Genomic DNA, 143,236 nt, shown 5'->3' on the forward strand with positions numbered 1-143,236 from the left:
GCTGGAAAGGGGAGGGGGAGCTGTGGGGAGCCCCCCTTCGCCACACCAAGTCCCGTCTTTAACCCCTGGTGCAGCGCCTAGCACAGTAGGGTCCTAATCCCTGACGGAGGCCCCTAGGTGCTGCATCAGTGCAACTAATCAATACAAACACTAAGAGGAAAGCTGGGGCAGGGTGGAGACCGGGGAAAGGGGAGAGTTTCACACACACATCGGGAGAGTTTGACAAATCTTAGTAAGGAACCAGAGACATACAGCCATGCGGTTGTCAATGGGACGCAATGGGACGAGCTGCTTTGCTCCGGCTGGATACTCCCCTCTGGCTGGCTGGCTGAATGTAGTCCAAAGCCCAGGGCAGGGAGAGCTCCAGTGAATGGTCCAGCGTGAAATCACTCCTTCCTGTCCACCCTTCGTGGGCATTTCTGTCTTATTTCAGTAAATCTCCTCCTCCCGCTGTCTTCGTCCTACGTGCCATTCCCGCTGCCAACCAAAACAACACCAGATAGAGAGAGTGCTTGCGTCTCCATTTTCACTCCTTATCTCCCCAAGCCCCAAAACACACGTTGGGATCAGGGTGAGCTTAAAAAACAAAACAAAAACAAAAAACAGGCCTTGGAGATACTTCTGCTGCTCTGCTATTTATTTAGATTTTAAAAGTCCCCGCAATGTACAGCCCGCCTCACAGCACGCTCGGCGCCCTCAACACAGACTTATCCAACTGAAGGACAGCACATCGGAAATGGCTAAGAGGAAATACTTTTTCACCAATGCACAGCTAGTTTGTGGAACTCCGTGCCACAAGACAGCACCCAGGCCAATTGTTTAGCAGGGGTAAAACAAAAGGAGTGGACATTTATATGGATAATGGGAACCTCCAGAGTTGTCATAGTAAGGATTAAAATGACTAGGTGTTTTGGAAGGGATCTAAACCTTCATGCTTCATGGCAGCAACCAAGTTCTAACTCAAGGGGGTCAGGAAGAAATTCCCCTATGGGCAGGTTATTCCATAACTGCTTACTGCTGGCCATTGCTGGAGACGGGATACCAGACTAGGTGGATCATGGGTCAGTTCTGCAGTTCCTGTGTTTCTAATCCATCAAAGAAGCAGCAGCCCTTCTGCTTCCCCCACTCCCCCAGCCACATCTCACACTAATCAGTAGTCAGCAGGCCCAATATGGATTAAAATCATGCCCTATACTACATTTTTCCCTAAGAGGGAATCCCACCCCCCGCCAACTCTGCTTTCCTCATTCCGAACAAATCTGTAGGCAGAGAATAAAAATGTTTCTCTGTTGCCCTTTCTTACCCTTTTAAAATAACCCATGTGAGTGCTTCTCTCCCAGCAGTCCATGAGGGAGCAGGATGGAAGTCCTGAGAGAGCATGGGGAAGAGGAGGAGGAAGAAAAGAAAGTCTTTGTGATTAGTAATGAACTCCAAGACCTGGAAGAGAAGCTGTCAAAGATCCAAGTCCATATCCCAAATGTTGTACCGTAAGTAGAAATCTGTGTCAAGTATCAGGGGGTAGCCGTGTTAGTCTGTATCTACAAAAACAACAAGGTTGTATACATCTGTATACATCTGAAGAAGTGAGGTTTTTACCCACGAAAGCTCATGCCCAAATAAATCGGTTAGTCTTTAAGGTGCCACCGGACTCCTTGTTGTTTTTGTAGAAATCTGTGTGTGTGTGAGAGAGAGAGAGAGAGAGACAGACAGACAGACAAGAATACATGACAGACTGCATTGCTGAAACAGCGAAGATGAAATCCACTTTCACCAATGCACAGCTAGTTTATGGAACTCCGTGCCACAAGACAGCACCCAGGCCAATTGCTTAGCATGATTTTTAAAAAATCCATTTATCTGGATAATGGGAATCTCCAGAGTTACCAGAGTAAGGACTAAAAAGACCAGGTGTTTTGGAAGGGAGCCAACCCCTCATGCTTCATGGCACAAGCCGCGCTCTACCTGGCTCTCTACATTGCATTTTCCGGGTGTTCCCCATTGGATCAGGTATACAGAGATCATAGGAAGATACTTACAGGCCCGCTGGGCTGTGCAGCTCTCTTGCCATCACGGGGAGCAGCTTAGTCGGGTTTCCTGCCCTCCTGTTCTGAATTGGGCACTTTTCAATATGACCCCAAAGTTATTTAATTTGCACCAACTGCTGGGAAATAATAGAAGAGAGACCCTAGTGTTTCCTCAGACAGGATTAACCCATCTGAATCTCACTATGTTCATTATCCGTCTCTGTTCGCCTCCTCCCACCGCATGAAGCGAATTTGACTGGAGTTCCATTGACACCTCCCAGTTACCAGCCTCCTACAAGACGAATTGTGCCAAGGAGCAGCTGCTGCTGCAACTAGCTGACAATTTCCATCGACAGTATGCGCATCTCTGCCCGGATCGCCAGCCACTCTTCCTCCACCCAGTCAATGAGTGTGGAGTGGAGGTAAAGGAACGTCTGGAGACAGGGGTGTTGGGGACAACCTGGGTTTGCTTTCCTTTGATAGCATATGATATGGACTATGTACAATTCTGCACAGTCACTTCTTTCTTTCTTTCTTTCTTTCTTTCTTTCTTTCTTTCTTTCTTTCTTTCTTTCTTTCTTTCTTTCTTTCTTTCTTTCTATGCTGATTATTTTTTTATTCATTTGCCTGTATTTTTTACTGCAAACATATTTTAGTAGTAGAATTGTCCAAGGGCCAGTCCCATGTGCTCCCTTGCAATAGACACAACCAGTGCTGAAAACCCACCAATTGTACAATCAGTGCCCAGGTATGCACTGAGCACCCCAGTTATACACCCATCCTACCAGTTGTAGTTCCACTATACCAACTTCACACTTGACACAGCAGTTATACACACCGACTGTATACCTATCGCACTGACTGTACACTCAGCATACAGTACATTTGGGGAACAGAAAAAAAAGAAGCAAATCAAACTAAAAGAAATACTTGAGTCTAAGAGATCAACTCTGAAGACCCACAGTATGCTCAGCCCTCGAGCTCGGTCTGAGGCACAAAGTTTAGATCCAGATTTGGATCTTAGTCTGAACCTCTCCAGATGTTGGGGGTTAAAATATGGAGTCCTGTTTGGGCCGATTATAGAGACAGGCCTGAGCGGCAGAGCTAGCATCCAGTTCTGGGCCTGTCTCCCCCAAGTTCAGGATGGGCGGATCCAGCATTCAACATTTTTACTGACAACATGCCAGGCACAACACGTGGAAGCTGGAAACATACAAGCTTTCTATGAACGGCGGCTGCCGGATGTATAACAATAGGTGTGAGGCTTCCCTAAGATTAGAAGATAGCGGGGAAGGGCCCAATCCTGCAATGGGCATCTTGAACTCAACTCCCATTGCCTGCCCTGGGAGCTGGCGGTCGGGCGCTGCAGCACTCGATCCTAGTTGCAGTTACCCAGGTGCTGAAGGCTTCATGTCCAGGTATATCCCATTGCTGTAGTCCAGCCAAGAAGTGGCAAAGGCAGAGGACAGACAGAGATGTATTTCAGAAGCTGTGGTGAGACGGCCTCTCTGCCCACTGTATTTCCCATCTCAGAAAGAGTCAATAGTAGAGCAAGAAGGTTGATCAAACGCTTGCTATATTGTAGAGAGGAGTTGGACATTAGCTCTGGCCAGCTGGCCCCGGAGTCCCTCCCTGTCACCTGCTCTGCACGCCGCTTTCTGATGGATTCCCCACCGCTTAGCCGCTAACCAACATCCTCTTGCTGCAGAAATTTGTGAGCACCACAGTGCGCCCGACCCTGCAGCCGTACCCGGAGCTGTATAATTGGGACGGCTGTGCCCAGTTCGTCTCTGACTATCTCACCATGGAGCCCCTCTCGTCCCCCATCACGCCGGTAAGAAATGGGCACTTCCTTTGAGTCTTCCAGTTGCCCCCCTTGGCGCATTGGGAGTCCCACATCATTAACAGTAACGGGTTTCTCATCAGGGTATCACACTGGCACAACCTGGGTTATGGGGCTATGACAAGTCTTGCCCTTTGACCCCTCCAGGAGCCCCCTCCCCAAGAGGGCCTGTTAAGAACCCTTTCTTCCTCCTTACTCAGGCAAAACTCCCATTGACTTCAGTGAGCCCTGTGCATGTGCATTATTAGGGCACACGACCATGTTACAGGCATGATCATTTCCCAGCTGCTGAGTGGAGACTCTGGGCCTCCCAAACCTGTCAGCCTTCCCAAGCCTCCAGCTAGCCTACTGGGCCTGATCCTGGTCTCACCCACAACCATGTAAAACCAGAGTAGCTCCATTGAAGTGGGCATGTACAACGGAGATCAGCTGGTGGCTCATTGCATGCTAAAGCATCAGGCTTCCCTTCCAAGGACCGGGAGGCTGCTTGCCTTGGAGAGGAGTAGCATGTACAGGGACAGAAGCTGGTAGGTCTCGGTGACCTCTTATGAGGCACCTCGGATGCCACCTGGGATGTTGTCTCAGCTCCACAGGAGACTTTGAGGCGCCCTGACAGAGGCTTCCAGACCAAAGAGAGGGACTGGGAACACGGTTAGAGATGAAGGATCAGATCCTTAGCTGGTGAGGATCAGCGCAGCCCCACTGATTGCAATGGAGCCATGCTGATTTATACTTGCTGAAGAGCGGCCCTAAGTTGTTCAAATTGGTGTGGGATTCAGCAATCAAATCCTGACACTTCTCTAGCTCGTTGCACTGACAGATCTCATAGAAAGTATCATTATCTCCATTTAATGTATGGGGAAACCGAGGCACAGAGGGGTGACGCGACTTGCCACGGTTGCACAGCAAGTTTCCAGGTCTCCTGGCTGCCAGCCTTCTGCTCCATCCATTAGCCCACATGGCTTCCTAGCAAAGGAATCTACAAAGGAGAGAACTCTGGGGAAACAGTGAACTCGGGCAGAGTTATTTCACATGCAGGGACCATAGATACAGGGAATAAACTCACAGGGAAAGTGTGGGAACCAGAGGGCTCCGTTCTTTCCTACATGCAAGTCCCATTGTAGTTCTGCAGCACCTGGCCCAGAGAATCTCACTGCATCTGAGAGCCTGTGCTTTGTTTCTGGAGAAGGAGGGGATTCGAGGGTGGAGGTAAAGAGACCAAGAAGACGGAAATAAGACTTTAAGCAAGGAAACGTGTTTGCTCTTTAAAGCCCAGTTACCTCCCCTCCCCGACCACAATCCTGAAGTACCAAAGGGGGAATTGCTTTGGCTTCAGCGTGCTCCTGTGCTCCCTGCTGATCGGTGCGGGCTACGATGCCTACTGTGTGAACGGTTACGCCACCCGGGAGATCTGCATGATGGACGAGACCAGGGAGGTGTGCCCACTGCTGGAGAAGTCAAAGGAGGTGAGGAGCCCAGCTCACTGGTTCTGGCGAGTCAGCCACAATGCGGTGAGAAGGGCCAGGCATGCTGAACGTGACTGGCATCCCATAGGTCTGTGACTGCCTTCTGTTTAACATGCTCTGGTTCCGACTGGGGCTCCAGTGTAAATGGTCTGAACCAAGGGCAGTGTCCATGTAACTGGTCTTCTCTACGCCTGGGTGATCTGCTGAGTTCTTTTCCATGTCACTCTTCCACTGAAGAGGCCTGTTTGGGCTGTCAGAGTTTACTGAACCCCAGATCCACGAAGTACTAACCCACAGAATGTTAAGGGAGCTGAGCACCACGGGCTGTCTGTGATCTGCCTGTCCTGTGGGCTCCTTTACATCCCTGTTGCGTTAAATAAGGCTCTGTAGCCCTCTGCTCTTGTGGTTGCAGGTCCTGAAAGAGCCCGTGAAGGAGAAGATCAAGAAGTACGCAGTCAAGCCCCCACGGGACCTGCGCAGCAAGTTTGAGCTCCAGCAGGTGGCCAAGAAGGAAGCCGATACTGAAGCCGCACAGAAGAAGAAGCAGAAAGAGGAAGAGGAGAGGGTCATGGTGAGTAAATGTTCATGTGTCTCCATCTTACTCCGAAGTCTCAGCGGCAAGATCCCTGACACAGCTAGTGACCGACTCATCAAGTTGCTAGCCACCTCCCATCATCGAATCAGAGAAGATCAGGGTTGGAAGGGACCTCAGGAGGTCATCTAGTCCAACCCCCTGCTCAAAGCAGGACCAACCCCAACTAAATCATCCATCATTGAGCTGTGAGAAACCCTCAGCCCCCATTGACTTCAGTGGGCCGGTAAGTCACTGTGTGTGTCAGCGAGTATTTAGCCTGGGAAAAGGCAGCATGAGGTAGCCCTGAAATATGTGTCAATATACAATCCTTTACACCTCCAAGATTTTCAGATGTTAAGTTAAGTTTCACAACCCCCTCCAAGACAGATGAGTAATATTAGCCCAGTTGTGTGAATGGGGAAACCGAGGCACAGTGCCATTGGCGCCTAGATTTTCAAAAAGTATCCACTGATTTTTTGAGATGATGAACACCTGCAGTTTCCATTGACATCTACTGGAAGTAATAGTGGAGGCTCAGAGCCACTGAAAATCAGGCCCTAAACATCTCAAGTTGGACAACCCAAAACGGAGGCAGGCAAAAATGGTGGCCGCTTTTGAGAATTTGACGCTAAGCAGCTTGCAAAGGGGCACACGCAGAGTGGCAGAACGGAGAACAAACGTCAAGGGCTAGATCCTCAGCTGGTGTAAAGTAGCATCGCTCCGTTGACTTCCGTGGAGCTTTGCTGATTTTCATCCCTTGAGGATCTGGGTTCAAGGAGTCCCTGATTCCCAGCCTCATGCTCTGTCCCTGGCTCAGTGCCACCACTGACACTAGCGCCATGACTGACCTAGTGCATTCTGACTGCTGTCGAGACGAGGGGGCCACAGCTCAGCAGAGAGCAGATTGTCCACACAGACGTACGCTGTATAAACAGACAAGCTGCTTAAACGAATGAACTAGTTACTGGCCAGCGTTGGTTTTCTTTTTTTTTTTTTTTTGGTACCCATAACAGTAAATAGCGACCTGGCATTTAGCAAGCTGATTAACTGGAAAGAATTCCAGCTGATAGAAAGAGGGGATGTGGCCAGAACTCCGGGTTCCATTGCTGGTTGTTCCCATGACCCACTGAGTGACCTTGGGGACACACCATTTCCCCACTCGGTGCCTCAATTTCCCTACTATAGAAGGGGGCTAATGATACTTACCTACTTCACAGCGGGGGCCGTGAGGTTCCATTAATCAGTGTGGCGACTGGAGAGCCTTGGCAGAACGGTACCAGAGAAGGACCAAGCACAATTGTTGTTGTGTTGGATCATGACTTCAGATTATTACTCTGTCCTGCAGGAAGCGGAAAAGCCAAAGCCGGACCCTTTGTACGGGTTACGTGTCCACGCCTGGGTTCTGGTGTTGTCGGGGAAGCGGGAGGTGCCGGAGAGCTTCTTCATTGATCCCTTCACAGCACACAGCTACAGCACCACCGACGACCATTTCCTCGGCATCGAAAGCATCTGGAACCACCAGAACTACTGGGTCAACATGCAGGATTGCTGGAATGGCTGCAAGGTAACGCTCCCCTTTGAAACGTTCCTGCCCTGCGGGAGAGCGAGCAGTTGGATTCGATGGCCTGGGGGAAATGGAGACCCACATGGCTGCTCACCTTTCACTTGCCATCCCTCCCCCTTAGCTCTGCTTACACTGGCTTTAGGTCCAGAAGTCAGAGCAGCTGCCCCCCACGCCAGCGTCTGAGCCAGGGTGTAGGCCTGGGCCCAGTTCACCGATGCTCTTTGACCGCTTTACGTTGCTGTAGCCGGTGGGATGTGCCTGCAAAGCTACCATTGCAGCCCATCCCCGGGGAATATCCCCAGCTGGCAAAGCTGGCTGCGTGCCCCCTCCCTCAACAAGGGCCCCGTACAGGGGGAGTTCCAGAGGCACGTCAGGGATAGGCCGGGAAGGGAGGAGACGTGGCGAAGGTGTTTCTACACCCTCGCTATTCCCCAGCTGCAGCAAAGCCGTGGGGCCACGCCAGCCAGTGCACAAGTTAGAGCAGCCCTCGGGAATACTCCAGTTGACACCAGGCACCCCAAGCTGCTTCCGCTCACTGGTGCAGCGTTGAACTGCGTCCAGGGCCGTTAGTGAAGAGGTGCAGCCCTTGGGCTTCTGACAAGCTGCCAAAGTGGCCATGGACAATACCAAGAGGAGGATGTTGGACGGGGAAGTGCTCTGCAACTGTGGGGCCTTTTTCCGTTCCTCCCTGGTCGCACGCATCCAGGCCGAGTTCCACTAGACAGCTCTGAGGAGCAGTGGGCACTGTCCGGGGTTCTCTGCTCGGTGTCCCCCTCTGGATCCTTAGTTCTGAACCTATGACCCCTACTCCCTACGAACCTGTTATTCCTTAGTTGTCCCCCGTTTTCACTTGAGTCCCGGGTCCAGTGGCTCCTCCCCAAAGGTTGGGGGAGGGGTCTTTACACACGGGCGGGCTTGTGCCCGCCCACCTCCCGGAATTCAATAAGTCCCTCACTAAGGATAGATGTAATGCCCCACTAAAATCCTTAGAACTCCACATGGTACCGTCAGGTTCCGAACGTCTGCTGCTGAGCGGGAGTCGCATGCAGTTGAGTGCTCCGTGGCAGGTCATATGTCTCTTGGTATTAGCATCGTAAGCTGAAGACACCTTTATGGCCAACCCTGGTTGTTCTGTCCTGCTTAGGATCTCACCTTTGACCTCGGGGACCCAGTGCGGTGGGAGTTCATGCTGCTGGGGACTGACAAGCCCCTTCTGTTGCTTCCGGAGGAGGAAGAAGAGGAGTTAGCTGATGAGGATTTGGATGATTTTGTAAGTTTCCTATGTTTCTACTCGGACTTCTTGATAGAGGGGAGTGATGTTGTAATGAACTGGGCCTATGTGTATGTGTGCCTTTGCCCCCTGCTGGATAGAATCAGAGGTGCGTCACTGCCTCAATCCTATAGGGCTAGTAGACATTCTCCTTTAGCTCAAGTGATGGGGAGGGGACCTGTGCTTTTTGGAGCAGGAGGATCTGAATTCAAGCACTGCTGTTACTGTGTAATTCCCTCTGACCATGATTTGCAGCATAGTGGCACCACTGACATCCTAAGTGGTCACCGATTTGTTACAGCGCCTGCCAAGCTTTGATTGCTGGGAGAACTGACGGACGGGACCCATGTTCAAGGCCCACGTGCACTGAAGGCCACTAGCCTGCCCAGGATGAAACTGCTTTTTAAAAATCAAATTCAAGTATACAACTTTTCAGGACACCTTCTACTCGTCTCTCTGGGGCTGAAGGAACGTGGCAATGGGATTTGGAAATAGTACATGTGTTCTTATAATATTCACAAAGAAAATACTGTGTGTTGAGAGGAACAACATCTTAGTATGAAGGACACAGTGTGATAGTGTAGGGATGACATCAATACATTCTCTCCCTTTATCTAATCTGTTCATACCATGCCCATCACCATGGTATGTGAGTGCCCTTCTCAGATTATAGGAAATAAACAAGCAAGTCATTGGTTCTAATGAGCACTGCCAGAGTCAATCAGTCCTGAGCTTCTCCACAGTCAGCATGATCTTAAACCAAAAGAAAGTGGAGTCCTTTAGGCCATGGCTGGGTTCTGTTAGTGGCAATGTGTGAGGGACCTCTGGACGGAGTGAACATAGCAGTGTTCCTTTAAATGGAACAGCCATGCAGTTACAGTGGAAAAATCCAAGAGCAATTAGTTGTGAAGCATAAAATAGCACCCACTCTGCAAAATTATATGGTCAGAAATGTCCCACCGGCTCTGAGACTTTATTGACTAAACAACCTGTATGATTTTTAGTGTGAGCTTTTGGATGCAAATACTTACATGCATAAAGCGACAAAGAGTCCTGTGGCACCTTACAGACTAACAGACGTATTGGAGCATAAGCTTTCGTGGGTGAATACCCACTTCGTCAGATGCATGCGTCTGATGAAGTGGGTATTCACCCACGAAAGCTTATGCTCCAATATGTCTGTTAGTCTATAAGGTGCCACAGGACTCTCTGTCGCTTTTTAGAGATCCAGACTAACATGACTACCCCTCTGATACTGGTCACATGCATAAATATCTCATGTGTCTCGTGGAACTATGACTGTATAAACCATACTTTGCTGCATGACTGTATCCTCAGCAGTGTGTATAACTCAAAGAAACCATCCCTTACTGTACCACTGTGTCGCCTGGGAATGTGTATAACCTGCATGAACCACAGTCTAATATAACAAGTATTTCCAGAGACAAACATGCTTCCTGTCATGGCAGGAGAGTACTGCCAGCTTTGCTCAGGGCATTGCTCACCTAATGGAAACCCCTGCTCTGTCTTGATAGGATAAGGAGGAGGAGGAAAAGGGTTTTGACATGCCAGCATCCTGGGTGGACCCGATTCAAATATCTCGGAAAGGTATTTGTTCTTCCTTTACCATGTTGCATATTCTTCTGATGGCAACAGATACAATTTTGTGTATTGCAATGAACCTTTATTGTAACATACTGGACAAAGTCAAGCAATGAAATAGCAATAAATCAGGATACACAATAATTAGGATATCCATTATTATTTAATTACACAGCTGTGTTTTGTGCCCATGGATTCTCCCAGAACCTATTATCTCATCCTAAATTGGGAACCTCTGCCCCCACTGTGGACATAAGACCTGGTTTCTTCCTTTGCCTGCTACCTGGGTGAATTCTGCCTGCCAGGATATCTTTCCTGGCATTACCCATGTTACATGGGAGTTGATGCATTATCATGTATGTGCTGTAGCAGTACAAAGTGTCATTAATCATTATATGTTTCTAGTGGTTAAAGCCCAGGTTTGGGAGCAAGGGGATCTAGATTCTAGTCCTAGTTTTACCATTGACTCACTGTGTGACTTCAGGCAAGTCCCTTAACTTTTCCGTGCCTCAGTTTCCTTATCTGTAAAACAGAATTAATAGCCTACTTCACAGGCGTGTTGTGAAGCTTAATTCTTTAATGTACTTTGCAATCCTTGGACAGAAGATGCTGTAAGAGGAAAACCTTTTATATTTGGTAAGAACTTTAGTCAAGAGCAGCCTCTAGATAAATTATTTGTAAATGGGAAATTCAGGCGGTAATTCAGAAGGTACTGCCCATAGTCTAACCAGTCAGAGAGAAGTGAAAGGTTCCTCATCCCATTGCTAACCCCCTCTGGAATCCACACCCCCCAGGACTGTGTCTTTCTTTTCTACTTTAATTTAATCATCACTAGCAGAAGATACACAGATGTTAAAGGACAATACCAATCCATACAATCCATTGCAGTATGTCGTGATTATGAAAATTAAAGACCCGATCCAGCTCCCAGAGACAGTTGGATCAGGCCCAGTCCTGTGAGCTCCTATGTGCTCTCAACATTCACTGAAGTCAGCAGAGGGGCCTAAGCACCCCCACTAGATTGACCCCCCCGCCCCGAAAGTGCATCACCTTCCTGCAGCCACGGAGAGTATCAGGAACAATGTTCCCTCTGCACAGTAAGGATGTTAATACATTCTCAGGCAGCTGAATGTGACAAAGGAACAAATAGTTCCTCTTGAGTCCTTTATTTCTCCCATGTGAATTCCTTTTAGTGTTGGCAGCAGCTGCTAAACACAAGCAACTCTGTTCCTGTGGTCTCAGCTCTTGCGGCTAAATCCTTCTCCTTGCCCTCTGCAGAATTTGAGACCCGCTGTCCCCAAGGGAAGAAGGTGATCCAGTACAAGAACGCAAAGCTGGAGAAATGGGCACCGTACCTGAATAGCAATGGGCTGGTCAAACGCCTCACCATCTATGAGGACCCAGAATGTAAGGGGAGATGAATGATCAGCACGAGTCCATTGAGACAATACACAAATGGGTGGGGTGCATAAGAACGTAAGAACGGTCGTACCGGGTCAGACCAAAGGGCCATCTAGCCCAGTATCCTGTCTACCGACAGTGGCCAATGCCAGGTGCCCCAGAGGGAGTGAACCTAACAGGTAATGATCAAGTGATCTCTCTTCTGCCATCCATCTCCACCCTCTGACAGACAGAGGCTAGGGAGTGGGGGGAAGAATAGGATAGAGAGGTGCCAATGTATCTCCTATCCCTTCTCCCCGTCCTTTCACACTTCTTGCTTTTCCTCTTCTGCTCCCTCAACCCCTTCTTCACGCTGCCCTGTTCGCTCCCCTACGAACCCTTAGGCTTCCAGCCCTGCTGGGGACTCTTACTGGAGTCTATAAATCTGTCCTAAGATGTAACTGCGATGCTGGTTGGTATCACTGATCACTTTCATACCTCTGGGTCTGATTCAGGGCTACTCTTAAGGGCTTTGTCGGGTTTGAGAAACATCATGGATCACAAGCCGGATGGCAGGCCTCTGAGCTGAAGGTTCCCAGAAAGCAGTGCAGTCACTGTGCTGTTTGATGGCTTGATCCATTCGGGCACAGAGCAGTTTGGCCTGATCCAACAAAGCACTTAAGCGTGTGCTTTGTTTAAAGCAGGTTAGTGATCCTTTCCACTCCCCTGCTTGACATTAAGCACTTGCTTAAATGCTTTGCAGGATCGGGCTAGAGTGCTCAGCACCTCTCAGGATCAAGTCCTGAATTGTGAGCAGGAGTTGCCTATAGTTTTCTCCAGTAGAGAAACGGCGGGATAGTGCTAACTGATCACCCTGTCTTCCACTGATGTGAAGGGGAGTCACGCAGCTAAATCTCTATAAAAATGAAGGGGACAGTGTGTGTTATGCTTAACTAAAGACCTTTCTTTATTTCTAAGTCATGTCCATACGCAGTTGGTCCAGGAAGCAGGGTGTAAGCCCCTAACTGGACAAACAACCTCCTTTCCCCAGCATTCTCCTTCAGCACAAGTCGCCTGATTTTCTCTCCCCTACCTCCTGTGTTACCATCACCACGGAATGGCTGATGTCTAAGATTTTCAAGGGGCCACATGGTTGTGCCATGGGGTTTTTCTCCTGCTAGGTGTCAGAGTGCTGGAGGTGAAGGAGTGGTTCGAAAACAGAGAGGACATGATGAACATGAGACAACTGAATAAAAAAACAGAGGTGACGACAGAGTACTTCAGCCCGGGACACATTCAAGGTCTCAAAGGTACAATGTGGGCTGCAACCCAATGGCCGTTCCTCCTAGGTTTGGCAAAAAGGCCAATCATGGGACTGTAAACTACTGGACACAGTCACCTGGTTCAGCAACAACAAAAAATCCTCCACCACGCAAAGTTCAAGGTTTCATTCTAGAGCCTTTGTAAGCACTGGTTACAACACAAGAAACTGAAGAGGTGAAATTCACAACTTGCAACCCAGGGGCATCCTGGGGTATCCTGGGTCTGGAGAGGTCCCCAATGCAACTTAGAGAGACCTGGGGCCTATCTAAGATATAACAGCTTCCTCCGGCTCTCCTATGGGCCACAGTGCTGCCTGAAATCTCTACAGCACTGCATGCTGCAATCTCACCTCCGACACGCCCCTCCCACCCCCAGCACATCCTTACATCGAGGAGTGTCAAGGGGTGCTCTGAAGGCAGCCTGGGTTGTCTTCTGCAGCTCCAACCTGGGGAGAATCCTTCCCCAGGCAGAACCAAGCTCCTTTATGCTGCTCCGGCCCTTTAACCTGGCATAAAGGGATCAGAGCAGGGACAAAGATCTCACCCAAGAAGGTTTTAACAGAAATAACTCTCCCCTTGCAGTTGGTGCTGACTCCAGAGCCCCCCCAGCACAGCGTTACATAGGGATGTAAAATATGAACTGGTGAACCGATAAGCATTAGTCTTACCGGTTAACAGTCTTCACCATTAACCCCCAGGCCTGCTAGCTGGCCCCAGCAGCCCCGCGCCGGCCAGCCTGCCGACCCCAGTGGCCCTGCGCCAGCTGGAGCGGCCCGAGCTGCACCGCTCGACCGGAGCCGTGCCGCCCGGCCAGAGCGACCCCAGCCGCGCCACCCCACCGCAGCAGCCCCAGCCACGCCGGCTGGATCGGCTCCAGACGGTTAACCGTTGAAACGAAATATTTTTAATCGTTTAAACTAGGGCTGTCAAGCGATTAAAAAAATTAATCGCAATTAATCACACTGTTAATCACAGAATACCATTTACTTAAATATTTTGGCTGTTTTCTACATTTTTCAAATATATTGATTTCAGTTACAACACAGAATACAAAATGCACAGTGCTCACTTTATATTAATTTTTGATTACAAGTATTTGCACTGTAAAAAAAATAATATTTTTCAATTCACCTAATACAAGTCTGTAATGCAATCTCTTTATCAGGAAAGTTGAAATTACAAATGTAGAATTATGTACAAAAAAAAAACTGCATTCAAAAATAAAACAATGTAAAATTTTAGAGCCTGCAAGTCCACTCAGGCCTACGTCTTGATCAAGCCAATCGCTCAAACAAGTTAATTTACATTTGCAGGAGATAATGCTGCCTGCTTCTGTTTACAATGTCACCTGAAAGTGAGAACAGGCATTCTCATGGCACTGTTGTAGCTGGCGTTGCAAAATATTTACATGCCTGATGCGCTAAAGATTCATTTGTCCCTTAATGCTTCAACCACCATTCCAGGGGACATGCGTCCATGCTGACAATGGGTTCTGCTTGATAACAGTCCAAAGCAGTGCAGACCGATGCATGCTCATTTTCATTATCTGAGTCAGATGCTACCAGCAGAAGACTGATTTTCTTTTTTGATGGTTCGGGTTCTGTAGTTTCCACATCAGAGTATTGCTCTTTTAAGACTTCTGAAAGCATGCTCCACACCTCGTCCCTCTCAGATTTTGGAAGGCACTTTAGATTCTTAAACCTTGGGTCGAGTGCTGTAGCTTTTGAAATCTCACATTGGTACCTTCTTTGTGTTTAGTCAAATCTGTAGGGAAAGTGTTCTAAAATGAACAACATGTGCTGGGTCATCATCCAAGACTGCTATAACATGAAATATATGGCAAAATGCGGGTAAAACACAGATAGGGTGACCAGACGTCCCGATAAAATCGGGACCGTCCCAATTTTCAGGTGTTTGTCCCGCGTCCCGACCGATCTCTGGTCGGGACGCAATTTATCCCGATATTTCCCCCCGCCGGCAGCACTTGGCTTTTTTTTTGCTCCGCCAGCGGACCTCCCTTCCCCCCCGCCCCGGTGTCCTGATATTTTCTTCCTCTCATCTGGTCACCCTAAACACAGAGCAGGAGATATATAATTCTCCTCTAAGGAGTTCAGTCACAAATTTAATTAACGCATTATATTTTTAACGAGCGTCATCAGCATGGAGTCATGTCCTCTGGAATGGTGGCCACAGCATGAAGGGGCATACGAATGTTTAGCATACGGGACACGTAAATACCTTGCAATGCTGGCTACAAATGTTCCATGCGAACCCCTGTTCTCACTTTCTGGTGACATTGTAAATAAGAAGTGGGCAGCATTATCTCCTGCAAATGTAAACAAACTCGTTTGTCTTAGCGATTGCCTGAACAAGAAGTAGGACTGAGTGGTCTTGTAGGCTCTAAAGTTTTACGTTGGGGTGTTTTGGGGTTTTTTTGAGTGCATGTATTTAACCCCAAAAAATCTACATTTGTAAGTTGCACTTTCATGACAAGGAGATTGCACTACAGTACTTGTATGAGGTGAATGGAAAAATACTATTTCTTTTATCATTTTTACAGTGCAAATATTTGTAATAAAAAATAATATACACTTTGATTTCAATTACAACACAGAATACAATATATGAAAATGTAGAAAAACATCCACAATATTTAATAAATTTCAATTGGTATTTTATTGTTTAACAGTGCAATTAAAACTGCGATTAATTGCGATTAATTTTTTTGAGTTAATCGCATGAGTTAACTGTGATTAGTCAACAGCCCTAGGTTAAACAGTTAACTTTTTTAATGGTATTTACATCTCTAGTGTTATGTGGAGTCAGCATGGCTACACCCCAGCCCTCTCAGAACTAGGGTTCATAATGGAGTTTCCTATGTTTCCGCTGAATGCTTGGCTGGATGTTTATTTAATGTTTGCAAAGAGCTCTTAAATCTTTTGGGATAAAAGGTCCTGTAAACATGCCAAATGTTATTACAGCTTTACAAAACCGATGAAAATGTATCAGCTCATGCTGTCACGGAGTCCCCAGGCAATGCTTTGGAACTGCTCCCCACAAAGCCAGTCAGGAGTTTGGGGCGCTTCCTCTCCCATGGAGCAGACTGTCTTTAGGGCAAGAAGCTTACACGGCTTCACCTTCCTGGGTCTGTCCTTGGAGCATTCCGCATATGCCCCTCCGTGCGCTTCCTACAGCGAGTTCGCCCAGGTGGGGTCCTGGGGAAGCCAGAGGGTCCTGCACGCACCTTTGCAGTTAGACGTGACTCTCAGCCAGTCAGTAAAACAGAGGTTTATTAGATGACAAGAACACGGTCTAAAACAGAGCTTGTAGGTCCAGAGAACCGGATCCCTCAGCTGGGTCCATTCTGGGGTCCTGCGAGCCAGACACCCCCGTCTGCCCTCACCTCCCGTCCCCAACCAGCTCCAAACTGAACCCCCCTCCAACCCCTTCTTCTCTGCTGAGTTCCTTTCCCGGGCCAGGAGGTCACCTGACCTCTTTGTTCTCCCACACCTTTAGCATCCCCTTGCAGGGGGGAAGGGCCTGGCCATTAGTTGCTAGGCGACAGAGTGTTGGTCAGAAACTGAGGCACCCACACAGTATTTAGAGGAAACATTAAAAACAGTTCCACTTCGTCACACATGTGCAGGCTTTACTCCTCCACCTCTCACTATGGGATCAATTGTTGCTTTGCTACAAGCCCCATGTGGGACACTTTTGCATTGTTGCACTGCCCCGGGAGCAGATTGGGAACCAGATTGTTACTCAGGACTTGTTTAAATGTGGAAGTTATATCAATATAAACCAAGGGGTGAATTTAAAACAAGATAGTTATTCCAATGGAACTCCCTATGTGGACACACATTCCAGTATAAGAATAGTTGTTTTTTTCCCCCAGTTTACTTTATATTGCTTTGGAAGGGGTTTTAGCTAACCTGAAAACAGCCACATGGGAGTTATACCCATCTAGGTCTACACTACAGCGGGGGTCCGACCTAAGATACGCAACTTCAGCTACGTGAATACCATAGCTGAAGTTGCGTATTTTAGGTCGGCTTACCTAGCGGTGAGGACGCGGGAAAGTCGACCGCTGCCGCGCTGCCGCCGACTCCGCTGCCGCCTCCTGCCGAGGTGGATTTCCGGAGTCGACGGCAGAGCGATCAGGGATCGATTTTACCGCGTCTTCACTAGACGCGGTAAGTCGATCCCCGAAAAACCGATTGCTACCCGCCGGATCGGCGGGTAGTGAAGACAAAGCCTAACTATTGGTTTAACTATAGCAGTATAATTATACTGATTTAACTGGTAGAACTATCCTGTTTAGGCCAGTCTCAAAGTCACAATTTGACTCCTAGGTTTCCCCTGCTCTGGGGCAGACATGCCCTGTAACAGCCATAAACCTAGTGCAGCACGTACCTCCAAGGCAGCTGCACACATGGAGGCCTCCAGGGGTGGAATCAAGGCTCCACCTACTCCCAACCCAGATGTGTGGGAGGCTGCAGTGGCCCTGTGGATGCTGCTGTCCTTCAGTGCTGGTGCAGAAGAGTATAGGGCGTTTCACATTCTCTTACTCTCCTGCACAGGTGCGTGGGACATTCAGGCTCTATGATGGCTGCTGGGGCAATCACAAAGCAAATCTTGTCACGAGAGATGCTACTTGCTCACGCCTAGTAATATTTTGCAAGTCTGTATTCATCGTCGCTGTCACTCTTACATTTTAAGATTTACACAGCATCTCTGGCTTTCCTAGCACACACCTACAAGACGATGGAGCCGGAGACTGAGCGCACCATGGAGTTTTACAGCGAGACGCGAGTAGATGGCCTTCAGAAACGGGTTGAAAATGCCAAAGAGATGACGGAATACTTTGAAGGGCGGTCAGATTTCCTGCACTACCGGCACACAATGTTTGGCAAAAGAACAAAAAGAGCACAGAAGCTCCTCGTTAATACTGAATCGAACGCCCGGCCCATAGTGGTACAAGAAGAGGGAAATATTGGACATTACCGATATTAGAGCTGTGCAGAACATACCAATTTCAGTTTTGTGTGAAGATTCAGATTCATTTTCACTTGGCATAGCCAAGGCAAAACTCCAAACGAGAGAAGGGAGCCTTGCATATGGGCTAGTCTGACCCAGAACCCCCACCATGTGACCAATTGTAATGAGCAACTCCAATTGACCAATTCCATTGAGTAACCAAAATGAAACTAAGTCTTCTAAAATCTGTGCCAGACAAAAGATTTAGCTATGAGTTTGGACAAAAAATGTTCACAAGGACCCCCAAAATACTCCATTGGTCTTGTTTCCATGTTCAAGCCCCACACTAGCCAGGTTTGGGGTTTCATTGTGAAATGTGCCCATAGCTCTGCATAATGACACAAGCACCCTGATTTGCACCATGTCATTAGCAGGGAGTCATATAAGCCCTAATTCAGGAAAGCATCCCAATCCATCGAAGGATATTAAGCAGGTACTTAAAGTTAAGCATGTGCTTCAGTGCTTTCTTGAATTAGAGCCATAATAATGACCCTCTCCAAAATAGTTGGTACTGCTTATCACAGTAAGACCTCGAAACCAACCCTTGCTGTTAGGTCCATGGTCCTACCTTGTTTCCCTTGTGCAGAGAGCTTGTAAGATGGAGATGCATGAGATCTGTACCTGGGGTGTCCCCTCCAGTGCACCCTCTCCCCCACTTGGCATTCCATGACCTAGTCCTTCCATCCTCTGCTGAAGTCAGCTCTTTCAGTTGGGGTGAACCCTGTGTTCCCCATACTGAGCCTCCATCTCCCTGCCGGTCCTCAAAACCAAATCTGATAATGGGGGAGGGGGCACACCCACATCTGACCCCCTGAAGCCTGGGTCACACATCCCACCTGTTAATATAGGGCCAGAGCATGTTTGGTTCTTGGACAGATGCTCAAAGGGGGAGGTTGCATCCTTTTCCCCCCTGCATGTGGGGAGCTCTGGGAGGCACTGGGTCTCTCCAAGGCATAATGCCTCATGGAGCGGATGGTGCAACTCTGGTCTTGTGCTTGAGGGGTGTAATCTACTCCCATAAGCAGCAACTCTGCTTGTTGCACTGAGCAGCTCTGACTTTGCTCCTTCTCCGTGACACTGCAGTCACAGGCAAGAACAGTAGGACCCTGGTCCTAGCATTGAGTGATGGCATCACAGTCCTAGTCTGGACATAGTCACTTCTTCCAAAATCTTTATCATGTTATAGACCTTGGATTTGGAATGGGGCCCAATTTTCACCTGGGATCTCTGTTTCCCACCTGTTTCATCCAAATCCCCCCAAACCTTGTCATTTTTCTAGGCCTTATGTTTGATTCTGACCAGTTTATATCTCTTTTCCCGATCCTCCCTAGCAAATCAAGGAGCAGTTCCATAGGAACCCAGAAAAGCCAGCTGATGAAGATGTAGCAGAGTGCATCTTTATGATCTTGGAGGAGCGGATTATGCTGACGTATCATTGCAAGGATGATTACATCACTGCCTCAAAGAAGGAGTTCATCAAACGGAAGGATGTGGATAATAAGGGAAACAAGATCATCATGACCTCAGACATGTGCATCAGCTATCGGGTACGGAGCGAATATGACAATGATTTGGAGTTTTTCAGCTCAAAAGGACACAAAGAGAAGCTGGAGGACTAATTGAGATTTGGGGAGACCCAATTTCTGTAGTTCTGAGGCTCAAAGCTGGCAGTTCATGAAGGGAAAGCTGAAATCTCTCTGCATTTCTCTCTCAGGGGAGCGATTAAAGCAGGGGACAAGAAGTCAGGAATACCCACCTGGGTTCTAGCTCCATTTCTGCCATGGACTTGCTGTGCGATGTTGCCATCTGTCCTAAACTCTCCATCCATTAGTTTGCCCAAGTTTAGGGTTTTTTCTGCAATCTGAATGCTTTTTAAAATGGTTGTAATTTTTTGTCGCGTTGAAAAGAGCATGCAGACTGTAACTGAGAGGCTGCTGCCCTGTGACCTCAAGTGTGCCGAAAACTGGTTCTAGCCACACAGCAGCAGCAAAGAGGTGAACAATACACTTTCTGTCTCAGTGAAGTGTTAGATTCAAAACCTAGATGGAGCTAAATTAACTGTTAACCATGGGCCAGATTCTCAGATGGCGTAAATCAATATAGCTCTATTGAAGTGAGTGGAACTATGCCAATTTATACCAGCTGAGGATTTGGTCCCACATGTCTGGAAGACCCTGCCATCCGACACCGGTGTTTTTGTCTTTAGGTGGGGTCTTTTGTGAAAAACAAGAAGCTGCTGCATCTGTACGAAATGATGCTGAAGCTAATGGAAGCAGAAAAGCAGTCGAGGCATCAAGTCTGGGAATCTGAAACAGAGGTGATGGGGGAAATCTCCTTGCTAATGTCAAAGTATGATAGGAGTCTGGAGCCAGGTTCAACTAACCATCTCTTCATGTCATGCCATATGTTCAAATATTATCCAGTAACTAAACAGTGATCAAAGTTCTAATGCTGGTCCCCACCCCAGAATATACAAATCATGACTTGCCTTCGTTCTGTGGAGATCATTCTTTGGAATGTTTATGAAAAGTCATTCTCAGTTCTTGTTCCACAGTCTAGGGGAATGGGATAATCTAAGAGCAAAGATCTGCAACAGGAAGGGTACGTCCTGGGATATCTAGCAGAAAGGGTACGTATTGGGATATCTGCTGACCAGAGCAGGGAAGAAGAGGAAGCCCAAGAAGTTGTATTGATTAAAATCTAGTTGCTAGCTAAGCACTTCTAAGGTACCAATGGCCATAGTATCTAGGTGACTACCACTGTGTTATCTGTAGGGAAGAATTACTTTAAAATAGATGGATTGCAACGAGTAACACATTGCAACCGCATATAGCAAAACCCATTCCCATGGCACTGATTGGAGAGGATTGACTGAGCACAGCCATTCCAGCATGTGAAGAGAAGGCCACTGGATCTGAAGGTGAGAAAGCTGCTTTGATGAAAGCCCTATAGGAGTTGGTTAGGGAATGAAGAGGATTGTGGAGCCAGTCTGGTGGCAAAGTAGAGGGCCACCAAAATACTAGGGTAAGGTCCTTGGAGTCTATAATTCCATCAATGGGTTTTGGACACCCATCTTTCACTCCCACGGTTCATAATGTCACCAGAATACCTCAATGAAACTATAACCCCATTGTTCACATTTTACACGTTGTTTATTCTATATATAACACAAACCGATTTTTTCTTAGGATTGCAGTGGTATTACCATATTTTGTAGAACAAGAGGAAATAGGAGAGGAGGAAACAGTGAGGGAGAACAGGAGAGGCAGTAAGTCTAGTGGTTAGACTGGGAATCAAGATATCTGGGTTCTAATACCAGCTCTTCCAGTGACGTGCTGTGTATCCTTGAACAAGTCATTTAAGCCCCTAGTGCCTCAGTTTCCCTATCTTTAAAATATGAGGCTTCTTTAATTAAATATTTGTAAAGGGGCTTAAGACCCTTGGATAATAGGTGCTGTGAAAATGCAAGGTATTAACAGTACTTATTAAGATGAAATGGATTGTAGAAGTACATATTGCAGAACAGTGAAGAGCATAAAGTGGTTTCCAGCAAATGACTTTTTAGACTCTTTCGGTCTTGACACATCAGCAGGTTAGCGTATGGTTATACTGGTGAGTCCTGTTATACAGTGGGATATAATATGCCAAAGCTAGCATTGCAATTTTTAGAGCCAGTGGGGAGATTAGACTCCAAAAGAATGAATAGATTTGGTAATTCTATCAAAGAGTCTGTAGAAAATCTTAGACAACATAAAGTTCTTGTTATTAGATATGCTTTTGGTCATATGGATATATCCTCAGCATATGAATACATACATGCTGCTCCCTAGCTAATATGTATACCAGCTCATACTACAGTCCTTGCACACAGAGCCTTGCATATGTTCTTTTAAGCAGACCAACCAAGTGGGGGGCTTCATACTTTGAGGAAATGTCAGGGGGTCTTTCATTTTCTGATTTCACTGAAGGTGCTAGAAATTCTCAAGATCCGGGAGGAAGAAGCAGCAGCAAGCAAACTGACAGTTTCCATGTACGATACAGAGAGGAATGAAAAGAGCAAACAACAGCGAGAGACAATGGTAGGCAGCGGTGTCTAATAACAAACTAACACAGTTTTTCATCCCACCTTCTATCTCTTGTACTAAAGGCAGGTTTTAGTAAAAACCATGGGATATGCCTACTCCGTTTGAGTGGATCAGCAAGATCCAGTTCAAGTTTTTTTAGCAGGGTTGGATTCAGAGTTCGTTACCAGTGGACAAAGAAATCCAGCTCAAGTTCTTCCCTTCTCAGGGACTATCTCCAGAGCCCATTCTAGTGCCATTAAAACTCCCTGGGTGAGATCCTTGGCTGGTGTAAATCGTCATACCTCCATTGATTTCCATGGAGCTACAACAATTTATATTAGTTGAAGGTCTGGCTCCTTGTGCCTATGACTTTCTGGAAGAACCATGTCCAAAAAAATTACAACTTTATTTTGTTTAATAAATAAAATAATTAATAATGATTAAACTAATTGTAGTTGGAGCTGGGTGAGGAGGTTGATAATTGTATCTAAATCTGCTCCATATCCAGGGTTCATTTTGTTGGGAAAATATCAACTTCTTCCCTGAGTACCAGGTTTGGAATAGATGGTTCCACCGTTCTTAGTCTTTTTGATAACAACAATATTGATTTTGGCCCAGAATATCTCTTGAGGAATTAATACCCATATGAGTTTTCTGGACAAATGTAAGGATATTCCAGTCTAGCTATCTGAGGTTGTTATGTGGCTTGTTTACAAATTCCAGTTCTCTACAAGATGTTTCTTTGGTATAGATTTTGTATTGGGCATGACTGTAACAATAAATTCCAGGAACAATACTGTAGGTGCTCTCCTGATGAGAAAGGTAATAAAAAGAGGTACTAGATTTTAAGTGTCAAGCACCTATGGACTGAACAGAAAATTGAGACAAGCAGTCCAGAAGCAAACATTTGTCAGCCAGTTCAACCAGGTGAATATCGCCCAGAAAGGTTTCAAATGCAACACATCCCTCCACTCTGAACCACTTCAAACCCAGAATGACAGTGTACCTTGTGCGGCCCTTCCCATGCCAGAGGAGATGACATTTCATGTATGGGACAAGCTCTGTATTCTAGGGGAATGGGGAGAGTTGTTGAAAAGCACAGCCAAAAACTAGGTAACATAATAATAATCAGATTGGGGCTTTATGTGGGAAATGGTTGGTACAAGAAACAGCCGGTGAAAAGCAAGCGGCTCTGGTCAGATCTTGATGAGTTGTTATGTCCCTGGCAGGGGGGGACAGTTAGTCTGCCCTTGGCTATGGTAGTGCCCTATACAGGGATGTTTAGGGCACTAGTTCTTCTCACCCTTACCCTCCAGGAGCGTCTGATGCAAGAAGAGAGACAGCGACAAGTGGAGCAGGACCTAGATTACCTGGCACCCTTCCTGATTCAAATGGGCAGCACAGAGAAGATGTCCAAGTGGCAAGCCCTACGCCTCAAGGAAGATTGCCTGAATGATTTCAAGCACCGTCTCATTGACAAGGCCAACCTCATCCAAGCTTGCTTTGAGAAGGTACCCACCCACCTTCTCTTTGTTCACTCCTTTGGTTTGGTCTCCTTTGCTTTGGGAGTGAGCAACATGTGGGGTTCTCTCTTCATTTTACAGCAAGTGAAAAAGCAACACTCCTCCAACATCTCTGTCTAGGAGGAGGCAGTATATATGCCCTCATGTTTCTCTGTCTTTACCCAAGGAGAACAAAGGGCAGAATAGCCCTAGGACCAAATTCAGTAGATTTGTTCCAGCTTATATCAGAGCAGAATTTGACTCCCAATGTTTCTTATCTCCAAGGAGGCAGCACTTCTATGTTTCTCTCTCCTTCCCTTGCTTTCCATATTTTGCTTACTTGTTCCATGTGTCCTCATCTCATTCATTGCTTCTCACTTATTACATTCCTTCTTCTACGTTCTTTTTTCCTTCCTTTGGTTCCTTTAATCCTTTAATCTACTTCTGTATCCCTCTCTCTCACTCTCCCTAATACCCTGATTTGTTCCTTCTTCCCATCAGGAAACACAGGAGTTGCAGAAGAAACAACAGTGGTACCAGCAAAACCAGCTCTCTATGACCTTGGAGGATGAGGATGCCTACCTAACCTACTGCTCAGATGCCATGTTCTGTATCCGCATTCTGGAGATACGGCTTAACAGGTAATAACAACAAGTATTTAATGAATGTGTGGCAGTCTGACAGGAGTGATTTAAGGGAGATCTACAGATGGAGATTCACTGGGGCTTTGCATTTCAATTGTTTGATCATTTCATCATCTGAAAATATTCCACTTAATCTCATCATCATCATCTAATACAATCCAGCTTCTTCCTCTGATTTCCTCCTTATTTTAGACACAAAGAGATGGCGCCACAGAAATACATAGAACTGGAAGAGAAATTGTGCAAGGATCCTCGCCTGGCTGAGTATCTCAAATTTAATGTCTGATATAGTCCCTGTTCCCTCACAACAGTCACTGGGAATCAGTGCAGGAACCTGCACAGAGTTGGCTGAGCTAACCGTATGAGCTGCTGGAGAGAAATGTGGCATCTTTTTCCTACTTGTGTTCAATGAACCGTTTGTGGTCTGACTGATCAAATTTCCCTCAGTGCCTCTCTCCAGCTTTCCCAGGAGCTGCTGGGATCTCCACTGTAGAGGATATAATAGCAGAAGTACCTTCTTTTTAATATTTCATTTCCACACATTTCATTTATCCCTTTTTTTTCATTAAATGTTTTCCTAGTGAGGCTTTTGTCCTGTGTTAATTATTTCATACTTTTATATCTGCCTTCTTCTTGTTATCTTGCTGTTTTAAGGCCCACCTACACTACAATTACAACTGAGTCAAAGAGCTGGGGTAGAATACAGTTGTCTTCTAGCCACAAACAAGGTCAGCTCCCAGACTGCTGCACTGGGCAGCACAATATGGGGAGAAGGTGACCAGCCCTATGTGGAGAAAGAAGTGGTTCGGGACTATTTAGAAAAACTGGATGTGCACAAGTCCATGGGGCCGGATGCGCTGCATCCGAGGGTGCTAAAGGAGTTGGCGGATGAGATTGCAGAGCCATTAGCCATTATTTTTGAAAACTCATGGCGATCGGGGGAGGTCCCGGATGACTGGAAAAAGGCTAATGTAGTGCCCATCTTTAAAAAAGGGAAGAAGGAGGATCCGGGGAACTACAGGCCAGTCAGCCTCACCTCAGTCCCTGGAAAAATCATGGAACAGGTCCTCAAGGAATCAATTATGAAACACTTAGAGGAGAGGAAAGTGATCAGGAACAGTCAGCATGGATTCACCAAAGGGAAGTCGTGCCTGACTAACCTAATTGCCTTCTATGATGAGATAACTGGCTCTGTGGATGAGGGGAAAGCAGTGGATGTGTTATTCCTTGACTTTAGCAAAGCTTTTGATACAGTCTCCCACAGTATTCTTGCCGCCAAGTTAAAGAAATATGGGCTGGATGAATGGACTGTAAGGTGGATAGAAAGCTGGCTAGATCGTCGGGCTCAACGGGTAGTGATCAATGGCTCCATGTCTAGTTGGCAGCCGGTTTCAAGCGGAGTGCCCCAAGGGTCGGTCCTGGGGCCGGTTTTGTTTAATATCTTTATTAATGATCTGGAGGATGGTGTGGACTGCACTCTCAGCAAGTTTGCAGATGACACTAAACTAGGAGGCGTGGTAGATACACTAGAGGGTAGGGATCGGATACAGAGGGACCTAGACAAATTAGAGGATTGGGCCAAAAAAAACCTGATGAGGTTCAACAAGGATAAGTGCAGAGTCCTGCACTTAGGACGGAAGAATCCCATGCACTGCTACAGACTAGGGACCGAATGGCTAGGTAGCAGTTCTGCAGAAAAGGACCTAGGGGTCACAGTGGACGAGAAGCTGGATATGAGTCAACAGTGTGCTCTTGTTGCCAAGAAGGCTAACGGCATTTTGGGCTGTATAAGTAGGGGCATTGCCAGCAGATCGAGGAACGTGATCGTTCCCCTTTATTCGACATTGGTGAGGCCTCATCTGGAATACTGTGTCCAATTTTGGGCCCCACACTACAAGAAGGATGTGGAAAAATTGGAAAGAGTCCAGCGGAGGGCAACAAAAATGATTAGGGGTCTGGAGCACATGACTTATGAGGAGAGGCTGAGGGAACTGGGATTGTTTAGTCTCCAGAAGAGAAGAATGAGGGGGGATTTGATAGCAGCCTTCAACTACCTGAAGGGAGGTTCCAAAGAGGATGGAGCTCGGCTGTTCTCAGTGGTGGCAGATGACAGAACAAGGAGCAATGGTCTCAAGTTGCAGTGGGGGAGGTCCAGGTTGGATATTAGGAAACACTATTTCACTAGGAGGGTGGTGAAGCACTGGAATGCGTTACCTAGGGAGGTGGTGGAGTCTCCTTCCTTGGAGGTTTTTAAGGCCCGGCTTGACAAAGCCCTGGCTGGGATGATTTAGTTGGGAATTGGTCCTGCTTTGAGCAGGGGGTTGGACTAGATGACCTCTTGAGGTCCCTTCCAACCCTGATATTCTATGATTCTATGATTCTATGATTCAGTTACATCATGGTTCAGTTCTGGAGTCTAAATGAGCCCTTAGCTTTAGCCTCTTACTTTATAAGTTGCTATGGTCAAAGTTACATGTTGGACACTAGAGTTTTCTCCTATATCATGTCACTTGCTTCACACAATTGCTGATATCTAGAGATACATTAAGCTTGTCTCTCTCACCAACAGAAGTTGGTTCTCTAAAAGATATTACCTCAGCCACCTGGTCTCTTTGATTTTGAGAGACTGCATTATTTAAAGAGTTGATTCTTCTGAAATCCAGTAATTTCTGGATGTGCAGGAACTACTGTTCTGGCTATATAACTGAGACCACCAGTGAAATCTTTTAACTATATACTTGCTGGTTTTCCATAAATATAAGAATTCAGTGATTATCATTAGAATTACTCATTAATTCCAAAAGGCAGTAAGGAGTAGAACAGCTGTTATTTGATAGAATTTGCCAGAAATCCAGTAGTCCCAAATTTTTGTAAAGAAAAATATCAACCATTTTCCTTACTGTCACTACAAAACATCTTTTTTAGAAAAATATAATTAGAGAGTTAAAGGCATCTTTATTTTTCTCTCCCACTCTCCGCAGTTACAGCTCACAAATGTTGGTAGATACGAGGCAATGTCAGGAGTAAACCAAAGAGTGCATTTCTAATCAAGGGAACTTTAGGTAATAAAGTGCTTTGGGAAACACAGCGCTTTGAAATCCATAGATGGAAGACACTATATAAATGCCAAGTATTATTCTTGTATGCAGTGTTGTTGTAGCCATGTTGGTCCCAGGATACTAGAGAGGCAAGGTGGATGAGGTAGTATCTTTTATTGGATCAACTTCTTGTGGTGAGGGAGACAAGCTTTTGAACTTACACAGAGCTCTTCTTCAGCTCTCTTTCACCAACAGAAGTTGGTCCAATAAAAGATATTACCTCATCCACCTTGTCTCCCAAGTATTATTATTTTGCAAGGTACTGAAGAGAAGAGAAAGTCACTTCATATTTATATTAGAGAGGCAAGGTGGGTGAGCTAACATCTTTTATTGGACCATCTTCTGGTGGTGGGAAAGACAAGCTTTTGAGAGCTCTTTTCATCCAAAGTGTGTTGGGCATTTTACAGACAAGTATGAAGACAATCCTAACTCACAATCCTCAAAAGATTACTTGTAATTATCACCTCTAACTAGGCTATCACAAGTCCAATCAAGCACTCCCTCTTGGCCACTCTTCAGACTGCTGTGAGGGGATCCAGCTGCTGGATCCCATGTGTTTTAAGCCTCCATAGTCTGAACAGTGTTCAGACACTGGCCGTATTGTATAGCCTCTGAGCACTGCTGAGGTGCACATCTTCTGTCTGGTACCCTGTCCAGAGATCTGAGACCATGTGGCTCACTGTCCTGTCTCTGGAACCAGTGCTGACACCTCAGACTTTCCCTTGTAGCTTAAACACACCCTCTCCAAGAACTCCATGTAAGATGTGAGCCTTTTGGGTTACCTCTTCAAGGGACATAGTAGATGTAATGCATGAAATGCACAGACACTTTGCACAGGATCTAACACTCTATTGCTTTTTCTTTAATAAAATGAGAAATACATAGGTCCATACAAAAATAATGACCCCTACACACATTTTCCTGTCTCAGTTTCATCACCATACTTGAGCATTCTTTTGGCTGAGGTGAGAGTTGTCTGGGGCCATCCAAGGTCTTTCTGTTTCAACATATGACTTGGGTTTTAAATAAGGAGCCTCCTCCTGCCCCAGCTCATTTACTCTGGTCTTGGCTGGTCCATCCATTTCCTTCCTCCTGCCCAGAACTTCCTGTTTGCCTCTCTGAGCCTCACCGTGAGTCCTTTTATAACCTCCTGCTTTGTCACCTCTGTCTTTTTGTTCTGTTTGGTGAATTTCCAGTCTCTTCACTCCCCACTGCATTCAGACAAGAAGAGTACATATCTTCTCCCAGTGCCAGCAAACCCACTGTCCCAAGGAACTAAATCAACCTTAATAGGTGGTCACAGAAATCTAATGACCCACTATTGAACCTGGTTTGGGAGATACATGCTGAAAGGCTTGTAAGCAATAGTGGATACACACAGACAAAGTGGCATTCATGCTACAGCAATTTTGAAAGTAACAACTTTATAATAACTTCATGGGAATTCGTGTTGCACATAGTTCACCAAATCACACAGGTATACACTGATTACAATCAGGGAAGTCAGAAACACATTTTGCTGTGAAATATTAGAATACCCCAACGCGGGGCATTGGAAGGGGAGAGGGGATTTACTCCTTGCTCTGAAGCACACAGCTTTGGCCAGAGAACAGATGGCCCATCTGTTACAGTGCTGCTACCCATCACAAATATTGTAGCATTATTAGGGGGTTGTTAGCAGATCCACTGGGACAGGACATATCATTGAAATGTCGCCATTTTCTCTTGCTACGGAATATTTCCTCAAGATGTAACCATAATTTTATTCTTGATATCATGGATTCATAGATTTTAAGGCCAGAAGATCATCCAGTCTGACCGCCTGTATATAACAGGCCATTAAATTTCACCCAGTTGCCCCTGTACTGAGCCCAATAACTTGTGTCTGGCTAACACATATCTTCCAGAAAGGCAGCCAGTCTGGCTGTGAAGACACATGGAGATAGAGAATCCACGACTTCTATTGGTGGTTTGTTCCAGAGGTTATATCACCCTCACTGTAACACTTTGTGCCGAATTTCTTATTTCCATGGGTCTGGCTTCAGCTTCCAGCCCCTGGTTCTCGCCATGTTCTCCCGTGTGACACCGCTCCGTGACCTTGCTGTGTCTCCTCTCGATGTCCTCGTGTCCCCCTCCGAGGATGCTGTCCCGTGGGCTCTGAGGGCTCCCATGACCCCACCTCATGCCCAGGGGCAGACTCCAAATCACTGCAGGGGGCCGTTACCCCAGCCTCACCCGGGGGGAGGGGGAATGACCGGGCACGAGGGTCACTGGGGCTCAGGGCCCTCCCCTCAGAACAGTCAGGATAAGCCAAGTCCAACCGGCCTGCCCTCAGCCAATATGGCGGCGACACGGCTACACCACCCCGCTGGGTCTCTCTCCCCCTCTCTATTGGTTACCTAGTAGGGGCTCAGCCAGCAAGACGCGCTGTGAGTGGCCAGAAATTCCGCGGTTGCTAAGGCGACCAACCGACCTGTCATTGATAGAGCTCATCCTTATGGGCGGGCTTTGACCCACTTCGTGTTTGGTGATTGGTCAGTGTGACCGGAGAGGCGGGACGAGACACCTCCGCGGCGGCGGCTAGACGGCCGAAGAACGGCGGGGATAAAGGGCTGCTCTGATTGGCGGGACTGCCGCGGAGCGGGTGGGCCCGGATGTAGGCGGCGCGTGTGATTCGGCGAAGGCAGCGTGGGGGCGGGGCCAGGCCCGAGGTTTGTTGTGAGGGTGAGGGCCCGGTTGTCAGGCAGGGGCCAATCAGGGTGGGGGATGGGAGCAGGTGGGGGGTCGGGGCTGGAAGGCGGAGCGGGTCTAGGAGCCGCTGCAGGTAGGAGGGGGCGGGCGGGCATGGAGTCGGGCCCATCCCCCGCACTCCGGCTGCCGGGGGTGTCAACTGGGAGCCCCCAGACCGCGGGGGGGCTGAGAGGGTCCAATCCCCCTCCCAGGCTCGCGGGCCCCACGGTCTCGGGCGGTTCTGACTCGGGCCCCGGTGCCACTCATGGGGCCGGGGGCCCAGAGCGTGTTGGCGGGGAGGGAACCCTCGTTCTCCCCTCCCCCGGCCGGGGGCCCAGTGTGGGGGGACCCTCCTTCACCCCGACAGCCGGGCGGGGACGGGGCGTTCGTTGTCCCCTCCCCTGGGTGGGAATGTATCGGGGGCTGGTTCCTGCCCTCAAAAGAACGAGGGGGAGGGAGCTTGGCTATGGGACCCCCAGGTGCCCAGCCCCGCAAGGAGATCCGTGCTGTGGCTCTTCCCCCAGCGAGGGGCTTGGGGGCTGCTTGCGTGGAGAGGCGGTCCCAGGGAGACACCGGGAGGAGGGAGATTATTAGCACGCCTGCCCTCCCTGGCCCACTTGGCTGAGGGGAGTCTTATAAACATGGTATCAAGTATCAGGGGGTAGCCGTGTTAGATGCAACCGAAGAAGTGAGGTTTTTACCCACAAAAGCTTATGCCCAAATAAATCGGTTAGTCTTTAAGGTGCCACCGGACTCCTTGTTGTTTTTATAAACATGCTCTCCTATGAGCCCCACCAGAGAGGAGTGGGCAGGCGGTAGATACTAGGGCGAGGATGCTGCTCTGCCCCAAGGATCCTATGTTAGCAATGCCAAGGAAAAACTGCCACCTTCATTCTGTTTCTGTACGGGGCTTGAGTGACCACTCCAGGGTTTAAAACTCACTTGCTTAACAGCAGTGGCTTCCTTGTAAAGGTGGAGTAGAACTTGACTCAGTATGTTTGGGGAAACTTTTGGGTGACCTATTAAGATAAGTGGTTGCCTAGTAAGCGTCTTCCCTTGTGCTAGTTACACTGATGTGTAAACATCTTCAGGACCTAGCCATTGAACTATTCTAATTATTTTAATAGTAATAATTAGCGTATGAATAACCCTGATTAGCCCTGTGATAATCTTATTGAATTGAGCCTTGTTTTGCTTTTGTTGCTGAAAGCTGGGAAGCGGTCATATAGGCAACCATTCCATACTCTTTAGCCTACACTAGAACAGGCTTTGATGACCTTCCTCGCTAATAATAATTAATTAATTACATATTTATTATTTGTATTGCCATAGCAGTACCAGGACTCCATTGTGCTAGGTGCTGTGACAAGCAGAACAAATAGATGATTTAAAAATTTTTATTAAGATGATGTTTAAAACAAGTGAACGGTACAGAGTTTAAGCGTAGAAGTTTCTGGTTATCAGGGAATAATGTACAGATTCTCAAGGGGTACGAAGTTCGGTTTAAGATCAGATGACGTAAGGAATACATAATCTGCAATATCCCCGATTGGGGGTAAAAGGTTAACAGGTCAAAGTACAGACATGTTGTTCATATAATGGCTATGTTCAGGTGTGGAGTATAATGAGTGGATATGATGATGAGGATGGATTGACCCTCATCTGGTGAGATTAAACGTTCAGTGACTTTACGGTTCCAGTTCATATGGTCCAACGGAAAAAGTCTCTTGGTCCCTTTCTCGTAGTCGATGCACTATGTCGCTCTGGCTCACGCCTCCTGGTACTGTCAGTGGCTGGCGATGTGTTTGGTGTAGATGTCCCTGGACCATCGGATGGTGTCTGAGATCATGAGGCGCCGCATGAGCTGTGCGTAGCGTCGACCGATCCCGCAGGTCCGCAGCACATGCTCGTTGCAGGGGTCCGACGATCAGGGCATCCATCTGCACCTCATAGCCCTTTGCTCTCAGGGTGTCAGCCAGGGGAGTGTACTTTTCCAGCTTACGAACCCGGGCTTCGCGATAGGCCGGGGTCTTGTTCTATGCACTGAATTATGCACCTGCTATACTGACTTAGTGGTATCACAAGACGATGCCATAAACATTAAGATTCTTTTTTTTTTTTCCTCCAGGCAAACATCGCAGTGATATGGAGCAAGACTAAGTCATAACTCAAGATCTAGCCTGTTGATTGGAGGAAACTGGCCACTGTTCTGGATACGATAGAATAAGCATTTTGAAAGGAATTTCATTAGCCTGAATGTGTCTGAACAGATCACACAGCAGAAACTGAGACCTGGGGGGTTGAGCCCCACACAATTCAGCAAAGTGAACCTTTGTTGGAAGGAAAGGGGGCACTTTTTCAGTGGCCATCAGAAAAGAACTGAATAAGGAAATGGCAGCTTCTGTTGCCACCAAGACATCTTGGAAGCTGCGTGAGTGTCTTTCATAGTGTTCTCTTGTCCTTCATTAGATTTCTCTTGTTTAAAAATGGGGAAAGGGGGAGAGAGAGGCCCCTTGTTCTATCTTGTGGTATGAATTACGTTTCCCAAAGGAACTGCCCCCTCCCTTTCTAATGTGACAAAAGAGCACTCTTTTAAAATTCAGTGGTCTGTTTGTGGATGGAGGGGGAGAGAGAGAATTGTGGAAGGGCATAGGACATTCTCTGAACATCAGCCAGAGTGACTTAAGGACATAGCTAGAGATCGATCTAGGGGATACGTTCCTTTGGGATTTGCGACGATGATGATAGGGCATCCTCCTTTCTGTCTTCAATTCCTGTTGTTTGAGGGGGTTTGGGTCATTAAATCTCTCTCTTTCTCTAAATTTCAGGGTTGTAACAACCTGCTAATTCTCTAATATAATATAAGAACTGCTGGTGAACAGGTTGGAACTCTTATAAAGCCAAGCCTCCCTTGGAATGTTCCACTTGTTTAATGTCAGTATTCTTTTTGGATTGCTCTCTATTGCTGCCTCTACCATTGCTATAGGTACAGTAGGTTCTTGGATCACTGCAGGAAGGGTGGTCAGATCATTACAATACCTGTATGTCCTCTTCTCTTGATTATGTCTCTGGCTTCAGCATAAAAGATTCATGAGAGGTAGTAAACTTCTATTTTTAATTTTTTCTCCAAAGAAAGAGTGGCAAAGCAGCTCCTAAATGTCAAAAAGAGAAACACAGAAAAATGTTTCTCCTGCAGATGTTGTAAATTTTTTGTAAGGTTTTAGAGGATCAATAGAACAAGTAGGAAGTAGTTGATTATCCACAAATGTGCATTCCAGGCTGACTGTTTGAGATCCAGAACTGGATTAGTGAGAATGTTGTCTGTCTGGGTTGCTGTATGATTAATAGAACTGTATTAATAGAGTTAACTGGTATATACGATCAAAGGCTGTACAGTAACTCCTCACTTAACGTTGTAGTTATGTTCCTGAAAAATGCGACTTTAAGCGAAACGATGTTAAGCGAATCCAATTTCCCCACAAGAATTAATGTAAATGAGGGGGTTAGGTTCCAGGGGAAAAACATTTTTTACACTCTCTCTCTCTCTCTCTGTCTGTTTTAAACAAACAATTTAATACTGGTACACAGTGATGATGATTGTGAAGCTTGGTTGAGGTGGAGGAGTCAGAGGGTGGGATATTTCCCTTACTGCTAAATGATGAGCTAGCAATTGGCTGAACCCTCAAGGGTTAACTCTCTCACTCTACAAGGCAGCAGGAATGGAGGGAGATATGCGCATTTCCCCTTTAAATACACTGCCTTGTTAATTAGATCAGCTTGCTGAGACCCCCCTCTGTCCTGAGCCCTGGCGTGGCCCCCCTGCTCTATGGAAGATGGGGTAAGCGGGGTGCAGGAGCAGGGGGGAGGGGGAAACCCTGATATTAGCGCCCGCCTCTTCTGCCCCCCTCCACCCCCCCAGCAAGCAGGAGTCTCAGGAAGCAGCTCCAAGGCAGAGGACAGGAGCAGCACATGGCAGTGGGGGGAGGGACAGCTGCAATTGCTAGCCTGCTGGGCAGCTGCTGCACAGGGAACTTAGGGGGGCTGCCGGTCCACCCTGGATCCAAGCCCCCATCAGCTAGCTGTAACGGGCTACTCTTCCTGCAAGCAGTAGACAAAGCAGGCGGCTGCCAAACGACTTTAGAAGGGAGCATTACACAACTTTAAATGAGCATTTTCCCTAATTGATCAGCAACGTAACAATGAAACAACGTTAACCGGGACGACTTTAAGTGAGGAGTTACTGTATAGCACCTTCCCTTACTGTATACCTGGCATCAGTTGGTGCTTCTATTCATATTTTCACAAGGAGAAAAATATTTTTCTTACTTCCCATCCCCACTCTTTTTTCTCTTCTTCCCCCCCCCCCCCCCCCCAAATGCTGACGTTCACAGATTACTGGAAAAGACAGCACTTGGTCAGTTTCAAATCTCCATCCCATTTCATTCGGCAACTGTGCCTGTGCTGTTGATCTTTAATATCACTATGTCCTACTTCATTTTAGCTCCACCTTCAGAGTAGTAATCATTCAAGTGCTAGAAAAAAGGTGTATCCAGGTTAATTAGGGGCTTAAAGGTTGCTGAGCCAATGTGTAGTAGCTAATGAGAGAGCATTTTATGAAAGGGTTTGTGGGCTTAGGGAAATCAGCACTTCAGAGAGTCAGGGTTCTGCTACCAGTTTTTTAATGTTTGCATAAAATTATAATCTGGCATTTATAGTCAGGGGGTTGAATGCTTCAGCAATGACTCTTAAAAATGATAATAAATTATTAATAAAAGATAAAGGGAGGCGTTGCGAATATTCACATTTCACAACAACATTCAGCATGTACACCATCCAATCTTAAATAGTCACTATTGGTCCCTTAATACTAAAGGAGGATTTATATAACTATTATTGTATGTAACTTTGAATTTTAGGTGTTGACACATGCTCTGGTTTAGTATTGTCATGTAGAATATTGGTCTTTCATTAAACTGCAAGTACATCCTCAGCAAATGTCCCTTTCTCATTTAATTAATAACCTAATTACAATTGTAACATGAAAGATGTTTCTCTAGCTAATGTGAAAGTCGTGTGGTTTCGCTTTCTGTAAAGTGCTTTGAGATCCTCAGATCAAAGAGTATGTAATTATTCCTGCCCTCTGAAGTCTTGGAATATTAGTGTCACTTATTATAAATGAGTCGCTTCACACCCAATTATCAAAACGAAGGCTGGATTGGTTATTAGCTAGCATTTTTACAAATGTTTTGTAACCATTTCATATACAAATCTAGTGGTCTTTAAAACACGAACTTTTTAGCTGTGATATTAAGGAATTGGTAAATGCATTTGGCAAAAACCTAACAATTTGGGTGCATTTTAAAGTGCCCCTTAATGTAAAACAAATGCAAATCTGGCTGTTTATAGTGGGACTTCTCCAGAGTCCACTGGGGTATTGGGGCTATCTTCTCCCCCAGCCTTTATGAAAAGCTACTTTAAAAAAAACCCACCTTTTTTATTCTACTTCCTTATTCAACCCCTCTAAAGCATATTTGTGTCCATCCCTCCAATAGGGACATCTTTTGTCACTGCCCCCAAACTAACTCTATTGCTCTGCTTCACCTACATTACATGCTGAGAATATAGGCAAAGTCTCTGCCTAAACTCAAGTAGAAGGGAGCCTCCCCTTTCCCAGGTGCTGAGTCTAATTTTCTCTGCAAGGTAGCACACTGTGCTACAGCAAACCTGCCAGTTTGGCTCAGATAGGACAGTCTTAACTTTTGCTGCTGTCCAGAACAATATAAGGGAGCCTCTCTCTAAATGATCGGCAGCTGCTTTGTACCATGCCAACTTCTGAGACCGTTCATCTTGCCAGGAGAGTTCACACAGGTACAGATGATAAATTAGCTTCTGTAAGGAGTGTGCTGGAACCAAGCAAATTCTCCTTTTCAAAGCTACCGAGTCACTATTAGTAAGATAAGATAGTGACTGTGAACCACATTGAGACTAGAGTGGGATGATGAGGGTTGATTGGCACACGTCACCAAGCATAGCAGATAGGGCCAAGAGGGGCTACTGCAAGCAAGATAAATAGGTAGTGTGGCTTCTTATCTGAACTCTAGGTTACTGCAGTTTGCCCAGTGAAAACTGGGAAGTCTTTCTGTAGCGTGAGGATTACAAGTCTTTCAGGAGAGGAATTGTGTATAGTAAAAATACTTGTTGTGACTGTTCGTTTGCTTTATCTTGTGCAGAAGAGATCACAGCTCACAGCAGCAATGTGTCCTCGCTGGTTCTGGGCAAAAGTTCAGGTCGGTTGCTGGCAACTGGAGGAGAGGACTGTCGGGTCAATATATGGTCGGTTAACAAGCCCAACTGCATCATAGTAAGAGTTGGCTGTTTTTTTATTTGCTTGTGGTTAGGTTGGGGGAGGAGGCAATTGGTCTGCATAATGAGAGCCAGAGAGAGTCTGGCAATGTCATAAATCCCCCAACTAGGTTTTACCAACCCCTCTCGTCTGCTTTGGAGTGCTACAAAGCTATATTGGGACACAAACACAGCAAGCTAGCTTTGGTGGGCCACACACAGTTCGAAAATGGCTTTGTCCCTTCAGCTCACATGACTCTGAACCAGCTATAGCTCTCTTCCCATGCCCTGCTAAGGCCCGACTGTGTGACAGGGACTTCCAAAGATGACAAGGGTCTAAAATGAGTGACATTTAAAAAAAATGGAAATGATTAATTTTTTCAACATGTAAATTTTTCTATTATCCTAATATCTTGATTTATTAATTCATATTGGGGAGATCACCAGATGTGTGGGGAGCAGAGGTAAATCTGGGTCTCTAGTAAGTGATATCCATTCAGTGAGGTGATAGGAGCAGGAGGAGTTCGCAGTTGGCTGAATATGTGGGGTGGGCAATAAGATGCCCTGTTTCTGTGTCCCTATAGTTTTTCTCATTCACCCCCAAATTAAACTTGTAATTCTTAATTCTTTCGAGAAGTCTGGTGGCACCTTAAAGACTAACAGATTTCTTTGGGCATAAGCTTTCATGGGTTAAAAACCCACTTCTTCAGATGCATGGAGTGAAAATTACCGATGCAGGCATAAATCTGAAGAAGTGGGGTTTTTTACCCAGGAAAGCTTATGCCCAAATAAATCTGTTACTCTTTAAGGTGCCACCGGACTTCTCGTTGTTTTTGTGGATGCAGACTAAGACGGCTACCCCCTGATACTTAATTATTTCATCCCTCTCCATTGCAGGCATTTCTTCTTTTTCCTCTACTCACCTTTTCTTCTTTACACTTGTCCCCTCCTCCTCCAGTCTTCTCTCCAAAATGTTACCTATTTTATCGCTCCTCTCCATCTGTCACTCTTCTGTTCTCCTTCCTCTTGATTTTCCACTTCATCTCCTTTACCCCATCTTCTCTCTCCCCCCCCCCCCACTCTAGCACTGGCTTGACTCAAAAAGCACTGGTTCCTTCCTCGTCCTCCCACTGAAGACAGGCCTGGGCAGGTCCAAGGGGTCTCCCACTGAATGCCTGAAGATCTTCATGATGGGGGGGGGTTTGGAGAGAGCAGTGCTCCTGCCCCTGCACAGTTCTTGGTTTTGTGTCTCATGTTCAGTGAGAGGGCAGACATCACTTCTCTCTGTAGAGCAGCTGAGTAGTGGCTGTGGGGTTGGGGGAAAAGATCTCACTAGCTCATAGCACGTCAGTGCTACTGAGTGCAGGATGACCAGAGTCTTGTTTCCAGTGAAGTAGGAACAAAATCCTAGTAAATAACTGATGGGAACTGTCTCTCAAAACAAGGGCAATCCAGCATGTCTGACTACCTTTAACATCAGTCCTAGCATTTGCTCAGACAATACATATTGGGCTTGCTGTTATTTGCAGCATGCAACTATTACAGGGTTGCAAACTATTAAAGGCTTAGGCTTATGATAGGTTTGTTTTACAGATTAATATTCAGGGTGGTGAGGTTTGCACCCTGGAATTGGGGCACATCCTAGGCCAGGCTACACTCCCAGTTGCATCATATCTACGGCTGACCAGCATTTGCCTCTGCATAAAACTGTGTCAGGATATTGTGCTGATTTGGCCATACGCTGGGCAGGAAGAAGCTGTGTGCAGCACGTTCAAATGCACTATAATAAGAGTAAAGCTACCACAATAATATGAAATGATGTTAAGTACATGCCAATTATAAAGGCAGCTAGCATTCATCTGTGCTGCATCCTGCTTTGATGTTCGATTTGGATGTAGGGGAGGTGGGCTAGAGACACTTGGTGTGATAGGAGAGTTGAGTTGAGAAAGATGGACAGAGAAAGTTTTCACTTCATTTCAGACACCCCTCCTCCCCCAATCACTTGAACTGGCATCTCTCAGGAAATGTGAAGAGGACTAAGTAGAAATCTCTACCCCTTATCGGCAGTGCTGTTTCCTTCCCATAGGCTTTTGCAATGTCTCTGGAGGATCTGCATGGTGATGTCGAAGCAGTGTGAAACCAGAGCACTGGTTTCAGTGTAGTCAGCAGGGGCATAAGATTCAGCATCTCTTCACCCCTCAATTGAGGGCAGAGAGAACTGCAGCGCTAGTTTTGGACTGCTGTGATGTTACCATCCAGGCTTCTAAACATTTGCCTGGGTTTTCCAGGGAAGAGAGAGAAGTCAGGACCTAGTATTTCTAGTGTTTTTTTAAAAAACAAAACAAAACACGGGTTTTATTTGATGGGGGCAGGGGAATCGCTGTGATTTTACTGCTTTATGGTGTATAAAGATGTTCTCAAAGGGATTTTTGTTTGCTTTGAAGTTCACCTTTAGTGCTTGATTTGCTAGGACCCCCAGTACCCTTCTGTTTCGGGAGAGGGGAGGCAAGTGACTTACAGCTTTGTGACCCCTGATTTGAGTCCGAGTTCTCTGTTACACACAAAACATTAACAGTTGCAATATTATAGAAAAGCAATCCCAAGCAAAAACTGCAGAAAGATCCAGGTGGGTTTTAACTTGTCACTCCCTGGTGTTACCTTAATAAATGTGAAGGGTGGAGAAAGCTGGATTGAATTATTCAAGGGAGCTGTTCTAAGGACAAATAAAGGAGAGTTTGGAATAATAAACATCGCTTAATGATGCTAAAATACCTATAACAGCACATATTAACTAATTATTATGTACATATTAATTTGATTATTGGAACAACTCCGTATTTTTGTGTTATGTATTTTATAACACGGGCATTTTAACTAAATGGTTACCTATTGCACAATATCTATACAGTCAAGTTTTAGTAAGCACGTTCAGATCCTTGAGGATGAAAGGCACTGTATACATGGCAGTAATTGTTGCATGGTTCATCAAGCTAATGCTGCAGTAGTGTTGTAGCACTGTTGGCGTGGCAGCCATCACTGGCTGATAACGTGTACTTCTTTACTTGTGAGAAGACTTTCAAATAGTCCTGCTTATGCTATAAGGACAGCTGTGGTTTTGTAACCAGTTCATGACACTCCTCTGACTCATTTACAACAAAGCTGGTCTAGTTGTGTCTATACAGCATATTTTTCACTGCATATGTGTGTGCTGACCTAATTTGTACATCCACACCTACCGCTTGACTACCCGTGTTTGTATCGGCACGTTCTGGGAAAATCTGGACAACTATCTCATAGTGCCTCAGCAAGAGATGCAGTGCTCGGAGGATACTGGGGGGAGGGATAGCTCAGTGGTTTGAGCATTGGCCTGCTAAACCCAGGGTTGTGAGTTCAATCCTTGAGGGGGCCACTTGGGGATCTGGGGCAAAATCAGTACTTGGTCCTGCTAGTGAAGGCAGGGGGCTGGACTCGATGACCTTTCAAGGTCCCTTCCAGTTCTAGGAGATGGGATATCTCCATTAATTATAATTATTATTATACGCATGCAGCGTGACACCAGCAGTACTTGGCAGGGGCTGGGGGAAGCAATGCATCTTAGGATGTTATGCCCCACTGAGAGCTGACAGGAGGGAGGACCAGCCAAATTGGCTGTGCAGTTAGGAGGTCCTGTCAGTTGCAAAATAGTGTGCCAAAGCACTTACAGGATAATACCCTGTGCCAGCCTAGGCCTTTTCAGAGTTGCACCTCCCATCTGCTGACTGCTACTGTTGACTTCCCTTGCAGAGTCTGACAGGCCACACAACACCAGTGGAGAGCGTGAGGATCAATACAAACGAAGAGCTCATTGTTGCAGGATCCCAGTCAGGGTCCATTCGAGTTTGGGACCTGGAAGCTGCCAAAAGTAGGTTTCCATTCTCCTTTGCATCTTCCATTTAAGTCAGCAGTGGTGCGTCATGCGTGAGCACAGCAGAGTGGTACAAACTATGCCACATATCCCCGCTGACCTGGAGAGGTCCTGACTAGGAAGGTCAAAAACCTGGATAGGCCCTTATCAACAGATAGTGTTTTCTTCAGCTCAAAACCAGTGGTGGTGTTAGAATGCTTTGGAGTGATGTTCTACTGAAGCGGCATAATGCACGTATACATTTGAACAGCTATAAGTGTACACATGGTGTTTGTGTGGATGTACATAGTCTCATGTTGAGCCAGATTTAAGAGGCTGGAGGTTTGGGCATTTGGCCTGTGCATTTCTGTCAAGTCATCGTTGTAAAACACCTGCCGGGAATCTGCAATAGATGAAACATGGTGCATTATTAGAGCATTGATGGTGGAAGTCATGCTCTTGAGTCTAGTCAATTGAGGGCACATTTTATAAATAAAAAGTTAAGATAATAGCCAATGAAGTGTCACTTGAACTTCTCAGCCAAGAAATATATTTGTCCTGTTTCCCCTCTGTGTATCTTCTTGTGGCTTGCATTAATGTTTGCTAACTGCATTACCGTGTAAAGCAGGGTCCCTGGAACAGTCCATTTAGTGCAGTTTCTTTGTTTAGCGGAAGTAGACTCAAGAACATTTCTATGAAGTGATGTACATGTCAGAATTCAGAGGAACTGCACCTGCATTCCTCCGCCCTTGGTGGACCATGGAGCCCACTCTGGGCTCCCAGCTCCTCAGCTGTCGCTTCTCTTGGGCAAAGACCCATGTGTTTCTCCCCTCCTGACTGGGGGTTTTCCGGGCTGTACAATTCCCTGCCTATACTGTGATATGCCCAGCAAACCAGACTGCCTAAGCAGGCCAGTGTTACCGCTTTGCTGTTTTGCCGAAGGCTATGAACAGCTCTAATTGCTAGCAGTTATAAGTTACCAGCCCTTTCTAGACCAGCACATTTATTCTGAAGATGAAAGCATTCGAGAAAACATATATTAAAAACAACAAAAGAACCTACACGCATGCTAATAGGTGCCAGACATCACCCCCAGCTCCAGCAAGGGCTCTGGGAGGAGTCAGTCCTTCAAACCCCACCAAGGGGTGGTTCTTGTTGACAAACTTAAATAGCCTTAGCTCAAAACTAGCACACCCGTGAATAGATCAGTCTTCCCTTTATACAGCTTGGGCCTTTGATCTTGAGACTCCTGGAACGGATAATCAGCAGACAATGGTCCCCTCCTCAGGGCACCACTTCAAAAGGCTGGGTGTTTGCACAAACAGAGATGGGGAATTTGTATTCGACTCCACAGGCAAACTTTGTCCCAAAAATCCATTCTTGTCTGGCACATTGTTTAGTGTAATCCAAGGGTGGCCAAACTGCAGCTCACAAACCGCATGTGGCTCTTTTACAGTTGAAGTGTGTCTCACTGAGTCTCCCACGCCCCCCATTCTCCGCCTACCAGAGTGGGAGAGGGAGCTCGGGGCTTCTGCCTTGCGGTGTGGGGCTAGGGGCTTCTGCTAGAGATGGCTGGTGCCTGCTGGGGTGGGGGTGGGGGGGCAGAATTTAAAGGTTTGCCCCTCCAACAGCTTGAGTCCTGCTCCCCCTTACCCTCAGCCTCCCCTCCCTGCAGCTCCCAGGTGTAAGATCCTTGTGGCAAAGAAGCGGCAAACAGCTGGGAGCTGCCAGTAGGTGGCGCTGCTTTAGTTCCATGGGAAGAGGCAGTAGCAAAAGCAGTGGCTCTCCCTGCAGCTCCCTGCTGCTGCCTCTCCCCACGGCCACAGCTCCCAGCAGCTGCTGTGCAGGGAGGGGGCCTGGCAGCACCATGTGACTGAGCGCGGTCAGCAAACCCTGGCAAAAATGGGGGGGGGGGAGCACATGACTCCACATGCCCCCCTCCAAACATCACCTGCCGGGGCTCAGGGCTTCAGCTGCCATGGGGCTGAAGCCCTGAGCCCTGGCAGGTACGCCCTGGCTCTCGAACTTCTGACGATTGTCGTATGTGACTCAGAGGGCCAGTAAGTTTGGCCACCCCATCCTCTGAAGTTCATAACACTTCCCAGGATTCAAATTCCATGTCCCCCCTAGATAGAGATTACATGCCGTCCTGGCCCACAATAATACATAAGCCATTTATTTAATACGATGTCCCCAAACATGCTTAAACTTGATTCCATAAGGTCTCCAAAAGATATTGCAGGAAATTGCCATATCTGTCACAGTACATAGATGAATAAGCTGTGCACAGAATGACCAGTATACAATATCCGTGTGTGTTTAATAGTAGGAGGCAGCATGGTTGGACTTCTGGATTGTCTGTGGGAAAATTAGCGCTGACTAATGGGGTTTTTCCTTCCTCTCTGTGCTCCTTATCTCTTTCCAGTTCTTCGTACGTTAATGGGCCACAAAGCAAATATCTGCAGCCTTGATTTCCATCCTTTTGGAAGCTTTGTAGCTTCAGGGTCCCTGGACACTAACATCAAGGTAAGGCCAGTCTTTTCTGGAAGAACCCTCTTTATCTCCTGTGCATATGTGTCGGAATGCCATGATTGTTTTGGCAGCAAAAAAGATTGTCATGCTGAAAGTTTGTAAAGTATCAGTTGCATGTGTATAAAGAGGTGTGTTCATAGATGCTTGTGAAATTTCCGCTTGTATTCTTATAGCTGAAATTTATCCTAATAATAGGAGTCTGGTTCATCTCTTAGGGTTTATGGTTTATTTCTCAAGCCTCTTAGTGTTAGATGCCAAATTAAATCTGGTGTAAGCAAGTGTGATTACATTGAAATCAGTGGAGCTACACCTGCTTATAGCAGGTCTGCATTTGGCCGTAAGCATTTAGCTTTCATGGTATGAAATGTCTTGCCAGCAGGCTCTCTCACTGAACACTTAAAGTTGCAACTTGACTCTATGCCATTCCTACCTGGGCAGGGGGAGGGAGGGGTAAAGAAATATACCTTGCATGGGCTTGTGTTTTAGCAGCCTCTTTCGCTGCTGGGTACCTGTCCCATAGCCATTCTACAGTGTTTATAGTCATAGGGCGACCTGTCATTCTGTTATGACTTTCAGGGACCTTCATAACTGTGGTTCTAAGCACGTTTTTTTGTTTCTCTTCCCTGTAGCTCTGGGATGTAAGAAGAAAAGGCTGTGTCTTCAGGTACAAGGTGAGGGTTGCTTCACTATCATTTGGGGGAGGGGGAGAGGAGATTCTCTCTGATTTATGCAGGAATCGAGATGGGATCACCTAGAATTAATTTATTAATCCCTTGGTATTGGAAATTGGACTGATGTGACTTGTGAAGTCCATGCAATGGTAATAAATGGCCTGACCACTTGTACAGAGCCTGATTGAATAGAGAAGCTGCAAGAAATGGTTAGCGTAAGAGTAAATGTGCTATGTGTTGTCGGTGTCCGTGGTGCTTACAGAGCATCCCGTGAGTGAGTGTGCAGTGGGGTGATGCATTCTTATTCATAGTAAACTGATGCATTGCCCTTGTGCTGGAGACTGTCGAATACTTCATGTTCTGCAGGGTGACACCGGGGTCCCAGGGAGCCACACTGGAGTCACTCAATGAGGGGGCACCGCAAAGAATGGGGCAAACAATCCCCAAAGCTGGTGGATATTCCAATACTTAGATTTATCAAACCAGCACAAAACAGCTTCTCTAATACCTCACTGGTTACCCAGAATCCAAAAACACAGTTCCCTTAAAGCCACCCAGCCTTAGGCCTCCACCCAGACACCCAAGTCAAACATGATGAGGATTACTGAAAATCTTATTAATCATATAAGAAAGTTCTACCAGTCCCAAAGGATTGGACACATTACCTCCCAGGTTATTGAATATTCCAGGTCTTACCCAAATACACGCATACAGCCAATTCTTAACTAAACTAAAAATTATTAAAAAAGCAAAGAGAGAGTATTGGTTAAAAGATCAGTATACATACAGACATGAGTACAGTTCTGCGATCAGATTCATAGTAGAGATGGTGAGCTTTGTAATTCATAGATTATCAGGGTTGGAAGGGACCTCGGGAGGTCATCTAGTCCCACCCCCTGCTCAAAGCAGGACCAATCCCCTAGTTGCAAAGAGTTCTTTCAGAATTAGTCCATCGGTTATAGTCCAATGTTCATATTCAGGGTGAATCTAGGTTAGGACTGGAGATATCAGCCTTTTGGCTTAAGCTTCCCCTGCATGAAGCATCAATCAGATCTGAGATAAAAAGGATTGGACATTGTTATACGGTTCCAGGTCTTCCTTGACAGCTTGGAGTCCTTAGGCAAACAATAGGCAATCATGGATACTTTGAATTAGACTTATTTCCTAAGCATCACCGGTAATTAGCTGTACAGATTAACATAAGACAGTTGCCTGTTTTTCCACCATTTGCAGATGATTTGATATACATTTCAAAGAGAGATGAATACAGTGATATTACTGTGTGTCAAGGCTGATTCCCCACTCTGGTACTTCAAGTGCAGAAGGTGGGGGCCCACAAGGATTCTAAAAATTAATATTGGCCACTCCAGGCTTGTATTAAACTCCCAAGGTTACAGCTTTTCTCTGACCTTGGATGGGTAGATGCCACCACCCAAGTGCAAAAAGCCTCTTTGAATCCAGGAAGGCGCACTTGGGAATTCCTCCCTGTGGGGTACCTTCAGGCCCTTTCACTCCCCCTCCAGGGAATAGCTGAGAAAGAAAACAAAGGAAATCCGCTGTTGCCACCAGCTAATGAAACAACATATGCACAAATCTCTTAGGACACAAAAAACCCAATCCTTTCTTTAAAAAGGTAAATTTTATTAAAAACAAAAAGAAAGAAAATACATCTGGAACTTAGGCTATTGCTAGATTTAAAAAGAGCAAATATCATAATTAAGCATCAAGAATGGTTTTCTTGAGGTCCAGCTTAATGGTTACCAGCAAAACAAAAGCTTTTGGGGGTTTGCACAGAGGAGTCCACAAGCCTTACTGAAATAAAAGAAATAACCTAATAGTGACTTTCTAGACATTTCCTGATCTACTTACATATCTGTGGTTTCAAACAGAGTAGTTCTAGGTATGATCTCATGATTTTTCATACCTGGTTCACAGCTTTTTACAGCATAGCTTTAGCCCCGTCTCTGCTCTCTCCGGAGAACAGACAGACAGACAAAGGGAACGTTTTTTTCCCAATTTTAAAAAGTTCTAGCCCTCCCATTGGCTCTTTTGGTCAGGTGCCCACTCACTTCCTTTTACCTATGCATGCAGTCAGACTTTTTAACTCTTTACAGGTAAAGCAAGTAGAGAACAGCTACCAAGAGGGATTTTGTAGCCAACTGGCTGGCTGGATGTCCATAAACAGCAGCTACCCCCCGCCCCACACACTTCATTTATCACACTATGTTTATAGTTCATTTAAATGTTAACATGTCCTTTTGATCTCTGAATCAATAGCTATAGTGACAGACAGGAACTGTCTGTTTATCTGGCTAACATCTGACAAGATGTAAGTACACGCATACAATTAGTATCACCTCCAGGTGTCTAACAGTACGGGTTTGTATTTCAAAGTTCTAGCCTATCTATCATGGAATGGCCCTACTTACCATTCTATACTTTTCTGACATGTCTCTAAAGGTCGAATCTGGGTCATTTATCCTTCAGGATGCTTAACCCTTTCTGGCCATGCGTCACACTTTGTATAAGATTCGTTGCAATTATATAACAGTGGTAGCAACAATGATTTGCATGGTCATATTCTAATTAGATAAAGTCACACAGGGACCTTCCATGTGAGCTTTGTCACCATACTGTGGAGTCTTTCAAACTGTAATAACCGTTACTTGATTTCATTTTGTTACAAGCCCAGGATAAAATGGAAAGAGGAAGCTAGGATTTCCTGCCAAGGGCACAATGAAAGCGCAAAGCCATTGCGAGCTGTATGTGGTTGTGTTTTTTAGGGTCACACACAAGCAGTGAGGTGTCTCCGATTTAGTCCTGATGGGAAGTGGTTAGCGTCCGCTTCAGATGATCACACTGTAAAGGTATGGTATTCATTATCAAGAGCGTGGCAAGAGCCGTTACTCTTTGTGGCATGTGGAAGGGCAGGGGTACTGTTCATAGAATCATAGAATATTAGGGTTGGAAGAGACCTCAGGAGGTCATCTAGTTCAAAGCAGGACCAGGACCAACACCAACTAAATCATCCCAGCCAGGGCTTTGTCAAGCCTGACCTTAAAAACCTCTAAGGAAGGAGATTCCATCACCTCCCTAGGTAACCCATTCCAGTGCTTCACCACCCTCCTAGTGAAATAGTGTTTCCTAATATCCAACCTAGATCTCCCCCACTGCAACTTGAGACCATTGCTCCTTGTTCTGTCATCTGCCACCACTGAGAACAGCCGAGCTCCATCCTCTTTGGAACCCCCCGTCAGGTAGTTGAAGGCTGCTATCAAATCCCCCCTCACTCTTCTCTTCTGCAGACTGCTGTTCTTTAATTTGCGTTGCCAGTTCTCTCCCCCACCCACTCCAGCTCACTTTGCAGCGATGCGAGCCCCTTAGCTTCATAGGGTAAGTGTCTATGCAGGGACAATTGTCCAGCAATGCAAAACAGCCAGAAATGAGATGTGGCTAAGTGAAATATAATTCCTTACTGTCCAACAGACAAGGCGGTGTCCTACATCTAAAGGTTGAGGGTACATTGACTGCCAGGTGGGTTGAACCTGAGGCTGAAAATGAAAGCTCAGCCAGTTGGATGGTTAAGCATGTGCACTCTCCAAAGAGCTGTCAGGGACACAGCTCCAACTTGCCGAATGCAGAGAGAGAGAATTCAGCAAAGTATCTGTTCTAACAGCAACTCTTCAGTTTCTTCCGCTGTAGTATGGAGGGCTCTGGGCAAGAAGCTGGCTTCATTTTCAACCTCAGTTCAAATGAGCTGGTCAGTCATTGCACCCAGGATTTATAATAAAAGAATAATAGATGGAGATATACCTATCTCATAGAACTGGAAAGGACCCTGAAAGGTCATCGAGTCCAGCCCCCTACCTTCACTAGCAGGACCAAGTACTGATTTTTGCCCCAGATCCCTAAGTGGCCCCCTCAAGGATTGAACTCACAACCCTGGGTTTAGCAGGCCAATGCTCAAACCACTGAGCTATCCCTCCCCCCGCCCCCCGGAGATTTATAAGTGAAGACCAGATGATGTGAAAAGTTTATCCCTGCAGGTAGAATAGCATAATACATCATACCTTAAAAAACATCTTATTTTAGCTACTGAAACCTCCTCTAGCACCACTGTATTTTCTTGCCAGTCTCCAACAGTGACGGAGGTTCTTTGACAAATCTCCAAATAAAAACAAAACTGGAAATAACCCTCCTGGTCCTGGTCATTACCTGCCAGAGGCAGGCTTGTGGGCTAGCAGATTTCCAGTGGAGAACAATCCAGGGTAGACAAATCCTCTCTAGAGCCTGACTGTTCTTTCCTTCTTCCAGCTGTGGGATCTGGCAGCTGGGAAGATAATGTTCGAGTTTACAGGACATACAGGCCCAGTAAACGTTGTTGAGTTTCATCCCAATGAATACCTCTTGGCCTCCGGCAGCGCTGACAGGTACATGCAGGGAAAGAAAAAGCAGGAAGTTTATGCATCCGCTCCCGTATTGGTCTCCACCCTCCTGGGAGCATTGCTATTCATGTAGGGGGTGTGACATTCCCACCACTGGAGGAGCTGGACGGTCGCACTGCAGATTGCAGCTGTGGTTTGATGCCGTGCAGATCCTACCACGTTCTCCCACAATCTAGTAGCAACTTCTGTCATACTAGGAACCAATGAGTTAGACTTCTCAGTCGCACACTAATGCAGCCTTTCCCCACTGAGTCATCCATGGCTTTGGGTCAGTGCTAGATAGCTATGGAGCCAATAGGCATATCCCTTTGCCTCTGTGGCTGGATCCAAATTCTGCTCTAGCATTACCTACTGTTGGGGTCATCATTAGCAATAAACTGCAGTCATTAGCACATAGTATTTTCTATTGCAGTTTATTGCTGTCACATGCTATTACAACGGTCTGGGTTGGTGGCTTGCTAGAATACAGCAGACTTCCAAGGAGATGTACAGTCATTCTTTCTGCTTACAGGACAGTCAGATTCTGGGACTTGGAGAAGTTTCAAGTGGTGAGCTGCATTGAAGAAGAGGCCACTCCTGTCAGGTACGTTATACTTGTACCATAGTATGTTAGGTAGCGACCTAGCATGAGGGTTTGGTCTCGTTAAAGGGCCGAGTTCTCACTAACGGGACACTTTGCTAAGGAAAGTTCATGCTGCTGAAGATGAAGCTCTAGGGCATTTATGGCACTTGTCCATGGTGTTCTGGTGAAGTCAGATGTTCAGCCCTGGTGTCCTTCAAAGACTAGATGAGCTAGTAAAGTCTTGGAGAAATCTTGGTCTCTTTCCTTTTCCAGGTGTGTTCTTTTCAACCCAGATGGCTGCTGCTTGTATAGTGGCTACCAGGATTCGCTGCGTGTGTATGGCTGGGAGCCTGAGCGCTGCTTTGATGTGGTCTTGGTGACCTGGGGAAAAGTGGCTGACCTATCTATCTGCAACAACCAGCTGGTGAGTTCCACTTCGTGAAATGGAGAGAAGAGTCTCAGAAATACCAAATAAAAATTCTCTGGGCTGCTTACTGGGCCTCTGACTTCTACAGACTGGCCATGTTCAACTGTCACAGCTCATAGCTTGCCATGGTCAGTCTTCATGCTTGCACAGTGCTCCTCAGCAGATCCCAGAATGATGGATAAATGTGGGGCAGCATCGTTTTCTCCTCGGATCATTGCTTGTGTAGTTCCACATGCTGCTCCCTCTTACCCCACTCCAAGTCTCTCTGGCTTCCTGAGGAACAAATGGGTGGTGGTTGGGGCTCTAGTCCCTTTTGCACCCTGGAGATTGAATATTTGATACCATGAGCATGTGGCCCAATGGAGAGTGCTAGTTAGCAAGGTTTGAGCCCCAGTGCCAAGAGCATGACTGTATGCAGACAACAATCATGAAGAAACACTTAGGAGTAGTGGCCTTTCTATCCCATCCAACAGGTAGAGCGAGAATAAGAAGGTGAGGTGACATGACAAGCTCTAAGGCTCAAAGTGAAGTACTGGCAGAGCCATGGATTGGACCTAGGTTTCCTGAGTTCCACTCCCATTCACTAGCACCTCTGCCAAGCTGCTTCTCTTTTTCACTAGTGCAGCCGTTTGGCATATACACATAGTGCCCTTTCTCTGCTTGCTTTAACCAGTGTCTGATCTGTTAATTGATGCCCTGTGACACATTCTCAGTAACTTTCCCTGGTAGATTCTTCCATACCTTGCTTACACTCCCAGTTGCTAAAGGCCCTTCTGGTCACTGTTTTGGGAGAACACCACAGAGAAGCCATTCAAAACAAGTTATGTAACTGATTTAAAGGAGAAGAAACCCTAAATCCAGTCCATGGGACCTGAGCTTAGAGGGGCTAACGTTATGCTGGACTCCTAACAAGTTGCCTTACTCTTGCTCTTGGCAGATAGGGGTTTCCGTCTCTCAGAGTACAGTCTCCTCGTTCGTTGTGGACCTCAGCAGAGTCACAAAGTCTGGTTCTGGTCTTCATGGACCGATCAAAGATGATAGGCCTCTGGCTCAGCCCACCCCCACAGGGTCCTCCCTTCGACGCATCTATGACAGGCCATCAACTACCTGTAGCAAGCCCCAAAGGTAAGGAAGAATCCGATGAGGGTGTGTGCTTCACAGTTCTAAATACTTTATTGGAAGGAGAGAGAACTTAGTGCTCTTTCTCTCAAACATACCCTGCCAGTCTGCTCCTGACTGGGTCTCTCTTATTGGCAGAGTGAAGCACAACTCGGAGAGTGAGCGGCGCAGTCCCAGCAGTGAAGATGACCGGGATGAGAAGGAATCAAAGGCTGAGATCCAGAATCCAGAGGATTACAAGGAGATCTTCCAGCCCAAGAATTCCATCAGTTAGTACCAGACTCTGTTCTGCTTTCCGGGTGGTAGCAAGGTCAGGGTTTGAGGGCTTCAGAATTCATCAGCTCTAGGGGGAAGGAGTGATCTTTGGCTAATTGGCACGGCCTGTGACTATTCAGAGTTCAGAAAACCTCTATTTAAAATTCTTTAACATGGGACTCTGAACCAAGGGCTACATTGGCAACTTACTAAAAGGCTGTATCTAACTAGCATATGGGGAAGCAAATTGCAGCCTCTCGTTTGCAATACAGAGGTATGGCCCAGAAGCCGACCGCTCCATCTTGAGTGGGATGCCTTTCTGTTCAGCTCAAGATGGACCCCTGGATTGTGAGATCTCTTTTCACTTAGAATTATGGCAGTAGGCACCGTACTGCACAAACCCCATAGCTTCCAGGGGCTCCCATTTAAGGTGGGTAGGTTAAGTATCTACTCCAAAGCCCAGCTATGACCATTTAGAAGGCCAGTAACAGGTTAAAATTATATCAGATGTCTAAGGTAGTAGTTATATTAACTTCCTTACTGGTGTAATTAATAATCCCTTATCTTTTTATACGTCTTTCTGCTTCACTAATCTAATTGATTTGTCAGCATGTTGCCTGACTCTGCACTTCGCTCCTTTTGAATTATGGGAACGTATTGGTCTGTTTTGCTCCTCTCAGCCACAGTGGCTGCAAACCTTCAGCTGAAACCCCACAATAACAACATTTAGGCTCTAGAAGAGATAGGACAGTTACTGACACTGCAGACTGGCTTATCTGCTTAGTTGTTGTGAGTTACACCAGTCCCAAGGCTGCTCTGTGCTAATTTGTGGCCTTGGCTTTCTTGTTTTCCCCTTTTTGTAGCTCGAACTCCACCACGAAAGAGTGAGCCCTTCCCAGCCCCTCCCGAGGATGGTGAGTTGGGACTGTCCACCTGAATGCTGGGTGAGGGTGGGATGGGAATCGGGGGGCAGGTGGCTGTTTCAACAGGATGCTCCTTGCCCAGAGAGACACATGACCTGTATGCAGACACTTGAATTATGTAGAATCTCTGCTGAAAGCTTCTCCTGAAAGGGATAGAGTGTGACTTGTCCCTCTTTCCCTTCCTTCCCTCACTCCAGAGCCTGTCATCGTAAAGGAAGCAGCAAAGCCCAGCCAAGTTGTGGACATTCAGACCCCACTGCCAAACCAAGAAAATGTACGTACCACGTGAGCCATGGTATCTTTCAACACCCCCATTCCCAGTGAATTCCAAGCACTGGAGAGTCTGGCGTGTTGCTAATCATGCCAGTTCCTCCAATGCACATCAGTGGAGACCAGTAAAGGGGAAAACTCTGATCTGGGCAGGGCCAGGTGTAGAGCTGGAGGCCAGAGCAGATCCATTTACAAGCAGATTTTGACTCTGCTACTTTAATTCTGTTTCCACAGTTCTAGTCTTGTCTCTGATGCCTCAAAGCCCCAGTGTGCGCTGAAGAGAAACAGCTGTCAAATTTCACGGGATTTTTAGACTGTGGCTTCTTTGTATCTGAAGATTAATTGAGCCCCACGGGATGGGGCCTCTCCATTCACATTCAGGCAGCCCTAACGCCTTGCAGTGGAGTATCTCCACGCTCTTCACAATAGTTAATTAAGCCTCAGAGTCTCTCTGTCTCTCAGAGCCATGCCAGCAAACTTTAGATTGCTCCAGAAGGAAGTGGGTGAGGGAAGAGGGTGTGAGACCTGGGGCAGAGCATTGCTGCTGTAACTTCTATTTCACTTTCTCCTGCAGCCTGACCTGGTTCAGAGGCCACCAATAGCCTCCTCAACTCCTGTGACCAGAGCAGAGCCATCAGTGATTCCTGCAGCCAGGAATGCGCCCATTGGGCTGAAGGCCTCTGACTTTCTGCCAGTAAGTAACTAGCTTGTTCTAAAGCAGGAGAGCTAAGCAGGTGGTTTGGGAGCAAGGGATAGCAGTGCCGTAGGCCTGGATTGGTTGTGAGGCAGTACAGCATTGGTGCCATCTCTGACCACACATACTGCAGGATTTGCTTCTGTTCAGCCTTGGCTTAGACCACTAAAAAAGAACACAGAGGGGACAAACCCTGTGAGACTGAGTTGGGATGTGGGGCACCTCTGCAATAGGGCTCTTCATACTGAAAAATAGTCACTGCTCCATGGGAGTGTGTTTCAGATCATTGAATGAGGCCTCAGAGGGACACCACAGGTCTCGCCCTCCCTCTGCTCACGCCTTATCAGTCAAGGGACCCTCCCACCCCTCACTACTGACAAGCGGTTGGTTGGTTGCGATTGCCCAGGACCCCGTGGTGCTAGGTGCTGTACAAACACAGAACAAAAAAGTCCCTGCCCCAAAGAGCTTACAGTCCAAATAGGAGACAAGTGACGATGGATCCTGAGACGTGGGAGCGCATGAGACAGTACGGGTCAGCATGGCGGCAGTGAGCCAGCACACAAGCTACCTAACATCTGTCAGCTTTTTTTATAGGCATTCCGGCAAGTGTCTCTAAATGCTCTAAATCAGTTTGTCTCTTAATTATTTCACTTTCACCTTTGTCTCCCAAATCTGGGATTGCTCCTCGAATTTCCCAAGGGAAAAGTCCTTCCCTCCCCACTTCAGAGCAAGCCGAGGCGCTCTTCTGATACCAAGCTAGGAACACGGTCAGATGAAAGGAACCTTCCAGCTTGGCTCGGACAGAAGTCTAGTTAAGCCCCTAATGAAATCCACAGAGCGGTTTTTGGTTTTTTAACTTGGGTTGGTTGAATATTTTGTGATTGGAATTTTTTTTTATTGTAAATGGGGTTTGTCTGAAAACAAACTTTTTAACAGCAAAAATTTGTGGAGATTTTGTTGTTGCCTTTCCAGCATTTTGTAACTGTTTTCTAAGGCTTGTGAGCTGGGTAACAGTCAAAGGGGTGAGGGGGGAACCCACCCACTGTTAATTAGTAAAAAGGCATGAAAGATAGGTTTACCACACTCTCTTCCTTTTTTCCAATGTGGGGAGAGGGTGGGGCAAACACGTTGAAAATTAAAACAAACATTTTCCTGTTTGAAAGAAACAAACTGAAATATTTGAATATGAAACAGAATAAAAAAAATTATTTAAAAATGTTCACTTTGGACTTTCCTATGGGAAATCAATGTTTTCCAGCTGAAAATTTTCAATAAAGACTGTTTTCTTGTGAAAAATTCCACCAGAAAGACTCCCATTTCTCTCCCAGGTCTAGTTTTTACTAGCTGTGTTCAGTTTGTGCTTAAAACTTGCTGAGAACAAAAGTCCAGACTTGGAGAATATGAATTCTTTACCATGTCCTTATGCTGCCAGAAAGGTCAGACTCCGTTACACTGAGATTCGTTCTCATATAGCCCATATTCCTACTGCCAAGGGAAGCAGGATTAGACCTAAGAAGTTCTCCTCTTTACCCACTTCCCACAGTCTCAGACCACAGCATCTTGTTATGTTGTCACCAATCAGTTGGTGTTTTCTCTCTCTCTGTACCTACAGGCTGTGAAAAACCAAAGCCAATGCGAGATAGTGGATGAGGAAGCCATGTCCCAGATCCGTAAGGGCCATGAGACTATGTGTGTGGTGCTCACCAGCCGCCACAAGAACCTGGACACGGTGCGAGCGATGTGGAGCACTGGTGACATCAAGGCAAGGAAGTGGGATTTACTGGAGTTTAGGGACAGGTCAGACTTACTCTGTGGGGCGGAGGTAGGAGAGCAATTGGACATCTCCGCTTGTGCGGAACTGGCTCTGAGCCCCCGATTACAGGAAGATGAGATATCCAAGCATCGGTTCCTACCGTTGCACCTTGGTGTGATGTTTCATTCTTTTTATAGGATTCAAAAGAACTGTAGTGTGGCTGAGACTGGAACTAGAGTAGCTGTGAGCTTCTCTGTTTCCTACATAGGGACCCTTGTGTGAATCAGTGGGTGTGTTGCTAAAAGTGTTAGGATGGCTAGTGGCAGGATGCACTTCTCTACTCTATTACCATGTCCCTGTGCCTGGTATTTAGAAAGTGATTCTCATAACGATTACATGGGGTCCGTTAGTGTAAGCCTCACAGTAACTTTTCTCTACCTCCTCTCCCCTTGTCTCAGACATCTGTGGACTCTGCTGTGGCTATCAATGATCTCTCTGTTATAGTGGACCTATTGAACATTGTCAACCAGAAGGCGTGAGTACTTTGGAGCTATTGCATCTGTGTAATGTCCAGTAGGTACCTTCTACGCTCCATAGTTGCTTTATCTGATATTGACTAGACATATCCTAACATTCACTCATCTCCTATGTTGGGCATATGGCATGTCTGTACCCCACCACTGTAAGAGCAAATGCATTTTAGTCACCTCTTTGAGCCTGCAACGCTAGTGATCAGGTCTTTGCACTGGTTCTTGCAGTGCCTTCATTGTTAGCAGTTAAGGTTTCCTCAGGAAAATGAATGTCTTGTAGAAAAACTTCAGCCAGTTCTTCAGGAATCCAACCAGAAATGACCAGAGCTGCTATTATGCCACTTTCCATCACAAGGTGGAGTGAGTGAACTCAGTCAGCAAAGCGCAGGCTGAACTGGCTGAGTTTTTATGTCTGAATGCATTAGTGGTGTTGAATCAGAAAATCCCCTGAGGCTTGTCTCCAGTTCTCTTGGAGTGTGTTCTTTTCTTTCCAGGTCTCTTTGGAAACTGGATCTGTGTACTATAATCCTGCCTCAGATAGAGAAGCTCCTTCAAAGCAAATATGAAAGGTGAGGTGCCCAGGAAGCTACCTCCTTGGAGGACAAGCAGGTGGATAGTAGCATTCTTAGATGAGTTTCACTGGGTATTACGTAGCGGATCAGTAAAGAAAATACCAGAAAACCATGTAGGATACAGTTCTGCATAGATACAGCATCTGGAAGAGAGGGGTGCAGTGGCCAAAGGTCAGGAGGAGCACAGGGAAACCAAGAAACTTGGGGGATAGGGTTTGCTTGGGGTGGGAGTTGTTACTCACTACAAGAGGGACATTGAGAGCAGCAGATTGTTCTAGATATTTTTGAATTGAAGGTAGCTATGGCAGAGACAGGGATGAGGTTGAGGCAGAATAGTTGGGCTTCAAACAATGAAGGGACCAAAGATTTTGAATACTCCACCTGGAATTCATAACCACTGTTGGGAGAGGAGCTAGTCGAAGGAATGAATTGGAGTTGAGCATGTAGGACACGGGTTGAAATGTTTAGTCACAGAACAGGAGCACTTGGATAGGTAGGAGGGGAACCAAGACAGCAAGGTGCTCCAGATACTATGGACCTGGACACGGGAACTGGTCATGAGGCAGCCTCTGAGTCATTTTGAAGATCCTGTGTACTTCGTAGATGCACGGTAAAGAAATGCAGGATGTCCCTCAAGGAACGACTTCCGGCTTTTACTCTTCAGCCATGAGTATTAGTGGGTTTTATGGAGATTGAGTCCTGAGGCAGAACGTTTCTGTGCTTGAACAGAAGGTTGCTGAGCAGGGGTCAAATGTCAGAGTCTCTGAGGGTGTGGGCATAGTTTGCTTCATCCTTTGTCTGCTACTTAGGCCCAGCTGTTGCTTTCCTTTCTCCTTCCCTCTTATTAGCCCTTCTTCCCCAGGGGGCTCTTTCATACAGGCTGGGGAGGTTTGTTGAGGACACCAACCTCAGGTCACTAAGTTGGTGAGTGAGCTGTAAGACCCGTTCAGCCAGGTGGGTAAATATGGGAGTGAAAGTCAAGTGACATCTGACCCTCTGTGTCTTTGTGTCAGTTACGTACAGACTGGCTGCACCTCCTTAAAGCTGATTCTCCAGAGATTCCTGCCACTGATCACCGACATTCTTGCTGCGCCGCCGTCTGTTGGGGTGGACATCACAAGAGAAGAGAGGTACGTCGCCCTAGGCGCCGCCACACCTCCTCCTGCCATACAAGCCCTTTCCTGATGTCATGGCATCATGCGGATTTTTCCTTTGGGCGGTTAGCGGCTGGATGGACTCCCTCCCAGCCCCATCAGTCTTGCTCATAGAGTTAGAGGGGTTGCTGCAAAGCTATGCAGGGTATTCCTCCCCCTTCGCCTGCAACACTGTATGTGTAGCACCTGGTGTTAGGGGGTGACGGACCATGCCTGAGAAGCAAATTCAGGCACTTGGGCTACTACTTTCTTCCCCCAACATGCGCAGTGTCCCGCTACTCCGGGAGCGTCTGTAGAATACCAAACAGCCACTGTCCTTTAAGGCTGTATTCCTTAAGTGACAGCGCACAACGGGCTTCAGCCTGAAATTGGGTTTGTAGCATTCCTCATTTAAAGTGCAGTTTTTCTTTGAAAAGTGGCTCTGTAGAAATGGCACCTCCTTACATCGCAGACCGGCTCCCTTGGGGGGGGACAAGCAGAAAAAGAGCTCTTGGCTCATAGCATCCAAACATCTACCCACACAAACCCATTGATATTTCTGTCTCTTCTAGCCTCAGAGAGGCAGGCGTTCCTCCTCCTCCTCCCCATCACGTATCCACAGGAACCCCAATGAGTGTTTGCCATGGATTCATGCCCTGTCCATCTTCTTCCTTTGCAGGCTCCATAAGTGCAAACTGTGTTACAAGCAGCTGAAGAATATCAGCAATATCATAAAGAACAAGTCTGGACTGAGTGGCCGCCATGGCAGTGCCTTCCGTGAGCTTCACCTCCTCATGGCTGTCTTTGAGTGACAGCTGCCTCCTCCTCCACACACGCAAACACACAGGTTCACTTAGTTCCATCTGTCTCACTCGGTGTCCATCCCTGTTCCCCAGAGCACAGCAGGGAACTGAAGTCCCCACTGGCTAGCCGGCTGTCTGCCCCACCTCTGGTGCCTTAGGAGCTGGATTGAAAACCTGATTGGAGGTGTCTGTCCTACATGTGGGAGGGGCCTGGCTGGACGAGGACACTGCAGCAGAGCTTTCTACGGTTCTTATGTGGAGCTAACTGAAGTTCAGCTCTCCATAGAACTTTTACCCAGCTCTTTCTCTGCTAGACCTTCTCCCTGGGGTGGGACTCGGAATCTGCCTTCTCCCACTCCCATACTCCTCGTCAGCACACTTGTTACCTGGCTACTCCAGCCACGGAGAGGCTGTGGATCAGACCAGCTGGAACACTTGAGTCTGGAACTGGAGGCCTGCTCTGTTTTTCCCTTCACAGTGAGATGAGCGATGGAATCCCTTTTCCAGGAGCTTCCATCTGCTTGGGTATCGCCAGTGCAGCACTGCAGAAGAGCTGGCTCTGGGCAGAGTGCCCCTTTCCTAGGGCATGGACATGGCTAGTGCTTTTCTACTGGCATCTGGGACCGGCCCCTTCCTTGGTGAATTGTTTCAGAGGATTTGAGCCAGGACATCTCTCAGCACTAGTCCTGCTGGTGTCACACCTGAAGTCTCAAGGCCCTGTTTCCAGTGGAGGCTGTCTTAAGGGGGGTTCTTAAGATCCCTGTTAGTGGCTCTGGGCTGTGTAGCTTTAGTTATGTTAAAATCTAACTAGGAGTAGGTGGGGATGGGGCCTACATGATCTGTTTGTAAATGGGACTTAGCCAGGACTTGCCCTGTGTGTTTGCCTTTGGGGAGGGTTTTGAGCTGGGAGTGTGCGGGCGGGTCAGAGGCAAATGGACACAGACCAACCTCTTGCTACACCCATTGGACTCTTAGAGATTTTTCAATAAATGACTGTCAGAACCTTTGTCCATTCTTGCTTCTTTCCTGTAGGGAAGGAGGCTCCTGTGCCGAGGGCTCCCTCCCCACCATACACTGGAGCCTGCTGTTCAGGAAACTAACTTATAATGAATTTTATTAAAAGATTTGTAACTTATTTGGAAAATCGTGTTAAACGTTTGAGTCTCTAAACACCCAAAGCCCTGCCCTGCCCTCTGTCCTGCTGGGAACGTTGTGGTGAAAGCAGGACTCAGCTTACTAATGTTTACAATGGGAACCACACTGCGGTCTCGTCTCGCGCAGTCCGGTGCTGCTGACCAGTGTCAGTTTGCATGTCACGGCCCCTGAAGTTGGAGAGGGCACCAGCAAGCGCCTAGTTCACATTTTACGGGACATCTTCACTCTACTGTCTTATTCCATCCTAGAAGCTTTAAAAGAAATCTCCATTCACAGCTTGTCCTTGAATGGACCAGTTCCCATGTCTGACGTGGATCTCCTCCTTTTCCTGTGGCACAGTTAAGGTCCCAGCTTTAGGGTTTTGATAAGGAACTTGGTCTGAATTATTCCCTTGGGTTGCAGGCAGGAGACGCAGCAGGTGTATGATGTACAAGAACCAAAACCCAAACCTGGCTAACGCGCTCACTGCCCAAGCTAAATGCAATGGAACCAGCATCAAGTAACCCAAGCCTTTCCAGCACTGCGTCTTGACAATGTAAGGGCTGGGAACAAAAGGGAAACCCATCCGTGTTTTATTCTCTGTCTTCCCCGATTGCTGCTCAGCCTGCAACTCTACCTTTTGCTGGAGGTAACGTGTTCAGTGTGCGGTGCTGACATGTATACAGCCATGCACAGTGGGTGAGCTGTGCTTGGACACTTAACAGGTACCTGCCCTGAAGAATTGAGTCTAATGACCCAGTGCTGCAGAGAGTTCAGTCAGTGGGACTTCATGGGTGAGTAAAGCATGGCAGTTGCAGGCCCTAGTGGTGCGCTCTAGGGCAAAACGAAGGGCTTGGTTGACAGAGGCGGATCCAATTGTATGAGCAGTCTGGAAGAAAGCACAGAACGAGGGAGTGAAGAGGACCCCGGGCTCAGACCAGGAGCAAAGGCTGCATGTAACAAGGAGCAGAGGACATGACTTGAGGCTCTAATCCTGTAGGATGGTTCTGAAGGAGCAGCAGGGGTTTGTCATTCAGGATGGCTGTGCAGTGCAGAGTGCTGTGTGGGAAGCTTGCACAGCCACTGCCTGGAGCCAGTGGTTCAATTCCTTGCTTCCTTAAGCATGGCCTCCACACAGACTCTTTAAAAGTTACCTATCAACCGGCATCCTGCTTGCTTGCCACGTGGTGAAACCTGCTCCGTCATGGTCACAGGTAGAGAGGTTCTCTAGCCCTAAAAGCGCTCTAAGGGTTTATGGCCATGAAAGTGCTTTGATCCACACCTGTCAACAATGCGATCTTAAATTCACCCCCCTCTGGTCTGTCTTGTGCATTTACTGGGCCACACACGAGTGGTCCGAGCGGTTCTCCAACGCCTCGGTGTGAAATAGCAATGTGGAGAGAGGTGTCAGCGACGGCTCAACCTCTGTAGCCATAGAGCAAGACCCTTCCTGCTATGGTGGTGGCTGTGGGAAATCGGATCAAGACACCCGAGGAAAAGCCGAGCAGGGCTGAGGGTGAAATCTGTCCTAACGTTTCTGAGAGTGGTGAAGGGACTTGTGAAACACCGGCTGTCAGCCTCCCTTTGGGGTTGCTGTTCACTGCTGCTTTGTGCTCTAATCCAGGCTGTTTTACGGAGCTACACCCATGTCTGGGTTTTGTTGAAATGAAAAATGCTCAGACAGCTACATCACTCAAGTTAGAAATGGGGGTAATTGAGAAATGAGGACAGAAGGGAGAAGAATTGGGTAATACTGCACACACGTCAGCGCGCCCAAGGCAGAGTATTGGGCATGCGGGTAAGGCTTGCCCAATACTCACTAGACAGAGAGCTTCTTATCCTGTGCCAACTTTGTAAGTAAGCAATGATCCATGCTTGGGTGAGGATTACCCTGGCACGCTGTGTAGATCGGGTGCAACTGTGCCAGAAGGCCAAAAGCTGCAGGTTTAGCATCAAAACAGCTGAAAAAGGCCAGGGTACTTGGTGAAGGATGGAGGAAATGTTCTGAAAATAACGACTTGAGCTGGAGGCAAACTGCCTTTCTCAGCATCAGCTGTTTCTGCATCAGAAATGGCGCAATTGGTTGTTTTTCTCTCTGCCTGACTATTTGTCTTTCACAAAACACCCAGCAATGCAAATAGTCATTCTGCAGCTGTGTCTGTCCGCATGGAGCAGCTGAACTGAGAGGGAAAGAGGTGGTTTCTCTCCTAGTGCATGTGGTGGGGAGAACAGTTGAGTCAGAGCTTCTCTTTTTTTGGTAAATACAGCGGAGCTCTGTAAACACAATTATATGTTAAACTTCTAACACTGGCCTCTTCAGCTGTGAAGAGACAGACAATGTGGTTCTAGGGGTTGGGTGCAGCCTCCTCAGGCTAAGTGATTTGCACCCTGAGACCACTCATCAGTTGCTTTCCATAATTCTTTGGAGAGCTCTGCCAGCCTGAAGGAACTAACCTCTGCTGGGATTGCTTCAGAGCAGCATGGAACAAATGCCCAGTTGCTTGGTTGAGTTTGTGACTCTTGCTGAGATGCAGTAAGTAGGTGCTTGGTGGGTTCAGTCAAAAAGTCCTGGCTCCACTTCTGAGCATGGTGGCTCATGCCTCAGACTGTGGTAGCAGATGTTCTTCATGGTTAAGTGCATAGAGGTTTAGTCTGCTGCTTAAAATAAATATCCTGGCCAAATACTAGCTTTCTGACATGCGGGAACGCCCCTTGGTTTAGTCTATCATTGGCTCCTTGGGGTGCCTCCCTTGTTTTTTGCCCATGCTGTATCCTTTCAGCTTCTGCGATCATTTAGTAGTCTAGGAACTGATTCATCGTGGTTGGTCTTGGAGTTTGTCTCTCTCCATCAGGCTGTCTCTTGGAGCTGTTAGTTTGTAGGCTGCTGATTAACGATTTGTCCACCAGCTCTGGGGGTGTTGCAAGTGTTTCCCTATAAACAGGTGAAATAAATAATAGTGTGTCTGGTAAATGAAATCCATTTCAGGTTAAATCTGAATCCGCTGCTGTCTCCAGCACCCCACTCCCTAGTTTCAGTTCAGCAGTCGTGAACACCAGAAGTGAGGGCGAGAGCAAAGAATAAATGTAGGGAATCTACTCTCTACTACTCTTTCTCCCTTACCATTCCTGGCCACCTGCTTCTGGACCATGCAGCCTATGTGATGTCTACAGCAGGCCCTGTAGGCTTTGTAAAGTTTCTATTCCTTTATAAAGACGTGTGTGTGACAAACATAGTTAATTCCCCACCCAGCTCGACCAAGCACCAGTCCTCAACAGGACCAACAGAACAATAGAAGCGCGTCGTCTACTGGTCAAGCTGGCTTGGCGCTAGGATGAGCCAAACTACATTGAAGGAAATCTGTCTGAAGCAAACACTGCCCCCTCTCCCTTAAATGCCTTGTCTGACTGAGCCCAAATTGTCCATACAAATTTTGCTGTCCGTGTTAAGATCTGGTGTGAAATTTCAGGTAGATGGATCTGATTTTGGTAAAGTTCAAAGGTGTGTTTGGTTCAAATGTAGGTATATAATAGGCAAACTAGTGTCACCTTAACGAGGCCACTCTTCATCCCACCACTGTAGAGGTAGATTTTAATTACAGTGTGGTACTGCTCGGCGGTGGCAGAATGTGAAGTTGGGGCTGGCTGTGCTCACTGGTTTCTGGTGCGGTCCGAGTGCTGTGCTGTTTTGTTACAAGAGGTAAGAATGAAACTGGTGTTGGTAGCAGAGTCCCTTTTACGGGATTCCTGTGCACCTTGAGTTCCACACTTGCCCACAGTTCTGGTCTGGTAGGAGATCAGCTAACTCCAGGGCTGCTTTCTAGCAAAACTGCAGCTGGTTATTTGGTGGATGAGGGGCAGCTAGGGGGTGCTCTTGCCCTGTGTTGATTGGTCCTTTTACTCTTCCAGGCGGGGAGTTCTTCATTGGGTATGTCCTGGCTGCTTGACGGGGAGGGAGACTGTTGTAGAGCATAGGTACGAGGCTGAGCAGACTCAGGTCAGGAACTTCTGAGGCACAGGAGAGCAGAGTAATGTGGAGCCAGAGTTATTGTGTTTGCTCTGTACTGAAAGTGGTACACAACTGTTCTTATCTGACTCACCTGTGTTCCTGATTTGTATGGAGCTGGAATGGGTGTTAGCCGAGGAAAGGGACTGATTATTGCCAAACACTGAATCTCTCACAAACTAAGCAACCTTAGTTAAGGAGCTGGAGATGCTATGGCTTAGCCCACCTCCTCCTTCCCCACACAGCAGCTAACCTAGGCAACTGCAATGCCATTCTTTCCATCCACCTCCTGCAAGTCTTTTCCTGTTGCTGCATCCAACATGACACTGTACGTGCATCAAGAAGTGCTGTCCTTCAGTTTCCTCCCCACTTACGTGCTTGTGTACAGAAGCCAGCTTGAAGCTGCAACCCTCTCCTTGTCCTAATTTACTCCTGAGGGCATGTTGTGCCAAAAAAATAAAAATTCTACACATCTTTTTTGTCCAATAAATGTGGAGACTCTAGCATGGCAGTGGGGAACACAGGCCACTGGCTGCACAGAGGTGGGAGATCCCTGTGAAGCTTTTCCCCCTCCCCTAGGACGTGAACTCAGTGGTGAGGCTGCACCCAACCCTGACAGCACAAGGACTGGGCCTACCCCAGGGCCCTGCCCCCTATGTGGGCAAGGCAGGATGCAAGTGTGGGGGGATCCAGGTGTGGGTTGAGAGGGGTCTGTGGGGGGCAATCTGGGTGTGGGCAGCTCAGTGGTGGATCCTGGTGCAGGGGAGATCTGGATGCACAGGGGCTTGGGGGGTGTGTGTTTCCTGGGTGCAGCGGTAATGGGACTCTGCAAGGGAGTCCAGGCGAAGGTGGTTGGGGGGCAGTGGGGCGGGGTCTGGGTATGGGGGGATAGAGCTTGGCAGAAAGGACTGAGGGGTGGGTGGGGCTCAGAGGGGAGTCCAGATGCTGGGGGAGTGGGGCTCAGTGGGGTGGGGATCCAGGTGCAGCTGGTTGGGGCTCAGTGGGGTGGGGATCCAGGTGGCTCATTTGGGGGGGGGGTTCAGGTGTGTGTGTGGGGGGGGAGTTCTGAGTGCAAAGGGCTGAGGCTCAGCAGGAGGGTCTGGGTATGAGGGGTTCTGGATGCATGAGTGTTGGGCAGATGGGGGGGCAGCTCCCTGTACAGGGATCCCTCCCCATACAGCTGAAGAACAATGGGTGCAGGAAGCAGGGGGAGTTTGCAGAGCTTCCTGCATTTGGGGGAGAAAGTGGGGGTGAGTCTGACCTGGCCCTGGATGCTGTGCAGGGGAAGAGGAAGTCCCGTCCTCCCCAGCCCAGGGTAGGAGCCACGAGCCGGGTCTTCGCCAGTCCTGCCTCCTGCCCCACAGTGATTTACCTCTCTGCTGGCTGCCCTGAACACCCAAAACATGACTGCTCTTGTGGCTTCCCTTTGCTTCCCCATCAGAAAGTCATTTTTCTGCAGGGAAGCAAAGAAAGCTGTGGGGGCCATAAATTCTGCGCATGTGCAGTGGTGCAGAATTGCCCCAGGAGTACTAATTGGCGGGAGGATGACACATGCTGATTAAGGTTCTGTTAGAAGTGGGAGATCCACATTCTCCCTTCATTTTCTGACTCGCTGCAGCGAGCAGACATGTAATCCTTTTCAGGCCAACTGCACTAGCTCCGAGGAGGCAACAAGCTAGGATCGAGTCCCTGCCAGGAACCATCCCTACAGTGCACTGTCAGCTGTGGCCTCTCTCCCTCCCACCCACCGCTAAATAGAAAAGAGAATAATTCCACCCTGTTCCAAAAATGACAAGTTTAAGGTCGGTGATGGTAAAAGCACCTAAGTTTTTGTATGTTTCTCAGGCAGCAGCTTGCAGAAGACAAGCTGCACCTCAGATTGTAATAAACAGCAGCAAAAAGAGAGATTAAATAGGCGCTTTAGGATAAAGCATAGAAAGACTGATCAAAGCAACACATTTTGCAAATGGCAGTAAAATGGGAGCGGAAAGAATTTTAAGCTGTTGCAGCAGCCAGCAGGAGAGAGATCATAAACTAGTAGCAGGCAAACAAATAGCGTGAAAGCAGTTGCTTTATACAATTTATTTAAAATAAGTTTTGTTACAAAACAGGATCTTTTTATTAAAATACATAAAAACATCTACTCTTACACAAGGCTAGAGGTTTTAAATTGACTCCACGGCGCAAGCACAAGCTTAGATAGAGCCAAGGTGGAATCAAGGCTTTATAATACGGGGAAGATTGACAAAGGCAGCCTGGCCTCCGTAATGCAGGCCAGCACACCTGTTGGGTGTATTTGGGCAGCTGCTCTAAACAACAGCTTGAACTCCATCCACCGCACCCCACCCCACCCCCAAACGTTAGACAACATCCACACTTCACTATATAAACCAACGTTTGTTGCTTGTTTCTTTTCAGTCGGCTACTGTAAGAGAGGATATAAATATTTCTGACACGTCCATGAACGAACACACTGATCTGTTTAGAAAGAGCGGAGGAGGTTTTTAAATAGCTTTACAATTAGCTTTATTTGAAGCTTTTTTAAACATTCGATCACTGCTCAGCAGCAGCCTTACTACACGGGCACATTAACAGGTGCTTTTTGCACAGCCCTGTATGTCAAGTACTGCATGCACCCTGGGGGTGGGGGTAGTGGTGAGACGCAGAGGGACGGTAAGAAAGGGTTCTGGCTCCAATGTTCACACACAGTGGGGCCTGATCTTGCTTTCAATGGGAGCGGGATTCCCGCCTTTGCTGGACGATGCAAGCGTCAAAATAAATAGACGCCCTGGTGACATCTGGGAGAATTTGGCACATGTTTCGGCAGGAGTAGCCTCGGGGAGACAGACTGATCCTGGAACGGAGGTGGGAAAGGATTGATTCAGTTTTCTAAACCCAGTGTTAAGAACCCCTTGGTCTTTGGCAAGCGAGATAGCGCCATTATTGTTACCAGCGGGCTGCTCCAGCTTGTTACAGCTCCCTGCCGAGCAGTACCAAGTTATATCTGCGAGATAGCTGGAAGCCTGGGTCATAGCTACAAGGAAAACACCAGTTAAAAGGCAGTGGTTGCTTTTCTCAGCTCTAACCTTAACCTCTGTACCCCTCTCCTGCCAATGGATACAGGTATGAAAGTCACTTAAGAGCTTCATTTGCTCTAGAGTGGGAAGAGTTGGATCCAAGGAACTCTGGCTGGCTTTGAGGAACCCTTGGTTTGAGGCAGACAGTTCAGCTGGTTTTAGTGGTGGCTGGTTGCTGCTTTTATACGCAGAGGTTGCCGGACTCGTCATGGCAGAGTGCCTGCTCCTTGGGTAAGTTCTGCCAAGGGACAAACAACAGGGAAGGGCTAAAACATTTCGGCCTCACCCTTTACCCTAATGACCAGCAAACTTGCTTTCCTGTGCGGCTATCCCCACCCTCCCCAGCTAAGGAGATGAGTGGTGGAGGGGGAGGACTGCCTGAGAAACAGCAACGTGGGTTCAGAAGATGGTACTGCTTGTATTGTTAGGGAAAGTGGGTGAAGAGGACAGTCCCCTCTGCAATTTGCAGAGGTGAAAATCATTGGAAGACCGCTTCAAAGTGAATGGATTGTGAGCTTTAGCACAGCAAATTATGGCCTCTGGATCCCTAAATGCTGTTTAAATCCAAGAGTAAGAGGCACACACCCTTACCTCTGAAGTTCACCCTTTCCCTCCCTTTGGGGTGTGTCAGGCAGCAGCATCCAATGAAATAGCATGTGTGCAAGTACGTCAGCATGAAGTTTGAACCAGGGCCAATGAGGACGTCCCTGCAGTAAATTACCTCCTGTCTAGGTTGTCCTCAACCAGCTGACGCCTACACAAGCTTTACCCCAGCTAAGTATGAGGCGATGAAGATGGTGGCATAAAAGTCTGTGATCTTCCATTCCACAGCCCTCACTCTGGCAGCAGCCGGCCAGCCATGAATAGGTCCGAACAGACGCAGCCCTGGTCATTGCACCAAGGAAAGCACAGACACGTTTGGTTGGTTGGTAGGTTTTAAACCAACAGCTTGGTGATACTCTTTATTCGTTTAAAACCAAAGCCAGGGGCAGTGAGATGGGAGAGGCCCCTGGCAGCTCTACTCTCCCTTCAAATCCATTAAAAACCTCCATATGGCAAATAAAAGTGTACATGCATAAGTGCCACAGGTAGGCAGGTAAAGTCCCCTGGGCTCAGTTCCACCAGAATCCAGCTCCAGGGGCATCCATTGCCAGCAATGGAGTCTGTACTGTGCACGGCCAAGCTTGGTGCCCCTATGTGGTGACACGAGTCTCCGGGTGGGACTTGATTTCTACAGGAGTCTTGGTTCAGAGATGGGGGAAGGAGAACCGGCACCTGACAACCTGGTTTCACATCTGCAGTGGAGCAACCTGTGTCCATGCTTCCAAGAGCTTCTGCCTCTGCCCAGGAGCCTGGAGAGAACTGTCTTCACCTTTGGCTCTTGGATCCCACAGAGTCCTCCTCTCTCCTTAATGTGTGACAGGGCACAGTAGCGTGCACTGTCAATCCAATGGGAGACATGTGGGGGAGGAGGAGAGAGTCTCTTTCCGTTTTCACAGCTCTTGAAACGCAGGAATTCTCCTTCACACCATGAGCTCATTGGGTCTGGAGCAGATCCTGTTCCCCAGCTGAGTGTGTCCATCACACAGGGACTGGCCTCAGCTTTCCTACAAGGAAAGAAGAGAGCATCAATACTATAGCAAAGGGGAGAATGCGTAATTCCTGCCCCAAACACCAATGTGCAGACAGTGCTCCTAGGGTCTGAGGGCTTCCCCCTGCTACCACCATGGATTGCCAAAGAAAAAGCGCCCTGCATTAGAGACTGCAAACCACCGCACACCGTTCCTGAGACACAAGCCCCCTTTGCCAGTTACTGAGCAGACTTGACCGTCCCCCTTAAGCATTTGCTGAAGTAGAGACCTTCACCGCTTACAGAAAGGCTGAAACCCGACTGCCCTCCATACCTGCACATGCTCACCTGGAGGCCAGGACTGCCCCTAATTTCAGGCTGAAATCAAAGTGAACAACAGAGTTTCATTGGAGATGAGGTTACACATGTTCCTGCCCCCTGCAGCGAAGCCTCCCCCTTCCCCCACCTTTTCTCTCCGTGCTACAGGGAGGAAGGGAAGTTGGCAGTGGGATTCAGAGCAGTGCGCAAAGGGGATCGATTGAGGCTGGTTATGTAGCACCACCTTCTCTTTCTGCCCCCTTCAGGAAGGGCTGCCAAGGGTGGTTTTTGCTGTGCTGCCTTGTCAAACTATATGGCCATTACTGGTCCTTAAATGAGGCGGTGACAGCTTGCAGTCTGCAATGAAAACCTCTTCCCTTGGTCAGCACCGGCTCCCCACCACACGGATGCTGGAGCAGAGGCAGAGCAGGTGGAATGAAGATCTCAGACCAGGCGGCGTCACCACAGAGTTAGGATTAGGGTCCTCTTCAGAGAAGGGAGGTGGCAGAGGTTTAACTGAGACTGTGCCAGATAATTTGTGTTTAGCTAATGAGCGAATGGGCAGTTAGTTCTCTGCTGCACTAGCCCCGGCTGTTACCAACCCTCTTTTCCCTAGTCATGTCTATTCTGGAATTTATCTGGAGAACTGGCCGGTGAAGACCCTCAAAAGGCAACATGAATAGAGCACAACACATCAGAGCAGGTGGACACCTCCGCTCCTAGGATCGCTCTTCGCACACCGGGCCTGGATGTATCCGAAAAGCGCCCTTTGTCACAGTTCAGGGCAACTGCCCTGTGTTTTCCCTCAATGACCCAGCAAGGGCACCAGGATTCCAGCTCCCTTTCTTGGGTGGAGACCCACGTCTCTCTCCCTTCTGTCTGGGGTATTTCCAGGCTGCACAGTTCCCTGCCTTCACTGTGGTATTCCCAGCAGCAGAGACAGACTGCCCAAGCACAGCTGCTTGCTTTCTCCTCAGAGATGGTTAACGGTGTTCACCATAGAGCTCTTTCTAAGCAAGCCTCTTTTATTCTTAAGGTAAAAGCACCACACCGAAAACATAGTAAAAACAATGGAAGAACCTACACCCATGCTAAAAAGCTTACCAGAGATCACCCCAATCCTAATATGGGCTCTGGCAGGAGTAGTCCTTCACCCCCCCCCCAACCCATCCCCACACACACACACCACCCAACGGGTTTCCTTGTGGTTTCAAGTTCATCACAGCTTCAGCTCAGAAAAAAGCACACAGTCTTACAGGGCATCAGTAGGCCCAACCCTTCCCTCAGGGCTGGGGCCCTCTGTGGAGCAGGGGTCCTGCCCATTGGCTGGAAGAAGGCCCTGAGCCAGTTTAAAACCAGGCTATTTATCCAAAAATCCCCTTTGTCTGTGGGTCCCTGGAGAATCCAATTTGAAATCCAAGGAGGGTGGCTTCAAAGAGTGGATAACCAGAGCAATTACATTAGTCTGTCTTAATTCCCTAAGGTTTGTCCAGGATCTTACAGGATATAATCAGTCTGTCACACCATCATCCACTCACACGAGCCTCCTAACTTTGCCCTCTTAGGGGCTTGTGAATTTACTCTACAGCCTATGTGCCACTGGATAAAGCAGCTTGCCGGAGTGAGATCTAAGGGCTCTGTCTGCTGCTGCAGAGGCAGCTCACACATGTATGATAAGACAAGCCCTCTGGGTCAGCCTTTTGTGCAAACGATGCCTTCAAAAGAAGTTCTCTTCTTGCTGGGAGGGACTCAGAAACCATAGCTGGGTGCGGCGGTGGGGGTGGGAATTAATACCGTTTGGACAGAGGGGGAAGAGTCTGGAGTTTGTTATTCACATCCACATGTGTCAGGAAGCATTATCGAAAATAGGGGAGCACAGCGAGGCCAAAGGAGACCTCTCCACTGCACCTACCTGAGGTCTGGAGCTTCCTCCGGAATGAGCCTGCTCGTCTTGTAGGTGTCCCGGAGCTAGGAAAAGAATGTGTTCGAATGGAGGGCTGTGCTGCCACTGGTGAATCATTCTAGAGAGAGAGAGAGAGAGAGACGGAGACTGGGATCAGACTGCAAAGAAAAGCTACAGTGACTGCACCATTAAGGATTTTTTAAGACAAATCACCCCACTGGGCCAGCCTAGTCAATCTGCCACTTTCCAGGCAGCCATGTGAAGAATGCAGGACCAGCATAATGGGATCACTATTGCTCGAGGCAGTCAGAAAATGGGCTGTTGTATTCTGAGCAGGCTGGTGTATTCTGGAAGGCCACTCAGAGGGCGTTCCAAAAGTCAGGCCCTGGGGCTGGTGAGAGAGGGAGAAAGACTTCCAGGGTGGAGGCGGTTGTGTGTGTCGCAGAGAAACAGAACGTGAACAGCGCACCATAGAAATGAACAGAACAATCTAACGAAAGGCAATGGAAGCGTGCAACAGGGTTGGTTCGTTACCTCTAAGTGCTCCTGACTAGACCAGGACACTAGTTCTGCTCTCCTGGATACAGGGCCCAGTTCCACTGAGCGAACCCTCTCAGCAAACTTTAGGGAACAGAGAGTCTCACTTGTGTTCTTCTCCACTGGAGAGACCTGGAGCCAGACAGAAATACACAGCATTCATTGCCTTGAACTCTCGCTGCCTCCCTCCCAACATTCCCATACTGCTCGCAGCAGGGAGCTGCCGACCCCTGGCAACAGGCGGGGGGGAAGGACTGGAAGAGCCACGTTCACTCTCAGACAGCAGTTACAGTGTGAGGCTGGAGAGAATCTAAGTTCCAGCTCTCAATCCCAGCAAGAGTATTTCAGTGCTGCTAGGACACTATGATTACTAACAATCATTTCCCATTATAGCACTGTACATGTATGTGGTGCTTTACAATCAGAGTCAAATGTGTTCCCTGTAACTAACGCTCCTTGTTTGTAGGAGAGCTGAAATAAGCTACAGCAGCTGGCAACCGCTCAGGGGCTCTTCCGTAAGGGAATAGTGGAGACACAGGCATTCTAGTGATTTAGTGGTGAAATTCCTGGTGGGGAGGGGACACACAAGCTGCAGGGAGGTTTAAAAAGAAAACAACCCCAAGCCACCGTGAACAAATAGAGGTGAGTAGAGAGAGACTATTAAGAATCTGATAATGCCAACCACAGAAAAATACACAGAGGAGAGGGGGAAACCCACCCCAAAAAGCCACGTGTTCCCTGGCCTGGCCTGGCTACGTTTAGAGACATAGTTTAGTACGAGATTTCTCAGACTTCCATATACAAGTAGATCTCTGTGACCTGCCCAGTACTAGAATCTGTGAATGGATTTACCAGCTTTCCTCCCTCCTCTCACGCACAACAGAGCTCTCCTTGAGTAGAGCTATTAGAGAGACGATTGAAAAGGATGAGTTTTGCTGGTTCTATTTCAAGATCAAGTCTTTTCCTCACACCAGTGCCCCCAAGTATAGTGTAAACAGACAAGCAGGCAGGGCTGACTGAACCTCATTGGATGCCCCTACTTCTTGGCTCTGATGCTGGTGGAGTGCCGTGACAGACAGCGCTGTGCTCCTCCTCTGTCACGGAGGGTGTGTCTCTACTTTGAGTGGGAGGTGTCATTTCCAGCTCGAATAGACGTGTGCGCACTATCGTTGATCCCACTTCCACGCTAAAAATAGAAGGGTAGCTACAGCAGTGCAGGTAGCAGGCTGGGCTGACTGCCTAAGTCCATCCCTACAGTCCTCGGTCGGATTGTACTTTGGGTGGCCAGCCCTCTCACTGGGTGCACTGTCGTGGCTACGCTCTATTTTTAGCACACTAGAGGAGGAGGCTCTCAGCTAGACCTGAGTATCTCCTAGAAGAAGGCACCTTCCATTGCATTGGAACCTTTCCCTTTCAGTCCGTGGCACGTCCCAAATAGCAAGCTATTCTGCAGTGCCTAGGGGAGTACGAAACGGAGATGATCAGGGAAAGGGGAGAGGAATGCCCTACATTTACACAAAACGTAACGTATTCCTCATTCTTCATCACCAGCACAGACCCAACCAAGTGCAGCTAGTCCACAGCGGCACTGAGAGAACTCAAGAAGAGAGGCTATTTGGCACTGGTGAGGCCACATCTGGAGTAGTATGTCCAGTTTTGGTCCCCCCACTACAGAAAGGATGTGGACAAATTGGAGAGAGTCCAGCGGAGGGGAATGAAAATGACTTACGAGGAGAGGCTGAGGGAAGTGGGGTTATTAGTCTGCAGAAGAGAAGAGTGAGGGGGGATTTGATAGGAACCTTCAACTACCTGAAGGGGGGGTTCCAAAGAGGATGGAGCTCGGCTGTTCTCAGTGGTGGCAGATGACAGAACAATGGTCTCAAGTTGCAGTGGGGGAGGTTTAGGTTGGATATTAGGAAAAACTTTTTCACGAGGAGGGTGGTGAAGCACTGGAATGGGTTACCTAGGGAGGTGGTGGAATCTCCCTCCTTAGAGGTTTTTAAGGCCCGGCTTGACAAAGCCCTGGCTGGGATGATTTAGTTGGTGTTGGTCCTGCTTTGAGCAGAGGGTTGGACTAGATGACCTCCTGAGGTCTCTTCCAACCCTAATCTGCTATGATTCTAATGTTGGAGAGGGAGACTGTAATATGTTCTGGCCTGCAGCACTTTCATGTTGAGACAGGAGCATGGTTTGAAGTAGGAAGTGTAGGGAAGCCCAGGTGTCTGTAGCAAATGTCGACAAAGAAGGGCACAAGGACAGACACACACACAGAGTCTGGAGACTGCAGTGGAGCTATGCCAGTTTACACCAGTGGAAGAGCTAATCCTGCTGGCATGTAGGAGGGTTTTCCATGGAGCGCCTGCCTCCAGAGGAGGGTGCCACTCCTCACGGTGGTAACATTGAGGGTGTTCCCAAAAAACAGAAGGGCAGTGATTGATTCCTGAGTCTGGTCCAAGGCAGCTATATAAATACATATTGTGTATTGCCCCAATCAAACCAAACAGAATGAAGCTGCTTAAATAAATGCCCAGTGAACATATAAGTCAGTTGGCGGATCACAATAAAATTGTATAGTATCATTTGTTGCACTGCAAACTTATTCTTAGAAGTGTGGTTTCTACTCTAAAAAGTGCCTGTGTAAAAATGGCACCTCCTTATTCATCTACTCCCCATGGGACATTCAGGGTCAGCCTTGCTCACTTGAGTAACTAAAACGAGTTTTTATTGTTCTTTACTCCCATTAGCCCTGCAGAAGCCAACACAGCTACGAGAGAGAAGCCAAATTCTATTCCTTCTTCTGCATCAGGGACAGACCTGCTAACCAGGTTCCAGGCAGTTACACCTGTGCAAACTCACAGACAGCAACAGAACTGCACAGGTCTCACTGAAGGCAAAATATGAAGCCAAGGGGGTTGCTCAGGGCCTTTATTTGGCCAGCAGGGCCTTTATTACTAGTGATGGGATGGAATATATCCAGCTTGACTCTCAAGTTGCTGGCAGTTAAGAAAAAAACCATCTTTTCACTTGTAAACAGCACCATTGATTAAAATTAGAGACACTACACGTAGAATCCCACAGTGCCACTTTCAGAGGAGTACCACACCTCAAGTGAATCCTTATTGTATCTACCAATCCAAACTAAAGCACCTATATTATGAGACCACAAGCTTTCTTATGTCCGTTCCTCAGACCTGTTAAGAACCCAATGAGGTTCTGGACTTCTCTTGTAATTGGCTTTTGGTCAGTTTAAAGTTTCCTGATTCAGTAGATCCATCTCTCCTTACCTCGTCTGCCCAGTCGGCCCCAGAACCCACCTGCACCATCATGAGGGTTTTACTATCTCCGCTGAGGGAGTCTTGGAGCAGGTAGGTCAGTTTGGAGTTGCGGAATGGCACGTGACCCTGGCGGGCACGCAGAGCATAAATCACATCTCCTAGTGCTGACAGCGACTTGTTGATGTACTGGGCCTCCCGGAGCCTGCTTCCCTCTGCACCAGACCTGCCTACCCGTTCAGATCCAGCCAAGTCCACCAGGTTCAGCTTCCCTATGACCAGCCAAAACACAAATACGCACACAGACTTAATAATCCTGTGCAGCTACCTGCTCGACCCTCGTGGAAGTGCTAACCACAGTGGGGTCTGTCTAGCAGTTAATGAACATCCCCATCCCCTCCAGTTAGGAACTAAACACACCTGGAGCTTTATATTGGTATGGAGAATTGGGAGTCCCACAGATCAACCTGCAGCTTGGATTTTCATTACATTTCGAGTTGATGATAGAGGGCCAATAGATGGGACTGTACAAGCTGAGCTATCTATCAAATTTACATTAGCCTGCCTTTGCGGGTTGCCTACACTTGATACAGAATCATTGCACAATTGTGCAATGCATGGGGGTAAAAATTCCTGCTTGACCCTTGTAGCAATCAGCTGATGCCCCGAAGCATGAAATCTGAGCACCTTATCTTCGCATGTATAACCACAGATGTTCTAGAGTAGCTAGTCTCTTTTTCAATCGGGCTACACAACGCAGTCCTGACCAGCAACACCCTGAGCAGTCTGCTCCCAAACACTGACTCCCAGGAATGCTAAATTGCGTGGCTTTCTGTGTCCGAGACAAGCATCTACTAAGGACCAGGCCAGTGGCACCCAGTTCTTTTTTCACTTGTTACCCACTTCAGCAGTTGAACCCAAATCTCCAGGCCTGTGTCATCTAAGGACGGGTGTAATCACCAGTCTCCCCCTCCGCCTCCTAGGAGACACTAACCTGTGGTTCTGAGGCCTGTGCTGTAGTCGAGTCCTCTTACTGTGACGATGAGGAGGGCGTGAGACCGTGAGCTGTGCTCGTTCAGGCTGGTGTACTCAGTCACTCTGTTCGAGTGCCCAAATTCAAACACCTGGGGAGAGAGGCAGAAAGCCGTGAGCCTTTGGATTGCATTGTGTTGTCTGGCCAGCAGCTTCACCTATCCCATCTACATTCACCGCTTTCTGAAATAGCAACAGGGTGGGAAGGTCTTTGGCAGATCTTCCTTGCTGACACTCGGCACCACTACCTACCCCATTTTCCGAGCAGAACATGGGTGAACGGCAGTCCCTTCCTTTCTTGCAGATGCTCATAACCCCTGGCAAATATTAACTCTATTCCTTCCGCAATGAAATCATCAACGACTGACCTTAATTGCTCACGAAAGATATTGGCTTGACAGTGGCACTAAATTCATATTAACCCATAGAATAGGTATGGTATGAGCAGTGTCAATGCTAGTTTCCCAGCACACATCTCTGGCCAGTGCATCTCTCTCCTTTTCTGGTGGGAGCACTTCCAGAGGACAAGGCCCATTCTTTTCAGAGACTGCCAGCAAGGATGCAAACCCAGTGGGTGGGTGGGTGGGTGTCTGGGGGGTCGCGGGGTCATATAGTTGGGATATGGACACGGAACTGGACTGAGACCTGACAGTTCATTTCACACAAGGCACTGTCCAGCCCTTCGACCTGTGGGTGAAAGGTTTGGTATCCCACTAACTCCCTGAGAGCCTCTAGGCCCCAAAATCTTATTTTTAAACTATTTGTGGCTCACACAAAGGTTACTGACCTCCAAGCTGGTCTCATCATGTGGCATTTGTCACATTATATTCAGGGCCCTATTCTAGTCTCCCTTCCCTGCTCCTCACAAACACACCCAGTTCTGAAGGGTAATTACTTTAGACCTCCATTGCATAGAATCATAGATTAGGGTTGGAAGGGACCTCAGGAGGTCACCTAGTCCAACCCCCTGCTCAAAGCAGGACCAACCCCAACTAAATGTATCTTTGTTCTGTACAAACCTGTCACCTGCTCCCTGTTTTTGTGAAGTGCTGACTCATGAAAATGAAATTACAGCAAATCTTAGGCATGTGAAGAAATGCAGCCCACATTACAAGCTGCTTCCTGGGCCGATTCTGTGGGTGCCTTGTTTTCAGTCTGACTCCTACAAGAGGCTAATATCAAACGTGTGAGTCTAGGAGGGTTTGGATCTGTGTCCCACTGCCTTCATCTAATGCAGAGCCGTCCCAGCCATAGGAAATCCAGGGCGGCCTAGGGGGCTAGCGGGGGCCTGGCTCCGGCAGCAGCAAGCGACCCAGTCCCAGCCCACTCCACTCCGCCCTGACAGCTCCCGGCGTCGCTTGGGGGAGAGGGCGGAAGCCGGAAAGAGGCAGGGTACGGGTTTGGGGGAAGAGGTGGAATGGGGGTGGGGAGGGGGCGGGAAGAGGCGGGGCATGGGATTGGGGGAAGGGGTGGAGTGGGGGGTGGGACGGGGGTAGACCAGGGATGGGAATAGGCAGGGTGGGGCAGGGATGGGAAGAGGTGGGGCATGGGATTGGAGGAAGGGGTGGAGTGGGAGCGGGACCTGGGCCAGGGGGTGGGGGTTTGTTCTGGGCCCCGCATCCCCCTAGGGATGGCCCTGATCTTATGTGTGGAGAGATGAGGCGTTTGCATCCTCTTGTCCCTATGCTGCCACCACTGCTCCAACAGCTGGTCTGTTCATAACAGAAGAACTTGAGTAAGTCTCTGTAATGCACAGGGAAGTTCACCCCATCCCAGCAGGTGATCCCCAGCTGGTTCACCCCATCTACTAGGTACCATCTCTGCCCTTCCCCTCCTGGGTTCTCCATCTCTCAGGATGTTTTTACCTTGTTAATATCCTCCACACTTTGCACCTGGAACTCAGTCAGTCCTGGTACATACAGCTGCCCGCTGCCATCCGGGCACAGTTTGATGTCCAGCTTCTCCTGAGGTTCCTTCCCAAGCAAATCCCTGTAAAGACAGGCAAGGTGACCCTCCCCTCAGACTCGTGTGTCATGTTCTATTCCCTACACTAGCCACTTACAAAGGTGAAAGGTCTGAGGCCTTTCAGCCTGACCACCCCGAACTAATCTCTCCAGCTAGGAAACTACAGACTGTGTCAGGCCAGGCCCCCTTGCTTTGCTCTGCTCTGCCAGTGGTCAGGTTTATGACCAAGAGAGAACAAGCTTTTTCCAGCCGTTGGAAGCCAGGGTCTCTCCTCAAGCACATTTACCCCAACTGTTGTCCACTAAAAACTCTTAATTGGCTTTGGGTGAACAAACACAGACTAAATACTAGCTACACTAGCTATACGATTTTCAGAGGAATCATTGCCCACTGGATGCTTCCTCAGCTATTTATAGTCTCAGCTCTTCTATTTTCTGTGTGTGTGTTATTTGTCTGTCAGGCATGTAACACAACCCATCCGTAGAGTGCCCCAAACAGATCCACATTCAGAAGTTCCACTCCCTTGTTTCCACCTGATCCGACTCATGCCTGGTTTGCAGCTTTTATTATCTCAACAACTGACCGTCTCCTTCTCAGGTTCAGCCTACCCAGTTGTTGTATAATTAAGTCATTCTTGCAATGTCTTTGCTGCCACCCTTCTGTGCTCCATTCCACCCCCACCCCTACTCCTGAAGGAGACAGGAAGAATTCACTGGAGGAAAATGCTTCTCATTCTCCGCGACCGTAGCTCACAATTTCCAAACGTAACAACCAAAGTGCCAAAGGCACAAAACACAGGCAGAGAATGTTAATGTAAAAAAGCTTCCAATTAATGCTTGTTGGGGGTTCCACATCTATTAGCAGAAAACGGGGAGGCAGAGAGCACAAGCACGAAGGGGGAAAATACAAGCCGATTGCTGGCTGATGTTTTAACAGGTGTTGGCGTGAGTGAGAGCCCATAGAAACAGGAGGCATTCTAGGAACGCAAGGCTTGGGAAGAATTCCAGGCAGGAGTTCTGAAAGCCCCGTGTGCTGAGAAAAATCCCCAAGTCGGCTAAAGCTAGGGGACTGGCGAACACATCAAAAACAGAATGTACAGCCCAGAATCAGTTTGGTAGTTTAAGATTTTGGAGACACCATATGCTTCTCAATTACCTGTACGTGGGAGAGGAGAGACTGGACACTAGACAAGTTGGAGGAGGAGAGAGATATGAAGCCAACCTGCTTTTTCAGCCATTTCCCAGCCTAAGCACTACAAGTAAATTCCCTGGTAAACACAACGAAAACAGCCAGCCTGGTTCAGAGTTCGGGTGTGTCATTTATGCACAGCCCTGCCCAGGCGCAGTGCGGAGCCGCCTTGCCCTGGAGGAGCACCAGGAGAGATTGCCCTTGTCTTTGCAGGGTTACTCAGTGCACACCCTCCATGTCACCCATTAAGGGACACAGACATCCCACATTCAAGCTTCCCTACAGACTCCTACCCCTCCCAGGCTCCCTTCCTGTTACCTGAGCGCCTCGTTGTAAATCTCTGCCACACTGACAGTGATCGTGTAGCCCCAGTCAGACGCTTTCCTCTGCACCTCGGAGAAGAGCAGCTGGAGAGCTCGCTGGTTGATTCCTGGGTTTTCAGGAGTTCCCTGATGATCAAAGAAAAAATCTCACATGTGACATCAATGGCGAGAAAGGTGTGACAGAGTGACTGACACAAGACTCACCACCGAGCCCATAAGGTGTGCAGTTGTGAGGACACCGGTAGGATATTACACCATGACAAAGCTTGGAACAGGTGTCCATGATTCACTGTGGAATCACCAACATCCACCTCCCACGCTCGTGGTAGAGAAGGGGAACAGCCAGAAGGTTGCAAAACAACCAGGTTCCAACCTTCTTCTTCAGCGTGTTCTGCTGTCGGCATTGTGCGGTTTGTTACAAGCTTGGGAGATGCATAGTCAGGGCTGCTGTGCACGGTTACCTGGGAACAACAGCATTCTTGGTCACCGGGACAAAGGGGGAACTTACACACATTTACCCATGAGCGTATCCATTACATACAGTCATCTAGGGACCAATCTACCCTCACCCTTCCTTGAGAAATGATAACCCTGAGCCGTAGAATACAGGAAGCAAAGCAAGAAGACACACTGAAAGGGAAGATGGAGGGAGACAGAGAGAAAAGGCGAGAAGGGGAAATTTACCTCCATAGTATATGTCTTGCCTGCACCTGTCTGTCCATAGGCAAATATACAGACATTATAGCCATCAATACAGGATGTGATCAGGGCCTGAACTTCCTGGAACACCTGCCAATGGGAAAGAAATAAAAATGAGCAATATCTGACACTCTCCCGCTGCGCCGCTCACACAGATTACACTTGGGATTGACTGGCTGGGCTGGAATCTCATTTCTACATTAATTTTTTTGCATATCATTGGGTGATGGAAGAGTAGATACATTTATACCAGCAGGAGCAGAGATACAGCTCTCAAGTCTACTTGAGCTCTACTCTACCTGCTTATTGCTCCTTTGGAGGAAAGAGTTGCTTTACCTTCTCTTCTCCATCCTTCCCCTACAAAATCAGGGACCAGTGAGTGATCTGCGACCTTATGAAATAATTATGTCCCTACTCATGTTGACACACACCTTTCTCTTGTGGTGGAAGTCCATGCTAATGTACCAGTACAGAAACATGTGGATGTACTTACATCTTGCTGTGTTGCCTGTGGGGAGAAAACCTTGTCCAATTCAAATGACACCTGCTTCCCCTTGTGCATCAGGTGCAGGATAGCATCATCGTCAGGGTCAAAGGTCACGGAGTTGGCTGCTTCAGGCCCTTCCCCATCCTCTTTAGTTATTGGCCGGACTCGGCCAAACACACGGATATTTCCTTTACAAAGACAAAAATACAGACTAAAATACGGAGACAAGCTCTCGATCAGCCTTCCCACCAATTATCTCTTATCAAAGGGCATCAGACAGCGAAGATGCTTAACACAAACCACTTCACCTCTCTCATTCTCTTCTGCAACTCCAGATCCCAAAGGTGGCGACTTAGAGTAACACACTCCAAGACCACAAGCCAGATTGTGCAGACTTCCCATAAGACAGACGTGTTGCTAGTGCCCTGCACAGACTATGTGGCGCGCGTACGGGTGGTGGAGTCACAAGACATTGTTGTCTGCAGCAGGCCATGAATCAAGTCCCTAGTAGAGCACAGTGAAACCACGGTGATCTGGAGACAGACCACAATAGGTTACTGTGCGAAAAAAATGCTTCAGCTCCTATGCTGAAGCTTTTGTTATTGCCCTTCTGGGTAGGTCCCCCAGAACCAACTATCCCAGTCCCACGCCTGACCAAATGTCTAACTTCAGTCCAATCACAAAGCTTGAAGTGGGAAGTCTCTGCACTTCTGCTGCATTAATGTCACCCACCAAAAAGATCAGCCCTCCATTGCTGTCTAAATAATCTCTCACGCACACACCTTTCAGCCGCACCAGTTCGTTGTGACATTTTTTGCGGAGTTGCAGCTCCCGGCGGTATTTCCTGAGTAGCTCCCGATTTGTGCTGTTCACCTCCTCAATGGCTTGTCCAATCTGAAGAGGAGGAGACACCAATTATGAGAGGGGAAAAAATCAAAGAAGTATGGAGAACCCCCCACCACACACACACACACACTCCCACCCCTCTTTCACAGTGCAGGAACTAGAAAAGGAATCTAAGAAGGGAAACATGGGGGATGTTCCCATGGCAGAGAATCAAAGAGCATCTGTCTCCTCATGCTCACGGTGCAAATCTAATTGTGGCAGAATCAAAGCCATCGTGTTAGGTCCTGCTCTACCGCAGAGCAAGGATTCTCCTGCCATGCTCACCTCTGCCCTGGCATTCTGCAGAGCTTCCTGGAGTAGCAGGGGGAAGTCCCGGACCTGCCGTTTCAGGCTGTTGTAATCATTGGTGAGGGTCCGGAGTGCTGGCTGGAGTGTGAGGAGGTTTGTCCGGACCCCTGCAAACAAACATAAGACCATTGATAATCCTCACATTAACATCCCACCTGGGAGGTGATAAAGCCCTTCTCCTATTTGGATGCCTTCACTTGGAAGTGTAGGTCTGAACTCAAACTACCAACAGAGCGGATGGCAGGGATGTGGGGAGGATTCGCGAATGCTGCTGGGCATTTCTAAATCCAAGTGTGGTTTTCCTCTAGTAACTCCTAAGGAAGTCCTGCTACATATGAGAACGTGTAGCATCACCTGGAAAGGTACATTCCCCAATACCTGTACCACCCACCCTCCCACCCCTGTGAGGTTGTCGTGGGACTTGCTTCCCCTATTCCTCACCTGCCAGGTTCTCGTGCACAGCTTTCATTTCTACTTGGGCACGTGCAAATGCCTCCTCAATGGCCCGGTTCTTGTCATCTTCCATGTTCTGCATCTCCTCCAGCATCTGTCCATGCGTCTGCTCCAGTTCAGACTCATACAGCATAATCTAGGAAGAGACCCAAACTGGAGTTATTACTCTGTGACAAAAAACAGCATCACAGAGGCCAAGCCCAGCAGGACTGAATCACTCACCCACCCACCCAACATTTCATGCAAACTCTTTCACTTGCACCACGGGGCTCGGTGAGTAAGTCAGAAACAGTCAATCAAAAAAGGCCATTGAACAGGGAGTAATGTGACCAATGGAGCTTCTTCAAGTTGTTCCCATATACGTTCCCGGTGCGACCCAGAGACCTGAGCTCTGAGGTTGGATGCAGTTTGCTAAGTTCTTCTGTACATGTTCTTCTCTCCTTTTCCACTCACACGTTATATATTTTCCCCATTCTCTATGCAGTACTGAATACCTGGGCTCTGAGCTGGGCTGCAGTCTTCTGAGACTTCTGCAGCTGCTGTTCCATCTCCTTTAGCACCTGTTTCTGCATCCCCACTTGCTCCTGCAAGTACTGATTTCGTGACTGGGTCTCACACAGAGCCTGCTTGGTCTTGGATGACTCCACTTCCACCGTTTTGATGATATACTACAAAAAAATTCCCAACACAAGCACGTGAGAAACTCCCCACCATCAGGCCTGGGACAGACACGGCATTGGCGGAATCCAAGGCATTCCCCACTGAATTTTCAAGGAAGTTAATCCACAAGGACCAGATGAAACTGGCAAGTTCTTTGGAGCTCAATGCCGATCTGCACAACCACCATTCCAGATCTACTGTAACTTTAAACAGGTAGTGGCATCTTTAGCGCATAAAGCTGGGACTCTTATTTATATGACCGATTTCACCTACCCTAAGCACCTTGTGCACTGCCGGGATTCTGTTAAGCTACAGACAAACAACAAACAGTATTCAAACCGCCTGCAAGCGCCTAGATTCTCTGAGTCAATTGCTAGCCCATTTTATACCCCGTTTGCTATCAAGGGTTGATAGGGGAGAAAGCCTGGCAGAGTCTGGCCCTCTCGCTCTATCCGGAATTTGAAGACACGCATTCTGCATGGATGTTGAACAGCACATGGGCAGAATGATCGATAGGAGTCGCCCTGCATAAACAATTTGTTCCATCTCACCTTTATCTGCTGGGGTTGGGCTTTCAGGCTAGCTATAGTCTCCTGACTGTCCCGCAGCCGCCTGCTGAGTCGCTCCTCCTCCTCAGCCTTCTCGGCAAGGGAGTCCTTCAAGCGCAGCTCCACCTCTGCCAGGCGATTGGTCTTCTGCTGCACTTCCAGGTCCAGCTCCGACAGCCTCCCCTTAGCCTTCTCCACCTCCAGCTGCAGCTGGGCCAACCTTTCCTGCAGCCTTGCATTCTCCTGCAAACCAAGTTGGGAGGGGGGTGAGAGGAAGCCAATTTCCATGTGATCAGCGGGCAGGTCTGTAGGCATACGCCTCACCCTCGTGACCTCTTTACCTGGATGTGTTCGCAGTCAATGCATTTCACATGCTGCTGCTTCAGCTTCTGCAGCTCTGCCTCACATGACTTCATGTCTTGCTTTAGGTGCTCGTTCTCTGCAACGAGCAGATTCCGATGCTTTTCCAAGTCAGGGCCACCCTGAAAAGGGGACCAAGTGTTTGTTAACCCAACATTTTACTTCTAGTCAGTGGGTCGAATTCTGCTCTCTCCCTACACCCATGCAATGCATTTGACTTGAGTGGAGTTGCACCGGTAAAAGAAAGAACAGGATTTGGCACAGTATCGTTAATAATTAAGGATTCTACCTTTTTCACAAACTATACACATATGGCACTACTGAAATGCAACCAGCTCTGGGGTGAAGGGCAGAATGCAGCTAGCGAATACCACAATAATAGTGGCATGGGAAATGTTGTCAAGGACACCAGCAGCAAACTCCTGCTATGGAGAAGAGTGCCAGGGCCTCTGTTTTAAGGCTGCATTGGACAAACTCCCATTTAACTTAATGGACTTCAATTTATTTACCTCGGGTTGGTCAAAATCCATCCAGATCAAACCTATGGTTCTGGGAGTATTTCATTCATCATCCTTAGGCTTCTAAACAATCCCCATTTGCACTAAGATTTCCTTCTTTTCTCTCCCTGTTTTACTGTCTCATATGTAAAATACTAAGGAACCAACAACTTCAACCACGAATGTAACAATCTCCTCGGGGGGAAAAGACATGCAATGCAGATATAAAAAACATATTAATTTCCAAGGGCTCACCAACTCAGAACGGAGTCTGTTCACTTCTTGAGCTTGATCCAGAAGTTTCCCTTTCAGATTTTCAACCTGTCAACACAGGCACAAGTTGACTAGGCTGGTCCCTTTTGTATTTTGACCACAAACACCTCCTCCCAACACATACCAGCTCAAATTACACATAGCTTCACTTGAAGCTGCGATGCTCTGGCAAAAACGGAAAGTGCTTCAAGTCATGAATTTCCTACAAGCCACACAGAGCCAGACCGGGTAGTTATGAGTTGTGGACCCCCCACCCCAGAGAAAGCAGTGCCCAAGACTACATTGGAAGGACGCTGGCCCTGAGAAGACAACTTACCATACCAGCAATCCCCAAATTACATGGGGTGCTATTCATCATCAAACAAGCAACACACTCTCTTTATTTCTGCTAATATGACTGTAGAATACCATAGAGGCAGCTTTTTTGGAGAGAACTGTGCACATAACAGCCCTGGCTAACTGTGAGCTCCCACTGAAAAGATCAACAGAAAGTGGGAACCATAAAAAGATTCAAGCTGGAAAGGGAATAGACTTATTTGGTCCCTTACTCCACCACCTGCTATCAGCGCAGATACCTGGCAGTATCTTCTCCAATCCAGTTTTAGTTCCAAGTAGTGGGACCCCTACCACCTCCTAGGAGCAGATTACTCCTCAGAGTGGGACCACACTGTTAGGACTATTTTCTGATATTCAGCCAAAGTTTTCTTTGCTCAATTTCATCCCATTTCCTCTGATAATTGCTTGCACATTTGAGTGCTACCCACACCAAATACTCATTTTCTGCCTCAGTGCACGTTTGAGGATTAAAAAGAAAAAAGATTTTTTTTCAGGTAACCTTCTCTACCACATGACCATTTTGACAGCTTGTCCTCCATTCTGTCACCAAATCTTGGGAGAAACTTTAATGGATAAAAAATGCTGTTTCTTATTGGAGAAATCTTCCACCCCAACTGTGCTCAGAGATCAAATCGTCCCCTCCTCAGCAGGGGTCTTTGCTTTCCTGAATCATAAAAATGACCATACTGGGTCAGACCAAAGGTCCATCTACCCCAGCATCCTGTCTTCCAACAGTGGCCAGCGCCAGGTGCTTCAGAGGGAATGACCAAACAGAACAGGTAATCATCAAGTGATCCATCCCCTAGTGCCCATTCCCAGCTTCTGGCACTTTTTGCTTTTTCTTCTAGGAAGATAAAATAACAGGAGTACTTGTGGCACCTTAGAGACTAACAAATTTATTAGAGCATAAGCTTTCGTGGGCTACAGCCCACTTCTTCGGATGCATATCCCATCCCATCGTTGTAGCCCACGAAAGCTTATGCTCTAATAAATTTGTTAGTCTCTAAGGTGCCACAAGTACTCCTGTTATTTTTGCGGATACAGACTAACACGGCTGCTACTCTGAAACCTGTCATTATTCTAGGAAGATGTCTATTAATTTTTTTTCTGGCAGTGGCTTTTAAATTCCTTTTATATGGTGAGGTTCTTGAAGGAGAATCTTCTTAAACAGACATCAAAGCATATTTTTTTCTGTGTACAGCACACCATTCTCATTCCATGTTTGTAAGGGATATTTACTCCAGGGATAAAGTAGATAGAAGTCTGCAGGCAGTGCTTAATTTATTCCAGGGCTTGCTAGGGTTGAGCCCGGCACCTCGCAGCTTGGCAGTTCATTGCCCCGGCACCTCTGGACTTGCTGCATCAGTTATGAATGAAAAAAAAATCGCTTGAGCTGCATCACTTCTTTCATTACAAATTAAGCACTGTCTGTACGTTACTAGTGTGCCCATCTTCATACTCATGAACAAGAGAAGTGGGGAATTTGGGGATTTCTGCAGCGTTCTCATTTAGTTTTCAGCTCTACCTGGTCCTATTCGTCTATCGGTGTCAGACAAGGAAATCCAATGAAAAAAATGACTACGGTTACTAAAATGAACAGCTGAAGTGCAGTTTCAGAGACGTCACACCAGTTACACCACAGGAGCCCGTTATTTTTACTTTATAGCCCCCCGTTGTGTGCTGCGGCTTCACTAAAGACAAAATACAGTGTCCTCGCCCCCAAAGCACTTACACGGTAAGGTCTCTAGCCTGCAATGAGAACCACATAGGTAGACCCCTGCACCTGTGCTGAGCCCCATTGACTTCACACAGGTACAGTTATCCATCTGCCTGAAGCAACCTGCAGGATAATAGGCTCAATTGGAACAGAACCGGGTGAGATATGGTAAGGAGGACTTTTGCTGACGATTACACCATGCACATCGTGTTTACCCTCAGGACAGCTGCAAGTGTCCACATTTCAATATTTAAGAGACTGTCTGATGGGCAGCCTTTTTGTTCAACATTTAAGCCAAGTTCTGTCTCATGGTCAGAGCTCTCAATCTCACAGGATGGCAGGAGCATGAAGGGTTATGGCAGCAGTGCCAATGAAGCAGTGCGCAGAACAGACACATGGATGGAACCTGAGTTACTCTAAGGTAGCGAGGGGGGGTCCTGATAGACTCCCAGAGGATTATGATGAAGCCAGGACGAAACTTGTGTTTCAATAGCATCTGCCAGATTGCTGGAGCAGCCACAAAAAGTGAGCTAAACCCTGTGATGCTGGCAAAGCAGGTGCCAGCTCATGCCGGGCCCCCATGTCTCAACTGAGCACTGACAAATGCTGGAATGAAGGTATGTCCACATTGGCCTACAACAGAAGGTGTCGTGTCCTGTCCCACAGAGAGGGCCCATCAACACTAGAAGAACTATTGTGGAACATCAAAGAAGATAAAAGACTTTGTTGATTGCTTCCCCCCCCCCCCCCCCCCCCGGAAGAGGAGACATGCAAGTGAATTCCTCCCATCAGGTGAGCTTGCAGCTCAAACATCCCTACAAAGGAGAAACTGTATCTCTATGCTGCTTAGACTCCAGAGGGCAAGATTTCTAGGCATAAGCATAGGGTCCCCCAGCTGCTTAGTGTGGGTTAGCCCTAAGGGACATATAGAGCTTGCTTATTATACAAATCTCTATTACCTTTCAAGTGTGTGTATGTTTACCTGCTTTAACCTCGTAAATAACTCTTTTGTTTCCTTTTCCTAATTAATAAATCTTTAGATAGTTTGACAGGATTGGCTATAAGCTTTGTCTTTAGTGTGAGATCTAAGGTGCAACTGACCTGGTATACGGGACTGGTCCTTTGGGTCTGGGAGTAACCTGACAACTGTTGTGACTTTTGCCATAGGGCACCATCTATCACAAGAGCTAGCTTGCAAGATAGATCAGAGTACCCAAGGGACCCATCTGTGATTCCATGGTTAGGCTGTTATATTGCCTAGAAGTTTACACTTGATAGGTGAAATCTAAGTATAAAACTCACAGCCAATTTGGGGTTTGTGACCTGCTTCTCAACAGTCTGCCCTGGGGTTGGTACCCACACTCTTGAGCCACTCCAGGACAGCTTGACAACCTTCCCCTCTCTCCCCTGCACCACCACCACCACACACACACACACACACACACACACACACACACACACACACACACACTTTAGACTTCTCCAAAGTGTACATTCTGGCTCTCAGTCCCACCTCTTTGATTAGTGTAGAAGCAGGGTCTTTAGACACAAAGATCTGGTGGTGTGCACTTCTCCACATAAAGACCCCAATTCTGGTTTTCCCCATCTTAGCGCTCAATGCAGAATGAAGGCTGGGGTGGCCAGAAGTGGTCCCATAGTAGCTGAAGAGCGCTCTGCCCCTGGCTTTAGTCACAGCTACCTCAAGGGGTCTCTAACAAATCTTTTGCTTCCCATGCCCCCCTAGGAGAGCAGACAGAGCACAGTGCACTCAAACTGCATCCCTTTCCTCTCCCAAGGATAACCAGTACCGACCCTGGACACACCCCCTAAAACAGGGGCTAAGAGGAGGATCTATAGAGTTTTTATATGAGCTTGGAAGGTCCCCTGTGCTGGGAGTGGATCCCACCAGAGAACTGAACCCAAACAGTCTTTCCAAGATAGAATTACTAGTGACAATTGGCTCCCCTGGACAGTTAATACCAGTTTTTATTTTTTAGCTTATAACAAAGGATCTCCATGTTTTCCTACAGAGTGAACCATTTCTTAACAGAAAGACTCATTAGTGCTTCCCCTCCACCTGTGATCATGGAACATCCCTGTGGCAGCCACAGAAGGCAAGTACAAGGGAAAGAAATGTTAGCAGACTATTCGCATACTTCAGCTTCTTTTAATAGCATGTAACAGCTGGAAACCAAGAGAAGGAGCACCCAGCTCTCTGCAGCCCCTCACTGATCTGTGGACCACAGTTTGGAACTGCTGACTTAAAACAAATACATGTTTACATTATGCTACAATTAATTAAGCTCAATTAAGTTACACCCATCTAATGAGGTGAAGTTAGAGCTAGTACTTAAATACATGGTATTACCATATTCCGAGATGCCACTCCACACTAGCTGTTCTATTTAAAATAGTACACTGAGAAGTCACATATTGCCTAAAAATTAGGCTTTTATAAAGACAAACTTCTACAAAACCAAAGACCAATAGAATTAGGAGTTTGTTTTTAAACAAGATAGTCCCCAAATATTGCAGCACTGTGCAAGTGTATGAAGACCAGAAAGTGAAGAAAAAAATATTAAAAAGTTGCAACTGATTAATCTATTTTCATTGTCCAACCTGAGAGAAATGCAAAGAACATATATAAGGGATTAAAAATCACTTTTAATAATTATTTTAATATCCATAACTTCTATTTTAATATATTTTACTTCCCTTTAATATTGAAATTTTATACTATTTCAAAGCAACAACATCAGCATCTCTCTAAAAAGAGTGAAAACCTATGGACACTTACAATAGTTGGTCCTTATAGTGGGGACACAGAAACAAGTAAAAATCGATCACAAGCAAGTCTGCATTACACATAGCCATCTATCTGTGACTGGATTTCTTCTACACTTCATACCATTCCAACTTCAGTCAGTCACCTAGGTCAGTCTTGAAATGTCTTTAGAATTAATAGTATTTACAGAATTCACAGACAAGCATTCACCTGTGACACCAAAGCCACTCAGAAGAAGTGATTATCAGTACATTTAACATCAGAGTTTGTTTAACCCTAAATTCATTAGCAGAAAACTCACAGTGTTTAATTAGAAAATACCAGCTCATCTCTCTTTCTCAGGTGAAGATGAAGACAACAACAGGAGACACTGATTCACTTCACCTGGAGTGGAGACCCATCCCTTCCTGGAAAAAGAGGTGGAGCCTGGTTGCATGCCTGGCTAGACCTCACTGGTTGTATCTCCAGCCTGGCCACAATTGCTAGAGATAACACCCACTGGTTTTCTTAGCTATGTCTGGCACTTAGGTGTGGCCTTTGTATCTATTAGCCTTTAAAATCCCTTTAAAGAAATGGGACAAGTAATTTATCCCTCTTCTTTGTCCACATGCTAACTAGTTGTTTTTCCCTAGCAGAGAGTTGCCTCCAGTATACAGTGTCACTCTCTCTCTCTCTGTTAGTTGGTATAGGGCCAGATTCTGCTTTAACTTACACAGAGTAACCCAACTGAACTCAATGCAATTATTCGGTCATGTTTAGATCAGTGTAATTAAGAGCAGAATCAGACCACAGTCACATCTAGAGTTATAAACCAACCCCCCTTCCCACACAGAGTTTTTTTATTATGAGCCTGTCGTCCCACTTTCTCACAAAGAAAAAAAAAAAGGTTTTTTTTGTGGGGAGAGGTTACCAGTGTCGCCCAATCTTGCTACACTTTGACAAACAACCAGGTAATGACTTTAAAAAATGTGTTGTTTCTTAGAAACCAAAGAATGTCTTTGTACCTCATGCACCATCCTTTCCCGCATCCACCCACCCACATTCTTATCAGTTTTCTCCTTCTCAGCTGGGAAACTGATTTTTTAAATGTGTTTTTTACTTCCTGCCTTTTGAAAGACACTAGAATTAACTTGCTTATTTCATACAACAAACCTATCGCGCTGTGCCCTTTGTGCACTAGTATAATGGACAATCACAGCGTAGCTCTGAGAGTAGGTGGTGCTACACAGCAATACTTGGTGCTTAACGAGCTCTTTTCATCAAAGGATTTATAAGTACTTCATGAGATGATTGAAATGCCACAAAACTGATTCAGTAGAAGATTAGACAGGGAACCCGAAGCATGCAGCTGTTTAGCGACTTGTTCAACATCAGAAAAAGTCAAAGGCAGACCTGTGGATAGAACTCAAAGTCCTCATTCCTAGAGTCCTGCCCTAACCACTAGACCAGCAGTTTTCAAACTTTCTGAGATGAGCCCCCCCTTTGGATTGCAATTTTTGATTGTGCCCTCCCACCCCAGACAAAAAAAAGAGGTGAGTTGGGGGGAAAGTGGCACCCACCACACCAGGCTGAATCCCAAACTGCCTGGCGTCACCGCTCCCCCCCACAACATTCCTCCGTACCTCCCGCACTAGACCTGTGAGCTGACTACTGCTGCAGAGCCAACATAGGGAGCACAATCCATTGTGTATCTAAGTCCTGCAAAATATCTGCTTTAAAAAATGTGTTTCTTAGCAACTCAATAGCTATTAAGAGGAATTAGATCAGATATTTAGTGTGAGAGCACTTGGAACATAGCAATTTGCACATAAGTTACAATGTTGGCTTAAACACCTTGGCTGAGATCCTCAAAGGTATTTAGGCACTTAACTCCCTTCGAAATCAATGGAAGCTAGGAACCTAATACCTTTTGGGATCTAGACCCTGAAAAATGTCGCAGTTCACTCGCAGAGTTCTTCCTCCCCCATCTTGTGCAGTACCTGATCCTGCAACTGGACAGACACAGCAAGTTCTTCATTCTCCCGGGCAGAAAGTTTCTCCTGCAGTGCCAGCCGCTCCTCCTGCAGCTGCAGCTTCTCCTCCTGCAGCTGGGCCATAGACTCCACCATCTTCTGGATCATAGGAAACGGACGTGCTCCTGACAAGCTGGAGCATTTCCCACTAAAGAATCTTCCGCCTGCAACAAGAAGAGTGTTAGCACTACATTTACAAAGCGGCAGGTAGGTGTGAATGTACGGGGGTTGGCAGCGCGTGATGAAGTGACAGATGCACGCCAGGAAAGGCCAGTAAGTGTGGATTAAAAGTAGGGCCCACTAAATGACTAAAGTGGAGCAGGAGATGAAAAGGACCATAATGGCAGTGAAAACCCCAGATTCCTTCCTGAGCTGCATGGGCTTAACATGTGTAGAGGACCATTTCATGGCTCCAGTAACCACCCACTGCTCCAATCAATGCTCTGAGGGAAGGAACCAGCAGTGAAGCCCGGTGCAGTTCTGCCAGCCCCCAGAAGGAGCTGCAGGGATGCTCCAGATACAGAAGATGAATCATTTGATTGGACGTTTTTCCTGAAATAAGTGCGTCCACTTTTGAACAGTAATTTGTTTGAGAGTTCTGTGCACACTGACAGAACCAAAACGAGTCTGTGATTTTGTAAGCACGTACGTGGAGCGGTCTCACTGACTGTAGCAGGACTACAGAGTTCCCCCATAGTAAAGTCACACGCATGCTTAAGTCCATGTAGGATCCGGGCTGAAGAAAATGTCACAGAGGGCATTTGAGACAAATCCTGACAATTCAATACCTTAAAATATTTTTTTAATTTTCTTTCAAAGCTGTTCAGGTCGTCATAGATGGAAAATGGTGGCCACTGAACCAATGGAAGCATGTGGGGAACAGTGTTCCAAGCACAGAGATGCAAGCGAGAAACAGAGTGAGCCAGCGATGACACAAACGTCACATCTCCACAGTCACAACCCCCCAGGAAACTCCCTGTTGGCCGTTTGGCTGGTGGAAAGTACACAGTGAACACACAAGCATGTGATGTTCATAAATACCCCACTGCTTCTGAGCCTCGGGCTGAGGAATTCATCACCCGCTGGCTCCACGAGCAAGAAAGAAAACGCAGACAGAGCCCGTGATTTCAATTCAAACGTAAAAAAAAAAATGCTTTGGGGCAAAATAACCCAATACACCCTTTGCAATGGGCAATAGTTCTACCAAGAAGCGGGGCTGAGCCAAGGGGACTACGAGGCATTTCACTCTTGGCTGTGGCCAGCAAGTGAAGGAGTGCACCAGCCACCCTCCAAAGCACGGTAACAAAGGCTATCTAGTGAAGAGGATAATGCAGCAATCTCCTTCCTCCATGACACATGCTGTCATCTCCTAGCGGTGCTCCATGGTCACATCTAACTCATTTTTCCCACTCGGCTCCTATCTGTAATAATCTGGCCCTACAAAACAGTAAGGGCAGGTTTGGTCTGCAGCTCCTATCTACATGTCTAAGTATTTACATGGCCCTCATAATGGTAGTGTCTGAGCGCCTCACAGTCGTCGGTGGATCTTATCCTCAACACCCCTAGGAGGCAGAGAAATACTATCCCCCTTTTTAAATTTACAGCTAGACTAAATAACTTGCCCAAAGTCACATAGGAAGTCTGTGGCTGAGCCAGGACTCAAACGCATCTCTCATAAAGGCCTAGTCCAGTGACCTACCCACTAGTCCATCCTCCCTTTGCAAGGCCCTTATTTCTACTCTAGTCTGAAGTCCCTCGGGTAATGTCAGGCTTTACTATTAATATTTTTTAATTCAGAAGAACAATAAAAATCACACAAACTCCTACATTCAGACGGCTTGATCTTAAACCAGTGGCAGGTGAGGGAAGGGCTGACAGTGGCTGCAATTCACAGTCGACAAACAAGCTGGAAAAGTGAGGAGTTGTGGAAGGAAATTGCCCTGCTATTTTCTCACTGCTCTGCCCTCAGCAGTGAGGAAACAAAAGGCACCTCACAGCTCCTCTTATTGTTTTAACTGAAATTAATTATGAAGGGAGCATTATTTTTTGGAAGCAGGTTGTGGATGGCTTTATATGGTTTATATTATATTTGGGCTTATATTTTTGATTGGAGAAAGGGGATAGACTGAAGTTATCATATAGACATACATGTTCATAGAGGCCTAGCTGTACATATATTGTAGCTCATGTAACTAATCCTTAAAGCACTTGCTAATTCCCAGGTGAAAGTAAAGGGACTGGCTAGTTCCCAGGATTTGGGGTGACACTACAAGGAGGCGCTATGGTGGTGAGGAGGGAGAATCTGTGGCCATAAGAAAGAGAGATTGGGTCAGGATTCCAGCCTACCATGAGCCTAATACTACCCTGCCCTGCCTCCCACCTGGGTTAAATAAGCACTACTAGAAATGACACAGTTCTGTGGCTTTAAGGGCAAATAATGGGGCTAATTGCAAGCAAATAAGGGCAAATAATTGTCTGGCTAATTGCAAGCAGTCAAAGTTGCTTGCTTTATGAAAAGTGTATTTATCAGAAGAAGCTGTTTTTGCTGCAAGATTAATTTTTTTTTTAATGTAAACATTTGGTAGCTCTGTCTCTTTTTAAGTAGGGTGACCAGATGTCCCAATTTTATAGGGACAGTCCCGATTGTTGGGTCTTTTTCTTATATAGGCTCCTATTACCCCCCACCCCCGTCCCGATTTTTCACACTTGCTGTCTGGTCACCCTACTTTTTAAGACACATGTTTGGACCATATGGAAGTGTTTAATACACCAACTGTGGGCCTTGGATGCGTTCCTCCCTGTATAGAGAAGTTATGGGGATAATGGTGTGAGCGAAGGGCTGAAAAGCAGCTCTTGAGTTCTAATCCTAGCTCTGTCACTGATTTGGTGTGTGACCATGGCCAGTTCAAAGGTATAACAAGATCCAAGGGCTGAATTCAAACTAGAAATAAGATGCATGCCAAGGGTTGTGGTGGATTCTCCATCACTGGAAATTGTTTAATCTAGAGTGGATTTTTTTCTAAAAGGTATATTCTAGTTCAAACGGGAACTAATTTGGGGAAGTGCTATGGATACAGGCAGTCAGAGCGGATGATCAGCCTGGTCCCTTTTGGCCTCGTCGTCTATGAATAGGGCCAATATTTTCACAAGTGACCACTGATTCTGGGTGGCATTTTGCCTCAATTTTTGGGTGCTTGAGACACCTTTAAAGCGACTCGAGTTGGGCATCCAAAAGCAGTGTGCACCTTTGTTGGCTTTTAACCTCTCTTAGTAACTGAGTTTCTCCATATGTAAAAGAGGGATAATATCCACCAGAGGGGATAACTTCCACCAGATGTTAAGAAAAGAACCTGTAAAGTGATATATAAATGCAAAGTGTTATTCCTTTGGGAGTGTTCTCTCACCTCAAAAGTGTTATCCTAGGATTAAAGGAGATGTTAAGGCATGTGTGAAATCACTGTGTATCTGTGTGTATTATCCAATTTAATCCTGTGCTGGGACACTGAATCCTTCTGCTAGGGAATTTAAACCTTTCCATTTAAAACCATGGCAATTGTACTCAACTTAATTCAAACAAAGCATGGAGATTATTCTATGCTTTGAACATGTTCCCCTTTGGTCCAGGGTGTATCATCTGTTCCAACATGTCATTCTCCAGAAATCATGCTTGGGAGACCGGAGGCTTGGAAAGGCAGGTCTGCCAATGGAGCAGGCGGCCTACGTTATATAACTTACCACACAGACTTACTGGTTGGGAAGCTAATTACACCGCAGTATTCTATGTAAGCTAGAGTTCAAAGGAAGGCAGACACTTTATACTGCGAGTTACACACACACACACACACAGCTTTTCAGCCACAGCCACACAGACTTTCATGCTTGTTCTGAAAAACTTTTAAAGTGGACATCAGTGACTTCCACAAAGGCTGCAGCCTACAGTACCCAAGTATTCACAAAACATGTTGATTATATACGGGGCAGATCAGACCATAGGATTTCTATGGGGCATTTAACACTGTAGGCGCTGAGGTAGCCAGCAATTGATGTGCAAAGTGTACAGATGAAATGTCCTGTTATTTCAACACTTTCTGGCTTTTCAGCTGTTTATAGGTAGGGCCCTACCAAATCCACAGCCATGAAAAACGCCTCACGGACCGTGAAATCTGGTCTCCCCCTGCAAAATCTGGTCTTTTGTGTGTTTTTACCCTATAGCATACAGATTTCCTGGGGGAGACCAGCGTTTCTCAAATTGGGGGTCCTGACCCTAAAGGGAGTTGCAGGGCGGGGGTCACAAGGTTATTTTAGGGGGGATCACAGTATTGCCACCCTTACTTCTGCGCTGCCTTCAGAGCTGGGCTGCTGGAGAGTGGCAGCTGTTGGTCAGGTGCCCAGCTCTGAAGGCAGCGCCCCGCCAGCAGCAGCACAGAAGTAAGGGTGGCAATACCATGCCATGCCACCCTTACTTCTGCACTGGTGCCTTCGAGCTGGGCGGCCGGAGAGTGCAGCTGCTGACTGAGGGCCCAGCTCTGCAGGCAACATCACAGAAGTAAGGATTGCAATGCCATACCAGGCCACCCTTACATCTACGCTGCTGCTGGCGGCGGCTCTGCCTTCAGAGCTGGGCTCCCGGCCTGCAGCTGCCGCTCTCCAGCTGCTCAGCTCTGAAGGCAGCGCCACCGCCAGCAGCAGCACAGAAGTAAGGGTAGCAGGACCGCAACCCCCCTCTCCCCCTACAACTCCTTTTTGGATCAGGACCCCTACAATTACAACACCGTGACATTTCAGATTTAAACGGCTGAAATCATGACATTTACAATTTTTCAAATTCTATGACCGTGAAATTGACCAAAATGGACCGTGAATTTGGTAGGGCTCTATTTATAGCTGACTGTGTAGTGTCTTGAGCCTCTCTATTCTGCATCTTGCCAACCATTTGCCAGAGAATGGGGAGCCTATAAAGCAGGGCAGCCTGCTACACCTACGAGCAAAGCTGGTAAAAAGCTCAAGGAGCATTAGCAGATGGAGGGATCAGCAAAGTTCAGATGAGCCTTTTGCCTCGGGTGGGCACAGCTAGAAAAGCCGCGAAAGGCTTAGCGACGCGGCAGTGGGAGCAGGGGCAGCAGAGGAGGAAATAACTCAGCAGCCGCAGGGGGGTTCAGAGAAGGGGGCCCCGCAGACTTGGGAAGATAAATTCTAGGTCTAACTCACTGTATACTTACTCTGGTTACGTCATTTGCACACGCTAGTTCCCCTGCCTGAGAAGAAAGTTGCAGTTCATGTGTCTGCCTACTCCTTGCATTACTTTTTGTCTCTCGGCACCTTACATTTCCAGCTGGCATGCCTTCCCCCTTTCTTACGCTCCTTCCTGTTTCTGTCACTGAGACGCCTCTTCCTCTCTCTGCGTAACATGCTTGGCACTCTCACGCACACACTGTCCTGAGGCCCACAGATAACCCAGTAGGTTCTAAACCAGAGCACAGCAGGGAGTGGCTCACTCTGATGTGTCTGGACAAGCCCAGATAATTAGTTTCTGATGGAGAAAATAAATAATAGCAATCAAAATCCAACTTCCAGCACAGTTTCTGCATAGCTTCTTCCTCACCAAAGACACGAGGCCTGAATCTGTACAATAGGAATAACCCCCAGAAGTCAATGGAGTTAAACTGGCGTTAGTGGATAAGAATCAGACCTGCCATTTCTCTCATAAAGGTGAATTTGCTTCCATGCACCTTTAGTGAAAAGCTCTTGCTTCACGTCCTTTTCCCCACCAAGAGACTGCAACCCTGAAGAGACACTTACATTCACTGGACTCTCGTGCTAGCGATGTTGCCTATAGAAGGATGGGAAGCAGGACAAAAGGAGCAATAAGGACTCCATTTCTGCCAAATCCATATTGTCCACTTTGGACGTTAACCAGGGAGAGGGATAAAAGAGCTCCAAATGACTATCAAGAGTAGACCAGCTTCCTGAACACATTGCAGGGGACACTGTCCTCAGCAGTTGCATGACAGCAAAGATGAGGTCCCACGTTTGAGCTGTCAATTTAACTGCTTAAGATTCAGACGAGTATCTGGGCAAGAAGCAGCTATCAAAGCAAGAAGTATAATCTTCTGAAATGTCATTTATCTCCTCTAGTGGGAGGGGGACTGAAGACAAAACCAGAACATTTAAACGAGACCCAACAGCACAGAGACAGGCGGCAAAAGAGACATAGAACAGGATAAAAACTCAGGTTGAGGAGATGCAAGAGAGCAGGGATGAAGAGGAAAGGAGGCGGCAATGCACTAGGAGGGAATAGGTGGTTATAACTGCACTGTGATAAAGTTTCCTTAAAAGAGAAGAAATAAACAAGATGATTCTGCTTCCGATCAAAGGTTAGATTAATCTGTCAGTGACTTGAAGTGACCCAGCACGGTTTATTTTTGTTACCTGCGTGCAAACAACTGGTTTGCATTTGATCCCTCCTGAGCCAAAGTCATTCCCTAATGAGTAATCAGTTTCTATTTATATAAAAGAATCATTGCATTAGCTGTGAGCTAAGGAAATTCACTTACCCCCGATCTCATTTCACTATGAAGCAGTTTCTTTCTGATTTTGTTGCCTTAAGACAGAGATAGGCGTGAGAATTAATGGCCATCAATTCTCATGCCTCCCCCTTTACCTGTTTTCTCAGCGTTCATGCTGCAGGCTTCCTGGCCCTGCGCTCCAGCGTCCCAGTTGTGAGCAGACCCCGACCTCTTCTCTATGCCCAGCTTCTGGGTCCTACACTGAGTCTGTGGCTGGTGATGATTCTCCTCGTTCTTCACCTGACTCTTGTCCTTGCACAACTTCTCCTGCAAGGCCTGCGTTCAAAACACAATCATTTTCCCTTTAAAGGGCATTGTAACTCAAGAGGGCACAAACCTCCCTAGACTTATCATAGACTGAGCGAGATTTTGACTGAGTGAGATTTTGAAAGGTCACCCTGTGCCCCAGGGTACTGAAATCATTACAGGTAACCTCAGTATCACACAGTATTTCAAGCTGTATTTCTGCTGTCTTCACATCTTCATCGCTTCCCCGCACCACTCTGATCCGGTCAACTCCCCACCTGCTAAAACCAAACTCCTTCCCATTGCTGTTCCAACCTAATCAAACTCCAGCCTGTGCCATCCCACTAAAGCCATCAGTGCCCTCTTCCCCAATGACCTCCTATGTTCTCCCACACTTTCCCTCCAGCTTTCAGCTCTCAGGTTTCCAAAAGGTCAGTCACAAGGCAAAAGACAAGATGCAGTATACACATGGTCTCAAATACAAACTACAGACTGGAAATCAGCATCTCAAATAGCGGTCATTTTTCAAAGTTCTGAAAACTCTATTTTGGAGAGAAAGGAACAAGGAGAAGACAGGCGGAGGACAGAAAATTAGATGGCAATGTAAGAAAAAAACGATACTCAATTACACTGACTGAGGCTGATCCATAGCAGGTGATTTCCTGATTGCAATCAGGCGAGCCAAGCCAAGATTGATGGGGAAAAGGAGGGGGGAAAAAATCAGTTTCAGCAGGAATGAAACCAGACAGAGTGAATCAGAAACCAGAGACAGAAAAGATGCATTAAGTCATTTAGTCCACGTAGCCCCAAATATGGTTCAGTGCAGGGATTATTCTTCTCACTACATTTGCTGGTGTTTTGTCCACAGGGCCGGCTCCAGGCACCAGCCGAGCAAGCTGGTGCTTGGGGCGGCAGCTTGTAGGAGGCGGCATTCTGTCCAATCCTAGGGCGGCACGGCCGCTTTATTATTTTTTTTGGGTGGTGTTCTGCTCCGGCCGCCCTGTAGGGGGCGGCAGTGCGGAGGATGGGAGCGCCCTGCAGCAAGCCCGGCAGGGCAGCCCGCGTCCTTCCCTCCCAGCCGACCGGAGCAGCGCAGAGCCCTCCAGGCAGGCGGCGGGGCCGCCCCCCTTCTCTCTCTCTCCCCCCCCCCCACTCCCTCCCCCTCCCCCCGCTAGCCGGGGCACATCTGCAGCGCAGGGAGTCCCCCTGGACCCTGGCTCCGGCCACGCCGCAGGTTTTTTTTTTTTTTCTTTTTGCTTTGCCATTCTGGCCGCCCTGTGTTTTTTTTGTTTTTGTTTTTTGCTTGGGGCGGCCAAAAAGCCAGAGCCGGCCCTGTTTGTCCAGTCTAGTTTCAGATCACCCAAGCAATGAGGCTTCCACCACGTTCCCCAGGAGACGTCACCAGAGCTTTACAGATTTCAGTGTCAGGAAGTTTTCATTTACATTCAACCTCGATTTTCCTTTCCTTAATTTCATGCCATTCCTCCTAGTTACACCCCCATCCTTGAACCACCTTAAACAAGTCCTCACTCTCTTTAATATTTGACATCCTTTTGGTAGATAGTCGTGTCCCTCCCTACCTTTGTTGTGGTTCAGCCACGATGCACGTTTAGTTTAGTCTATCCTTTAATATATATGAATGTATCCTTTAATCTAGCCTCATAAATCATGTTTATTGTTCTCTGTATTCTTTCCGATTTGTCAGCACCTCCCTGGTTAAGAGGGACCCAGTCCTGTACACAGGATTCTAGTTGGTGTAGTCATTCTACAGACTGTCAATTCTGCGTTCCATGACATGTTGTTTCTGAATTCACGCTGGCTTTTTCTACTGCTGTATCATACTGTAAGTTCATTTCCATGGACCATTTAACTACAATGAGCCTCTGTTCAGCGGCATGGATTTGGAGCAAGCCTCACTTCTAACAGTTTTACCCGAGTATGACAGATCTGGAAGGATGGAGAGGAATAAGGGGATTATCATAATTTATGTAACAATTATTCAGTAGCTTATTCTTCTCCATTCCAGGAGCAAGCCCTCTCCTTTCTGCTACCCCAGGAAAGATGACACTGCTTCTGGTGCTGTGCCAGGACTACCTTAAAGGCCTGCAGACAGGACTTTGAAGCTGTCTCTATAGTGACAATTATAGGGATTTCTCCGCTGTAGATCTAATGCCAGGACACTAGCAGTGATCGTTGCACTAGTGTAGACCGGGCACTAGCATGTTCACCCTCGTGTCATCTGAAAGCAAGTGTAGATGACATAGTGGTAATAGCACCAGAAACCAGACTCCACTAGCATTCTCACCAGTGGGATTGTACTGGTGCTGGAGCAATGATGGAAGGTTTTCTGAAAACTGTCAGTGTGGACACGGTTTTAGTGTAATCTGTTCACTGACTGAGACTTGAGAATTTCCCCCCACCCCATTCAGAAGCTACTTTTATTAGTTACACTGTATCTATAATGTTCTGAAATAAGGCAAGTTTTACTGGTAAAACTTTGTAGTGTAGACCAGGCTTAAGATCACAAAAGCACTGTACGATAGGGGGGTGAGCAGTGCCACACGAATAAGTCCCTGTCCTGAAGAGCAGAAACCTGAAAGGCGAGAGTGAGTACAATACACAACACAAAATGGTGAGTGGTTATTACAACTGGAATGTTTCTGAATTGAACTTCAAGATGAGGGAGAGCAGTTCTCAGACTGCAGCCAGAAAACAATATGTTGCACTTCGATAGTGCCTGTCATCCCACATTCTAGAAGCACTTTACAGAAGGTAATTCCTGAAGCTATACGGGGCGCTGGGCCTGGACGGAGAGTGGAGCAGAGCGGCCTCTACACTCCTGTGAAACACATAGGTATTGTCTCCATTGTATACAGACATGGATTAAGTGACTTGCCCAAAGTCCAACAATGAATGAGTGACAGAAATGGAAATAGAACCCAGGAGTCCTGACTCTCAATCCTTTGTTCTAACCCCTCCATATGAAATTCCTACCATCTTCTCCCCCACCCATGACCCATCTAATCAGTAGTTAGTAAACACTATTGCACAACCCTAGATATGAGATAAGGTGTATGCAAAGCATGGGGTGGTTTTTTTGTTTGCTTGTTTGTTTTGTCTTCTTCCTCCCTTGGATGCTTATTATATAGCTCAAAAGTGACACCAAAAATGTTATTCTTAACAGTTCCACTAAATCTTTACCACTTCCTCACTGGATTTGGTTTCCAAACACTTTCCAGACAACTGAGATATATTTTTCCAACACCCTTTCCATCTCCACTCAGGGAATAAAGTATTACAACAAAGTGCCTTTACGCAGCAGAATAAATTGTATTTTGAAAAGAGACAAGCTAGTTTTAAAAATCTGGCACCTAAATCTAAGAGTGATTTTTTTTTTAAATTAGCTAGTAGTTGGTCTATAGTCTGAGTTCCTTAGAGGATTTCCTGCGGTGAGAGTGGTGGTGCTACTAAGTTCAATCAGCTGTGAGTTTCACAATGAGGACACTTATCATATTCCCCCCAAATGCATCCTGCTGGGAAATGTTGAGATCCCTACTACTGATTTTTGGTTTGGGATCCTCTACTGATAATGGCCCTGATCCTGGGCTGTGGCTAAGATGAGTTCAATGCAGCCCTATATCTAGGGAGTGCAAAGGTGACTGTAAGCAACCTTTATTCCTTCCCGATTTTGGAACTGCTGGGGATTGATTCAGCCCTTGACACAAGTTAGAGCAGCCCAGGGGCTGCTTTGACTTACACCCTGCCTGCAACAGTCCCCAAGGGACCAACCAACAGATGCAGAGCATTCCTGCCTTCCCCAACACATCCCTTCTCTTCCTGAGACATGTCCCTGATATGTCCAGGCACCAGAAGTTGTGATGGGGCCTGGTGTAGTGTCATTACACCAGCCTAATGTCACCAGGAAATCCTTCGTACACTTCAGGTATTCCCCAGTGGAGAAGTCCAGCTATTTTTTGGCTCCTTTACACTGACTTCTAGATGCCAATATACCACTTAGCTGATAACCCACTCCCTTTCCCATGAAGACACAGCTGAAAAGAAAACCACCGAGTGCCAGAAGATGAAGAATGTGTTCTTCAGTAGGTGCTCTGGCTTTCATTCCTCTCCCCGAAGGGGATCAGGAGTTCCTTACCTGCACAGTCAGGTAGAGGCCTTGTGGACTTGCAGCGCCGCACCAGTTCACACGGAGAGTTTTATGTTGGACCAATGCAGGCAGCACAGGCGTCTGGACAGAGGAGGCCTCTTCACTGTCACTGAGGAGTGAATCTTGTCCACTCCCTTAAACAAAACAAACAAGAATGTTAAATAAATCAGCCCAGTAGAAAATGACTACAAACAGCTTGTCTAGCAGAGAGTGAGGAGGGATCCCGTTAGATTGATTCAGTCTTGGGTATGCCTCCTGTTCTCATTGAGCAAGCCTATCTCCTCCTCCCCTCCCCCCCAAGTTCTGTTCCAGGCCATCCATCATCATGCTAGTAACTAAAGCTGGTATCCAAGCCCCCTCCCTCCTCTGGCTCACAGCCAAGGTCATTAACAACTACCGTCAAGCTTTCGATTCCTGCTGCCCAAAATACTTCAGGTCAATGAAGAAAGCATGAGCTTAGTATGAAATCTCAGCCACAGGGCCATATACTAAAGAGGGGAGGAGAGAAGGGGCGTAAGCAAAGCTACCGTCTTCCTACCTGAGTGATCTGAGACCTGTCAAACTCATTTCACATATGACTACAACTTCCTCTTTGTACGTCATTTGGAAAATGTAAAGCACCATACCAGAACAAAGTATTATTACAACTTTGGCAATGTCAATGAGCAAAAAGAGCCCTTTAGGGCAAATATGATTTGTTGGCAAATTAACATAAGTTACAGGAATCCAAACTGTAGGAATCTATTCATGTATCTTTCTGAAGAACCCTGTAAACAATCCAAACAGACTCTGAAGAATTATGCAAACTTCACCTCTCAATCTACAAGGCTGTCAGACGCCTGAACTTTTTCTGTACTGTCAAAACTCCCACACAAGGGGATTGGGAATCAGGATTCCTGGATTCTCCTCCCACCTTTGCTACTCACTTATTTTGTGACTTCAGTATCCATGATATTATCCCCTATCTAGCTGTCCAACCAGGTCTGCATCACAAAACCTGTCTAACTGACATCGCAGGACTAGTGAGCTAACACCTCCTCCCCCCAGAATGTGTTCTTCACTACAGAACCAGAACCAAGGACAAATCTAGAGGCAGCGTAGCCACTCTGTTCTTTTCTGGGTCCAAATGCAGAAAAAGCTCACTTGAGAAAATGGATCATCTCCCAGCTCTCTCAATGCTCAGCCAAAAATCAACCGCTGGATGGAGAGCAGCTGGCTAAAGCTGAACCCTGGCAGGACCACTGAAGTGATACTGGCAGGAAGTGGCAAGCACTTTAAAGAACTTGCCTCCTCTCTCACATCACCCACTCTCAAGAGTGTCTGTTACCACAAGGCTATGGGTGGATATGGTTGTGGATTCCTCAATGTTATTGGATACTCAAATAGCCATGGTGGCAAAAAACACTCATCTGCTTCTGTGATGAGCCGGAGATTGTGTTCCTTCCTCCCAGACACAGCCCTGACTACTGTGACCCACACTCTGGTGACCTTCAGGCTTGGTCATTGCAACTCATTACATATAGGAACGATGCTCCAGCGGGTGCAAAACACAGCAACCCCTCGGCTTAGCAGTGCACGTCATCATGACCATAGAAACTCACTCAGCTCTCTGCAGTGGCTACTCAGCGTCTCTTTCCTGATATTCAAAGCCCTGTATAAGAGTGGCCCAAACTATCTCTCCTTCAGTGACCATAACTTCCTATGACGTCTACGTCCCATTAGTACAATGAATATACAGACGACAGAGGGAGGCTTGCAAGGGTGGAAAAGAGAACTTTCACAGGAGCTGGGCCTAAACGAGGGAACCCAGCCCTGAAAGAAATAAGAATGACTCCAGGTCTCTCCATGTCCAGAACTAAATGAAAATGAACTCTTCAATTCAGCTTTCTCATGATCAGTTCATCTCTCTCACACACAAACACACCAAAAAACTACTATAAATACATCAAGCTATTTCTCCTACAGGCTGGAAAGGGACAGAGAGAGGTTGTTATTGCTATTTCTGTTCTTAAATAGTTGGGAAGTACTCAGATATTATAGTGAAGAGCGCTGTATACGTACAAGATAGATATATAATCTTGCTGTGCATGTCACTTTGCCTCCCTATGCCCCCGTTTCCCCATCTTTAAAATAGGAATAACAACCTTTCAAAATCATGTGTAGTTCCTTAATAAAAGGTATTACATACATGCAATTAATATACATTATTATTCCCCCACCAGGTAGGACACAGTCTGATGCTAATCATACAGTACACTGGCTTTTAGTGTCTCACTCCCCACCAGTCTCTCCACCCAGTAACAATGGAATGCTACTAGCTCAGTGGGGAAAGGGTATGGGAGGGAATGAAAACATAACTTCAGACCCCTGCTGCTGCAGACCAGGCCATGTCTATGGTCAGTAGTTAGAAATCAGAGAAGAGGAAACAATACATAGACAAATTGCTGCCAAAGTTTAAGAACTTAAATGTGTCAGAGAGTGAACAATAAAAGAGTGCAGACAATCCATTTGTTTTTGATTTCCCACCCAAAATATCTAGTCCTTTTGCTAAAACCTGGCTTTAACATTTAGCCCCAGACTCAGAGTGACCTCGAAGCCCACAAACAACAGTGTGTGTGGCGTATAACCGCATAGCAGTAGCAGCATGTTTCAACAAGTAGGTTTTGGTTCTTTTAGCTACTTTCTGAAAAGGCGTCAGCCCCTGAAGAAGAAAAAACATTAAACTAAACTCACCTATTTGGTTTCCGTGCTTTAGAGAGATAACAAACTCTCCCAAGGAGCTGAGATGAAGGACGAACAGAATCCACGTGTTTTTCTTCCATGCAGATCACAGATAATTTTTTTTTCTTTTACATGTTAAAATTTAACTTTTGTCCCAAGGCTTCTGACTAGGAAGGGGGAGAGGAGCCTTTCACCTTCCACCACAGCAGCAGCACTGAAACACCTGTCTGATGAACCCTGGAGTTACCTAACAGCTTCTGTCTGTTTCGGAATTGCTTCCCCGAAACCATTTTAGTCTCATCTCTGGCATCTAAAAAGAAATGTCAAAAATGCGGGCTCGCTGGTTTTCTAGCCTCTCCTGGCTGTAGTGTGAGAAAGGGCGTGACCATGAGTGGGCTGGGCATGGAATGGGATGAGCCAACACTTAATACTCACTGTCAAGAGGGAGGTCCTTTTTCCACAGGTCTTTCAATGAGGGAGTAGGTCCCAGATCCCAGGTCTTGCGAGATGTAATCATGGCATAGGGTCCCAAAGCAGATCCACACCTCAGGGCCTGGGAATAAACACAAGCAAAGATATTCCAGTAAAGGATTGGATTCCAGCTGCAGGAAGTTAGTAGTCCAAGATGAGACACTCTAGCAAGCCATGCAAGTAGCAATGTCCCCATCTTGAGTCCTACTCCCACACACATCTGGAACGATTCAGATTTGAATACTGGGAATTTGTCCACATGAGAAATGCTGACCTATACAAAGCAGGCGTTACACACACTGTATCTGTAATTAACTTAATCATTCCTGTTTACAATGTTATTGTAGCTGTGTTGCTTCCTTCTTCATGTTGTGATGTTTCCATTTTAAGTGCCAAAATTCCATAGCTTCCATAGTTGTTTGGAGTGTTCTTTACCCATGTTGTTTTGGTTAATAATTCCTGTATCATTTCCAGCTTCTTCCACTACTACATTTGATTTTATAACTTTTACATTGTACATTTTTCAGGGCAGGAATCATGTCGTCCTAGGAGTCCGTAGACCACCTTGTACAATAGCCAGGAAATAAGCATCAGTCTCTTACCTGTTCTCCTATGCATCATGCATCTTGATTGGGGCCTTCAAAAGTGCTACCACAGTACAAAGAATAGCAAAGATATTCGGGGTCTTTGTTCAGTTGTTGAGCCGGATTCTCGTCTTGCACCAGTTTTTCCACCAGTGGACTTCAGTGGAATTATTTGATTTAAACCTTCATAACTTAGATCAGAATGAGATCTAGTTCATACCACAATCAGGCCTCCACAGGATGAGAACCATAGCCCAGAGCAGCTGGAAGCAGACTGGGGAAGAGAGAGACTCCTATCCAAGCTGCTTTACAACGTAGCATGTGCCATCTGGATGCCCACGCCTTCCAACTCCACTGCGTCTCACTCATCTGGAAAGAGATTCCCTCAGTTGGGATTAAACTGTAAGGAAGTCTTCAAATCCTCTGCCTCACGAGGAAGGATTTGGCAGTGTTTGTTTCAATTAGACATCTAAAATATCATTCATAACTTTACAAAACTGCTCTCATTCATATTGTTGTGGCTCAATGAGCCTGTGTCTTAATGATCCCATTGGGTCATCTGGAGAGGAAGTATGAGCCTAGCACGGGTTCGAGCACATGCAGTTGAATCAGTAAAGTAGTCAGAAAGCGCAATATTCCCTGCCTCAGGGACTGACTCTAAACTCGAAGCCATAATGAAGGGGAGAAAAGGAATCTGCCCTAGAGATGAACCAAAACCGAAAACAACCAAAAAGACCTGTGGCTTGGCAGCCAGGCAGTGGCATGAAGAGAGACGTCATTAGGAGAGTGCTCTGTGATCTAGGATTGTCTAGGTCAGTTTGGTCAAACTTAGGAGAATTGGATACATCAGCCTTACCATCTCACATACACACACAGAGCTTCTGGTCAGAAATCTCTGAACCAGGGTAGACTGCATTAAAAGAAGTGTAGTTATGCAGGGAAAGCCAGTGCCACGGAGAAACAGAGAATAGCACATGATCAGAAACTGGAGGAGAAATAAACATTTTTTTTTAAACTGCATTTTTATTTAAAATCCCTGTCATCAGTTTATGCTTAGACTGGAAGCAATTCAGAGCAGGGACTGTCTTTTCTATGCTCTGTGAAGCACCTAACGCGCATTAGGTGCTGATTAAACAATACACCTCTACCCTGATATAACGCGACCCGATATAACACGAATTCAGATATAACGCGATAAAGCAGTGCTCCGGGGGGGCGGGGCTGCGTGCTCCGGCGGATCAAAGCAAGTTCAATATAACGCGGTTTCACCTATAAGATAAGGTAAGATTTTTTGGCTTCTGAGGACAGCGTTATATCAGGGTAGAGGTATAATTAAAACAATCTTTTCTATTTTGCTCTTGTCAAGCTCCTTTCATCCAAAGATTTCAAAATGTTGCAAGAACATTAATGGAACCTTAAAACACCCTTTTTCACCTCTCCACTCTGCCTCATTAACCATTACATCACTTATTAGAGTGACCCAACCCACACTAACTGGGGCCCCAGTTCTTAACTGCCACTAAATGGGCACAGGAGTCCATTGAGACGGTGGCAGTTGCAGGATCAGAACCCTGGCATTATCCCACTGTTTATTACGGTACATTGATTACGACCACTGGAAATGCTGAATCTTGAAACGAAGATTACCGCTAACGTTATGCTGTGCATATTAATGGAATGAATCCCATGTATTTCCAAGCGTCCTGCTCTGCTATTTCTGATGTATCTCACACGCATGCATGGTTCTTGTCACACATTTGGGCCTTGGCAGGTGAAGCGTAATGGTAACGCAATAGCAGGCTCACACTCCGGGGGAGAAACCAGAATTCCAACAGCCGGCGCACACCCTGCCAGGTGCCATCGACAGCCAAACAAGTCACTGGAAATACAGACTGACCGATGGAAATCGAGGCGATTTGGGGGAGCGGGAGGGGGTGACTGAAGCAAAGTCCTGGTTAAAAAGTACAAAGCTGTGCCAGGCGCACTCCACATACTGCTGCATTTGCTCCCACTCCACCCCCGCCGCCAATGACAATGAGTCCTTTGAGAGAGACAAGGCAGGTGAAGGAATGTCTTGTATGGGACCAACTTCTGCGGATGGAGGGGACCAGCTTGCCAGCTACACAGAGCTCCTCTTCGGGCTCCTTTCAGTAGGAACAGGAGAGAGAGACACACACATGCAGAGACAAAACAAGAGAAGACACACAGGCACCAACACACACACACCCAGGATCAAAGCAGAGGCATCCAGACACACACACACACACACAGAGGCACCAACACACACACACACAGGATCAAAGCAGTGGCATCCAGAGACACCCCCCCCCCCCCCAGAGAGAGACAAAATGACAGAAGACACACAGGCACCAACACACACACCCAGGATCAAAGCAGAGGCATCCACACACACACACACACACAAAACGAGAGAAGACACACAGGCACCCCCACACACACAGGATCAAAGCAGAGGCATACATACACACACACACCCAGGATCAAAGCAGAGGCATACACACACACACACACACACACACACACACACACACACACACACACACACACAGAAGACACACAGGCACCAACACACACACACCCAGGATCAAAGCAGAGGCATACACACACACACACACAGGATCAAAGCAGAGGCATCCAGACACACACACACACACAGGCACCAACACACACACACACCCAGGATCAAAGCAGAGTCACACACACACACACACACACAAAACGAGAGAAGACACACAGGCACCCACACACACCCAGGATCAAAGCAGAGGCTTCCACACACACACACCCCGCTCCCGGCCCGCGGACGCAGGAACACGAAGGGCCGAGGCCAGACTCACCCGGTCGGAGCGGCCCGGGCCCGGGGTGGGCGCCCGGCACTGCCCGGGCTGGCCGCCCCCGGGGGCAGGAGGGCCCTGGCAGGGGGCTGCGCTGTCATTCCCTCACGGAGCGAGGCTGGATTCCGAAGGCAAGTCGCGGACCTTCCCCATTCCCCTCCCACACCCCCCCCCCACACACACACACCCCCCCACACACGCTTTTCCACAGGAAATGACTGACTCCGACTTGCTGCCGGTTGCTATGGTAACCGGCTGGCCGCACTCCTGGAGCTCCTTCTCCGCAGCGGGCAGCGCCGGGGGGGGCGAGCCAGCGAGCCCGGCCGGGGCCCCGCGGGAGGGGAGCTCCGGGCGAGCCCCTGGCCCCGCGCAAGGCGGGTCCCACGCCGCAGCCCTGCCGGACCCAGCGGGAGGCTCGCCCGGGCGGCGCAGGGGGCTTCACGTGCAGCCGAGGCGGAGGAAGGCAGCAAAACCCACCCGAGGAGTTTCCCCAACGGGCTGGGGATGGCAGCAGCTGCCAGGAGCGAGACCAGGGGCTGTTGTCCTTTGTCTCCAGCCCAGTGGCTGCATTTCCCCCCAGGAGACAGCAGTGCCCCCCAGCTAGGGGCACACAGACCGAGCTTGCAAAGCACCGGCCAGCTTCTCGCTAGCTTGGCGTGGGAAGAGGCCAGCGTCCTCCCGTGGGGTGTCACAACAAGCCCCTTCTTCCGTGGGAAAAAACCCGCTTCCTGCCCAGTGCTGTAACAAGCTGCCCTGCTCCACCTCAGAGGTGGATGCATTTCTGGGGTGGTTGAAATGATTAACCTGCACGGTTTGTAAAGCATGCGGGGATCTTTCTGGATGAAAAGGGTTACAGGCAAACTCATTGTGGCCATCAAGTAAGTCCCAAATGCAGGGTTTATTTTTAAATAATAAATCATAATATAAATACTAGGGCTGTCAAGAGATTAAAAAAAATTGTTCGCAATTAATCGCGCCATTAAAAAAAAATTAATCATGATTAATCGCACTGTTAAACATTAATAGAATACCATTTAAATATTTTTTGATGTTTTCTACATTTTCAAATATATTGATTTCAATTTCAACACACAATACGAACTGTACAGTGCTCACTTTATATTTATTTTTGATTGCAAGTATTTGCACTGTAAAAAAACAAAAGAAAACATTTTTCAGTTCACCTAATACAAGTCCTATAGTGCAATCGCTTTATCATGAAAGTTGAACTTACAAATGTAGAATTATGTACAAAAAAACTGCATTCAAAAATAAATAATGTAAAGTTTTTGAGGCTGCAAGTCCACTCAGTCCTACTTCTTGTTCAGCCAATCTCTCAGATAAACAAGTTTGTTTACATTTACAGGAGATAATGCTGCCCGCTTCTTGTTTACAATGTCACCTGAAAGTGACAACAGGCATTCACATGGCACTGTTGTAGCTGGAATCGCAAGATATTTACGTGCCAGATGCACTAAAGATTCATATGCCCCTTCATGCGTCAACCACCATTCCAGAGGACATGGGTCCATGCTGATGACGGGTTCTGCTCGATAACAACCGAGAGCAGAGCGGACCGACGCATGTTCATTTTCATCATCTGAATCAGATGTCACCAGCAGAAGGTTGTTTTTCTTTTTTGGTGGTTTGGGTTCTGTAGTTTCCGCATCAGAGTGTTGCTCTTTTAAGACTTCTGTTTAGCATATCTGGCACATAAATACCTTGCAATGCCGGTTACAAAAGTGCCAAGCAAATGCCTATTCTCACTTTCTGGTGACATTGTAAATAAGAAGGGGGCAGCATTATCTCCCATAAATGTAAACAAACTTGAGTGATTGGCTGAACAAGAAGTAGGACTGAGTGGACTTGTAGGCTCTGAAGTTTTACATTGTTTTGTTTTTAAGTGCAGTTATGTAACAAAAAAATCTACATTTGTAAGTCGCATTTTCACGACAGAGATTGCACTACAGTACTTGTATGAGGTGAATTGAAAAATACTTATTTTACAGTGCAAATATTTATAATCAAAAATATACACTTTGATTTCAGTTACAACACAGAATACAATATATATGAAAATGTAGAAAAACATCCAAATTATTTTATAAATTTCAATTGGTATTCTATTGTTTAACAGTGCGATTAAAACTGCGATTAATCGCAATTAATTTTTTTAATTGCAATTAATTTTTTTGAGTTAATTGCATGAGTTAACTGTGATTAATCGACAGCCCTAATCAATACATATCAGGCTATCTGAGCGCCTGCATGGAAAGATCTTCAAGCTTATTATTAAAAAAAAAAAAAAAAAAAGTGTATCTGTGTTTTTTAATTCAAACATTTCCCTGTGTTGTTGGAAACCCAAACACAAGAACCTTGTACTAGTGTGTAGCAGCTAGAAAGCTAGATTATTCTTCAATTTATAGTTGTGCTTTATAAAATAATAGGCATTTACCTACCACTCCAAGTGCCTTTGACATAAATTCCAAAATTAAATCAGTTGGAACTAAAAGCTAAACCCACCATCAGCTCCCCCCAAAACTAGACCCACGACAGAGCTCCCACAAAACTCAGTGCCTCCATACAAGCCTCAGTCCCTTTCACACCCCTTCCTCCCCAAAAGTCCAAAAAACAGTTATGCTTTACAGCCCTATCTACTCCGTTTTAATTGTCTAAGACAGGGGTTCTCAAACTGGGGGTTGCGAGGTCATTACATGGGGGGTCGCAAGCTGTCAACCTCCACCCCAAACCCCACTTGCCTCCAGCATTTATAATGGTGTTAAATATATTTAAAAGTGTGTTTAATTTATTGGGGGGAGGGTCGCACTCAGGGGCTTGCGATGTGAAAGGGATCGCCAGTAAAAAAGTTTGAGACCCACTGGTCTAAGATGAGTGAAATGCTAAAAGTAAACAGTACAAATTAGATATTTCCTCCCCCCACACACACTTTTCATGATCTTAAATAGTTAGGATTACAGTAGCATTATGTCGGCAAAACTTTTGGCGCTCAGGGGTGTGAACAAAACACAGCTCTGAGCGACATAGATTTTGCCAGCATAAGCACTTGTGTGCACGGCACTATGTCGGCAGGAGACGCTCTCACTGCTCCTTGCACTGGTTTTGTTGTATCAACAGGAGAGCTCTCACCCGTCAACATAACGCAGCTACACAAGCCATCTTACAGGAACACCCCTGTATGAGTACAGCGGTGCTGCTGTAAGCTTGTAAGTGTAGACGTGGCCTTAGTAAAACAGGAAGGGATTTATTTAATAACATCAGAGGGTCCTGTGGCACCTTTAAGACTAACAGTTAGTCTTAAAGGTGCCACAGGACCCTCTGTTGCTTTTTACAGATTCAGACTAATATGGCTACACCTCTGATATTTAATAACATGTTTGTTATTGTTAACAACTTGACAAATGACCCGATAAGCAACACAACTTTGCGCACCTCTAGCACCTTCAATCTGAGATTCTCAAAGCACTTTGCAAACTTGAACAAAGCAAGAGGAATGCCCACTTTGTAGCTATAGAGAGGGAAACTAAGGCATAGAAAGGGGAAGTGAATCACTCAAAGTCACACAAAGTTTACAGGAGGGCCGAGAATAGAACCCAAATAGCCTGACTCCCAAGCCTATGCTTTAGCCACATGCTCGTCCTTCCCGTTTCCACAAATTACAGGAATGACAAATTACTAGTTCTACATTTAGTTGTGAGAGATGCATAAAAAACATGACTTAGACTTTAAAAACAATGTCTTTCTTATAGCACTAGCAGGAGACTAGATCGGTCCCTTCCAGTCCTATGTCCTACATCCCAATTAGAACTCAGGTAATGATCACTGGTGGCTCAGTAAGAAAACTGAACTATTTACGTGAGGTCTATACTCAGAAGGCTATACCAGTATATTATACTGGAAATGCTCCTAGTGTGCATGCAACTTACACCTTCAAAACTGCACTTTTGCCAGTATACCTTATTCCAGCCCCTCCAAGTTTTGCTGGTATAACTGCGTCTACACTAGGCGCTTTTGCCAGCACCATTATTATGTCAGCTGCCCAACACAGCTATACCAACAAAAGTTTGTAGTATACACCTGGCCTTAGAGGAGTGTTTTTATTTCAGCAATTGAGAGATGCTGTAGACTAAGGGGGAAAAGACACCAAGGAGGAGAGAGGAGAAGACACACAGTCCTTCCGCTGAACACCAGGGGACAGATTTCTCTCCAGTGCAGGGACAGAGGGAAAGGACCTTCCCTATTCAATGGCTTCTAGGGACAGCGCAGCTCCTGGCGGAGCAGGGCTGGCTTTAGGACCTGCAGGGCCCGATTCGAATACCCAGCGGCGGTCCAGGTCTTCGGCGGTGGGGGGTCCGCTCCGGGTCTTCTGCGGCACTGAAGGACCCCCCGCCGCCGAAATGCCACCGAAGACCCAGAGCGGACCCCCTGCCGCCGAAGACCCAGAGCGGACCCCCCGCCACCAAAGTGCCGCCGAAGACCCGGAGCGGACCGCCGCCGGGTGGAGTAAAAAAAATTTAAAAGGCGCCTAAGGCGTGAGGCCCTCTTAGGCGTGGGGCCCTCTTAGGCGCGGGGCCCGATTCCAGGGAATCGGCCTAAAGCCGGCCCTGTGGTGGAGGGTTGTCTCTCCCGCAATGGCCCTAGTGGGGCTTTACAAAGGCACAGAATTGCTGGATGGGCAGTTCATTCTCACCCCCAACATGCCGCTTATGTCCTCCATCTCTCCTCCACTGCCCTGGAACGCACCCCGCTCTGTGCCTGGAGTGGGGGCTCCTATGCTGGGGACAGGGCCGGCGCAACCCATTAGGCGACTTAGGCGGTCGCCTAGGGTGCTAACATTTGGCGGGCGGCGACCGCGGCAGCCAGATCTTCGGCTGCCCCAGTCGTCAGCGGTATTTTGGGGGCGCGATCTTCCACCGCCTCTGTTGGGGGCGGCATTTCAGGGGCGGGACCTTCCGCCGCCTAGGGTGGCAAAAAAGCTGGCTGCGCTCCTGGCTGGGGATACGCCCCATGAGCCCTGCGCTTGCCCTGCAATCAGAGCTGGCTCCAGGTTTTTTGCCGCCCCAAGCAAAAAAAAAAAAAAAAGGGGGGGGGGGGACCGGAGTGCCGCCGCCAAAGCAAAACAAAAAAAAAGGCCAGAGTGCCGCACTTGCTTGGAATGCTGGTGCCTAGAGCCGGCCCTGCCTGCAGTTGCTTTAAGACAGCTTAGTTACGTAAAGGAGCCACAGGGCAATGATGAACTGGGCCCCAGAACCCTACCTGGCTCTCATCAGAATTGGCCTTAAGTAGAGGCAGCACCAAGTGACTGGTCCGATGCGTCTGGGGGCTCAGTGTTGCCTCAGCATTGCTAGCCTCAATCCCAGTTCCTACTCAAACCAATCCCCTTGGCAGCAGAAACAAAGACTTGCTCACCAAGTTCTTGCTTGAGGCCAGAAAATTGTTAGGCTGTACAGTACCTATGTGTCATTTTCCACCAAGAAATGGTCCTGCCAATACTGAAATTCTTCCGTCAGCACCACACAAACTGTGTTGCCTGCTGTGGGCAGAGATACTCACATCTGTTTGCTGGAGATCAGGTATCCACCCTGCCCAATTCACTTTCCCTGCATTGCCTCAGACAAATCTAAAAAAAAAAAAATGGTAAGGTTCAAGTGAATGTGAAAGGGTTTGGCTATCAAAGGTGCTGACAAAGTCCTGGCACTTCCTGTCACTCATTGGGAAAGAAGGTGTGGGGGGGAAGGGATGGGCAAAGGCAGGACACAAGCTCCCACGTCCATTGGACAAAAATATGTTTGTCTTCTGTGAAGCTAAAAATGAACGGAATGCCGACACAGCACCCACGTGGCTGCGTGCAACCAAGTACTTGGTAATTAAAAGATTTGGTAGGGGATTAGCTTGTGAGAAGCATGCAGGGTATAAAAATAAACTTCATCTTCCCCTTTGTCCTTCTCCAGTTTCTTCCCGCTTCCACAACCTGAGCAGATACCTGTGTTGCCGATTCTGATGACATCGGATGTTTTACGTAGAGCCTCGGCTTTGGAGACAAGTGATTACATGAAGATCCCAGCTTTCATTCAAAAAATATATATATATACTTCTGGCACTGAGGGTTGTGAAGAAAAGCATGAAGATGTGACAGAACTGCACTCAGAAGACTCAACTATCAGAAGGGAAATAAAAGAACTTCATTTAAAAAGAAAAAACAAAAACAAAAAACCCCTCAATTTTTAAGACACTCATTACTTTGGGAGGGGCTGACTCATGATATTTGAATGTTTGAGGTTGGTTAGCAACACTGGATACTGACCACAGCAAAGCATAAATACACAGCCGTCACTGCACTAGTCACCCAAATGCGGCCACAATTTTGACAGTTCGCTGCTGCAAGCCTCAGACTTGCAATATGTAGACTCACTGGCAAGAACAGAAGGGCACCACACACTCATCCTCACCAAAGTCCCAGGTGTCCAGACTGCAGCATGCATATGAAAAACTGATGCTGAAACATGATCACATCACGTCCAGCTTTTCACAATTCCACTGGGTTCCCTTATCTGGTACAACAGTCTTCCTTCACACCAAGGAGGGTCTTGCCATTAGAGCAAAGAGTTAGGAGCCAGGATATTTCAGTTCTGCCACTGACTTTCTATGAAACTGTAAACAAGTCACTTGACTGCTTTGTCGGTCAATTTCCCCTTCTGTAAAATGGGAATATAATACTGGCCAACTGCACAAGAGTATTGACTGGTTTAATTCATTAATGAGGTGACATTCATGCTGGTGCAAAGGGCCAGCAGAAGACGCTATTGCACCACTTAAGCCCTATTTTGAGGGCATAGGGTTTTGTGCTGGCCCCCTCACTGCAAAGAATTTCATCCCAATATTTGTAGAATATAGTGATCTGCAGCTAGAAGACCCTATGAGTGCAAAGCATTATTATTCTTAAAGTCTTCTTGTATTGTTTGAGAGGGGAAGCACTGTCAGTCCAGTAGAAATTGATGCCCTTGCCTCATGTATCAGAGAATTTTCAGAGTTTCTTCCTTTCCCTCCCACATTGCAATAATAAATCACAATATATCTCAGATTTTGCTTGGGGATAGTATGGGGAATTCAATCTCTGTGTCCATTCAGCTCTGTTTCCATGACCATACTCTCCCTAATAGATACTCCCACCCTCATCTCAAAGGTGTGTGTATTAAAGGTACTAAGTACAAAAACCAAGATATCCGGACTCCAGAATGAGGTGTTTGCTCCATCTCATTTTTGTACCACTCGCATGCTTCATGGAGAGTGGGGAAAGAGAAATAAAGAATCTGTAAGACAAGTGAAGAGAAAATAACTGTGAGCTTCTGCATTGTTTAATGGGTCTTCTGAACCTGGTCACCTTTTCACACCCGCTGCTTCAGCCCTGTTCACACCAGCTGTCCGTTCTAACAGTACAAGTGGGAGATTGTACTGCTAATTACTCTGTCTCCCTGCTGTGAAGAAAAAACACCTCTGCATGCAGCTTGTTCTTCTGCAATCGCCCTCTTGAAATATTTCTAGCTTGCAAACAGCAAATGACATTTTGGCAGAGAACATTAAACCATATCAACCACAAACGCCCACAGCTGCTGCCGCCGCCTCTAAACTGCAGATGCCACCTGCTTTAGCAGACCAGAAAATGCAACAAAAAACACCCAAGATGACATATCTTGAACTTCTAGGAACAGGTACCTCCCATTTTTCTTCTTCTGAATTTCACTTCCATTCCAGAATCACAGCCCTCAGCCCATGTGAGCATGTGGGCCCTGATTCAGCATAACACTTAAGCATATGTATAATGTTAAGCACATGACCAATCCCATTGACTTTAAAATTACATACATCCTTAAGTGCTTTGTTGGACTGGGGTCATACTTGGGAGACAGCAGGGCTTATTTAGAGTTTAACTTCAATGGGCTTTGGTTCAGGCCCTTAATAGAGAAAGAATTTAAAATCCTCAGGCTACAGTAAAGAATAATAAACCCCCACAAAAAAATTGCTCACCGAATTAAAGTTGCTGAAGTAATTAATATAACTCTTATGCAGCATACATAGATACAGCATTAACGTTAGATTTAAAAAGACAGGAAATAATTAGTAAGGGGTAATTTACATAAATATTCTACCTGTGCAGTCCATTCATTGGTTTAATGCTAATAATACTGACATGTGAAAATTTACCTTACTCATTCCAACAACAACTGTAATGCTACAGTGTCATTAACTTAATTTATAAACTCTAAGGGTAGTAGAATATTTATGTAAATTACCTTAACGACTAATTTCTTGTCTTTTGAACACTTAGGTTTTTTAATGGTATGCTCTAGGTATGCATTGTAATATAAGGGCTATATCAGTGACATCAGTCATAACTCTAAAGTAACAAAGGTTTCGGTGGGAATTTCCTAATTTAAAAAAAATAAATGTGAGGAACCCCGAAGTTAACATTGGGTTGGCATAAATATCTTTATGCATGGGGGTGTATTCAGTATTGTCGCCCACAAGTATTCAATCCTGAGTCGGGTCCCCCAAAATCATGACATCGGCTTAACAAATGAAGGTTACTCATCAGTAACGGAGATGAACCCTGCACATTCAGACTCCTGGGAAGTGCCAGAGGTGCAGCTCTGACAGTAGAATATTTCGTGGCAGTGCTCACCGGAGTCCTCTTGCACCCGCTCCTGTCCCTGTGAATAACCTTTACTTCATCCAGAAGCCTCTGCACATTCCTGCTCATGAGATAGTTGACATATGTCACATTACTGCTTATCAAACTAAGGCCTCGTCTACACTAGCAAATTTCTGCGCAGTAAAGCAGCTTTGAGCGCTGTAACCCCCGAGGTGCACACACTGCCAAGCCACTTACTGCGCAGAAACTGCACAGTTGCAGCGCTGTAAAAAAAAAAAAAAAAACACCCTGAAGAGAGGCGTAGAGCTTTCTGCGCCGGGGCTACAGCGCCGCGGTGCCAGTCTAGACACCCTGGTTGATTACAGCGCTGCGATTGGCCTCTGGGAGGTTTCCCACAATGCCTGTTCTCGCCTCTCTGGTCATCAGTTTGAACTCTACTGCCCTGCCCTCAGGTGACCAAACGTGAGCCCCACCCCTGAAATTCCTTGGGAATTTTGAAAGTTCCCTTCCTGTTTTCTCGGTGATGTGTGCAGTGGTCTCAGCACATCTTTCCAGGTGACCATGCCTGTTCCACGCACCAGGCGATCCCTGCTTGGAGCAATGCTGAGCTGCTGGACCTCATGGGCATTTGGGGAGAGGAGGCTGTCCAGTCCCAGCTGTGCTCCAGCCGTAGGAATTATGATACCTATGGACAGATTTCACGATGCATGACAGAAAGGGGCCATGACCGGGACATATTGCAGTGCAGGGTCAAAGTGAAGGAGCTACAGAACACCTACCACAAGGCACGGGAGGCAAACCGCCCCTCCGGTGCTGCGCCCACGAGCTGCCGGTTCTACAAAGAGCTGGACATGATACTCGGTGGCGACCCCATCTTCACTGCGACGGCCACTGTGGATACTTCGGTGGCTCACGTGCCAGTCGAGTGGACCGAGCCAAGAGGAGGAAATCTTGGACGAGGATGTGGAGGGGGAACCAGAGGCAGGATGACTTAGAGGTCAGAGATGCACACAGCCAGGAGCTCCTCTCTACCCCAGAGGAGACTAGCCAGTCACAGCTGTCAGAGCTTGGCGAAGCGCAAACAGGAGAGGAGGCCCCTGGTAAGAGGCTTTGATTTTGGGAATTGCTGAAGCGAGTTGTTGGGGGCAGTAGGGTTGCAGAAACCAGGTTTGTCTCTGTATGATGCGTGTACCACCACATGCCTAGTCTGAGCGGCGGAACAGGCTGTTGATTGACTCCCTCACTTCACGGAAATCTGCCTCGGAGATCTCCACGTAACTCTCATGGAGATACTGGGCAATCCGCTGCCACAGGTTCTTCGGCAGAGCTGCTTTGTGTCTTGCCCCATCAAGGGAAACTTTCCCGTGCCACTCTGCCGTCACTGGGGTGGGGGTGGAGGACCATTGCTGCACACAGGTGAGCCGCACAAGGGCCAGGGCAGAAGCCGCAGTCTTGGAGAAGACCCTCCTTTGATTCCCTGCTCACCCTCAGCAGCGAGATATCTTCCATAATGAACACAGCCTGTGGAAAATGTGGGGACAGTAATGATTATAACGCCGCCCCCCCCCCATAGTGCTGCCTCTCCCCACGAGCCACATGCCCAGTGTACAGCAGGGTCCTGGAACACTGATTTCCCCTTCCCCTGCGGTTACTCACCATGTGGGGGGTGTTGTGGCTCATGTGTGCTTGCCTGGGGTCAGCCAGTCAGTGATAGCTATGTGAATAGTGGCTGTGTTTTAAATCGCTGAATCAGTGGTCTGTGTGTTGCAAACAATACTGCTTCGGTAAAATGTTGCATTTTGGCTTCACAGATATGACCTTATCGCCGGCTGAACGGCTGCGCAGAATTAGAAAGCGGCCACGAAGGACTAAAGAGGACTTTCTGCGTGAGGTCATGATGCACTCCGCGGCCGAAAAACAAGAATTGAAGGAGTGGCGGGACAGCAAGGAGAGGGACCGAAAGAAGAATGTGGCGTGCCAGAATGAAGCCACGGAGCGGCTCTTAAACGTTATGGAGCGCCAAGCGGACACGCTCCAGGCACTATTAGCACTGCAAACCGAGCAGCTCTGCGCCCACCCTCCCCTGTAGCCGCTGTTGCAAAACACTTTCCCATGTGCCCCCCAGACACCGCCAACACACTCTTATCAACCTCCTGGCTCCCGTCTGTACCCGCTGCATTCCACTCCCGCCCCATCACAGTCCAGTCCTGCAGACTCCCAGTACCTCCTGCACTCAACACCCGTCCCTCTGCAGTTTACCCCTGCTGAAGTACAGTACCCGCTGCACTGTACTCCAAAGGAGAAGGTTGGATATGATACCTGGACATACACAAATCTTTAACAGTCCCGGGACCCGACCTCCTCCTGGGACCCTCCCTTCCCCCATTCCCCTCAGTGCTGATGTGTTTTTTTGTTTGTCTCTCTCCTCCAGTTGTTTTTTAATTAAAGAATTGTTTTGGTTTGAAAGCAATCTTTATTCTGTTAATTGAAAGCAAACAGAGCCCTGCAAAGCAACAGGCAATTTTCTTAAACCTTCATAGTTCATCGTCTGCACCAATCACAATCACCTCCTAGCATTACAAGCACTGCACTCCCGAGCATAGCAACAAATATTAGTGGCTTTCAGCTTCAAATTGCTGCCTCAAGGCATCCCTGATCCTTATGACCCCACGCTGTGCCCCTCTAATAGCCCTGGTCTCTGGCTGTTCAAATTCAGCCTCCAGGTGCTGAGCTCAGCAGTCCAGCCCTGAGTGAAGCTTTCACCCTTCCCTTCACAAATATTACGGAGCGTACAGCATGCGGCTATAAGCATAGGAATATTGTCATCGGCCAGGTCCAGCCTCCCACATAGGCAGTGCCAGTGGGCCTTTAAACAGCCAAAGGCACACTCAGCAGTCATTCTGCACTTGCTCTGATAAGCCACTCATCACAGGCAAGGGGGTTTGACCTGCTGCCTTCTTCTACCACCCAGTACCTCTATGGGCCTGGGACAGAGCCGGTGCTACCATTAAGGCAAACTAGGCTGTTGCCTAGGGCACCAAGATCTGGGGGCGCCAAAAAGCGGTGCCCCCAATTTCCCCCCAGTGGCAGCTCCCCACCCCCCCGGCCCGGGGAACCGTGCGGCAGCTCCCCACCCCAGCTCACCTCTGCTCCACCTCCTCCCCGAGCACGCCGCCCCCGCTCTAATTCTCCTCCCCTCCCAGGCTTGCGGCGCCAAACAGCTGATTGGCGCCGCAAGCCTGGGAGGCGGGAGAAATGGAGCAGTGACAGCGTGCTCGGAGAGGGGGCGTAGCAGAGGTGAGCTGGGGTGGGGAGCTGCCGCACAGCTCCCCAGGTGGGGGGGGGGGAGCTGCCGCGGGGGGGGTGCCTCAGGGTGGGGGGGGGAGCTGCCGCAGGCCCCTGCTACACAATCCCCAGCTCTGTGTGCAGGTGGCGGAGTCCCCTTCGGTGCGCCAGAGGTTGGTCCTGGCGGAAATCACCAGAGTCGGAGACCTCCTGGATTACGACCGGGGAGACTAGCTGGATCCCCTGACGCTCGCTCGGCGTATGGGGCTCTCCAGGCCTTGTACTCCCCAGCGCGTACTTCAGGATGTGAGGGCCGCTTTGCGGCCCGCTGCTCGGGCCTACCTCGACCGGGTCCTGCGAGAGGGCACTCCCCGCCCACCCTCCATCCCAGGCCCTCCGGACCTTTTCATCTGGCCCCTGCCCTGTGGACCTAACCAGCCCCCCCGCCCCTTCTCCGTGAGCTGGCTGCACAACTTGCAGCCGGTTCGTTTCCAGACCGCGCCAAGGAAACATCTATACACGCTTGTGCTCCACACCCTTCATTTGCTCACCCTCGTGTCCCGCCCCGACACAAAATGGCGGGACCTCCTACCACCTGTAGAGGGTGAGAAGCCCCGGTGGGCCAGCCTATACTCCACCCTGGTCCCGAAGCCCGCCGGGGATATCAGCTGGCGGCTCCTTCATGGGGCCGTGAGCACGGGCGTGTACTTGGCGCGGTTTACCCCTGTCCCAGACACCTGCCCTTTCTGCGGCGTGAGGGAGACCCTGGCTCACATTTACTTGGAGTGCGCCAGGTTGCAGCCCCTACACCGGCTCCTCACCAATATTATGTTGTGTTTCTGACTGCACATTTTCCCTCACCTTCTTCTCTACCCACTCCCTATCCGTGGCCCCACAAAGTCGCGGGACCTCCTGGTCAACTTCCTCCTGGCCCTGGCTAAACTGGCCATCTATAAAACCAGGGAGAGGAGGTTGGCCGATGGAGGCTCCTGTGACTGTGGGGCCTGTTTCCGATCCTCTGTCCGTTCACGTATCCGGGCAGAGTTCCTCTGGGCGGCGTCCACTGGCTCCCTTGACACCTTTGAGGAGCAGTGGGCGCTGTCTGGGGTTCTCTGCTCAGTGTCCCCGTCAGGTTCCCTTCTTTTGACCCTTTGACCGCACTCCTGTCCCTGTTATTACATTAGTTGTCCCCCATAATCAGTTGGTTTTCGGGTCCTGTAGATCTTCCCCTTAGGCTGGGGGAGGGGGGGAATCCTTTAGCCCACCCACTTTCCCGGAACCCAATATGTACACACAGGGATTGCTGGGATGCGAAGCAATGCCTCATGGGGCATTGGGACAGGACCCAGGATGCCCTGCGACCCCCTCCGCCTTCCCACAACTCTTAGCGGCAGAAGAGGAAGAGATGCTCTGCGGGATAGCTGCCCAGAGTGCACCGCTCCGAATACCGCTGCAAGTGCCGCAAGTGTGAACACGCTATTGTGCAGGCAGCTGTCAGTGTGAACGCACAACAGCGGTTTCCCTTCAGCGCTCTCTGAGCGGCGCTGTAACTCTGCCAATGTAGACATAGCCTTAGGAAGGTGAGATGTGGAGTCCTAATTGAACAATGAGTGAAGTACTGCTCTACCAAACTGAGCATCCACCTGGGATGCTAGGTGTGGTGTACAGTGTTTTGTAAATGTATGAACAGAGCGCCATGTTGCAGCTCTGCAAATTTCTACAATGGGAATATGGCAAATGCATGCCACTGAGTCTACCGCTGCCCTCATGGAATGTGATCTTATCCCTATCTGGAGAGGAACAGAGGCTCTTTGTAACTTTCTTCAAGGCCTAGCCGTACTTCACAAAGGCTATCTCCATGGGTAATTGCCTGCCTTTTATTATTTTGTGTGTAAGAAATAAAAAGATTTGGTGGCTTTCTAAACTCTTGGATCCCTGGATAAAAAGCTAAACTCGTTTTAGCATCTAGCGTGTGGAGTTACTTTGTCCAAATGAGCGTGAGGTCTGAGGAAGAATTCTGGCAGATTGCTTGCTTGAGATGGAAATCAATTACCACCTTGGGTAAGAATTTTGGGTGGTTACAGAGAACCCCTTTGTCCCAGGGAAAACTGTGAAGGGTGGATCAGCCATGGGAGCTTGACGTTCACTTGCACTTCTGACAGCTGTTACGGCTATAATGAAGGCTCTTTTGATTGATAGGTGAAACAGCAAACACTCATTCAGCAGCTCAGAGGGTGGCTTCATAAGTGATGACAAGGTTAAGGTCCCATGATGGAGTTGGACTTTGACTCATAGATAGTAGTTCACTAAACCTTCCATAAATCTCTTTATTCTGTCACGAGTAAGTACAGTAGCATGTTGTCAGTAGATATGGCTGCTAAATGAACTTTCAGAGGTGATTAGAAGTGACCGGAAAGTTTCAAGTGAAGCAAGTATTCAGGTATAGACTGGATTGAAGCTGACATTGGGATGATGTTGTTAACGGATGCCCAAATTCAAAATCTTTTCCACTTGAGGTCATAGCACTTGCAAGTCGATTGTGTCCTGGAATTTATCCAGACATATTGTACTTCCAGCGAACAGGCCCTGAGAGCTCAGCAAACTGCCCTCAGTTCTAGTATGTTGATTGTAGCTTCTTCTCCAAATAGTTCCAATTATGGTGACTAGGTACATTGTTGAAATGGGCTCCCCATTCCAAGTTGGAAGAATCAGAGGTGATAGTTGCTGAGGGTGGGGCCGAGGAATTGAAAGCTACCCCTTTCAGAGCGTTATATGCTGTGTTTGCCGTGAGAGGTACAGGAGCACATCTCTTGGAAGAGTCAATTTTGAGAAGATGTTGTCTGAACTTGGGAGATAATGTTTTGCCAACTAATGCTGCAGAGCTTAAACTAAACATACCATACAATTTTGAACACCTTTGCCAGGAAACTGGAGAAGGATAAAAGTGGCCTCTGACACACTAGATTTTTCACAGGCTAGGAGGAGAAGTCCCTTTGCTGCTACTGTTTTCAGAGAAGGAAGGGGAGAGGCAGAGGATCAGAGTGACCACTGAGCTGAGCTTTCTGAGTACAGGCTGGCAAGAGAGGAGCAGGGCTCAGAAGAAAGAGGAGCTGGGAGCACACAGGTCTCTGGTGCTATTTAGAGAGTGATAGAGACACAGCAGAAAAGCCCTAGAAAAAAGCCAGGGGAGGAGGGGCAGAATTAATTAACTGATTAGGAGCAGTGTTAATTGATTTGGGGGGAACAGAAGGATTCACTGACTGGGTGGGGGAAAGTACTGATTAGTAGGAAAACTAGGTGAAGAGTAGAAAAATGTATTCATGAGCACATTGGCTGAATCAGATTCAGAGCTTGATCAGATCCAGCCATGTTTATTTCCTTTTTTTTTTTTTTTTTTTTTTGTTCTCTTTACTATGAACTTTTAGGTGACTGGGTTTTCTTCACAGAAGTGTTTGGGGAGGAGCTTTTATGAGTGGGATGATGGCAAACAGAGCCAGGTGTCGCGGTGTGGCCAAATGCTGAGGCAAGGAGTATCAGCAATTGCCCTATGGGATAAAAGTTCTACATAGAGCACCTGGCCACTTACATGGTCGGTGGTCAAATGCACACGACAACACATCCAGCAAGCAAGACAAAGTCGTCAAAAAAGGACCTCCAAAGAGATTAGTTTAGGCTTCAGTGCTAAGATAATTTTCCTTACACACAAGAGAAAAGGCAAGAGCTTTTAATGCATATATGATTCTAAATGAGAAAGGAAAACAGACCTACTCATGTTACTAACCACAATTCTTCCGAAAACAAGATGGCACCTGCCTGGTACCTGGCCTCTCTCTCCAGCTGGCTACATTGTTAAAAAGTGCTTGTCGAGATATCAGTTTGCATGATATCACAGAGAAACACAAGCAAAATAACACCTTATCACAGGACTCACTGGAATCAGTGCTTTCCAAACATGGCCACAAGGTACCAAGTGCACTATCATCAGCTGGAAGTTAATAATTAAAAACACATGGACAACTATCAAGCAATTTCTATGCTAAATTACATTAGCCTGTTCACAGAATGCACTGTACATGAAGTCATACACACTCCACCGATAACACGACAAACAGTCCGCCAGTACCATAATGATAATCACATAGAGCCATATTCTGAAATCTTTACTCCATTTTTACTCAGACAAACTTTCACTGTACTGCATGAGAGCTTGCCTGAGTAAAACATGGGAAATGATTTCAAGATCTGTCCCCCCAGTGAGCACGGCTAAGGTAAGACCTGGTGTTGTTTAAGGGACAAACCGAACTCCCTAGAACCAGTTCCATCAGATATGAATTCCTGACTGCAATATACACTGCAGTGAATTGAAGATTGCACAGTGACCCCAGCTAATTCCATGTCAAGAAATCCTCAAATTCACATTTTCCCACACGGAAGTAAAGCAGTCACACAAGAAAGTTTGGAGTGGAAGAGGAAAAAGGAGTACTTGACAGGTATGCTGTGGTTAATAAATGTTCGTTTACCTCTGGATTCAAATGTAATTTAATGAATACACTAGTCTGGTAAGTTTCAATGTTCTCTTTAGTAGATCGTTTTTCATATCACAAAATCATCACAGTTGTGGCTGTCTGCTCAGGAAAATCCCTTAACTTCATTAGCTGGAATGTTGGGGGTCAGAATTGATATGCATTGGCAAAACTGCATGAGAGAAGCTTGCCCAATGTTGTGAGACTCACTTTCATTAAGCAGAAATGCTCAGCAACCTCTTAAATATGGAGAAATAAATTAGCTGTTAAGTCAGGCAAGTTCATTCATATTTTACTTGCCCAATGCAGTGCAACGGACTACGTGAAGCTACAACAATCGAAACATATCTGTGATTGGTGCCTTTTGGATTAGCCATGCATTCTGCCCCAAGCAAATATTTAACCTACATCTGTAAAACCTCTGGGCAGAGAACCACAAAATCTTGGCTAAAATTTAACTCCCTCCCTTCCCCTCCACACAAGCAACCTGATGAAAAAAAAAAAATCACTAATCCAGAAATGCAGACAGGAGCAGAACTAAAGTCTCCTATGTACCTAGACTCTCCTTATTGAACCCCCCCCCCCTCACTAGAAAGATCAATTGTAATGAGAATGTGTCTCTAGAGACCATTTCATTATAGCCTAGCTCATTATTACAGTTTTACTGCAGCACAGGAACCTTAAACTGTGAGGAGGTTTCTGGGAGCAGCCGAGATACGATTTGCCAAACCCTATATAAATTGATTAATAAAATAATAATAATAAATACTCTGCATTTCCACAGTATCTTTTATCCAAGGATATCAAAGCTCGTTACAAAGATTAAGCTTCTTGTGAGGCATTTGTACTCATTTTAAAATGCACAAACCCAGAGGCCCAGATCCTGAGATATGGCCAACTTGCATTCAACACAGCTCAGGACATGGAGGGGAGTGTTATAAAAGTGACCTAACCACTTTTGCATACCCGTATCCAGATGGCCAATGGATCAAAGTCATAGCTTTAGGACTCTGGTAGTTTATGGTGGCTGCGCATGGCCCCAAGGGAGCATTCCAGCAGATGGGGATCACTGGAACATAGAGATGCTTGGATCACACCCCTTTTCCATGACCATGCCCCCGCACCAACAACCAGGATCAAGGGTAGCATGGAGCTGCTATTACTGCAGCTCTACGCCACTCGAGGATTCTCCTAGATGCGAGGAATCTTCAACGGGCCAGTTAAGTGAGTTGGCTTTCGGGCCGCTTTGTACCACCAGAGTGACAGAGGATCTGGCCCAGAGCCTGTCCATTTGTAATGTACCATGTAGGAGACTAAACCATCACAACCCCAATGCAATCAGTGGTGAACGACTCAGTTTCCTACTATGAATCTGTCACTGTTATGCACAAAAAGCACTAAGCTCTCAAACCAGTCTTAGAAAAAGCAAGGCTCTGTACTTTAATTTCTGTAAGCGATGCACTAGCTAGCCCATACTGGGCCAATGGACTTGCCTAGGTCTCCCATATTGAATTCCCCCTCTGTCCAATCAAGGCAATTGACGCACAAAAAAGCCCCAAACAAAACAAAATAACCACACACCCTGGATAGGATTTAATAAACTTTTTCATTTTTGCAAACATCAAATTAGGCCTGAATAGAGACTGGGAGTGGATGGGTCACTACACAAACTAAATCAATTTGTTAGTCTCTAAGGTGCCACAAGTTCTCCTCATTGTTTTTACAAAACTAATTTCCCTTTGCTAAATACTCACACCTTCTCGTCAACTGTTTGAAGGGGGCCACCTTGCTTACATTGGCCTCATTAACACTACAAAAGTGATTTCCACCCCTTCTTGTCAACTGCTGAGAATAGCCCACTTCCACCTTAATTGAATTGGGTCCTTAGCACTGACCCCTCACTTGGTAAGGCAACTCCCATCTTTTCATGTGCTGTGTAGTTATACCTCCCTACTGTATGTTCCACTCCATGCAGCCGATGAAGTGGGTTCTAGCCCACGAAAGCTTATGCCCAAATAAATGTGTTAGTCTCTAAGGTGCCACCGGACTCCTCATTGTTTTTGCTGATACAGACTAACACGGCTACCACCACTCTGAAACCTTTTTCATTTTTGTTTAGTATGAAACAGACTTCAGGCCAAGGAGAGGGAAAAGAATCACAGCCATACTCCATCTATACTCCGGGTCATTTTTACACTCGTATTAAAACAACATTTGTCAGACAGACTATAACCCCACAGATAGACAAGAACCGTAGCACAAAGCTGTTTTCGTGCCAAAGCTGCACCACTCCACTCATTGTCTCTGCTTCTGTTAAGTGACCTACCTTTTACTCTTGTCATATTTGTCAAACTTCCCTTTCAAACAGGATCTCCTGAATATTTCCAGTGATTAGTCTTAATGCTGCATATTTGTGCACTACACAATGTCCATTTCCTCTCCCCCCTGCTGAACAAAGTCTCAGACATGCCTGTACAGCATAGTCCCGGCTTCCTGCTGTTTCTGATGGCTGCCTAGGAACCACGAAACCAGATATCGCCCCGAGGAAGAATACAAAGTTCATCCAATAGGTCATTAATGTTTCATGGAATTAACCAGTGAGGGATTCTGCTTATAAAGCACTCCTAGAAAAAAGGTTAACAATGAGAGCAAGATAGCTCTGGCAAGTGTAAGCCTGTCCCGTAATACCATGGTGATATATTCTAATTCTGACTTGAAAGGACTCTGCCCTCCGAGGGGGCAGTTTGATCACCAGGTTAATTCAATTCAAGACATTTTCACCAATAGACACCAGCCTGAAAAGACCACTCTGCAGTCTCCTCTCTACTAGTCACGGACAATTATCCTTAAGTCTTTCAGTGATGTGCTAGAAAGCACCTTCAGGGATGGACGGCTGCCGTTTTCCGTGTCTGACAATGCTTTCCCAGCACCAACAGTGAATCAGGTCTCTCAAGTGCCTTAGCGACAGATGTGTGCTATACTGTACATCTAGAAGTACTAAAAGAGTTAATGGATGGATTTTTTGTTTCGTTTTGGAAGTGATATAAGATGATATGAGCAGGAAGTAATCAGAGACTCCTCAAAGCACACTTCATAACTTCCCTAGAGGTTTTTAAGGTTAGGCTTGACAAGGCCCTGGCTGTGATGATTTAATTGGGGATTGGTCCTGCTTTGAGCAGAGGGTTGGACTAGATGACCTCCTGAGGTCCCTTCAACCCTGATATTCTATGATTCTATGATTCATACGTACATTAAAAAGAACAGGAGTACTTGTGGACTTAGAGACCTTAGAGACTAACAAATTTATTTGAGCATAAGCTTTCGTGGGCCCACGAAAGCTTATGCTCAAATAAATTTGTTAATCTCAAAGGTGCCACAAGTACTCCTGTTCTTTTTGTGGATACAGACTAACACGGCTGCTACTCTGAAACCTACATTAAAAAGGTACTGCTAATCTATAGGAAAGTTCAAAAGAAAGTTCAAACAATACTGGTTTTTTTCCTGTACCTTTCCACTCTTCATCTGTTGTAACAGACTTGCATGAAGACAGTTGTGTTCAGTTTGTTTTCAAGGACTCCTTTCCTCCTGCTGCTTATTCCCAACCTGAAGTCAGAATCCCATTTGTGACACTGCAATTAGTTGATCCCCTCGTCAGCTAAGATAAACAATGATCATGATGTACCAAGAGAGGATTATGACTTCAATAGAGGAACATGCAGAAGCAATAAATTACCCTTACAAATAAATCCCGCTTTCAGGAATATTATTATTATTTTTACAACACTCAAAAGTGTCCTAGTCTTTATTGAACAAATACAAAGAGATGGTCCTTGCCCGGCAATGTTTATGATCAGATTTTAGATGTGATACAATGAGTTGGAGTGACAAACAGAGGAGGCGGCGGGGTAAAGAAGGACACAGGTTACAGCAAACAGATCATGTGGTTACTCAGTTTTAGACACTTGCACATCTTGATAGCTCCCTTAAATGTACTGGGCCAGATCTTCAGCTTGCGGAAGCTGGTGCAGCTTCATTAGGTTCAGGGAAGCCATGCTGACTTTGCACTAGCTCTGGATCATCCATAAAGTTGTAGGGGGTTGGGGTTTTTTTGGTTTTGCTTTGGTGAATTATCTCCTAAATCTCAATAGCACTAAAAATGCGAGGAAAGAAAAACTGATCCTATAGGGAGTATAAATACAATTTTCTCTCAATAAAATATCGTTTAACATTTTTACTAAAGGGTCAGTTGATTGTAAGTACATTCCAAAAGTTATTTCACTCCATGAAGTGATTCAGTCCTTTTAGTAGCCAGAATATTAGATCCAGAAGACAAAAAGCTACTATCCCAGTCATCTTAGTTACCTCTGTCAGATTACATCCAGTTAATGTAGTTTTGTTGTGTATGTCTAATGTGAGGGCAGCCCACCACCGGATGCTGAGCATTAGGAGTGTGAATCACTAGACTACAGGCAGTGGAAGATGGAGTCAGTAAACTACATTGCAGATGTTGAGTCATTGTTGGCAAAACATGGGAGGGGTGAGAGATAACTAAAATGGGGAGCAAATTAACTCAATCTCACAAAACACCCACGGCTCAATTTGGGAAATGTTACAGCCAGCCATTAAGTGATCATCTTGAGAAAGATACAGACACATCAGTGCAAAGTAGCTAGGTGGCACATGGCTCTTTCTGCTATGAGGGTATAGATTCTGATATATGTTGGTGTACACAAAATGAGAGTCTCTTGGGGTAAAAAAAAACCCACCCTGTATAATGAAACACATTCAGCTCTTTCTTGTCGGGACCAGAACCTCTTGAGATCTGGGAAATGGAATTCGGTTACTATTATGAATTGTAAGCAAGAAAACATCTGAGGTTTATTTTCTATGTGCCCAAGAACAGAACTAACGCAGCATCGTTTTAGGGCAGTGGTTCCCAAACTTTAACAACCTATGAACCCCTTTCACTAAAATGTCAAATCTCGTGAACCCCCCTCCTAAAAATGAATATTTCCAGGGATTTTCTCCTTTAACTGAGTATAAATTATAAAAGCAGTGATCTTGGAAATATAAAATTTGTTTTGATGCCATGCTTATTACACACTATTTATTATTATTAATCATTACAGTATTTTTATTACATTATGAAAATGGCAACACTCTTCCAAGATCTCACTTTCGTAGCTTGTATCACTTTGAATAAGCCTGTTATAAGACAAGGCTGCTGTGTTTCACCAAGGAGTATCAGATGTGAAAGCAGCATGAAGGTATTTAAGAAGCCAACTTAAAGAGTTTCTCCTACACAAGCATTCAGGTCTTGAGCAGTCCAGGCAAACAACGCACGTTACAACAAAGCTTAAACTTGTTCTTCATCATAATTTTAAAAACTATACTAGCTGCCTATTTAATTTTAAAAACAGCAAAAAATATCCACCTCCCTTTCCATTTCTTATAAGGAGTCTTGAAGTTTAAATCTCCTCAGTGTGATAGATATGCTTGCTTTGGTCTGCTTAGCTCTTGGAAGTCCAGGGGCTCCTGGCTGCTGGCCCCACGGTGCCTGGGGTCCGGGTCCCTAGGGACAGCTCTGTCCGCCATTAGGGATTTTTTTCCCCCCGAGAACCCCCTGTAACATTTCACGAACCCCCAGGGGTTCACGAACCCCAGTTTGGGAACCACTGTTTTAGGGTTTACACATAATTCCTCCTGTGCATTCAAGGGCGAGACCGATATTTCCTATGTTAATGAAACAGGTATAGCCATACAAAGAAGAATGTGACAGAAGGTAATGGATAAAACTGGTTCACTTACGTCACACTTTACAAGTACAAATTCCAAGTCACACAGTCAAAACACAATAGGTGAATAATTATAGTGTGCACGTGGGTAATAAGAACTAGGCTATTTCCCAACAAAATGAAATAGCATTCCTGTTGAACTGCTTTGGTTGCTAGATATTGGTCTGCTTGCAGAACCCTGAGCTGAGTAACATTGCTATTTGCTGCAGTGGCATTAGTACCTGCTGCCACCATTAGGGGTCATGGTAGTCAACAACAAGGAAGTTTTGCTCAGAACATTTTCTACCAGCTATAATAATTTAGTGTCTCCTGATGAGAGTTTATTCAAGTATCGAGTAGTTACTACCCGTTGCCTGTTACTGCTAATCAGCAGTGTAAACAAGCTATTATAGTACAGCATCATTCTTCAGCTTTTGTGACTAAAGTTCTCAAGTCTAACCTGTTAATGAGACAGAAACACTATATTAACACATATCGTGTACTACTGCCACATAATGTGTATGTCGCTACATCGGGCCATGCGTTTTAATGCTAGGCAATTGAAATGCCTCAAAATAATAGGTATAAAAGTAGAAACCTTTAGGATTTTTTTTTAAAGGGCTGTTCTCTAGAAACTGCCAACAGACTTATTTTGATTTACACATTTTTGGTGCACTTTGTTAAAAATGAACTGCAGTTATACCAAGGATATTACTCCCTATGGTAAGGCTCAGATTATGACCCAACCTACATGGCTGCGCCGGGGCATAAGAGAGAGTAAACCCCACCTCGGTGCAGCCTCCCCAGGATCTAGACACATAGGGATAAGCACTTTATAACAGCTATTTCCACCGTGAGCAACGGGGTGGGGAGTGGGCCAAGCACTGACTTCACCTCTCCAGTGTCCGTTCCAGCTGAGCCATTGCAGGGATGGTGTTGTGTCTGTTACTGGGACATGAGTCCTTTCCTGTGCCTTCTCTTGGAATGGTGCAAGGGATAGCTCAGTGGTTTGCACATTGACCCCCCTAAAGCTAGGCTTGTGAGTTCAATCCTTAAGGGGGCCATTTAGGGATGGGGGGGAAGAAGAACGGTCAGGGACAGTACTTGGTCCTGCTAGTGAAGGCAGGGGACTGGACTTGATGACCTTTCAAGGTCCCTTCCAGTTCTATGAGATAGGTATATCTCCATATATTTTATTATTACATGCAGCCTCCTTTCATAGGGTATACTTATACATGGACGATTCATCTTAAGTAATTACGCTAGGTTCACCTGTATGCTAGCTCTGATTCCCACATGAATGGAGTGCTACTATTTACAGGTGAAAGAATAGCCACAAATCCATTGCGAACTCCCCCAAGGTTAAATGAATAAAATGTACTTCATTTTGAATTAATTGTTCGTGGAGTCAATTGGCACCACCGTCTCACCTTAATTTTTCTTGTTATAGTACAATGAAATATACAAGCAATTGTACCCAATATGCATAAAATGTATTTTGCTTTATCTTAACTACAGTTCAGTAACTGGATTTCAAGAAGGCAGACTTTAGCAAACTCAGGGAGTTGGGAGGTAAGAGCCATGGGAAGCAAGTCGAAGAGGAAAAACAGTCTGAGAGAGTTGGCAGTTTTTCAAAGAGGCATTATTCAGGGCACAAAAGCAAACTATCTCACTGCATAGGAAAGATAGGAAGTACTGTATGGCCAGAGACCACCCTGGCTTAACCAGAAGATCTTCAGTGAGAGACAAAATTAGAAAGGCCAAGGCACATAATGAGATTAAACTAGCTAGAGACATAAAGGGTAACAAGCAGAGGTGAAAGTAAGCCGGTACGGGACGGCGTACTGGCAAGAGCTGGTACGCCATGCTGGATTGGACTGGCTTCTCCGGTGGTGATTTAAAGGGCCCAGGGCTCCAGCCGCTGCGGGGAGCCCTGGGCCCTTTAAATCACTGCTGGAGGCCTGCTGCCGCTACCCCGGGGCAGCGGCGGCAGAGATCCGGCGCTGATTTAAAGTGTCAGGGGCTCCAGCCCGGCTGCCGGAGCCCCAGCAACAGCAGAGCTCCGGCAGCAGGGCTCCTGTGGTGATTTAAAGGGCCCGGAGCTCCGTGGCAGCCAGAGCCCCGGGCCCTTTAATTCGCCCCTGAGCCCTGGGGCTCCCAGCTGCCTCTGCAGCTGGTAGCTCCGGGGTGATTTAAAGGCCCTGGGGCTCCCAGCCACAGCCCCAGGGGCTTTGAATATTGAAAGGCCCCGCCTCTTCCGGTTGAGGCCACGCCCCCGCTCAGGACTCCGGTGTACCGGTAAGTCCTTTAAGTTACTTTCACCACTGGTAACAAGAAAACATTCTACATTAGAAGCAGAAGAAGACCAAGGACAGGGTAGGCCCATTACTCAATGGGGGGAGGAGGGGCAATAACAGAAAAATTAGAAATGGGGGAATACTAAATGCCTTTTTTGTTTTAGTTTTCACCAAGAAGGTTAGTAGCGATCGGACATCTAACATAGTGAATGCCAATGAAAGTGAGGTAGGATCTAAGACTAAAATAGGCAAAGAACAAGTTAAAAGTTACTTAGACAAGTTAGATGTCCTCAAGTCAGCAGGGCCTGATGAAATACATCTTAGAATATTTCAGGAGCTGACTGAGGCGATAACTGAGCAATTAGTGATTATCTTCGAAAACTCATGGAAGACGGGAGTGATTCCAGAGGACTGGAAGAGAGCAAATCTAGTGCCCATCTATAAAAAGGGGAATAAGGACAACCCGGGGAATTACAGACCAGTCAGCTTAACTTCAGTACCAAGAAAGATAATGGAGCAAATCAGGCAATCAATTTGCAAACACCTAGAAGACAAAGAGAAACTGCTGAGCTCCAGTTCATTTGCAAATTTGACACCATCAGATCAGGATTAAACAAAGACTGTGAATGGCTATCCAACTACAGAAGCAGTTTCTCCTCCCTTGGTGTTCACACCTCAACTGCTAGCAGAGGACCTCACCCTCCCTGATTGAACTAACCTCGTTATCTCCAGACTGCCTCTTGCCTGCATATTTATACCTGCCTCTGGAAATTTCCATTACATGCGTCTGACGAAGTGGGCATTCACCCACGAAAGCTTATGCTCCAATACATCTGTTAGTCTTAAAGGTGCCACAGGATTCTCTGTTGCTTTTTACAGATCCAGACTAACATGGCTCATTTGACACCTAGAAGACAATAATTTGTCAAGAACAAATCATGTCAAACTAACCTAATAGCTTTCTTTGACAGGGTAAGAAACCTTGTGGATAGGGGAGAAGAGGTAGATGTGGTATATCTTGACTTTAGTAAGGCTTTTGATACTGTCTCTCATGACCTTCTCATAAATGGAAATACAATGTAGATGGAGCTAGTATAAAGTGGGTACATAACTGGTTCCCAGAGAATAGTTATCAGTGGTTCATAGTCAAGCTGGAAGGGCATATCTTGAGGGTCCTTCAAGGATCAGTTCTGGGTCCGGTTCTGTTTAGTATCTTCATCAATGATTTAGATCAGAGATTCTCAGGACAAATTTTTTGGTGGCCTCAGAGTGCGGCCACCAACTCTTCCTGCTGGCCGCTCTCACACTTTTTCCTAAAATACGTAATTAACTCTAAGTAAAACAAATAAATATGCACATACGTCCAAATCGTTGTAATTTATCTATTGCTAGCTACTAAGTCTGTTGTGAAAAGTGATATTAACATACAAATATCACTTTTCACAGCAGACGTACTGAGCCCTGCCAAGCCTGGGGACAAATTAAGCCCTGGAGAGGGGCTAGGGGAGGCGGGGGGGCTAGGGCCTGCCACTGTGCAACCGGAGCCTGGGACTGGAGCCCAAAGTCCTGCTGCCAGAGCCTGCCAGCCCACCACCCCAGGACTGAAGCCCAAAGCCTGAGCCCCACCGCCCCTGGGAAGGTCGGGAACTCACCGGCTGCTGCTCCTCCAGCATTGTGCCCCAGGTGTCTCCAGAGGGGGGCAGGACCCAACCCCTGCTGGCAGCCCCAGCAACCAACAGCAAGGTGGAGCATCCAGGAGCACCAGGGAGTGGGAGGGGCTGTTACTCCACACACACACACACAGCCCAGGGGGCTGTGGCCGCAAGAAAAGCCCCTGGTGGCCGCATGCAGCCACGGTGGCCGGGTTTGAGAAACGCTGATTTAGATAATGGCATAGAGCAGAGGTTCTCAAACTCTGGCCCGCAGACCACCAGTGGTCCGCGAGCTCCATTCAGGTGGTCCGCAGATAGTTCCCACTAAGGCAGTGTTTTTCAATCCGTGCGTCGCGACCCGGTACTGGGGCACGGCATGTCAGGCACTGGGTCGCCTTGCTCTGGTCAGCACCGCTGACCGGGACGTTACAAGTCCCATCGGCGGTGCTGCCTGGCTAAGGCAGGGTAGTGCCTACCTGTTCTGACACCGCGCTGCGCCCCGGAAGTGGCCAGCAGTCGTCCGGCTCCTAGGCAGGGGGGCCACGGGGCTCCACACGCTGCCCCCGTGCTGAGCACCGGCTCCGCACTCCCATTGGCCAGCCAATGGGAACTCGAGGAGGGTGGTGCCTGTGGGCAAGGTGCCTGCGCCACTGACCGGGAGCCATCAGAGGTAAGTTGTGCCTGCACACCAATCCCCTGAGCCCCCCCAAACCTGGAACCTCTTCCTGCACCCCAAACCCTTCATCCCCAGCCCCACCCCAGAGCCTGCACCCCCATCCCAGAGCCCTGACCCCCTCCAACACCCTGCCCCAGCCCTTAGCCCCCCAACCCAGAGCCCCTCCTGCACCCCAAACCCCTCATCCCTAGCCCCAGCCCAGAGCCCTGACCATCCTCCTGCACCCCAACCCCCTGCCCCATCCCTGAGCCCCCCCAAACCCAGAGCCCCCTCATGCACCCCAAACCCCTCATCCCCAGCCTAGACCAGAGCCCTGACCCCCTCCCACACCCCAATCCCCTGCCCCAGCTCTGAGCCCCCCAAACCTGGAACCCCTTCCTGTACCCCAAACCCCCAGCCCCAGCCGCACCCCAGAGCCTGCACCCCCAGCCCACAGCCCTGACCCCCTCCTGCACCCCAACACTCTGTCCCAGCCCTGAGCCCCCCAACCCAGAGCCCCTCCTGCAGCCCAAACCCCTCATTCCCAGCCAAGAGCCCTGACCATCCTCCTGCACCCCAACCCCCTGCCCCATCCCTGAGCCCCCCCAAACCCAGAGCCCCCTCATGCACCCAAACCCCTCATCCCCAGCCCAGAGCCCTGACCCCCTCCTGCACCCCAGTCCCCTGCACCAGCCCAGAGCCCCATCCCACACCCTGAAACCCTCATTCCCAGCCCCACCCCACAGCCCTTACCCCCACACCCCAACCCTCTTCCCCAGCTCCGTTGGGTCGTGGGCATCGACAATTTTCTTCAACTGGGTCCCCAGAAAAAAAGGTTGAAAACCACTGCTCTAAGGTGCGTGCCTGGGCGGCCGCATACGAAAGAATGAAGGGCCACCCACCTAATTAGTGGAGCTGTGCAGGCGTGGCTCCACTAATTAGGTGCCTGGACCCTGGAGAAGACGCACATGTAAGGTGAGGTGGTGGCCTTGGGAGGAATAGAGAGTAGGTGGGAGGGGGAAGTGAGGTGAGAAGAGGGGGTGGGAGGAATTTGGGACGTGCAGGGCTGTGGCGGCCAGAGAAAGAGGCGACTTTCCCCCGCTCCAGGGCTGTGGCTGCCGGGGAGCGACCCCCCCCCCCCTCCTTCCCATCCCCAGCTCGGGGGCTGCCGCAGCGTGGGAGAGAGGGCACATCCATCGAATTAGAAAGATAAGACTACTGATATTAAAATATGAGTTGTGTGCTTTTATTTGTAGAACAAAAAAAGTTAATTACTATTACGTTTGTTTTATATAGCGGGTTTCTCCAAAGCACTTTACAATAGTTAGCTAATGGTACAAATAATATTTGGAAAGATCATTAAGTGGTCCGCCGAGACCCTCAGCAATTTTCAAGTGGTTAGCGGAAAAAAAAGTTTGAGAACCACTGGCATTGAGAGTACACTTATAAAGTTTGCGGACGATACCAAGATGGGAGCTTGCAAGTGCTTTGGAGGATAGGATTAAATGATCAAAATGATCTGGACAAACTGGAGAAATGCTCTGAAGTAAATAGGATGAAATTCAATAAGGACAAATGCAAAGTCCTCCACTTAGGATTGAACAATCAGTTGCACACATACAAAATGGGAAATGACTGCCTAGGAAGGAGTACTGTAGAAAGGGATCTGTGGGTCACAAGCTAAATATGAACCAACAGTGTAACACTATTGCAAAAAAGCAAACATCATTCTGGGATGCATTATCAGGAGTGTCATAAGCAAGACATGAGAAGTAATTCTTCCGCTCTGCTCCACGCTGATAAGGTCTCAGTTAGAGTATTGTGTCCAGTTCTGGGTGCCACATTTCAGGAAAAATGTGGACAAATTGGAGAAGGTCCAGAGAAGAGCAACAAAAATGATTAAATGTCTAAAAAACATGACCTATGAGGAAAGATTGGAAAAACTTGGGTTTTTTAGTCTAGAGAAGAGAAGACTGAGGGGGGACATAACAGTTTTCAAGTACATAAATGGTTGTTACAAGGAGGATGGGGAAAAAATGTTCTCCTTAACCTCTGAGGATAGGACAAGAAGCAATGGGCTTAAATTGCAGCAAGGAGGTTTAGGTTGGACATTAGGAAAAACTTCCTAATTGTTCCAGTGCTTAATTACCCTGACAAATTGCCTAGGGAGGTTGTAGAATCTCCATCACTGGAGATTTTTAAGAACAGGTTAGACAAACACCTGTCAGGGCTGGTCTGGTTATTACTTAGTCCTGCCTTGAGTGGACTAGATGACCCATTCTATTGAAGTCCCTTCCAGTCCTACACTTCGATGATTCTATACCATTAAATACATACGTAATTTTTATTGTTTTTTCAAATACAATCTATGAAAAAGTAATGTACTGTAAACATCAGTTTTCATATATGAATTTCACAGTCAACAGGTCACTTTGTCTCCTCAAAGTATAATCATATTGCCAATCCACAACTATCTAGCTTCAATGACTCCATATTTGGGGAGCTGGATTGTGCCCTCCCTCATTAAAAGCCACAGAAGGAGACTTCAGGGGGAACATCTCTGCACGGATTCCCTCACAGAGATTCCCCCCAAATTGTCCCATCACCGGTTACGTTTGACCCTGCAAGGGAAAAGGGTGCCGACCCGCCAATAAGGATCCTTGGGAGATCAGCACCATTTTCACAAGGGCCTTGTGCCTCACACTTGTTCTGGGCTCCAGCAGTTCTGGCACTAATTGCCTTTCCTCATAACGTCCACAAGGCTGGATGGGGGTGGCGGATGATCTGCATCCTCTCTAAACCCGGCCCCCCCCCCGGCCTGCTCGGTCTCCAAGCCCTTTTCAAGCTAAGTTCTTGGACCACACAAAGAGAGCATGCTGTGGAAGCCCCCTTCAGTAGAAGAGGGGAGTGTGACACGGCACCGCCCACCACACTGGCACCTCCTGCTGGCCATTTTGGGGATTAGCTTCACAGGTTGTTAAGCCCTCTCCCGCCATCACATCTGCTCTCACACCCAAGTAACTCCACACAGGGCCTACGGGGGGGGGGGGGGGGGGAAACTGGTACAAATTACCGGGGCCCGGCTTCCCCCCCCCCCTCTCGTCGGCCCTGTTTAGCCGGTCCGCCCTTGCTGGGGGGCCCGAAAAATTTTTTTCACCGGGGCCCAAACCCGCTCTCGGCAGCCCTGACTCCCCGGACTGCAGCACTCTCTTCATGACACAGCCCTCTGTCCATGTCACGATCTGTGCTCCCCCCTTCCAGGGGCCCTGCAGCCAACTGTCCAGCCACTTCCCCAAGTGCGGGGAGGGCGGAGAAACCTGGGCCTGCCCACTCCTCCAGGTCCCAGCCCAGGGATCCTCTGAACTGCGGTCACTTACTGCGTTCCTTTGCCTCTACTGTCACTGCATTTCCCTGGACCACTTCCCCGCAGCCACAGCTCCCTACTCAGTCTCCGCAGCCTGTCTCCTCCTTCCAGCCTGCGCTGCTCTGTCCAAGGTGTTACAGGTTTGCAGCCTACTGCAGACACAATCTTCCCTCCTCCAGCTCCAGGCAGCTACTGACTGTGCTCTGCCCTGCAGCTCTTCTTATATGTGCCTGCTGGGCCCTGAATGGCTGATCCTCACAGCCCCTCTCCTATTGGCTGCTTCCTGCACAGCCTCCCTAGGGCTCTATTAACCCCCTTCATGCCAGTGTGGGGTGAAGGCCCCATCACAGGGAGATCCACACGGGGAAGATGCTTGTGCAGGAAGATTTGCAGAGGCATGTCCTAGCCCTTTGTGTGGGAGAAGAAGAAAAAAGAGATAAATGGAAGCTCCAATACAGAAAGTCACACAATCTGAAAATAAACAGATATGGCTTTTGACTTGCAGGCCGGCCTAGCACTGCAAAGGTGTCATATCTTGTAGTGGTCTATCAATTTTTTAAGATGTAAAAGGAGAGCCTGGTTCTCTCCTCAGACCAGTTTTACACCTGTGTAACCTCTTTGGCTTCAATGGTGTTATTCCTGATTTATATTGGTGTAAGAGAGAGGAGAATCAGGCCCCATATTTAACCATTGGATTTACTATTTTCAGCCTTCATGCCAGGCTTTAAAGAGAATGTAGTGATGTGACTGTAGTGGGCAGTGAGATTTTACAAAAGGGCACTTTTACAGAGTATGCACAATGACTATTAAACAAACCCCTTAATTCATGGGCTGCTGCCTGATACCAGCACTGCATTCCCCATTACGTGCAAGATCGTAATGTTTGTTTTAAAACAGGCACTGCCCCACTCATACATCCTTCACTTGTTGTTTCAGAGATTTTGTAGAAAAGAGAAGCATAAGAAAGGGGCATTATGTATGTGTTCCTTTAAGCAATCAAAATGTAACTGGCGGAACAGGGTGCTATTAATGAAAAATGTCTCATTTGGCTAATGCAATACTGCAGTCCCCTCCCTACAATCAGTTACTTTAGCAGAAAAATGTCGTGAACAGGTTATGCTACAAATTCCTCTATAATGTAACTTGCATTCTTACCATATGTAAACCCATTTGCAAGAGAGAAATCTAAACAGATAAATGAAGCAGAATAATACAGTCAAGGTTTTAGTTTGCTTTTTCAATATCAGTCTTCCATTTGTGATGGTTAAGACTTTTATAATGGGACTATATATAAAAACTTGGTTTTTGTCTATGAAAAATGAAAACAATGGCATTACAAAATAAGTCTTTAAAATATGAATTGCTTGGCAAACTCTAGCTCAATGGTCCCCAAACTTTTCAGGGTTGTGCCCCACCTGACCCCTATCTGCGCCCCCCTGGAGCCAGGGCTGGGAGCAGGGTCATGGCTCCCAGGGGGGAGGGAGGATGCAGACAGGGGTAGGGGGCTGAGGCTGGGGCCGGGAGTGGGGCCATGGCCAGGAACGGAGCCGTGGCCGGGCCACGGTTGGGGCCTGCGGCTGGGTGTGGGGCCAGATGTGGGGCCAGGGCTGCGGCTGGGGATGGGGCCAGAGCAGAGCTGGGGGTGGAGTGGGGCTGGGTGGTTCCCCCTCCCCACCCCTTGAGGGGACTGCCTCAGGCCCCGCTGTGCCCCCTGAACGTTCCCCCTAAGAGGGCGTGCCCCACAGTTTGGGAACCGCTGCTTTAGCTCCTGAAGAAGGCACTGACCAGCATGGATGGTACAGGTGGCAGAACCAGGAATAACTGGCTAGGGAACTAAAATCTCCTAGTCTAATAATTTTCTGTCTAGATTCCCCCTTAAAATGCCTTGCTTTTGAGGCAGTCCTCCCAAATGAAAAATGTTCTGCTGCCAATTGATTAATTATCCACCTTGGACAGAGCTCTTTTAGAATGAATTGAGGACAACCCCTGGAAATTATATAGTCCTGCTAATTTCCAGCAGCGCTAATAATAGAAACACCATTTCTGGTATTTGTGAAACCAGCGTAGACCCAACAGATACTTTTGGGTTTCCATCATAGGTAACTGATATGTTCTCAAACCTTGCGTATGCTGATTCTGTGCTGCACAATGCCCCATGTCCATGTGTACATTTTGGCCAAGCGTCATTGCTTCTCACCTGTAAGCAAGCCAAGGCCGGCTCTGATGCTGAGCTGTTCCTCCTAATAGAATTTCCGTGCCTGGTACTAGCAGGACTGCAGAAAGATCTTCCTGTGGAGCTGGGATCAGTCCCATGCTTGCCACGGCCAGGAGCAATCTCTCTAGCCTGAGTCTTTTTACCTTCCTCGCTCCCTTTTATTCTTCCTTTGAGCAGACTGTGCACAGAAAGCCCTACCACAGCGCATAGGGCGTACATGGCAGGATAGGGCTTGCCCAGTCACGCAGAAGAGCTATGTAGAGCAGAACTTTTCAGCTGATTGCAACAGAGCAAGACTGGGCATTAGTAATGGTCCAAGCAGTGGCATTGACCATCACATGATCCCTGTTTGGTTGCATGTAATGCCCATTGGAGTGATGTAAGAAAGGCAGGACTCAAAGAGCAAGCTGGAGTCATGGAGCTGCTGCTGCTGCTTAGTAACAACAGGGATACTTTAATAGAACTCACCTCGGAAAGTTTCTCCGAGGGGCTCTTGAGAGGCCGGAGATGGATACTGAGAGCTTTAGCAGAAGATGTTGAGTACACTCACCGGGGCACTGTGCTGTGGAGCATGGGCAGCACTTGGGCCTCAGCGTGGTTGATCTTCAGAGCAAACTGGAAATCTTTCCCGCCGGAATCATACATTTCTTTTGTCCACACAACGATCCCACCAGAGTTGAGGAATTAAATCCCCCAGTGAATGCTCATTTTCTTGCTTTCCCTGATGACTAAAGCACGCAGCAGACTCGCTCTCTGACAATTGCCCCTAGTAGGGCTCGGGCATTGGCTGCAGTGTTTGCAGGGTCTCTTCATTCAGCAGTACATGGCTGGGTCCCTCAATTGCAACAGCTTTCTCCTTTCCCCGGATTTAGAGACACCATTCAGAGCTGAGCCAGTCTTGGAGCATTAGTTCCACATAGTGGGAAGTGCACTCTGCAAACAGAAATAACTTTTTCACTCCTCCCTGGAGGAGATCAGTATAGTCCTCGGGAATAACCTCTGCTCAGTAGTGAATTAACAGTGGAGAAAATGGCCAGGAGCTGAAGATTGCCTTGTGCCAGATTTCTCAGCTAATCTGAACAAGTAATGGCTCTGATCCATCCGTGAAAAGGGGTTGACGAAGCAACCCACCGCCTCTCATCCCCATCTGTCTGTGTATTAAGAAAATGAAAGCAGATTAAAAATCCATCCCCACGAATGCCATTGGTGCAAGTTAAATTGCTGACCTAGTCTATTTATTAACATCTACAAACAGATTCAGCTTCCTCCCACCTTAGACAAACAAATTTATAGTGGATTATTTTTATTGAAGAGGTTGCTCTTTATCTTGGTAATGTCTAGACGATTACTGGTATTTGAAAATCTCCATAAATAATGATTATTTCAGTGATATGTTTTCTCACCAGCTCAAAGTTTAGTGCCAGGCAGTTCCTTTCCTTTGGTAATGCACACCCATACATCACGTAAACAGAGAGTCACCTGGAGACAAGTTTACGTTTGCACAGGTGACTGTCCTAGGAGGTGCAATTGAGTGGAAAAATAAATACAGTAGGAAAAATTTTCAGTTCTAGTTACACCATTGTAAATCTCGAGTAACTCAATGGACTTCAAAGAACCCGGTTGTTTAAGCAGCAACACAAAGCTATCCCATCTCCTTCAAGGAAGGGAAATCATGATGCATGCTACTGTTCCCAATATGACTGATTGCCTTTCAAATTCAAGCTGAAAGACACTTCATAGAAGCCAGTCTGTAAGTGTGAAAGTGCTTAGTTTTGCAAAATAAACACCGATCAAATGAAAAGACTTAGGTTATTATTCTGTAAGTTACTTGCCAAGATATCCAGATCATATTGGGTTAATTTACAAACAAACAAACAAACAAACAACAAACAAACAAACACGCCCCCCCCCCCAAAAAAAAACAAATAAACCAGAAAACCACACAAAGATTATTAGTGTCCAGGAAAACACTTTAGAAATAAGTGTATGAATGCTAAACAAAAATGACATCATTACCATATCAAAGTTACAACTTTAAATGCCAAAAAAATCAGGAAGTGCATACATTTACTAGGTGAACCTTAACACATTCATATCACATATTAACCTATGTAATGCATAATGCATGTGTAGTAATATGAGGCCCTGAAACATAAACCCTTATCAGAGGCCCAGTATGAGGCCTGAGGCCTGAACTAAATTAATGGTCAAGACTTTGCTAATATAAAGCAAAGTTAAGCTGTGAGCCAGAGGCAGGCCCTGCTCACAGAAGCTGGCAAGGAAAGGGCTGATGCTGCAAAAAGAGACATACCTAAAAGGTACTGGACACTAGATATCAGAATATTCGCACACTTGTACATTCTCAGACAGATAACAAGGAACAAGCTGACCCATCCCAATGACAGGGCCTAAAGGGTAATATGATGGATAGAGTTGTTTTGTTCGAACCAACATGTACAAGGTGAGAGGCGGCATCTTACTACGTAGTGGGGTTGTACCTTGCTACGTAGAGGGGTTGCACCTCAATACGTCAGGAGTGATGTTTAACTTGTTTGTACCTGTGTATAAGAATGCATCCCTGAGTGGCTATCTTTGTCCAGCCTAGGGGGCAGTGGAAAGTCCCGCCACTAACTGAGCTGAGTCCATTGTCAGGGAGCACATAAGTACTGGCTCGCTGCACCTTAGCAGCACCTTGGACTTCGTTTGCCGGGGAGCTGGAGACTGTGTTTCTCTTCGACAATAAACCTGGCCGACGTGCCTTCGTACCTTACTAGAGTCTGTGGTCATTGGGGTTCTCTTGGGATCTGCTGTGTCAGCTATCTGCGCAGAGCTGGGGCAGCACACAGTGGGAACACGCACGCAGCCGATGGATATCAACATTGAACAGAGCAGAGCACCACTCTGGGAGCGTCTGACAACAGCATGTAACCCATAATGCATGTATCACCTAATAAGTAAAATTTCGTGACTAGGGCCTGGTCTACACTAACCCCCAAATTCGAACTAAGGTACGCAACTTCAGCTACGTGAATAACGTAGCTGAAGTCGACATACCTTAGTTCGAACTTACCGCAGTTCAGACGCGGTCCACACGCGGCAGGCAGGCTCCCCGTCGACTCCACGGTACTCCTCTCGCCGAGCTGGAGTACCGCAGTCGACGGCGAGCGCTTCCGGGATCGATATATCGCGTCCAGACCAGACGCGATAAATTGAACCCGGAACTTCGATTCCCAGCCGCCGAACTAGCGGCTGGGTGTAGACATACCCTTAGTGAGGTTTTAAAATCCAGACCTTAGTGTGTAGTGGTAGTGTAGTGGCAATGTGGATGATTTGATGTTACTTGAGAACCTCTTCGCTTCTGGATTGCCTAATTTTAGTGTTTAAGGCCCTGAACCTTTAAAGACTTGTGCAAATGAATAACTGTATATGTGTGAATAGTCCTATTGGATTTGTAGTATCAGGGCATAAATTTGAAGCCTTAGTATTGCATAATGTGTACTTTTGCATTCTATTTTCTATTTTTGTCTTTAAGGGGAGACTAACAGGCTGTCTGCTTTACAACTTGGAATCTAGTTTGTAACCAGCTAGTGGCATGGGTAACTCTAAACATTGTTCCAGCCAATGGCACTATGCCAGCTTATGCCCGCTGAGGATTTGGCTCAAAGTTTGTGTCCCACACATCTGATTAAAACTAACGTAGTAAGCATGATAGGTAGCAGTTTTTCACTCTTGCATTTTCCTGGTCTGTAACATTTGTCTTCCTGTAAACACTTGGTAGTGCAGTACAGACAGGACCCCTATCTTTGCCTGTGTAACTA

General features: G+C 47.2%; 3 protein-coding genes across 4 annotated transcripts; 2 read left to right on the forward strand and 1 right to left on the reverse strand.

Annotated features, from left to right (window-relative positions):
* Positions 1–1,359: 1,359 nt before the first annotated feature.
* Positions 1,360–24,578, forward strand: DRC7 (dynein regulatory complex subunit 7). The gene is made up of 17 exons (XM_065416767.1): positions 1,360–1,487; positions 2,272–2,446; positions 3,733–3,858; positions 5,139–5,333; positions 5,746–5,904; positions 7,253–7,471; positions 8,616–8,741; positions 10,277–10,349; positions 11,622–11,750; positions 12,905–13,033; positions 17,793–18,019; positions 19,414–19,629; positions 20,289–20,399; positions 22,051–22,161; positions 23,463–23,657; positions 24,150–24,289; positions 24,485–24,578. The coding sequence occupies exons 1-17, from the start codon at positions 1,360–1,362 to the stop codon at positions 24,576–24,578; spliced, it is 2,553 nt and encodes an 850-aa protein (XP_065272839.1).
* A 5,483-nt stretch (positions 24,579–30,061) lies between these two features.
* KATNB1 (katanin regulatory subunit B1) lies at positions 30,062–58,167 on the forward strand. 2 transcript variants are annotated; one of them, XM_065416428.1, is made up of 20 exons: positions 30,062–30,101; positions 32,249–32,551; positions 36,351–36,481; positions 40,246–40,363; positions 42,771–42,871; positions 43,507–43,548; positions 46,332–46,415; positions 47,863–47,978; positions 48,505–48,576; positions 48,829–48,979; positions 49,920–50,107; positions 50,240–50,370; positions 51,220–51,270; positions 51,477–51,553; positions 52,124–52,243; positions 53,856–54,005; positions 54,455–54,531; positions 55,021–55,095; positions 56,112–56,228; positions 56,911–58,167. In XM_065416428.1, the coding sequence occupies exons 2-20, from the start codon at positions 32,512–32,514 to the stop codon at positions 57,041–57,043; spliced, it is 1,974 nt and encodes a 657-aa protein (XP_065272500.1). In that variant the 5' UTR covers positions 30,062–30,101; positions 32,249–32,511; the 3' UTR covers positions 57,044–58,167. The 2 variants fall into 2 exon arrangements, with proteins under 2 accessions (XP_065272500.1, XP_065272499.1); XM_065416427.1 differs by lacking the exon at positions 30,062–30,101 and adding an exon at positions 30,165–30,214.
* An 8,019-nt stretch (positions 58,168–66,186) lies between these two features.
* On the reverse strand, positions 66,187–103,607 carry KIFC3 (kinesin family member C3). Its single transcript, XM_065416416.1, has 20 exons — positions 103,511–103,607; positions 100,343–100,488; positions 96,039–96,219; positions 89,345–89,541; positions 82,510–82,575; positions 81,739–81,879; positions 81,401–81,640; positions 80,684–80,857; positions 80,178–80,325; positions 79,713–79,843; positions 79,325–79,436; positions 78,549–78,730; positions 78,041–78,145; positions 77,352–77,482; positions 75,746–75,869; positions 73,843–73,972; positions 72,891–73,120; positions 69,574–69,708; positions 69,049–69,157; positions 66,187–66,855 (listed from the first exon to the last, which is right to left on the reverse strand). The coding sequence occupies exons 1-20, from the start codon at positions 103,590–103,592 to the stop codon at positions 66,830–66,832; spliced, it is 2,790 nt and encodes a 929-aa protein (XP_065272488.1). The 5' UTR covers positions 103,593–103,607; the 3' UTR covers positions 66,187–66,829.
* Between the last annotated feature and the right edge of the window lie 39,629 nt (positions 103,608–143,236).

Source organism: Emys orbicularis, chromosome 14 (assembly GCF_028017835.1).
Source record: "Emys orbicularis isolate rEmyOrb1 chromosome 14, rEmyOrb1.hap1, whole genome shotgun sequence".
In the NCBI taxonomy this organism is placed as follows: domain Eukaryota; kingdom Metazoa; phylum Chordata; order Testudines; family Emydidae; genus Emys; species Emys orbicularis.

What these genes read in the sequence shown, in the direction of transcription:
- DRC7 (XM_065416767.1), top strand. Translation starts at nt 1,360, where the DNA reads ATGGAAGTCCTGAGAGAGCATGGGGAAGAGGAGGAGGAAGAAAAGAAA. An exon ending in ACATGTGCATCAGCTATCGG is followed by an intron (nt 19,630 to 20,288) that starts GTACGGAGCGAA and finishes TTTTGTCTTTAG; the next exon opens with GTGGGGTCTTTTGTGAAAAA. An exon ending in AACAACAGCGAGAGACAATG is followed by an intron (nt 22,162 to 23,462) that starts GTAGGCAGCGGT and finishes CTTACCCTCCAG; the next exon opens with GAGCGTCTGATGCAAGAAGA.
- KATNB1 (XM_065416428.1), top strand. Translation starts at nt 32,512, where the DNA reads ATGGCAGCTTCTGTTGCCACCAAGACATCTTGGAAGCTGC. An exon ending in CCCTGGACACTAACATCAAG is followed by an intron (nt 42,872 to 43,506) that starts GTAAGGCCAGTC and finishes TCTTCCCTGTAG; the next exon opens with CTCTGGGATGTAAGAAGAAA. An exon ending in ACCTGTAGCAAGCCCCAAAG is followed by an intron (nt 50,108 to 50,239) that starts GTAAGGAAGAAT and finishes TCTTATTGGCAG; the next exon opens with AGTGAAGCACAACTCGGAGA.
- KIFC3 (XM_065416416.1), bottom strand. Translation starts at nt 103,592, where the DNA reads ATGATTACATCTCGCAAGACCTGGGATCTGGGACCTACTCCCTCATTG. An exon ending in AAAGGACCTCCCTCTTGACA is followed by an intron (nt 100,489 to 103,510) that starts GTGAGTATTAAG and finishes GTTTTGTTTAAG; the next exon opens with GGAGTGGACAAGATTCACTC. An exon ending in CCCAACCCCAGCAGATAAAG is followed by an intron (nt 80,858 to 81,400) that starts GTGAGATGGAAC and finishes ATTTTTTTGTAG; the next exon opens with TATATCATCAAAACGGTGGA.